The 133595-nt window shown below is 36.3% G+C and overlaps 13 protein-coding genes, 2 long non-coding RNA genes and 1 pseudogene across 21 annotated transcripts; 6 read left to right on the top strand and 10 right to left on the bottom strand.

Moving 5' to 3' along the window:
* Positions 1-4947: 4947 nt before the first annotated feature.
* On the bottom strand, positions 4948-6189 carry LOC117620015 (annotated as a pseudogene).
* Positions 6190-7670: 1481 nt separating this feature from the next.
* LOC117636152 (alcohol dehydrogenase-like 7) lies at positions 7671-11348 on the top strand. 2 transcript variants are annotated; one of them, XM_034370642.1, is made up of 10 exons: positions 7671-7883; positions 8013-8149; positions 8270-8316; positions 8653-8975; positions 9078-9160; positions 9256-9331; positions 9442-9506; positions 9700-9795; positions 10788-10949; positions 11064-11348. In XM_034370642.1, the coding sequence occupies exons 1-10, from the start codon at positions 7820-7822 to the stop codon at positions 11181-11183; spliced, it is 1173 nt and encodes a 390-aa protein (XP_034226533.1). In that variant the 5' UTR covers positions 7671-7819; the 3' UTR covers positions 11184-11348. The 2 variants fall into 2 exon arrangements, with proteins under 2 accessions (XP_034226533.1, XP_034226525.1); XM_034370634.1 differs by having other exon boundaries at positions 9697-9795.
* A 1957-nt stretch (positions 11349-13305) lies between these two features.
* On the top strand, positions 13306-14851 carry LOC117615409. Its single transcript, XR_004584010.1, has 3 exons — positions 13306-13458; positions 13549-13638; positions 14196-14851. It is a non-coding gene; the product is annotated as an uncharacterized LOC117615409 (long non-coding RNA).
* A 1772-nt stretch (positions 14852-16623) lies between these two features.
* LOC117637867 (2-alkenal reductase (NADP(+)-dependent)-like) lies at positions 16624-18602 on the bottom strand. Its single transcript, XM_034372912.1, has 4 exons — positions 18105-18602; positions 17800-17977; positions 17450-17616; positions 16624-17338 (listed from the first exon to the last, which is right to left on the bottom strand). The coding sequence occupies exons 1-4, from the start codon at positions 18366-18368 to the stop codon at positions 16877-16879; spliced, it is 1071 nt and encodes a 356-aa protein (XP_034228803.1). The 5' UTR covers positions 18369-18602; the 3' UTR covers positions 16624-16876.
* Positions 18603-24119: 5517 nt separating this feature from the next.
* LOC117614488 (50S ribosomal protein 6, chloroplastic) lies at positions 24120-24783 on the top strand. Its single transcript, XM_034343313.1, has one exon. The coding sequence runs from the start codon at positions 24216-24218 to the stop codon at positions 24552-24554; it is 339 nt and encodes a 112-aa protein (XP_034199204.1). The 5' UTR covers positions 24120-24215; the 3' UTR covers positions 24555-24783.
* An 809-nt stretch (positions 24784-25592) lies between these two features.
* LOC117614794 (inositol-tetrakisphosphate 1-kinase 3-like) lies at positions 25593-32538 on the bottom strand. 4 transcript variants are annotated; one of them, XM_034343697.1, is made up of 10 exons: positions 32196-32538; positions 31429-31510; positions 31192-31224; positions 27687-27807; positions 27437-27529; positions 27142-27261; positions 26867-27043; positions 26482-26537; positions 26314-26398; positions 25593-26135 (listed from the first exon to the last, which is right to left on the bottom strand). In XM_034343697.1, the coding sequence occupies exons 1-10, from the start codon at positions 32348-32350 to the stop codon at positions 26047-26049; spliced, it is 1011 nt and encodes a 336-aa protein (XP_034199588.1). In that variant the 5' UTR covers positions 32351-32538; the 3' UTR covers positions 25593-26046. The 4 variants fall into 4 exon arrangements, with proteins under 4 accessions (XP_034199588.1, XP_034199591.1, XP_034199592.1 ...); XM_034343700.1 differs by lacking the exon at positions 32196-32538 and adding an exon at positions 30867-30977 and having other exon boundaries at positions 31429-31502; XM_034343701.1 differs by lacking the exons at positions 31192-31224; positions 31429-31510; positions 32196-32538 and adding an exon at positions 30690-30840.
* A 14340-nt stretch (positions 32539-46878) lies between these two features.
* On the bottom strand, positions 46879-49214 carry LOC117632352 (probable inactive poly [ADP-ribose] polymerase SRO3). Its single transcript, XM_034365803.1, has 4 exons — positions 48046-49214; positions 47689-47930; positions 47491-47597; positions 46879-47378 (listed from the first exon to the last, which is right to left on the bottom strand). The coding sequence occupies exons 1-4, from the start codon at positions 48984-48986 to the stop codon at positions 47283-47285; spliced, it is 1386 nt and encodes a 461-aa protein (XP_034221694.1). The 5' UTR covers positions 48987-49214; the 3' UTR covers positions 46879-47282.
* Positions 49215-50188: 974 nt separating this feature from the next.
* On the top strand, positions 50189-55524 carry LOC117616021 (KH domain-containing protein HEN4-like). Of its 2 annotated transcripts, none has more exons than XM_034345221.1 (7): positions 50189-50351; positions 50829-51565; positions 51940-52389; positions 52511-52765; positions 53030-53365; positions 53702-53884; positions 55166-55524. In XM_034345221.1, exons 2-7 carry the CDS (start codon positions 50852-50854, stop codon positions 55307-55309), a joined length of 2082 nt encoding a protein of 693 aa, XP_034201112.1. In that variant the 5' UTR covers positions 50189-50351; positions 50829-50851; the 3' UTR covers positions 55310-55524. The 2 variants fall into 2 exon arrangements, with proteins under 2 accessions (XP_034201112.1, XP_034201111.1); XM_034345220.1 differs by having other exon boundaries at positions 50190-50351; positions 50821-51565.
* A 1009-nt stretch (positions 55525-56533) lies between these two features.
* LOC117614371 (amino acid permease 6-like) lies at positions 56534-61563 on the bottom strand. The gene is made up of 7 exons (XM_034343167.1): positions 61303-61563; positions 60933-61166; positions 60712-60805; positions 60014-60228; positions 59698-59840; positions 57358-57585; positions 56534-57197 (listed from the first exon to the last, which is right to left on the bottom strand). Exons 1-7 carry the CDS (start codon positions 61412-61414, stop codon positions 56772-56774), a joined length of 1452 nt encoding a protein of 483 aa, XP_034199058.1. The 5' UTR covers positions 61415-61563; the 3' UTR covers positions 56534-56771.
* Positions 61564-69519: 7956 nt separating this feature from the next.
* Positions 69520-78325, top strand: LOC117630487 (protein FAM135B-like). 2 transcript variants are annotated; one of them, XM_034363197.1, is made up of 15 exons: positions 69520-70004; positions 70108-70193; positions 70906-71060; positions 71595-71659; positions 71747-71941; positions 72071-72125; positions 73802-74044; positions 74146-74279; positions 74682-74871; positions 75046-75105; positions 75184-75438; positions 75919-76177; positions 76250-76455; positions 76757-76807; positions 77518-78258. In XM_034363197.1, the coding sequence occupies exons 1-15, from the start codon at positions 69829-69831 to the stop codon at positions 77806-77808; spliced, it is 2421 nt and encodes an 806-aa protein (XP_034219088.1). In that variant the 5' UTR covers positions 69520-69828; the 3' UTR covers positions 77809-78258. The 2 variants fall into 2 exon arrangements, with proteins under 2 accessions (XP_034219088.1, XP_034219094.1); XM_034363203.1 differs by lacking the exon at positions 75184-75438 and having other exon boundaries at positions 77518-78325.
* Positions 78326-82180: 3855 nt separating this feature from the next.
* Positions 82181-85818, bottom strand: LOC117630139 (probable disease resistance protein At4g27220). The gene is made up of 3 exons (XM_034362897.1): positions 85672-85818; positions 82411-85562; positions 82181-82300 (listed from the first exon to the last, which is right to left on the bottom strand). Exons 2-3 carry the CDS (start codon positions 85560-85562, stop codon positions 82294-82296), a joined length of 3159 nt encoding a protein of 1052 aa, XP_034218788.1. The 5' UTR covers positions 85672-85818; the 3' UTR covers positions 82181-82293.
* A 4759-nt stretch (positions 85819-90577) lies between these two features.
* On the top strand, positions 90578-96029 carry LOC117630122 (xylulose kinase 2). Its single transcript, XM_034362873.1, has 11 exons — positions 90578-91011; positions 91538-92192; positions 92349-92437; positions 93168-93232; positions 93450-93505; positions 94141-94261; positions 94349-94423; positions 94545-94598; positions 95076-95173; positions 95263-95437; positions 95612-96029. Exons 1-11 carry the CDS (start codon positions 90953-90955, stop codon positions 95839-95841), a joined length of 1677 nt encoding a protein of 558 aa, XP_034218764.1. The 5' UTR covers positions 90578-90952; the 3' UTR covers positions 95842-96029.
* A 1033-nt stretch (positions 96030-97062) lies between these two features.
* On the bottom strand, positions 97063-99069 carry LOC117630132 (tubulin alpha chain-like). Its single transcript, XM_034362884.1, has 2 exons — positions 98046-99069; positions 97063-97910 (listed from the first exon to the last, which is right to left on the bottom strand). The coding sequence occupies exons 1-2, from the start codon at positions 98742-98744 to the stop codon at positions 97254-97256; spliced, it is 1356 nt and encodes a 451-aa protein (XP_034218775.1). The 5' UTR covers positions 98745-99069; the 3' UTR covers positions 97063-97253.
* A 3967-nt stretch (positions 99070-103036) lies between these two features.
* On the bottom strand, positions 103037-103884 carry LOC117615321. Its single transcript, XR_004583997.1, has 2 exons — positions 103547-103884; positions 103037-103275 (listed from the first exon to the last, which is right to left on the bottom strand). It is a non-coding gene; the product is annotated as an uncharacterized LOC117615321 (long non-coding RNA).
* Positions 103885-117407: 13523 nt separating this feature from the next.
* Positions 117408-121152, bottom strand: LOC117614025 (receptor protein-tyrosine kinase CEPR1). Its single transcript, XM_034342695.1, has 2 exons — positions 118436-121152; positions 117408-118057 (listed from the first exon to the last, which is right to left on the bottom strand). The coding sequence occupies exons 1-2, from the start codon at positions 120945-120947 to the stop codon at positions 117666-117668; spliced, it is 2904 nt and encodes a 967-aa protein (XP_034198586.1). The 5' UTR covers positions 120948-121152; the 3' UTR covers positions 117408-117665.
* A 6627-nt stretch (positions 121153-127779) lies between these two features.
* On the bottom strand, positions 127780-131280 carry LOC117628725 (receptor-like protein kinase 7). The gene is made up of 2 exons (XM_034361236.1): positions 128606-131280; positions 127780-128512 (listed from the first exon to the last, which is right to left on the bottom strand). Exons 1-2 carry the CDS (start codon positions 131229-131231, stop codon positions 128115-128117), a joined length of 3024 nt encoding a protein of 1007 aa, XP_034217127.1. The 5' UTR covers positions 131232-131280; the 3' UTR covers positions 127780-128114.
* Between the last annotated feature and the right edge of the window lie 2315 nt (positions 131281-133595).

Raw genomic sequence — 133595 nt, 5'->3', positions numbered from 1 at the left:
GAAATTGTTTATGCCACTTTTATTTTGTTTATCTGTCTATTTCGTTTTAGCACCAATTCTGTTAAGCCAGTGGTTATGGATCCCTGTCATGACACGTGGCAGAAGGATGACTATGATTCTTCCATTGGATGCTTGACTTAGACCCTTTATGTCATATTGATGTCATTACTCATTGTAGTTAGTACTGGAAAACAACTCAAATTACATTTCCATTACGACTACAAACTATTTGTCATATTCCAAATTCACTAAAACAACAATTAAGTCAAACTCTTTAATTTGTTCAATTACAACTATCAGGATTTGCTTTCAAAAAAAAAAAAGAACTATCAGGATTCGCAAGATTATCATATCAAACTCTCACATATGTTTACACACTTCCATTTCAACATAGCAATTTCAATATTACAACATTACAATTTAAAGTCTTCCAAAAACAAACAAATCTTCTACAGAGCAACCAACAAACATATTTTTATTTTTATTTACTCTCTCTTCTCTGTTCCTCAAACCCACCATTTATTATTTTCCATTCTTGGTTTCTATAAGTTCTCAAAACACAATCAGATTTCTTATTCATATCCTCTAATTTATTTATTTTTGTTTTATGTTCCTGCAATTTCATACTAGATATTCTCTTTGTGAAGATATTATTTATAAAATCTTTTTGCAAAAACCAGATGCTACGACAAGTTCTTATAATTTGCTTGAAACTTATTCGTTGTTGCTCTGTTTTTTTTATGTTTTTCTTTGGTTTTTGGCTCTCTTGTTCTTGTTTTCTTTGCCATTTGCTGTTGCTTAATGAAGCTTTATTGACCAAAAAAGAAAAAGGGCATTATAACCTTGGTCAATAAAAAGGGCATTATAACCTTCTCCCTAAACCTTATTTTTCTTTTTTAGTTTACTATATTCAATATGACGAAACATTAAAAGGCCTCATTTTAATTTCTGATCCCGAGTCAACCAAAAGTCAGGGCCGACCCTACTAGCGCATGACACCCATGTTTTACCATCATAAGTCCTCCTTTCGTCATGTTGCCGGCCAATGTGGCTCCCCAACCCAGTCGCACATCACTGTCGCTGCGTTCAATAGTATGTGAATAAGAATAACAAAGAGTATTCTATCCCTAAAAGAAAATGAGAAAAAACAAATTTTGTTACTGAATTGGAAAAGCACACGGGTGTTGTAGCAATTAACAATTTGGGTTACATCGGTTTTTCCCGCAGCTTGCTCATAGAATGCAAGTCCCACTTGTACATCGCATCGGACAAGTTGGAGTTCTTACCTTCTTGGGATTCCGTTGGCCAAGATCTGCTTTCATTATACCGATCTACTTTAGTAGATCATATGGATGTATTGAATTTGACATAGGTGAAGAAACAACAATTCGTGTAACCCAATACATGCATAATTATGTAACCCATTGAATTTGTGTAACCCAATTTGATAATAATAGCACATTTTGCCTTTTGGATTAGGGATTTATTTTTTGGTCAAATGTACTTTCCATTAAACAAAAGAGAGTATATCAGAAGGTGAAACACGACTACTAACAGCCAGACACAGCAAACAAAGAGCAAACACCACAAGGCTACCAACAGCCCAAAAACAAAGCCAACTAAACGCAAACACCTAAGAGCACTTCCAGCAACAAGGGCTGGGGGTTGTTTAGGCCCAAAAACCGTGTCCAGCAGCAAGGGCTGGCCGGGGTAGCTTTTGGGGCCCACGAAACCAGGCCAGCCCTCAGGCAAGATGAGCTCAAGTTCAAGCCTGAGTTTGCTGACGTTAGCAACAAATTTTTTATTTAAAAAAATCTAAAAAAATCTACGAAAAATACAAAAAATTTCAGATCTTTTTTAAAAATAAATACTTAGTCATAGTTTTCACTTCCCACACCAAACTCTATACAAATTTCTCTCATCATATCTCATGTGAATAGTTGTTGCCATGAAAATTGGTGGAAACACCACAACCTTTTGCAAGGGCAGCCACTATTCACATGAATAGTGGCTGTCCTAGCCTTCCCCTTGCCATGGCAAAAGACAAACTGCTGAAAATGCTCTAACAAATAATCATGTTAGAAATCATAGTATTGACACCTCCCAGGGGAGCGTGCCCGTCTCAAAACAGAAGACTACTGCCTAGGCTCAAACTGAACAAAATAAAAACCCAAACTAAAGTGATAAAATAACAGCCCAAAAACAAATAATGATCAACCTTTGAAGCAAGATTGATATGAGTTATCAATCCTGAGATGTGCAAAGCTTAAAATAAATGAACACGCAGAGAATTATTTTACGTGGTAAAAACCCACCTCTGGGGAAAATCCACGGGACTCCTCAGTCCAACTCAAATCCACTATAGAACGATGATTACAAGAAGTACACACACACTTATCCTAGACTCATTCTAGATAATGTTTACCGACTTCTTCGTAACTCAACTTCTGTCACGGGATGATCTTCGACACTCCTTATGTTGAACGCAATGCTGGTCACGATTGCTTCAAGCTCGCCGGAGGAAAACCGCCACCACGGTCTTGGTGCCCTCAACCGTATGAGTCACCGATATGCATATGAATGCAATATGAATGATTAAAGTGTTTGATAAATCACCAAGTAAACATGGAACACTTGATGATTTATCTCAAATATATGCACAATAGCTTTTGCTTGAGAATACTATACACAACACCAATATCAAAAACTATATCAAAACCAAAGAGATGCAAGCTGCTTTTTATACCAAGCTTCCTATACCTAGTCAGCTAGAAACACACGAGTACAAAAACCCACTTCAATTATCACAATAAACTTTTAGCTTAATTTGGACTCTTATGAAGACCACAATTGGTTTTCCAACATGAATATTAGTTCAATATGGATTCTTATTGAAAAACGCCAACCAACCAATTTTTAATAGAAAAACAATATCTATTAAAACAAATGAATTAGACCAATCAAGTAAAAGAAGATTTCAACCTACAAGTCATAATAGGAAAAGATAATATTTTAACTTAAATCAAAATAGAGTCCAACTAGAAAAGTAATCTTAAGAGATAAAGTCTAATCCTATTAAAAATAAGATTAACATAAAAATACTTGATTAAAAAAACTCAAACTAGGAATCCTATAATGAATGCATGATTATGTAATGATTTACCTGAAATCAAGTTTCTCATATCGGTCATGTCAAGCCTCGGATGTATGGGGTTGAATGAGTTGTGCCAAAACATCCAGTAAAACAAGTTCACACACTAATTCCCAACCTATGCTAGAGTCTAGGAAATGACAATACAATTTTCATACTAACATATGGGAACCAAGAGAGGAGATCCGTAGAGTGTGGATTTGGGGTAGCAAGCCCTAATGCATCATACTCAAGTGATCTATCGAGTTGTGGTCAAGATTGACCATAGATTTACAAAGCCCACAAGTGCAGATCCAATTATTAGATCTGAGAATGGGTTGATGGAGTAAAATAACTGCAGCAATCCAGTGGCAAACCAAGTAAATCTTAGGAATATAGGATTTTTGGATTTGAGCTTCGGTGGGAGAAGAGATACAGGTCGACGGAGTGGTGGAGGGATGAAAGGAAAGAGAGATGAGGGAGATGTGAGGGCTGTAGAACGAAGGGGGAGGAAATTCAGAGGAAGAAGTAGAAGATTTATGGGCCAGCATTAGAAAATACAAGAGAGGAAGGGCTTTCAAAAAGAAAAATAGAAAGTAAAGGAAAGGAGCCACACAAAAGGAGGCGGAGTAGACACACCAGAAGTGGTGGAGATCATTTTGGCACATGCAACCGAAGTCTATTCCAATTGCATGGCTTCTTCAACTGTCCCTTTTTTTTTTCTTTTTTTTTCCTTCTGTTTTTGGTGTGTTAGGTTCAACTATCTTTTAGTCAAAACAATTTCACTTCGAAAACTTAATAATATATAAGTCAGGATGGGCATCAATTCAGTCAAACTAATGAAACTGGCCGATCTAAATCGTAATAATTAGTTTGGTTTGGTTTTGATGAAGAAAAAGTCAAACAATTTAAAAATCAGATCAGACCGTATATGGTTTGATTTTGGGCTTTTGTAAACCCACCTAAATCAAACCGAACCGTTTATGAGTATATTTATTTATTTATATTATATTTTACATGTGTAATACTCTAATTAGGCAATAACTATATATGGATATTTGAATTGAGCTATATTAGTTATTGAAGCAAGTTGTGAATTTGTTGGTTGTAATTGCTCTAATAATGTTGGAAAAATGCAAAGGAAAGAGAATTGTGCTTAGGCCTAAACCGGCCGAACATACCGTCTTAAATTGATTTGCTTTGGTTTGATTTTCTTCATGACTTTCGTCAAAATTGAAACAAACCAAACCGTTGTATTCTAATTAGTTTGGTTGTAGTTTTGAGATAAAACCTATCCAATTCGGACCGTGCCGCCCCTAATTGTCATAAAATGAGCAAATTGCAGAATCTATTCTTATAATATTCCATATGAAAAATCTTGAACTCATAGAACACAATGAGGTTTCTCAGACACCATGGTTGAATATCTTCATACAAAATTGGAGAAGAAAATAGAGTTACAAATCTTGATCAGGTCCTCGCAAAGAGTGGCATAGTAGAAGTGATCTTTATCTACAGTAAGCTCAGTCGAAATCTTGATAAATAATGACGTAGAAGGTGATTTCCTTTGGTATCAAAAGTTGGATATGTAATGTGCCCCAACATCTCCATGCTTGGATGGTTCACCTAGTTATCTTGTTAATTATGTCTATCATCTCTTCCTGTTGGAATAAATGTGCTGATTAGTTGGCTGTATGATTTTTGGTAATCTTCGGGTGTTGGAGAAGGTATATTATTTTCTCTCTTGGAATAAATGTGGGACATGCCTACTAAAAGTAACGCTTATATTTATCAAAAGAAAAAAGAAGGTAAAGATTTTATTCCATGTAAAATAATGACACCCAAGAGATGGAGAACAACAGCTGCAATGACAGAATCATAGTTGCCCAAGGTGTGTTGAAATAGTTTTGCCTCAAATTTGCCTTCCATCTGTGCCAGGGCGTTCTGCAGTACTTGTTCAGCTCCTCATAAAGAGTAGAGAATAAGAAGCCATCCCTGCACAGAGTAGCCCCATAGGCAAGTTTGTTGATAAGAGTAGATGCCTCGATGCTGTCACCTAGCAGATTTTCAACTATTCCATGCTCAACAAGCAACTCCACATCCTTTGGGGTGTTCACAAAAAGATCCATGATGACAACATAGTCATTTATGTAATTTTCATCACAATGAATATGGCATTGTTCAAATGCAAGGAGATTTCTAATTACAAACTCTATTACCGGGGATATTTTCAATTTTGGAATTTCCAAAATCCCATTGGTGAATCGTATGTCGAATAAATTTTTGCTTGACCCTACCATAAATGTGACTCCTGCTTGATGTAGCTCTGTCATGCTTGGTATGGTGATGGTTTTGAGTTCTGCTGAAAGTTCAAAATCCGGTCGACATAAGGCTCTTACTAAACCAACAAAATGTTCTACTTCAAACAAATCGTCAGTTTCCTCTCGAAACATGGGATCCTGGAAGAACTTGACAGAAAGATCAAGTATTGAAAGACTCTCATCACACATAGGGAGTTTGTCTTTGTCTGGGTTAAAAAGGTCCATAAGAATGACGAATGGCAGTTGAGCATCTGCATGTCTAAATTTATAACTGCCATTGTAACTGGTCTGTAAAATGTCCAGTCATTCTCATCCAGCAATTCGCGGAAACTCCACCTCAATAAGACCTCAATGATGAAGGCAGCATCTACTAGAATGATTCTTACAAATTTATCACTGCAAAACTCAATGGTTTCAGCATAACCACCACACAAACGTGCTTCGTGGTCCTTTATTAGTATAATACAAACCTCCAAGCTTAACTTACTATGACATAGAAAATCTTGTAGGTATCTTATTTCCTGTTCTTCCATGGCTTTTAGGCTTTCCTTACCATGATGAAATGGGCCTATCGAGACTGCCTGTGGTGTGTAGGCCTTTTCATTTATACACCGTAGATGCTCAGGAACTCCGTAGAGACGGGGAAGATAAGCTATCCAAGTCCTTTCTAATCGATGTTGCTAATTCAATGTATGGGGTTTCTGTGTCATTTGGAGTAGTTAGATTGCTTTCTTCCATTTCCAGCTCCTAATGTGTAAGTTGTTGTTGTGACTGTAACAGATGATTGCAATGATGATTAATCGAGATCACTGCACCGCAACTAACCAAAGCTTTCGTTATTAATTTTACAAATGCTATTAACAAAAGAGTAATGCTAGAGATATCACATTTACGTACCACCTTGTGTATCAGCTCTCTCTAATAGGGATGGAACCACCAATACAATGGGGCTCACCTCTATTAAAGAGGCGGTACGTATACATAATGTAGTATATATGTATTATATATGACTAGCATTTTTGTTAACAAAAACTTATTAGAAGTATGTACATTCCAAAATAAGTAACTCTTAGTTTACTGGTATACATCTCTTTAAAGAGGCCCTAGTTTGAATTCCCTCTCCCATTGACAAAATAAAATTATATCCAAATGCCGAATTAAAACTAGATGGTTGAACATTCATAATTTTTATTATAATTAGCAAGTTGGTCTTAACATTTTCTATATACATCTTTTTCCATACCTTCCTCCAACCTCATGGTTAAGCTTATAAGTTGGTATATTCTTTGGGTTCATCCACTTGTGCAGGTTGGTGTGAGTCATATATGGCACCAACTGTTTTATTTTGGAGGGGACAAGTTTGAAAGTTTTTATAAAAACTAACGTTGATGAATTTAGACGCTAAATTTTGACTACAATAATAAAAATTTATGGGGCATTTGACGATACGTGAAGCCCAACAATCACATATATATGCTCCAAATAAATAAATAAAATTGGTGGAACTTCAACATCCTAACTGGCACAACATATAATGTTTATTTATTTGAACTGTATTTCCTTCTTCATTTCAGTAGAAGACTAAAAAAGCTCAACAGATCAGCTTCCTAATTAATTGTGCCTTTTGCTTGTATCATCATGCACACAGCAACACTGTCTTGAAATGACAAACTAGTCCATACTTTTATACTTCACAATATATACCAACTTTATATTCTTTTATTATTTTTATTATTTTTGGGATTTTCAGAATCCCATTAGCGACTTGTATATCATATAAGTTGTAGCTTGATTGACGCTTTCCAGCTGCAGCTCTGTCATGCTGGGTAGAGTTTTGGATTTTTCCCTCCTTTACTTTGTATCTGCTCTGTCATGCTGGGTGAATTTTAATCTCCAATGTCACTATGGCTTGAAAGTCAATGGTGTGTCCTTTTTCTTTTTCAATTTTGATTCAATATAGTTTCATCATTTTTATTGCATGATGCAACCCATGCCATTCACGCGAGTTACCAAAACATAAACCAAACACAGCTGGAAAGACACACATGTACAGTTTTTCATTCTTAAACTTTATTAACACGTGGCATGTCTTCTATCATTTGTTTGATTCATTGTAGGGTCCTTGCTGATAAGATTCTCATCATTGGAAAACTTCTGTTCATTCATTCCTAATTGTCTTTGCATTGTCCATTTAAAAAACTCTACTTAAAATTGGGTCATTTTTTTATTGTACTTATTCTTCTTTAAAAACTACTCCTTGGACACCGAAGTCTCAGCCGTTCAAGCATGTCCTATACACAATACACACTCACAAGAAGACTGACAGATTAGTCCGGGGAAGAGAGAGAGAGAGTGTGTCTGTGTTCTTATGGCCGCTATGGATGATGAGAAATTGCCAAGTGAAAGCCGAGGGAAGCCTATTCGATGCAGAGGTTCTTATTATTGATAAGCTTAAAAATGTCTTTGATTGTTAGTTTAAATTTGTTGTATATATTGTTTTTGAATAGTCTGAGACTCTTAAACTGATCATGTTGAATGTAACTATGTAATACAAATGGCAGCTGCTGTGAGTCGCAAACCAGGTGAGCCTCTAGTGATCGAAGAGATCATGGTGGCACCCCCGATGCCTCATGAAGTCCGTATTCGAATTATATGTACCTCTCTGTGTCACAGCGATCTCTCCTTCTGGAAAATGAAGGTTCTTGTTTAGCATCTCTTTTTTGTTTTTGTTTTTGTTTTTTTTTGTTTTTTTTTTTTGTAGGCTACTATTTACAATAATTAAGAGTTGATGCTTATCCATAGCTTCTTGTTTTGCCAGGAGTTCCCTGCAATTTTCCCAAGAATTCTTGGTCACGAAGCTATTGGGTGAGCTCCAAGACTTCGTGATCATCAGTGTTCATCTTTCAAACCATATTATTGTTAAAGAAAGACCGCTATCTCTTTAGTAATTGTCTATTTCTCTATTACTTTCAGGATGTGAAATGATGTGTTTTCTCTTTCTTTTTCATTGATTTATGCTATTATTTAAGAGAATATGCTTTGTCAAATGATGGGTTTTCTCTTCTTCCACCACTTTTTCTTCTCCTGCAATAAATTCCTAGATCTCCACTTTCATATCTGACTCAAATCAACAGCAAATAAAAATACCAACGTATTCATGTCAATGAGGTAACTGAAGGAGATATATACACTTACTTGTAGGGTTGTGGAGAGTGTTGGGGAGGATGTCAATGAGGTGACTGAGGGAGATACCGTCATCCCAACATTCATGTCAGAATGTGGAGAGTGTGCAGATTGTAAATCGACAAGGAGCAACCTATGTGCAAAATTCCCCAGGCCCTCAAATTTTATGCCAAGATACGGGACGAGCAGATTCACAGACCTCAGTGGGGAGGTTTTATACCATTTCCTCTCCGTGTCTAGTTTTACTGAGTATACAGTGGTAGACATAGCCCATATCACAAAAATTGACCCTGAAATACCACCAAGCAAGGCCTGCCTCCTGAGCTGTGGAGTATCGACCGGTAGACCTGAAATTCCTAATCTTGTAGACATTCTTCTTGACTTGATGTGGCGGTGTTTGCAAAATTTAGACTTGAATTGTTATTTCTTCAATTCGGTTTCAGGAGTTGGTGCTGCTTGGAGAACAGCAAATGTGGAGAAGGGATCAACTGTTTCTATATTTGGGCTGGGTTCAATTGGATTAGCTGTATGCATTTGCAGAACTTGTTTTCTTTTTACTTCTTTTCCTCGTTGTCCATATTTGATTCACTCTAGGCTCATATCCATGATTGAATTATCCAGGTCGCGGAGGGAGCAAGACTTTGTGGAGCAGCTAGAATTATTGGCGTGGATGTGAACCGAGACAAATTTGAAATTGGTAATTGGATCTTAGCTTGATTATACTTTATGCTGTGCCCGTGAATTGATGTATGATGTGCTTAATCTGAATCTGATCAATGCAGACTTGTTCTTTTCTTATTGACACAGGAAAAAAGTTTGGGCTCACTGACTTTGTCGACCCTGCGAATTGTGAGAACAATTCTGTGAGCGAGGTTCTCTACAACTATGCACCAAACTTCGGAGATTTCATTATTTGTTTTTGTACTCATATGCACACTTATTCTTGAAATTAAAAGACTATATTACTGGATGTTGATATGCTTTTGGTGGCTTCGGCTTTCACTTCTGATTGATTTGGTTATTTTGCTAAGGATTTACAGTTTTTTTTAAACATGTATGAAGCAGGTGATCAAGGAAATGACTGGCGGGGGTGCAGACTATTGCTTTGAATGTGTTGGGCTGATATCACTGGTGCAAGAAGCTTACGCTTGCTGCCGAAAGGTCTGCCTCTCTCTCTCTCTCTCTCTCTCTCTCTCTCATATTTAGTCCTGTCAAGAAAGTGCTATGTATCATATTGATCATGTGGGGTTTGGTCTCTTTTTCACTGGTCTAAACCCAGTTGGCAATTCATGATTTTTGAACCAATGTGCAACATCTTTCAATGTCAATTTATCATTTGAACGACTGTTTTTGATTCGTTTTATCATTATGTCAAATATGTTTCTGAAGTTTGATTTCCATTTCAATTAAATTTCTATCGTTACATCACATGCTTGAATCGTGTGATATAATTTCATCAATAAATTAGGAAATTTATCATTGATTGTAATTGAAATGTAACTACAATAACCTCATTACGAAAACGAAAAAACAAAAGAGTACAACTACATAAACTTAATTGAAGAAACACTACTAGAACCAGATTGTTCCTTTTCAAAAAAGTTTGACACATGGGACATAATTAAGTTAGCAAAGTTGACCCCAAAAGAAGAAATTATGGTTATTTTCTTAAATAAAAAACTTAGCTTAGAGGAAATTTCAACAAGATTACTAAAATAAGAGGCGGGGAAGGGAGAGTGACGCTTATATATTAAGAAATCGATCAGAAGTTTCTATACCACATATATCATAATTTGTGAAGTCTACGCTGAGCATTATTTTACAATGAACGATCATCCAACCTAGGTAGTAATTTTTGAAATATATGTCAGAAATGTGTCTTAGTAATTTGTTGAAATCTGTTGGAAAGTTTGTTTGATGTGCTTATAAGAGTTTTGAACTTAGAAGGGGATGGAGATGGGAATGGCATACCCACCCCCAATTCGACCCATTGTCATCCCTACTTAGACCACTGCTTGCCCATCCTTGAGATGTTAACTTGATCTCATGCACGAGGAGGAAATTCCCATTCTAGACCACCTACTTTGGCCAAAATAGCTACAAGTTTAAATTTTGGTAAAAAACAATATCTAAAAATTTCTTTTCAACTTCAGGGTTGGGGAAAAACAGTTGTTTTAGGCATGGACAAGCCGGGCTCACAGGTGACCGTTCCCTCTCTTGATATCATTTGTGGCAAAACCCTCACGGGATCCTTATTTGGAGGACTCAAACCTAAATCTGATATCGCTGTCCTCATCAATCGATACAAGGACAAGGTAATTTATAGCATCTATCTGTTTATTTAGGGGTGGTTTGCCTAACTTTATACCTTGGACATATATCCTTTTAATATATATATATTTTTTTGGGGTTTTTTTTTATTCTATCAGGAACTACAACTTGATGAGTTTGTGACACACGAGATCAGGTTTGAAGAAATCAACAAAGCTTTTGATTTACTCATTGAAGGGAAATGTCTCCGATGTGTAATCTATATGACAAATGAATAACTTCTGTCAACAGCCCGTACTTTAATATAAACTCTAGGCTAATTAACAATAAGCAAGCAAAGTTTTCAGTGTTTAAGTAAATACTCCTGTTTGAAAAAACCTTTAACCCAAGAATTTCAATGTTTAAGTAACCTAAGGGCCATATATAAGGTCCTCACTATAGAATTCTTGCTTACTTATATATTGTATCAATTAGTTTTTCCATCCATCGAGGAAAAACCTAATCTCAACACAAGTAGGAACAGACCAAGCCCAAAAATAAGAAATCAGCATATAATAGATATTGGGTCCACCTATTATATAGTTATTGGCCTATATTATGTTGCCCATTAATATATCATGAACCAATGATGGAGCCCATAATGATGGAGCCCGAAAGCTCTTACATTCTCCCACTCCGGAGAACAATTAGCTAACCATGAATGCATTAATTGTCCACCATAAAAGGTAATTAAGCCAAAAATTCTAAAACAAGTTTCTTGTCAAATATGATCAACACATAGGACCAATAGAGGAGTATGTCATATTAGTCAGACATATCCCAAAAAGCCACTGATAGCCCGGAAACTTAGGCATAAATGGATTAACAATATAGCTTATTGTAACAAATGGGAACACACACACTTCACTAACATGTATTTGGTCCTCCGAAAGATTTCAGTAAACTTTCCATATAGGTCTAAGAGCAACAAACACATGACCATTTGCATCAACATCTTATCGAAATACAATAACACAACCACGATGAGAAATTGAAATTCGAAATAAAAATAGCTCATTGCATAAATAAACAATCAACCTTGTGTATATGCAAACAGTTTTAACTTGCGAAAATAAATTAGCTAAAACATGAAAACAAAATCAAAACTTCACTAGCTCGCGGCATCAAAGTCTGGAACTAAACCCATAGCCGCTACATGTTTCTTAAACTTTGATTCGCAATGGGTCAACTAACATGTCATCAGTACTGATCTCTTACCAACAAGTATTTGACATTAATGTGCTTGATATCGTCAGATCTCTTGTTGTTCTTTGCGAAAGATATATATAGCTGGTTGATTATCACAACAAAGCTGAATTGGCCTCTCAATGGATTCAATCACGTTAATCTCATCCCAATGATAAAATTCCTCAACCAACAAGCATCACATCCCTTGTGTTACTAATGGATTCTTGAAAATGAAGTAAATTATTATCACAGAGGCGAAGCAAGTAATTTGTTTGAATTGCTGCAATCTTTCCGTTTTGTATTTTGTCTATCATTGAAGACCAGTGCATTGGGGGATCAGAAATGTCTTGTCACAAGCATTATAAAAAATTAAATTAAATTAAAAACAAAAAAGATGAAGATATTGTGAATGTTTTGGCTTTAGTCAAAGCTTGAAAGCAATAATTGCAAACAATGACGATATGAATGAGATATTTTACTTGATAAAGGACTCGTTTGCGAGTGATTCCGGATAAATCTATAATCATTTTAAGTAGCTTTTAAGTTATTTTAGGGAGAAGCACATAGAAAGTGCTTCTCCCCGTAAATGATGTTGCCCTCTCAAAATCACTCCCAAACAAGCGGAAAGTTTCTTCCTTTTATGGCAAGCATGATATTGACATTCTCAATATGGATGATGTGCGTGTAGCTCAAGGAACACGTTATAGAGGAAATGACAAACCTTTAATTGTTATCTCTTTTACATGCTCATTGATTAGCAACTTCAAGAATTAGATTGTCTTTTTTATGAAAGAATGAGTTGCTTCTTTGTATGACATGTTTGCACTCATATGTGAAACATCACAAAAGCTTTTACTATTAACATCATAGAAAATCAGGTCTTTTTTTATTTTTCTTGGTTGGGGAATCCAATATTTTTTTGTCATCCGAAAATATACATATTACCAGGGAAAAAAATATATAAATTTATTTTTCATTTGATTCATATATGTTTTTGGCATAATTTATTTCATTCATTTTGTTTGGAAACATATATATCTCATAAGGGCACTGGCAGGGAACGAAGACACTTGCCAAACAGAACATGGCTGTAGCAGATAAAATAGACCCACCAAACCCTAATACCTAACAGACGATATATTTAAGATTGGTTTGTCAAAACCGCCGTTCACCTCTTCTACAAAACTGAGCTCATCATATCTTGGGTTCAATAGAGGGAATGGTTTTGGCGTCTGAGTATGTCTGAAGGCCAGGATGAAGAGGAAGATGATGCTGAAAGACTCGAGAATTCTAAATTTAACATCGAATTAGTGATTCACCAGACGGGTATATACATAGATCTAAAGTAACACTTTCTGTTTTATATAATTATTTGATTTCAATTCTCTAACGATTATATTTGAGTTTGTTTTGTAGAACTCTTTCGAATAGAGGGCCTGGACGACGAGCTCACTCTAGGAAGAAAGAGTATTTAAAAAAAACTCAAGAGATGCCACGGCTGCTCAGGTAATCTCTTCATATTTACAAAATATATTTTCTTTCTGATTTCTTTGGGATGAGTGGAACAAGCAGTGTGTTTTGACTATCTAAATTTACCAAATTTTTGATCGCCTTGCTAAAAAAAACTGTTGGTTTTGACGATCCTATGTTGGTTGGACTATATGGTTCAAAATTTATCAGATTAGGGTTTGGATTCATGATTTACCAGCGATATTTGTAGATCTACATCAATTAGGGTTTGATCTTCATGAATATAATATGTTCCTCTACGGTTTCCTTGTCGCGGTTATAGGTCATATATATAGTTCTGACAATTTTCTCACTGAGTTATTCTGTGCAAAATCATTCACATATAATGTATATACGTCTTGGTGGCCTGTCTTAATTCTCCCAATATAGATTAACTCGACTTAATGTCAGAACTGTTGTGTCACTAGACCTATATATATAGTGACTTGGTGCATTGGTAAATGTCTGGGTAGCTTGATGGAACACAAGCGGGGAGTTCCTCCTACATGAATTCCTTATTTGGAGATGAAATTTCTAACTTGCGTGTTTTTCAGATCTACGGAGGGAAACTGAGAAGATTCGTTCATCACCATTTTGATCAGCAGCGTGGCTTCCTCATCTCCCCTTCCCAAGATATTTCGGGATCAAGTCGGACTCCAGCTATTGGCTCGAATTATCTTTTGAGGTTTCAGTCAGTCTCAGTCTCATTGTCAAGGCAGCTTTTGCACATGTCCGTATGAGAGCATGCATTTTTAGCGCTCGTCAACTTTGTCCATATCCTGCAAAGCTGTCAACAACAAGAAATAGAAAAGTCAGGCAAAGTATCAAGCATGAGGATTCTCGTAAGTTTATCAAACTTTATAACTGCTAAAGGTACTCAGACGAAGGAAGAGCAACATTGTGTTCATCATTAGAGGGGAAGAAACTACCTTTTCAAAGGGAAGAAAGGATTTCTCTTCAGCTCCACTGGTTGTTTGTTCCCTCTTCTTGGTTCTTTGAAGGTTCAAATCCTTTGGTATTTACTATCATGTTCGGGGCTGAATCACGTCCTGTTTCTTTTCTTTTTCCAACCGAATCAGTGATTTACCAGGCATATATCCAATTCAAGTTATTTGCATTGGCTTCTTGTACAGTTTAATCATTGATCAACGACTTTGCAAACAGGATGCTTAATTGTGTGAATAACACTTAATTATACAGATTAACTTTATCTTGTACAGATCTGTAGTTTGTAATATGATAGAGATACATCAATGAAGTCAGATTACTTCTCAAATCAAGTTTTACCAAAATTTGTAAATGAGTCGAATTTGTTTTATTGGTTTTTTTTTTTAATAGTAAATTTGGCTTATTTTGCCACAAATACAATAGCGAGAGTTAAAATAAAAATCTTTAAGTCGCGTAATACAAAAAGTCTCGACAAAAATTAGGGTTTCAAACATTGACAAACGATTACTTGGATTGATTAATTAACATTGTCATTACAGCTACAGACAATTTACACCAACCAATCATGCTATTTTGTGCAAGTGTGAAGGCTAAAGCAGATGAAAATATTTTTGTTCACCACCTTAATCCCAAGTGTACTCTCATCACATTTCTCAACACTTGACACGTATTCATTGACATAACTATAGTTAACTCTTTATTTTGTATATTTATGGAACTATGATTATGTGAATGGACATGTGTCAAGTGGACATGTGTCAAGTATTGACAAGGATGCTGAGGGTATACATTAGTTAAAGTGGTGAGCAAAATGCTCCCACTCCCTTGTTCTATAAAATAAAATTGGGATAAAGGCGACTTAGTTGGGACGTGCTCGAATCTGCCCACCTCTCCTTCTGTAATTTGCCTATAAAATTTGGGCTCAATTGAGAGAATGGTTTTTGTTTCCGAGGCTTTTTCTGAAGGTCAGGATGAAGAGGAAGATGATGCAGAGAACCTGACGTATGGTTCTAAATGTGTCAGCGAATTGGTGATTTACCAGATGTGTATAACACAGGTATGTATATATGTATGTGTATACATATATCTGTGTTTTAGAATTTGATAGTGGAAATGATTCAGTGTAGTCCAACTCCCAGCTCCACAAGTGGAAATAATTCCATCTCCAAAGCTCCACGTATGGAGATGCTGGGCACTTGAGGAGGTGAGTTTCGGTTTTTCTTTATTATTATTTTTAATATGCGGCTATATTGTTGAAATATAATATATTCAAATTAATAATATAGCCGAACGGCTATATTTTTGTTTTGTTTTGTTTTGTTTTTCCAAAAGGGTCCCCTTAGTTTTAGGCGGTAGGCGGGAAATAGTATAGCTGTGCAGCGATACTTTTTAAATATATTATATTCAAGTAGAGCCCTTGGCTATACGTGGGTCCTTTTTTTAAAAACCTTTTAACAAATAGTATAACCGCGCTGCTATACTCTTCAAATACATATTGGGGTCCTTTTTTTTTATATAAAATATTTTTTCCCCAATTTTCGTTTACAGATAAGAGTAGTTTAGAGCATTATCCATCAATATTAGGCCATCACCCGAGTCTCTATTGTCCCTTTTTTATTTTTTACTTTTCCAGAGTTATTATCCATCTAAAGAATTTAGTGTTTTCTCGTTGAATACTCGTATTATACACATACGTATGTATACTTCCTTCTTCCATATAATACTCATATAATACTTCCTTTTGATTTTTTACTTTCCAAGAGTTACTATCCATATAAAGAATTTAATATTTTTTCATTTAATACTCGTATTATACACGTACTTATGTATTTTTTAATAATACTTTTATTTTCCGTACACGTCTTAAAAGTTCAGTTAATACAAGATTTTATGTGTAGAACTGATGCATTTTGGGCTATTCTTAATTTATGTGGGCCTTTTTTTTAACGTTTCATGAGTGGTCCTTTTTATATAAATTAACAAACACTTAAATTTAAAATTTTATTTTAATTTTTGTTCAAAATAAGGTAAATATTGAAGATAAAAGACCTCAATTTTTATTTCTGTCCAGGGCCTCCAATATCAATGGATCGGCCCTGCTACATTTTTTAAACAAATTACTGTAGCCGATTACAATAATATGCTTGAGGAATCCCACCAAACCAACCTGACCCTTGCTTTCTCAAAGCACGGACAGAGAATTACAAGCAGAACTAGCCATAGGCTATATAAGAAGAAGGCACAACAACAACAACACTGAAGAATTAACAAGTAGAGATTTGATGATTCATTGGTGAGCAAGTGCAATGACTTGTTTGCCAAAGTTGCGGCCATTGAAAAGCCCAACCAGGGCTGCTGGACCATTCTCAAGGCCTTCAACTATGTCTTCCACATACACTAATTTGCCTTGGCGGATGTAAGGCAGCACAAAGTCTAAGTATTTGGGCACGATGTGATCGTAATCGCGATGTGTAAATCCATGTATATGCAGTCTCTTAAATGCAACTTGCATCAAGTTTTTAATTCCTTGAGGCTCGGGAAGATTGTATTGTGAAATCATTCCGCAAATAGTAATGCGACCGTGTTCTCTCATGTTGAGCAGCACAGCCTCCAGCATATCCCCACCAACATTCTCAAAGTAGACATCAATGCCTTGAGGAAAATACCTTTTCAGAGCTGCGTTTAAATCATGCTCCTCCTTGTAGTTGAAGGCCTCATCGAACCCCAACTTATTCTTCAGCAGGTCAACCTAGTTTAATTAAACCAAGATTCATAAAACAAAGACCATAAAATAAAAATGAAAAACTAGGCAGGAGTTACTCTTATGCAATAATGAATTTGAAGCCAATAAGAAGGTTACCTTTTCTTTACTTCCAGCACTTCCAACAACATAACAACCAGCCAATTTTGCAAATTGTCCCACAAGCTGTCCAACTGCTCCAGATGCTGCAGACACGAACACGTATTCCCCTTTCTTCGGAGTGCATACTTCAAAGAAACCAGCATAAGCACTCTTACCGGGCATACCTACAGCAGCGGATTGGTTTGGATCAGGTCGTATCAGATCACAAAGAAAGAAATGTATAAGTAGTTACGACGACTGATATATAATGGGATGGGAGCAGACCATATTTATAATCACATGAGAGTTTGAACAAGCAGAGATTTGATCAAATGAGTTGTAACTTGTATGTATGGATATGTACTTACCCAGAATTCCAGTATAGTAGGAAAGGGGTACATCAGTGTGCTGGATTTTGATGAGGCTTTTAGTGTTTGTGATGAAGCTATACTCTTCCCATCTGGTTAGCCCCCATACCAAGTCACCTTCTTTAAATTCTGGATTACTGGAGTCCAAAACTTTGGCCACACCATACCCACGAATTGGCTGCATATATATAATATATACACAGGTTATTATATTATACATTCATGTGCCTGTATGTTAATTAATTTCCACCCCCACCAAAAGAATTAAACCAACAAAATTGTGATAGATTTAAAAGATGACTTACAGAGCCAGGGGTACAATATTCGTATTTGGTCATTTTGTAATGAGAAGTATCCATGATGAGAAATCGCATCATTGGATCGCAGGACAAGTAGAGGTTCTTGACCAACACAATATTATTACAAGGCCCTTCTCCTTGTCCTTGTTGTACATGTGGAACCTTCAAGCTTATGTTACTTGTCTTCACATACATGTCCGACTCGGTCGGATACCTGCCAGAGACGTAGTCCCTCAAAATCACCTGCTTGTTGCTCACCAATTTTGCCATGATTATTATTTCTCTCAGGCCTCAATAATTCTCTTTTTCTTGTCTGCTGCTGGGTACCAGAGACGGTCGTATTTATAGTAGGATTGGATTGGATTGGGGTCACCTACTTCCACAGTTGAGGCGGCGATTCTTGACTGGCTTTACTGTACCGGAGGGAAGGAAGGGAACGTAATTGCTTGCGACAGGAAGAATAATATGCAATTGCACTTTAGTCTAATCCAAAACCATGCTTACATGGTATCCAACTTACTTGAAACGTTTTCTTTCGTTCTCCAGAAAGTTAACAATTCATCATGCCATCTCAAACAGATCAAATTAAAGTCATTTGTCAAATCCCTTTTGTCTCCCTAGCCTAGTGTGCGTTTCAAACTTAAACTCCGATGACAGCATCAATTACGTAATCCTCCCAAATTTGTCGCCATTGTAACATCCATTTTTTTAAATAGTAAATTTAGCTTTTCCTCTTTAAATTAATTTTTTCTTACATCCAACTCATCACCTTATTTTTCTATATAAAATAAATAAAATAATAAAATAATAAAATACCTTTTTTTTTCCTTCTTAAAACCCCATGACTAGATACAACTCATCAACTTGTTACCTAAATAAGCTCAAATTTTAATTTGTTGCACCTTTTGGATTCCAAAAGTACCCCTAATTATCATTTACGTTAAATTTGGAAAGATTATGTACATTTCTCTCCATTAAATTAGGTTCGCATTTTCCCATTTAATACTTGTATTATATGCTTACGTACGTATATTTCAATAATGCTTATGTTTTCAGAAGTTATCTACCGAAAACCACCATGAACTATCACGCTTGTCTAAACGTCCATCGTGAATTTTTTTTTTCTGCCAATTTAGCCCTTACACTAAATTTTATCTTTAATTTAGCCCATACCGTCAGTTTTTGGCAATTTCCATCCAAATCTCTATTTAAAAAGTCATATGTTAGGCACATGATTCACTATTGAATTAAAAATTGATTTTTTTTTAAGTTTAAAAATAATCGAATCTTTAAAAATTACATAACTGAAAGAAAAAAATTAGGTTTATTTTCTGTTTTACCTCTAAAACGGACGCTTGGTCTCACTTTACCTCTTAAACTGAAATTTTCTCACTTTACCACTTCCGTCCATTTCCATCCACAAAATCGTTAAGTGTGCTAACGTGGCATGACATTCTAGTAATTTTAGCTCTTTATATTCTCACTTCTCTATCCCTCTATCCCTCTATCCCTCTACCCCTCTCTTCTCTCCCATCCCGAACCCAACCTCCATCGCACCCCAACCCACCCCCTCCCTATATGGGGGCGGATCCGTGGCACTATGTTTTTTATACAAGTTTTTACACAATTTTATAACCTTTGGATGCAAGCACTTTTAACGGTTAAGATTACATGTGACTTCACTATTTAACTTACAAATTAATAAATAATAAAATATTAAACTCCTCACTTTTCTATTAATTTTGGTCAAATTCCCCACTTTTCTAGGTAACTTTAATGTGCCAATAAAAATCACTCTCTCTCCTCAATAAAATTCACAATAAAAAGTAATTAATCTCATTCTCCTCAGAAACAATTCAATTAAAAAAACAAGAACAAAAAAGAAAACTCATATCTATCTATCACACGGAAAGTCTTAGAGCACCGATGGCGGATTTATAAGCTTTGTCATGTTTCTGTTCTCAATTGCTTGAAAACAAGCAATATAAAGTCTAAAGACATATGCTTTGTGTTGGCGGCCATGAATGGGTTTATGAGGTTCCCTTTTTCTTCAGCTTTTTCCTTCGATTTCTTTGGCTGGGGCTCTAATATTTTATTCAATTGTCCTCAGTTTGGATTGGTATAAAAATAATAATAATCTTTGTTTTGTTTTTGGTATGATTTCCTCTTTATGTTGTATCTATTCACCAAAATCTCATCCTCAATCGCAGTGATCTCTAATGGAAAACCTATATCCTAAGATGTACAGATTAAAAAAAATTCACAGAGCATTATAGTATTGTAAAAGTGGGCTTCTCTTAATCATTTCTCGAGATTTCACTTAATCATCATTTTAATCTAGAAGCATTTGAAGACAAATCTTATACATGCATTCATGATGCATGTGAAGATTCATGTAAAGTTTGATAAAAATTTACTCAGCCCAACTCCCACTCTCTTCTCCATGTGCTAAAAATGTAATGTTCAAGCTCTAAGAAAAATGATATGAACCATAAAAACCTTCACGAACACTCTTCTCTTCAAGTTTGAGTATTTTTGGGTGGATAGTTTCAAGTTTGGGTTGCAGATGAAAGAGGAGAAGGAGAATGGGGAAGGAAAAAATTTCCCCGAAAGGCACAGTGGGAAATAAATGATTTTTTTCATCTCACAATTGCAATTTTCTTATAGGATAATGTGAAAATATAAATAAAGAGAGAGAAAATAGAGTGGTGAATTTAATTCAAATGAATTTCAGTTTATAATAATTTAAAAAAGAAAGAATTAGTTTATATTTAATCTCATCCATTGATAGTGGGTTAATCTAAAGGTGTGAAAGGTTTGGGGTTGGGGTTGGGTCTGGCGAGGGGAGGGGAGAGAAGAGAGAGGATAAAGTAAGACCGAGCATTCGTTTTCAAGGGTGAAACAGTAAATAACCCAAAAAATTAAACATGGCAATCAATGTCTTCCCAAGTCGACGACCATCGCCTTTACCCCAAATTCAGAGCTTTTCTTTGACAACGGTGCATCAGTGAAGCTGTTGCCTAGTTTCTGAGCCCAGTCCTGCTTCCTTGACCAAACTTCACAACTGCCAAAGTTACTCATATATTCTTTGTGGACTCCCTTAAGTTGGTGTTGAAAATAATCTCTTTGGTTTTGCATGAGCGTGCTCTTACTGGGTTGGTTTTTTATAAATAAAGTGCAGTACTGCTTCATTAATTTAATTTATTAACTATTTACTTTTTAATTCATCGAAGAATAGCTATTTCCTTTTTTCCTTGTATCTAAATTTTGTATTAAACAAATATACGTACCCATATGTCGATTCATGAATTGTTTTTTCATAGAGACGGGATGAGGCAATGGAAGAGCAAGATTATGTTCATCATTAGAGGGAAGAAACTACCTTTTCAAAGGAAGAAATATTGTGGGATTAATTCCTCTTCAGCTTCACTGGTTGCTTGTTCCCTACTCTTGTTCTTTGAAGGTTCAATTTTGGTATGAAGCCGAGTCACGTCCTACTCTCTTCCGGATCAGCGATTTACCGAACGTGTATCTAAATGATGATCAATGACTATGAAAACAGGACACTTGATTGAGCAAATAATAATGAATTATATGTAGACTGTAGTTTTTAATTCACACAATAAGTGTTTCCATTTCCTCAGTAACACTAGTATGTCATTACTTACAAGTTACAACAATCACAAATCTTCCTGTACCCAAACGAACCAAAAACGTGTAAACCGACAATTGAACACAAAATCTTAGTGGGTGCCTTGAACAAATTAAATCCCCCAATAGGTGACATGAACGGAAGACTGGTAATTCCCCAAGAAAAACAACGCCACAACCAGAGCACCCAAACCCAAAGGCTGCAGATGCTTCTTTAAAGATTCAAAGGGGTCATAACCAATTGGGGTTTCGATCCCAAAGAGGTGTCTTGAAAGTTGGCCAATGGGTTCAAGAACATGCAACGCAGCGAGTACAAGTAGTATTAGCAAAAAAGATATCAAACCCACTCGGTCTATCATAGGCTTGCAAATTGGTGATGAGAATGATGAGATTGACATGCGCAGAAAGACGACCGTTGCCGCTGAAACGACTCCGGGAAGAACACGGGTAACCCATAGAGGCCCTGATGTGCTTATTGTTCTGTGAACTCCCATGTTGATTGCATTGAATATCCTAAGCGACCTTCGATCAAACAGTTTATGGGTTCTTGAAAATGAGAATTTCTTGATTTTTTGTTTGGAGAACGGAGAGAGAAGTGCGGAGAGAGGAGAAGGGTCAGTCCATAACCGTCTAACTTGTTCTTCGGATTTTTTGACCGTTAACTTCTTTTTTCTTTTTTGAGCCTTGGGCTACAAGTTATTACGCGTGAGTTTGAATATTTGGCGGCTTGGAAAATTTTACAAAAACTGGGGGAATAAATTAAAAGTTTCTCTTCCTAGTTTTTTTTTTTGGGGAGCTTTGGTTAGTTTACTATTGTGATAGATAGTAATCTAATTTCACCTGATATGGATCAGGCCAATGATCAATAAATGAACCTCAAATTACAGCTAATAAATCCCGTAAATTACAAGAATTGCCACTCAAATTAATTTTCATAATTTCAATATTTCATTTGTGGTGTGTATTTTTATGTTACTCTTATATTAGTTTTTTTAGACTTATAGATTAGAAAATGCAACATTTTGTATTTTTATGTAACTCTTGTATTGGTATTTTTTAGGCTTAAATAGAAACTGCAATGCATTGTATATTTTTTATGTTACTCATATATTGGTAATGGAAAAAAAATTTAGTTAGTGAGTTATTACTAAAATCCAATCAAAGGAACTATGCAATGTTCCTACCACTCCCGTTTAGTGTAGATACTGAATGTGATCCACTTTGACCAATTGATATCGGATCGAGCCCAAAACTTGGGAAACATCATGATATAGTGCGAGGATTCATTTGTTCAGTTTTTACTAAAATCTAAGCAAATGAACTATCCAATGTTCCTACCACTCCCATTTAGTTTAGAAACTTAATGTGTCCCACTTCTTTAACCAATAAATTTCAAATCGAGTCCAAAGTCTGGGAAACATCATAATATAATGGGAAGAATCATTTAGTGAGTTTTTACTGAAATCGAATCATAATATAGTAGGAATCGTCATTTGGTGAGTTATTATTGAAATCTAATCAATGAAATGATGCAATATTCCTACCACTCCCGTTTAGTATAGATATTTCATGTGACCCACTTCTTTGACCAATTAATTTAGGAGCGAGCAAAAAACTTGGAAAACATCATAATATAGTCGGATGAGGCATTTGGTGAGTTTTTACTGAAATACAATTAGAATATAGTAGGAGGAGTCCTTTGGTGAGTTTTCCAGAAGCTCCCCAACACGTGTCATAATCTGCCAGCGCATGTCAACAACGCATGTTAACAACTTCCGCATTCTGTCGACAGCACCTGTCGAGAGCTTCCGAGCCAACCTGCCGAGAGTTTCCACAATCTGTCGACAATTTCTTCTAAATTCTATCGACATCTTCCGAAGGCAATTGTCAACATATGTCGACACTTACTGCACATGATGGGCCTTAGCTACCTAATGCCATGCCAAATCCTTTACTGTCTTTTCTCATCTCAGGACACTCCTCTTCCCACTTTGTCTTGCCTTCATGTGCACAACTCGTTGCGCAACTTCCTTGCCTTAGCATGGTGCAAGACACTCAACCATGCCTTGGCATATCTCATTTGTTAAGGGTCTTGCACTGGGCTCCTCATCATAAACAAGTGCTTGCAATCAACTTCAATTGGGCTTGCTTGCTCACATATTTGTATTACCCCTTTGTAGGTATTTGTATTTCCTATAGTGCCTAATGGTTTTTGTGCCTGATTTATTAATATAATAATCGTTTTTCTCAACAACAAAAAAAAATATTTGTTATAAGGCCTAAAGGAGACAATTGGACCCAAATCCAATAACCAAGCAAAAGGCCCAAAAAATAAAACACTAAAGGTCACACCCACCACGACAAATCAATACTAAAAGATAATGTGTGCAAAACATTATCCCCAAAAGAGGTACAGAAACTAGAAAACCCGACGCCATCGTCTTTTTCTCACTGTGAGAACCGAAGATGTCAGTTTCAGCTGTGTTGGGGCCTCAATTGGTGGCTGTGGGTGTGCCCGTGAAGAACCCATCTGCGACGGCGTCGTTTGGGGTCCCAAAGACATCCCCATGGCGCGGCTCAGTTGGTGGAGGTACTGGGTTGATGATTGAGTGTTCGTCGAGGCCACAGAAGAAGGCCACTGCTCATCACAGGAAGACTCGGCCTCGCAAAACGCAGCCATGGGACGTGAAACGCAAGCCCACTGTGTACACTCCTCTGCCTCCTCTCCCTGCCGACTGGACATTGGTCTCTTCTGCAGATGAAGCTTCATCTTCTTCCCCACAAGAGCCACCCACTACTGAGTAGAACTTGGTTCACCCAATTTGGGTTATTATTTTATGTTTTGTTTTGGTTTTGTTTTTGTAGCTTTGGACATTTGAAGCTTTTGTGCATGTTGGGTTCTGTTTGACCAATTATTATCATTTTGCTTCATCCTGCTTCTTTATCTATCTGCCTATGTAATTTGGGTTGGGTTGGTTTCTGGGTTTGTGAATTAATTGAGGTTGGGTTTGGGTGGCATTGCTTGCCCCATTTTGATTTGGTTTAAAATGAACTATCAGATTTTAAAATTAATTGTTTATGTACTAATCTCAATTTTCAACTCATGCTAGTATAAAAATGAGGAAATAACTTACGCGGGTTAGGCAAGTTGGCTGGGCTCTCTTGCACTTAAGTTCGAATTCCTTTTTCGTAGATTAAATTAATATAAAATAATTTAGACTATTTGCTTCTTCTTAGTCTTGAATTAAACCCGTATCAGAGTGCAATGGGGTTTGCCTCACCACCTATCCCTCTCCTCAAATCTTGCAGCTGGATTTGTAGTCATTTGGTCAATGTTTCAATCCCATTTCCTACCTCTCATCTCAACCTAATCCATCACAGAGCAATATTGAAGTTCAGTCATGCTATTTGCTACCTTCTGCAATTCTATTTAATGGCTTCGTGTTGATAGAGAAACAAATTCCTTGGAATGAAGGATGTCCTTTACCCTTTTCATTAACTGATTACGATTTGCTCTAGCGTTTGAGAGAATAAGTGATAATTTTCAGCATGAGCATGGCATGATAATCACACATGAATAAATTTCTTCAGCACAAACTCGAAATCAAAGGTACTTTCCTCAACATCATCTACTAAAATGATACAATTTTTGGCTCGTGAAGTACCAGTAGATTTTTATGGTATGGGGTGTATTGAGTTTAAAGCTGGCCTCAGCACACAACCAGAACATTACAATCCAAACACATAAAAGGGGCAGAGTGAACCAAGGAGCCCTTGAATTACCATGGGCAACTTTCTCATTTTCTGAAAAGTTACTTCATTTCAATGGAGAAGATGGAACCATGGTTAAAAATTCCAGTGGTTCATACCTACGAAAAAGTAGGGTTCAATTGTAACCCCAAAAAAAATATATATATATGTAAGTGGCATCAATTATAAAATTGGAAATGACATCAGATAAAAAATTAACCCAACAAACTTTTGAGATTCTGTAATTAGCAGCTGCTTACATGATCTACCAACGACAGAAAAAGGTAGAAAGAAAAAGAATCAACAGAGCCAAGTTAGACTTATGAGAACTCTGTACATGATGCATTCTTCTGGGGGGAACATCTCCTATTAGCAACTTGACTGTACGGCCGAACATCTTCCTTCGGCCATCAGCAGGGATCCACACATGTCACTGTACGTGGGACCGAAGCAAGGAACCTTGCCCTGCAGAATCTTATTGAGGTGGTCTGCTATATCTGTGATCAGACTCCCACCTTGTTCTCAAGGAGAGTCAATTAAAAGTTTTTCAGCCAGATCTTTTTTTGTACTTGGCCTGCACCAGGCTCAAGAGGAAGTCCGTAAATATGTGCTCATACTCTGGCATTTTCCCATACCCTGCAACAAGATTCAAGGGCAGTTTAACAGCCATACAAAATGACTTCTGATAGTGCAATAGATAGAATCAACATAGTAGCTAAAAAAGATGCTGAACTCAGTTAATTGTTAATGGACAAGAATTAACTCAAACAGAGAGAGAGAGAGAGAGAGAGAGAGAGAGAGAGAGATCACTTGCCAGGGAAATAGTTAATGTCAATGACATAAAACCGATCTCTGGTCCCATGCTCTCTGATCATATCCAAGTTGAACAGCCGCAGACCCTACAAAGATAGGACAAGTTTATATGAATTCCATGCATCAACACGGGCATGGCACAAACCACATAGTGAAAAGTATGAGCTACCAGTCTACGGCGAAGTTCTTTGGCAAGTCTCTCAAGTAACGGTCGTGGAGGAAGTTCTGCATGCAAAACAGTAATTGCTTAGCAAATTTTTCAAGACCCATATTACAGTTATGATGCATAACAAAAAATATATATTAATTAGTTAAATTTCACTGTTGCTTCCATGCATTTGACACCTCAGTTGATGGTTCAACCCTTCAAAATATCAACCAACCAGCCAACATTATTTTATTTTTATATTACAAATGGCAACTTACATTTTAACTCACAAACAAAAACCAAGTTCAGCAATGAAACACAAGCTTTATGTTTGAAAAGACAGTTACAATGCAAAGTTTATCAAGATGCAACGGAAGAAACCCAATTCCTAGACAGGAAAACTCACCAGCAATGCCTGGGTCCAGATCTGCATCATCTGCAGAAGCTGCAGCACAAGAAACCCTGGGGAAACGATATACACCAGCCGTTTTGGAGAGCTCTCGTTTACTGACATCAGGTAAAGAGAAACGCCTGACCACTTTTATAGCTTCACCCACAATATAGACTTTAAAAAGAACACCTCCTGTAATCAGAGAAGAAGTGAAATCAAGAATTATGATATGCTTGCAGTTATATTCAGGAAATCAATGATAAGAAACTACATGGATCTTAGTTTCGTACCATGGTTTACGAACTCCTGAAGAACAAGTGGAGGTTCAAGCTTTTGGAGAGAGTATCGATCAAAAGCAAGTGATAATTCATGTGACTTTGCACTTCCATCATTGACCAGTGGCTTTGCAACTGAAACATAAAATGTCAATACATCTCCCAAAGATGAATAGCCAAAAAAGTACACCTATGGTCCCGATATTTTCATAAAACCAACTACTGATATTACATAATACCAACGTATACAGTTAAAGCATATGGTCCTGATAGTTTCATAATACTAATTACTAAAACAACATACACATACCAATGGGTAGTGTCAGCCCACTATTTGCAACAGCATCAGGTATGGACGATGCATCTCTTTTGACAACCAACTGTCTGGGAACACCAACTTTGCCTGCATGAATACGTTAATCAGCATTACTGAGGACAAAAATTCAGTCGCCACACTTATAGTTTAACCTGACACTCAGCGTAAACCAAGTGAACCAAACTTCAAACAAGATACTATTCACAGGTAATCCAACATTTAGGACATAAAGCACAGAGCATACCATAGGAATCAGACAAGTTCATATCAGCAACAGCCTGGAGCATGGATTGACGATTGTGTAAATGTTGTATGGCATCAGGTGGATCAAGAACAGTGACTTCAGGATGTGTTTGCCTATAGTCCTACAATTAGGAGAAAAGGAGTGTGATGTGAGTATAACCAATATTGTATATCTACTGAACAAATAATTTACTAAACAATATGCAATCGCTAAACCAAATTTCAGTAAGAGTACCACTCAAAGAAAAAAGAAAGGAAGCTGGCAATTAGCAAGACCTAAAACAAAAACAGCAAAGAAAGGAGACATTTCTGATGATCCCCACCAAGGTGATCAAACAAAAAAGGAGACATTCCTTTTTTGTTTGTTTTTTCGAAGAGAAGTGTACAAGGTGATGTCCATCACTTTTTCTTATTTGAAGCAAACAAGTAATTCCAGTCCATCTAATTTCTCTACAAAATGCATGACTACAACATTGTCAAATTTCAAAATGCAAGCATGGCAATTGCATCTTTAATTCCAAAAACACATCTATCAAGAGGAACCCAAAGAAAACCACTGCTAGGTTTTAATAGTCGGGTCTTTTACAGAACATACAAGGACAAAGCAGAGCACCAATGGACAAAAAAAGAATGACATGGAGCAACAGAGTCATTCTTGTCCCGATTTAGAAAAGAAAACTGTCCAATCATTACTGTCAATCAGTTACAATCAAAATCATGTTACATTTGAAGATCGCTTAAAATCATTGTATATCTTTTTTTTTTACCAACTTTTAGTTGTTTCTGTTACTAAACTACACTTACACGTAAGAATTGAAAAGAAAAAAGGATGTGAGCGACCCACTTAAAACAGGACCTGATTACCAATCTTGTTTCATGTGGACCAAATTTTTTTTTTTCAAAAGCCTGAATTTTTTCATCAAGGGAACACCGTCAGGAGTTTCCAGTGTTTTTGTATAAATACTTCTACTCTCCAAAGTGGACAAATTTGTCCAACATGTGAAGAACCCAATTGGCCTTTCAAAACTAAAACAAAGGATAATATACATTTATGATATACTATGAAGCTTACACAAGCTGAAATTAGAAAGAGTGAAACACCTAAATGACCTAACAACACAGAGTGAAAACTCTTGATTACAGTCGTGAGCATTTTCCTTTAGGTTTGAAGTCTCAAAATCATGATAACTTTGATCATCTGTCCATAATCGTCAGAAGCCATTCAATATCCACAGTTATGATCAAAGAGCATTATAGATTGAGAAAGTTTTGCAATATACCATGTCTCTGAAAAACCACATGAATGTAGTTATGGTGTATGTACAATCTAACAACCCTAAGAAAAGAAATGAAAACAAAATGAAACTTAACAAAATGTAGAAAGCAAGTGCATAAATTACAACTTAAAGAAGACCAATTTAATTTCTTCTCTCTTTTTTTTTTTTCCATGAAAAGTCCTGAACTAAACAATATACCCTTTTTTTTCCAGATAAGGATCTAATTACTCAGAGAAAAATGTGAAGGTGGATATCTATCTACAATCTCACAAACACTTAGAAAAACTTTTGAACTGATGAAAAATGAATAGAAAATAAAACTTTAACAAATTGTAGAATGCAAGTGCATAAATTACAGCTTATGATAACTGTTATCTTCTTCCTCTTATTCCTAAGAAATAAAGAACAGAAAAGTCTAAGCTAAATATGTACAATTCTTTCAACAAGTTATTAAAACAATATAACAGATCAACCAAAGACTAGATACTGCAGAGAAAAGTTATTAAGAAAGAGCAAAACTGATCAGCAAATCATGGTCACTGATCAGAGTATGCCAAATGCAAGTATAGTTGTCCCTCAAACATTGCTTAGCTCAAGGTTGTTAAGTGACCCACGTGTGAGGGAAGATGCTATTGTGTATGCCATACCTTTTTCTACCATATCATTTCCTTAACAACTTAAACTTTGCTTTTGCAACAAACAATTATCAACCCCTACATCCCAAAGTACCATTGGTAGCACAAAAAACAAGACTAACTGTTGAAATTGGATTGACAAACTATTTCAAAGAAACATCTTTTATAATAAACCTGAAAACCTAAAAACCTAAAAACCTAAAAGGAAACCCAAAAAAGAGGACCAACAGCTCATTGACAGTATAAATTATTTTTCTGGGACACATACAAACTTTTTATGATACCTTTTGGAGCGTTCTGAGAATCAAATAAATTAGAGGTCTCCATGGGAGTCGGAGCACATTAGTTTTGTTTCCTTCAAATAAAAAAACCAAACAAAAACAAAAACTTTGCCACTTTAAAGCTTCTATTTTTTTCTTTTTGCACAAAAAGTATTTTTTATGAAGTTGCATCTTCACTGTACATAACAGAGATTAAATACTGAAATGAAATTGGATTTTTGGAAAGTCACCACTACAAACGATAAAATGTAGTTATTGAATGACTGCTCCATAACAATCATAAGCCAAAACAGCTTGTGTTTGGACACATCACCCGCTATCAAAATGACACCACAAAAATCACTATAGTTATGACTGGTCCAAGCATGGGAATGGGAGATAGTTACATTTCCTAGTCCTCATTTCCCACCGTTCCCATACATGGGAATGAACATCCTCTATTCCCATCTCGAGGGATTAGACATGGGAAGTTTATTCCCAAGAAGTTCAATCCGCGAACCAAACGGCCCTTATGGCCTACATTTCACGGATGTAAAAGTAAATAACAGAAATTAACATATATTTTGTATATGGTTCACACTGAGACACTTAAAAATTCAATCCATAACCCAACACAGTAAGTTTATAATTACTAGTAAGCTCTCCCATAAGCACAACCAACGACAATGTAAAACATAAAAAAACTAATCCAGCCAATATAGGAAATTTTGCAGCTATAATCCTACCAGGGTATAATGGATGGACAGAAATCTAAAGGTACCCGATGTTCAACCAGCATCTGAAAGAGGATGAGGAAGGGTGTTTTGCAGACCTTATCCTAGAAGTATAGCGCTGTAGACACTCAAAGGCAGGTATATCAACTCTAAATTCGGTCAGGTCAAGTTAGCTATCTCCGATTCAGCTGACAATGCGGGTAATTACTTATACCCTGGAAATATGAACCCGTTCAAGAGAATCAAGAATCTTTTACGGAAAATGCTTAGAAAACCTGAAAAACTCAGCTAGACGGCCATGGAAGTAGAAACATCGTCACTTGCTGGCTTGAGGCCTCGACCTCAACTATTGAGTCATAATTCATGATGAAGGAAAGTGAAGCACTCTGCACATTTAGTCAGACAGGAATAAGTTCTAAGCATTAACATTCTGGTTGCCGACCAGCAATGTCAGTGATTATTTTACCCCGTGCGAAGTATAAATGGCATTAGACAGATGATTAGCATATGCATTTATGCAACAAGTGTGGTCTCAAGAAAAATCAGTCCAGAATATTATTTTCTAAATACTAGAAAATTATAAAATTTACACAAACCAACCTCAAGAATCTGGCGCCACTCTTTTCCTGACAACTGCACGGAGAAGGGATAAAAATATGTCAAGTTTTCTACCCCATTTATCATAACAACCCTTTCACAGATGCAAGAGGTAACTATCAATAGTAGGTGTGTGCATGTAGGAATGGAGACTACAGGTAACATAATTTTATTGAATCTTCATCATGTAGATTGAAATCAAAATTAAGATTGTCAAATGATAAAAGGAAATTCCCCAACCTTATGCAGCACAATGTCAAAAGGACCTTGATCCGAAAGGGGCCTGTTATGATCGATAGCAACAAATAAAATCCCCTTGTTTCTGCATTAAACAAACAACATTTACACTTAGTAAGTACACAAAAAGTAAACCTTACTTGAAAAAACAGAGATATAAATCTGGCACGATAACTCTGAATCAAAGCCATTCAGCACAAGGAAAAAATTCAGAGGAAAAAAAAAAAAAAAACTATTTTAATAGTATTGAATACGAAAGATTCAACATTTAGTCATTGATCTTGGTAGATGTGCAACTGAGACCAAGCATAGTCATAAACGTTAAAACTTGTTAGGATTTCAAATTCTCGCAAATACATATGAAAACAGTTAGCGATTTTCTTACAACATATTTACAATTTTCGTTTTGGAATAAACTGAGAATACAAAAGTAATTACATTTTTAAAAGGGTCAGTGGAAAGGACTTAAAAGCACACAACTTGTGTATTCTTTTAACTCCAAAGGGAAAAAAAAAATCGCGGGACTTCAATCGGCAATAATTGATGGGTAGAAAATTCAGCGTGTCTTTCATTTTCTCGCCAGCCAAACGAAAATGACAGTAGTACTGGAACAATATTCGAAAACCAAAAGCCGAAGGAAAATCCCATATCAGAACAATTTCGGTCCACAAATCAATCCCCGTGGGAACAACAGAAAACAAAAACAGAACCTTTGGAGATTAATAATTTCGATTAAGGTCCATAAACACATAATATATTAGCCAAATTACCTAGCTAAACCTTCAAGCTTTGGCTGCAAAAAGCTCTTCGTCTTCTTAGACGTAAGAGCATAACCCACCACCACCAATCTCTTATGAGTGTTAATAGGAAACCCAACTTCCTCCCCCTCACCTTCTTCGGTTCCGTACGGCATTTCCTCCCTCATTTCCCTACTTTCTAAAGCAATTCTTCACCTGGGTATTGAAGATCTGATAGATTTATTGGGGTCTGCTACGACACACACGGAGAGAGAGAGAGAGAGAGAGGGAGAAACAGATAGAAGTGAAGATGATATTGGGGTGTGTTTGTGTAGGTGTGTGTGAGAGAGAGAGAGAGAGAGAGAGAGAGAGAGAGAGAGAGAATCAGAGATAAAATATGAAATAGACGAGGGGGTATAAATAAGATTTGCTTGGGTGGAAAAAGTAATTAGGAATTTGAATGCCCCCACCACACGCGTTTTGGTGTGGTCACCCTTTCTCTTATTCTATTTTTTAGGGTCTCTTTTATTTTATTCTTCTGGCAGAAAAAGACAATGTAATTATTTCCTCTTTTAAAAAAAAGACAATGTATTTATTTTCGACAAAATAAGTTTCGACAAAAAAAAAATGATAATACAAAATAAGCATACATATATTTCTTATCTACAATAAATTTATTATATTATTACAGGTTGATTGATAATACAATGTGATAGTTTATTATATTATTACAGGTTGATTAATAATACCACATGGTAGTGCGATGGTAGAGGAAGTGGTAAGAAAAAGTAAAGATTTTTTATTTTTTATTTTATTGAAATAAATTTACAAGTGTAAGTTGTGAGTCTCACATAAAATATGTATAATTTTCCAAGACAAACTATATCATCATAAATTATACAAATCAACCTTTGGATTAATTCCTTGAATCAATGTATTTGATTTAAATCAAGAGCTCAAGCAAATTAGGTATATGAATCAAACCACAAATCAAGTGATTCAAATTTTAATCATTATCAAAATTCACTATTTGCCCTTATTCAAAAGTAAGAGCTTTTGGCCATTTCGGAGGAAAATCAACCTAACCTCTAGCAAATTAGCAATACTCTTTTATGGCCAGTGTGCAAACACCCGAACCAAACCCATACTAAAAACAGTGGGTCTTATTTTCCCATACTAAAGTTATTGGTATGAATCATACTATTAATACTTTGTTATATTAAATATGTGAAATTTAATATAACAAAGTATAAAATAGTCCAAAAACACATCATATTTCTAAAAACACCCTCTATCTATCTCTCTAAAATTGGCCATTAGATTTTAAATTAATAACTTTAGCTAGCTCAATCATTGCAAAATTCATGGTTCTGTCATTGAGAGAGAAAAGAGAAAAAGAAAAAAATCCCCAATCCGATTCCCATTTCTTGAGATATTTGATTTAAGTATTTTAAATAGAACTGCATATTAAATTATTATATATGCGTAAGTAAACGAAGTAAAAGTCAATTTCTTCTCATTTCCATTATCTATAAATAAACGAGCCAAAGTAACTACTCACACTTTATTATAATGGAGCTTTGAAGTGTAAATTTGCTATTTTCTTTTTTCCTTGGAGTTTTGAAGATAAAGCTTGAATACTTGTTTTGAAGGAGAATGGCCATGACATGACATATGTGGTTTATTTAGGTCAATCTATTTGGAGATGGAGAATGACCTGCATACAGAATTTTCCATAGGGAGGTTCAATAATCTTTTGAAGGAGCAAGTTCTTGACTCTTGACATGACATGACATGACATATATGTAGTGATGTAATGAGGTCAATTGTTGGAGATATAGAATGAGTGGAGTCTGGATAAGCATTGCACATTATAAAATTCTTCTTATTATATTCAGATGAAGCCATGGTGGTATTAGTTAGTTTTATGCATGTCTGACTCACACATTATAAAGTTGGTTCAAATAATTTTTTTCTTCTTTTTTTGAAGTATCTGAGGTCCACATATATCTTCATTGAATCTTATCTTTGGGTGAGACTTAGCCACCTGTAGGCAATAGCTAGCTAGTATTCGTTTCCTTTTAACTGACAAAGATTTATCTTCATATGTGTTCCTCAGTGGCCGACTAAATCAAACCAAACCATGCATGCATTTTTTTAAAGTTAAAAAAATATTTTTTTATTGAGAAGGGCGATAATATACTGAACTCTCATATACTACATAAATGTTAAGACTCGAATTAAAGATTTTTTTCTGAAAAAGTAATTGCTCCAAACCACTACACTAATGAATCATTTGCTTTTTAAGCATTTTTAATTTGCAAGGATGAAAACATATTTGTGAATATCATATTGTTTGGGTTTGAAACTAAATTCTTATTTGATTTGAGCTTATTGAAAACAATGTGTATTCTAAGTGTAAGTGATTTAATGAATGATGAGGAGTATTGATTTGTTGATCCGATATAGAATTGAAGCATGACAGAATTTTATTTTTTTAGGTGTTCGATTGCCTAATGGCATTGGCAGTCATGGCAATTCGACCTGATTTGATTAAAAAAATTCAGTTGTGTTTAGATTAGATAGTCAAAATTCTACACCAAGTGATTCAAACATTCAATGAGAAGGATTTTCATCAAGTTAGGTCAAGATTCCTATAATTCTAAAGTTTAAGCCTTTAGGAAATTCCCCTCCCTCCCCCACCTCCCACCCGTCATCAACTAATCACAAATGATTCTGAAGATTTTAGAAAATTTATAAGAGATTTCAACCCATTGAAGATTGTCACACCTTGCGTTGTTATGGTTTTTCGAAAAGCAGAACAATAAGGGAATTAAGACTCATGCAGAGCAGTCTGATGCTCAATCCCTTGTTTCCAGACAATAGACTAATCTTCTTCATGCAGTGTGAGAAATTTTGTAAAAGAAACCAAAATGGACAAAATTGCCCTTATTTATTTTTGGATTTCCTAAGAAATCCTTTACATTTACATGTCTTTGATTTGAAAGTTGAGAGGTTTTTCTGTCTTTTTTGAAAAATCTTTGGCTTTTTCTAAAATTGAAAATTTTTTTGTGGCTAAAACCTAAATTTACTTAAATGGGATTAATCTGTCTGTCAATAACGACGAAAATGTTCTTCGAAAAGGGGTTTGAGACGTCTACCTCAATGCCATAATGGAAAAGGTGATCTTGTCCCAATTCAAGTAGCACTACCAATTTTATTTTTTTAGCAATAATAAGGGTATTTAATATTCGCCTCTAAAAGAACTTCTAGAGGCAGATATCTTGAAAAAATGCCCCTAATGCAAGGGAAAGAAAATAAATTTTTTGGCATAAGTTCAATTCTTATGAGAGATGTTGGGTGCAATTTATGTAGAAGTTGTTGTTAATCCACGTCTTTTGACTTTTGCGCCACATAAAATTACATGCCTTTTTTTATTTATTTATTAATGTTTACATTTTATTTTATTTATTTATTATTTTATTATTCTAATTATACCCCTAAAACATAAATAAGGTAAATTATGGATTTGTAAAACCGGTAAGTATACAAAGAAACACATTATACACACACACACACATATATAAGAGGAAACATTGAATTTTAGGAAAGTGTTTTCATATAATTCCATTTATAATATTAACATATATTGTAAATTCCTTAAAAATTATGGACATAATAAATGCTAACTTGGCGAGAGTGGAATGCAATTGAAAAGGGAGAGCATATGGACTACATCCATTACATCTTGATGAAAATGGACCTATATCTAAGAAGCTTGAAAAAAAAAAAATGTCATAGATACTAGCTATTTATGTCATAGAAAAAAAATATGTCTTGATGAAAATTGTTATCCCCATCCTCATACCTGGCCTAATGAGTAATATATTTATTTTTAGTTAATATGTAATATAATATAACTATTTATGATTATGATATAATATTTATTTATTTAGTTTTGTCAATTGAATTGGGATTATTTTGAGTTGTTGAGTAGAATTTTATAATTCTTTTTTTTATTTTTTTTTTATTTGCCAAAGTTATGAAAGGGGAATGAGGAAAACTCATATACACGAGTACTATGTGGGTTTGAACCAAGGACCACTTGGGGGCACCCCAAAGGCATGAGCCAATCCAACTAATACCTCATTGGTAATTTTATAATTCAATTGAATGTAATTAAGTTGAATGATTATTTAAGATGAATTTTAAGTGTTATAATGTAGGACAAATATTTTTTTAATAATAAAAATCAAGGATTCGGAGCGGGTTTGGGAGGTAGCCCCTCGATGGGTACAAGCACAAGGATTCCCTGAAAATTTTATATAGAGGATAGGGGCAGGGACATGGATGGTATTTTGCTAAAACCAGCCCTGAACTAGCCCATTGCCATCCCTAAGCCCATATCGTAGGTTTGGTTTCAGTAGCCGACAGTTTGTTGCTCCCTAAATCAATTTCGACCTCCAAAACTTTACTGATATTGATATACGCTGACTTTTGCCAAAATCAGTAAAAATCGATCAGTCGATACCAATGGTTTTCACTTTTTTGGTATAAAAACTCACCCCTAGTTGAGGGGAGAGGAGGGCATTGAGTAACGGCGAGAGGAAGAGAGAATAGGGGATTAAAAAATTATTTTTTAAAGAAATTTTTTTTCACACGTGGCACTTTTGTGGCATACATCTATGCAAAAACAGTAGGTCTTATTCGTGCCATGTTAGCATTTTTAATAGATTATTTTACGAGTTTGACAGTGAATGACAAAGTAGGGCGTACCATTGATCAATGAGGTAAAGTGGGTCACTTTAAATTTCATGGAGCAATATGATATTTGATCAAAGTTTTAGGAACACTCAATTAAGTCAAATAAGTAGTTTCAAGAGGGGATGAAGGAGAGAGAGGTTTTTTCTTTAATTTTTTTTTTCTTTTGTATTATTGATTTGTCAATCCTTGTGGCACAATATGAATGAGTATAATGTACACATTAATTGCCACATCATCATTAACTTCGAACTTGACGGATAATTCGTTTGGATGAGTGAAAATAACTCGAAATTTAACTAAAAGTTAGGAATTTAAAATGAGAAATTGACAATTCCCTTATTTTGCAACTTAAGCACAGAATTTATTACATGACGCCCGAAAAAAATCGTGGAAATTGGGGTATTAAATTCTTGAGTTTAATTTTCACCAAAATATGTGTCATTTTCACAATTTTCATAGTGTCATTTACAAAATTATGTCATTTACAAAATTTGACATACATAAATCCAAACACTAAAATCTTCAATTGCTAAAAATTGAAATAATAGAAATTAAAATTATGTTATTTTAAAATTTTATATAATTTTCAATTCATTCATCCAAAGGACGGAAATATAAAAGCAGTGAGAAAACGAAACTTTACAAAGTTGACAAAAAAGATAGTTTAGACTGAAACTCAGTAAACTTATATGCACTAAAGTGAAATTACTTATACCCTCAAATTATTGACAGAGAGATATTATGTCACTATCCTCCCACTATCCTCCTTAGAACCCAATACATGTTTTAGAATCTAAATTGTCGTCTACTGCCAACTTAAATAAAATGCGGTTCACATAAAGAGGACAAAGGGTTTTGGACGACTGATATGACTCACTACATCATCATTCTTGATTCTTTGCTTTTCTTGAATTTTGCTTCTCTTTCATTCACATTTCATTGTCTGTGCAAAATTCTTAGCAGGTTGTGGTAGTAGGAACACCATCTATATGCATGAAACTCGTGATTTCAATGTTCTTGGATGTGCAGGCAAGCAAAAGCCCCACATGCTGCCGCTGTTTCGTTTGCTAGCCTATTTATATGTACACAATTCCCTTTTCCATATGGCTTGTCATTGCAAATAAATCTTGTATACACAGTTGTAGTGCCTGTACTAGGCTATACTACTATATTCTTGAGACGGTGTATCACGTGTGTCAAAGTTAATCCTAGTTCTTGCTGTGTCAACAAGTGGCTAAGGAGGAGAAAAACTTACATATACCAGTATACTACTGCGGAGCTATTCTGAACAAATCACCCATTGTCATATGTGTTTTAACTTTCCGACATGAAAACACATGATAGACTTGGGATACCTTCACAGTGGCATCCCCATTACATGTAAGTTCTTCTCACATGATGTTCGAGTATGATGAACCGATTCTCGCAAAGATGAGGAGGGCTAATTTCCACTTAGCAGGATGAATTTCCTAAAAATTGGCTCCAAATTACTGTATTTCCAAAAACTTGCATTGGGCTGGAGCCCACTCCAAGCTAAGGATGACTCCTCCCTTGCACATGTTACATGGAGCTAATAATATGTGATCACGAACTCAAGGGTAATGTGATTATGTGAGTGTGTTGCAGTCTCTCGTAGTTTTAATTTTGTTTTTCTGTTGAGGGTGCTTAGTTTAGTCTGAGTAGTTGACTTTTTAGTGGCAGTAGCAGATATGTACTGATTTTTAATTTTTTTTTGGTGGCTGTGGTTGGATGAATATCTTTTGAATGTTGTTGATGTAGAGCCTCCTGCATTGTGAATGAAATTTCTACATGATGATTAAAAAATTTAAACTGAGGAGCTCTATCACTCAACCAAGTTTGTATTTTATGTTTAAACTAAGTTTTTTTGGTTTTTCAGTTCAAGTGATAGTCTAAATTACAAGGGGAAGAAATTTCTTATACACACACTATTACGATTCGAACCTGAGACCACTAACCTATAAATTAAGACTATTTTTTATTGGACGTGGAAATTTTGTCGGCACAAATAGTGGGAGAGAATTCCTGAGAGGACACATGTGATATAAAATTAAATTGGAACTAAAATGTATTCTGATTTCTCAGTATCATATGAGTCTGACCGATCAAACCATATTTAGAATTGATTTTGATGCTCCACAAACTCGAGACATGTGATTGGTCATAAAATCATTCATGAACATTCTTGTATGTTTCTCATGTTTTAAATAAGATTTGCATGCGTATAAAATAATACTAGAAATCTACATTATAGTTTTTAAAAAGTCAAATGATATGATATATAATAGACGTGTGCGTAGAGTTCAAATTATACTTCGCACACTTTTAAATTAGGGTGGGGTAAATTACTCAAATGATCCTCAAGTTTATATTCGATTTACATTTTGGTCCCTCAATTAAATCATTCGTTCAAATGGTCCATCAACTCTATATTATTTGCTCCATTGGTCTTACCGTTACATTCTGTCAATATTTCCGTTAAATATGAGGGCAAATTGGTCATTATTTATCCAAAAATTAGGTTAAATCTAACAAAAAATTAGACGATAGGACCATTGGAGCAAATAATATAGAATTGATGGATCATTTGAACGAATAATTTAGTTGAGGGACTAAAATGTAAATCAAGTATAAGTTTGAGGACAATTTGAGTAATTTACCCAATTAGGGTGTGTGACAATTTGGTCTCTGTTTTTTTCTTTAAAAAATAATTTAACACTTACAATTTTAAAATTATAAACCATTAAACCATTTGCTCATCCACCAATCTAACTTTAAAATTTAACCTTTTCTTTTTTGACATGGCACTCTTTTAATTTTTTCTTTATATGGACTCCAATTTGGGAGTGGATTCGTTGTCCCCAATTTAGTGTCCCTTTATGTCCTCTCTTTAAATGTTTGATAAGTATCCTACCACTTAACCTTAATATAACAGTGTTAACTTAATGAAATAAAAAACTGAAAATTGAACACAAAAACTCTAAATCATAGCAGCCACCATTACCAAGTCCCTCCGCCCAGCCAACACCAACAACCACCCACCCCAATCATCCCATCCCACTGGCAGCAACCTCCCTTCCTCACCCCACCCTAGGCCAGCCACCCAACCTAAGCCGCCCAAGGTTCACGATCTAGTAGTGGGTTAAAGCCCTGCAACCGATAAAAATCAACCACCCTTCACCGATATCATACCCAAAGTCTAAAATATCAATGGTATTGAAAATATCGGTAGTCCAAAAACACGGAAATTTCAATGGAAATATCAGGTAAAAATGAATAAAAATCACAGAAATTGTAAGAAAAACTTGAAAATTTTATTGAAACTTTGGAGGATGTTTATTCAGTCAATTATCTATTAATTTATCAAAAAAATTTGGAAGGAAATGCATTGCATAATGGGTTAACTGGTTTAAGTTGATTATATAGCGAGCTGACAAATACTGTGAGTGTAGAAAATATATAATAATTAATAAAAGAAGATTAAACACACCATAATCATTTATATATAATGATTTACTACAATATTTTACACTTTATATATTGTATGGTAAGATACATGAGTGACATAGTACCACACAGAGTTCTTATGAGGTTCAAACTTTTCACTATCTTCATCATCTCTATGTGTGGAGTATGTATATTGTGAATAGTAGTCATCAAATGATAAACCCCCAAAATAGTTTTGCATGTAATTGTTCAAAACAAAACAATATAAATATACATATTTTAACATATTATCACAAAAACATAAGTAACAAGGTGGTTAAGGTGTTAGAGGAGTGAAATGGCAAAGGTTTGAATCCCCTTTGTGTGTGTGCCTTGTGTTTTTTTTTCTTTTCATTTTTTCCATTACATCAATATTTTCGATATTATAGCGATATTTTGACAAAATAATGTTGAAGTGTGAGCAAAATTATTGACATCGATATTTTTCGATATTATCATTGATATTAGTGATACTTATACGATATGTGTATGGATATGTTCTGAAATATTCGTGATCCGAAAAAAACGATAATATCCTCAACATTTCTTCGATATTATCAATATTTTAGACTGTGATCATATCCAAATGAGTTGTCCCTTTCATTGTAAACACATGCAAAAACAACAAAACTAAACCCAAAAATCAAAAGTGAAACACAAACCCATTAACCCAGAATTATCAAAATAGGCAAATTGAAAAAAAAAAAAAAAAAAAAATTCAAGATTGGTAGATAAAAGAACGATATATAGAGAAGGAGGAAGGAAGGGAGGGAGGGAGGGAGAGAAATATACATATACATAAATAGAGGTTGGAGTGGGTGGCTGCCAGGGTTTAAATGGGTAGAGACTTCACAGTGTTGTTGATTGTTCGTTTTAATTTTTTAATTTTAAGTTTTAAAATTGATTTAAAGTTAACAATGTTAAGTTGGGGTTAGGTTATAGGACATCTGTCAAAAAACTATGAAGGGTACACAGAGGAGACACCAAATTGGGGACAACAGATCATCTCCCCTCATGCTTATGATAAGTAGTTTAACAAGATTTCACATGGACAACAAATAATAATTTTGACCTTCTATTTGGATGAAGGAACTGTAAATTACTAGAATTCTAAAATGACGGAATTTAGATTTCCATCATTTCAATTTCTGCAATTGAAGATTTTAGTGTTTGGATTTATGTATGTCGAATTTTGTAAATGGCACTATAAAAATTGTGAAATGAAACCTATTTTGGTATAAATTAAATTTGGGAATTTGATGCCCCAATTTTCATTATTTTTTCTGCGCATCATTTAATAAATTCCGTGCTTAAGTTGCCAAACAAGAGAATTGTCAATTTCTCCTCTTAAATTCCCGACTTTTATAGTTAAATTTGAGTTATTTTTCCTCATCCAAACAAAGGGTGATAGTTCAGCATATATAGAAAGACCAATGGTGTAAATATTCATTAACTTCAAAAGTTAGTTTTGCCAAATTTGAAAACATAGAAACGAAACTGTTACATATTCGGATTTCATCTCCTCTTATTGGAGCAAAATCCACATTGACATCTTCCAAAGATATAAAAGGATGTAAAAACGGCTTTACACCTCCGACTTTACGTGTTCCCACTGAAAATGCTCACATATAACCAAAAGAACTTATGGCAAGAAGAAGTTAAAATAACTTTATGAAGAAGCTTCTGTTATGTTTGCTCTCAAAAGCACTTTCAAGTCTTTTTTATCACAAGTAATTATTCTCAGTTTCTTCAAAATTATCACGGAAACACTCACAAATAAGCAATGATTCTTTGCAATCGTGCTGACTGACGTCTTTCTTTTATGCTATCGAGATGAAACTTCAACATATGATCATTTCTTACCGGGGAAAAGAAAAACTCCAATATCATTTTCACACTTCAATTACTCATATATGCAACCCAAAAAAGAAGAAAAAAAGAAGAAGAGAGAAGTGGATGTGATGATTTCTTTTTTCCTTTTGGTTTTTTTTTTCCTTCTGGGCCACTACCTCCATTAAGACCATGCACCAAAGAGCTAGGAGCATTTCTGCAGCGGTGGTGGGCCAAAAATTGTGGTGCTAAGGGAAAGGGCTGAGAGACAATTTTCCCACCCTTTAGGGGTGGAGGGGGCCATGATTTGATATTAGTGCACAAAACTGCTCACCGGTCAGTTTTAACCACAAAGTGCACAATGAAATACAGAAAGCCAAAATAGAAAAGGCATTCTTGCTTAAAGTCAGCATATAGTCCAATAGAGCATCGATAATATTGATCAATAAAACTTTAATGCACTGTCTTGCTTTTGGTTTGGATGGAGTCCAACAAAAGAGAGCTGATGATGTCAGCTGTGTTGCTCTAGAAATAAATGTGACCCTAAAATTACTCATACCTAACTATTTTCCGAAAATTGGTGAACATAGGTGTATAACTTGTATAAATATTTCCATTTTTCAATTCGATCCGATCCATTCGTTCATAAAACTATTTACTTGATTGCATAAATGACACATGAAGTTAACTTTTTCGAGATGATTTTATATGTAACAGCCTCGAGAGTCGAGAGAGACGATATAAGGATGAAACAGGGGATGAGCAGCAGACTATGATCTTTGAAGCCTTTACGTCTACAACTAATCTCTCCGACTTATGATCTCGGGGATGGTCACAGCTTTGGCTGTACGCTCTCTTGTATCTGCATTTAGTCCTCTGTAGAATGCTAGGTCCTGCATGCTTGTTCATGATATATTTATATCTTCCGGAAAACAAAATCCTCATCTTTCAAACAAAGAAATCCTCACATACACCCTTACATAAACACAGCCTCCATTTTACATTATTGCTCTGGCCCCAACACTTGCAGCTTTAGAAAAATTTACACAATAGGCTGCATATTCAAAGGTGTTCGGATTGCAAAATCCTCCGGAAAACAGAATCTCATCTTCGAAAAACGAAATCCTCCACACACCCTTACATAACACAACCTCCATATACATTATTGCTCTGGCCATAAAACTTAATAGGCTGCACATTCAAAGATGTTCGGATTAGGGTCTACACTCTGGGATTCTACCACCAGATAGGAAACCCTTTTTATGCATATGGACACAGTGATTGAGATTGGGACTAGTAAAAGACTCCAAAATGTCGGTGAAGCTTTAAACTTTTGCAGAGGGACATGTTTCAGCATAGCTGCACTCCTTACAATGACCAAGTCATTATGGCGACGACTTACTTAAAGAATTACAAGGATCCTCTCATTGTCTACTCTGATTTGACATAGCTTTCCCTTCGGATAATAGATCACAGAACACACCCAGTATCAATTGACACAAACCATACATAGAAGTGTGTGATCACAAATATCAAAATAAATACTTACGGTTCATGATGAAGATTTAGGTCAGTTGCACCTTGCAAATCCACTAGAAAGAATGTGACTGCACATTTATTGGTGCACCAAAACTATGCAACACCCGTCTACATGCCAGTGCGTCTACACAAGTTTCATGAAGAATGGATTGTCAAGGGGAAACAAATGGCACTAAAACCACAGGTAGCAGCTAAGACAGAGGATACAGAACTGTTACCAGGACGAAGATTAGCCAAACCACAGGAGCAATTGTTGCCTTCATCCAAAGCATGGATACAGCAGAGCTCAGCAATCTGCAAAGAGCCCCAACAAGGGTAGTTTCACTGTTGCAGAACCAATCCAATGGAGCCATACCTTGTCTATGTGCTTACGCCAAACCCCTGCCTTGTTCTCCAGCCCTATCTCTTTGAGCATGCAAACCAGGCGCACTGCTCTGACTGGGCCTGGATTTCCTGTAGAGCTACCACTAGTAGTGAAACGTCACGACCAGGCTAGGATAGCAGAGTACTACAACCCAAGAAAGCCATACCCTAAGATTCCACAGCCAGTTAAAGGAAAAATCCTGAGATATTAAAACCATCTCTAGACAAAAGATAGGCAGAGCAAACATGAGAAGTAAAAAAGTTAACAAATACAAAAACTAACTGGATTTTCCAACAATGCTTAGTAGAAGACTAAGTCAAATGCCATTCAAAACTAGTATTAGCTGATTAACCATACCTCATGCAACTTCAATAATCTCATCCTGCACATGAAAACTTCAAGGTATATCAGCAGCAGCAACCAATAGTACAGACACATAAAGCAATACAGCTTTCAATTATAATACTTTTGGAACCCTTTTGTGGCCTCTCAAACCCACCAACTCTAGGGACACAAAGCCCAAACGTAAAATAAGTGTATTAGACTTGTAAGGAAAACAAGGTCACATGTGAGAGACAAAGCAGAGCATTCCCCTCAAGATATCCTTGCACAATCTAAGATACTTTTGCACGTTCAATAACAAGTATATAGTCATCCCTTCGTGGAATTGGATTGCGAAGTGAAACCTGGCTCTGATACCAATTGATAGAACCCCGTTCAAACCAAACTATCTGTATGAATGTACTATTGAATTAATTCCAAAACAATCTTACAAATCACACCAATTACAGCCCAATTGTACAACTATATACTGAACCAACTAAACTTGGCGCCCAATCCAACTGTTTGATAGCTCAATAACCAATTCACTGATTTTAAAAAATGACCTATACAACTAAACCCAAATACAAAAAAGAAAAAAAGATGAGAGAGGTGCAGGAGCAATGAATAAAATACATTATGGTTTTTACAATTAAAACAAAAACAACTGTAAATGATTTTTAAGTTTAGTTGTAATTCCATCTGCTCTCCAAACTCTGTCACTTACCTCTTTCATCCCTTTTATCTTTTTCTCATTCATCCCAAAACATTAAAAACAAAAAACAGGAATGTTATCCAACAGGCACTTTAACTTCTCTTCATGAGTTTTCATTCTTTAGACAAATATAATTAGCATGTGCTGATATCTAAGACACTTCAGACAAATACATTTACATAAAAGAATGCATGCTTATGTCCTACAAAAGAGTAAATGGAGCAGTAGACTAGGGGGAGGGAGAGGATAAGGAGAACAAGTAAAATAATCGTATCCTCGCTATATGCGCTTAGAACTCATATTTTTCCACCACCAACAAAAAAAAAGCTCACACAAAGAGCCTAAAATCTGAATTTTCTCCTTGTTTCACCTCAAGTAGCCTCCATAAGTTTTCTTCGTGAGTAAAATATCCCACATTACACCAGGGGGTTAGGCTTAACTGTATAAGCTCCTTTTCAGAAAGAATCAACAGTCACAAAGGCAAATTATCATATGTTACATGAGAACAGTTGGAAGTGGTGTCAACTATTTAAGGCACTAGATTAGTAGTAAAAGCAAATAATACCTGTAAGCAGCAATAGTTATACTAATCTGGCTTTATCTTTCTATAGCTCATAATTAGAATTTGATAGTTCTTGTTCACGGCTTACTCATGGGATTCTCTGGAGTTCTTTTATAACTAATAAAGCACAATGGCATTTAGCACAAAAACAAAAAATCTTCATAAATATTTACCTCTTACATCACTGCCTGAAACGTAGTTCAATCATCCAAAGGAATAGAAGACCTCAAAAGTCATTACCGCATTTAAATTTTAAGTTCAGATGAATGTGCTTGTACCTTTTTCTGGGGAAAGCCTACAGAAGCTCCAGTGCACACAAGTTCATCAACTTTGCATCTTACATGCTCATAAATTTTCAGCCATCCACGTCAAGCAACCGAAGAACTGAACAGACACTGAGTTTTCATCAAATATTTTCTCCTTAAAAGCAAATTTCCACATAAGCCATCATAACAGATCCACGTGCATACCACAAAAAATATATGTTAACAGTAAAAAAAAAAAAATTAAAAAAATATTTCAGTGTTTCTTATTTCCAGTGCTAAAGCCCTCCCTTATAAACAGTTTTACATTTGAACTTCTGATCTGGTTTATGAGTTACTTGAACATTACTTTCAAACCTGTATCAGATGCCAATTAACCCCACATCCTCTTAATCAAAGTCTCGAATCCACTCCAACTCAGTGTGTGCAAACTTAATACCCAAACACATGGATTCTAATACAGAAGCAACAGAAGCTGTAAATAGTGACCCATGTAAAATTGATGTCGACATAAAAGTCCATGGTTCCACTCTTTTAATAATCTACTTTGTAGTAGTGATAGAACACATGTTCCTGAAATTCTTTAACACCCAGTTGTTACAATTTAGAACGCATGTGGTTATAATTTAGAACGCATGTGGTGCGCGGTCACACACACACACACACACACAAGCCTCTTTAAATTATTAACCCTATCCACTTTAATGAAAAGGAATTTCACAGGAAGATGACAATTTGAATTAACTTAAAACAATTTTTTTTTGCTATGTCCTCAGTTCAGACAACGCTCACCGCACAAATACATGCACATGAGCACAAGCATCCACAAACACAGGAGCATCAATACATGCACATGAGTACAAGCATCCATCAAGTCTCATACTCGAGAATGTTTAAAATTCCATACAACCTTTTGGATATAGCAAAACCAATCTCAACCTCAGATGCCAGTTTCATAGCTAAAGGTGTAGCTACTAGGTACAAAAGATGTAGGAACACCCTTAGTTCAATTACATAACCGGAACTTCATTATTAACAAACAATGAACAACGCTTTTTTTTGTTGTGACTAAACTGGAAGCATATTTGCTACACATATGATAAGGTGAACCAAAAAAAAAACTACACGATCTTTTGTATGGTTGAACATTTTCACCCTAATCCTAATATGATTTCTAAGGAAAGATCATACATGGTTCTATCAATTGTATAGACCATGACAACACATTTCTATACGAAATCTAAGAAGAACCTTGCTTCTAGCCACGCAACTCCCGAATAACAGATGGCTTCAATTGGTCTCCAGTAACTGATCGAAACTGTCTTACGAAATCACTTTTTGCAAGCTTTCCAACCTGCATCAAGGTGCCAAAAGCAATTGACCCTTAGATTAAGTTTTCTTGTCCATATCTTCAGAGGAATAGACAATATGAATAATTTTCAACTAGTGAAAAGAAGGTTACTTGCCTTCAAGTCGCACACCAGAGAGGACAGTTCCTCAACTTTAGAAGGAGTAAGGTATTTCTGAACCCTCGAAACCAATGCGTCAATAGAGCAAAGTCTTCCCATTTGAGCTGAAAGATCCACAACACGAAACCAGTTTCCATAAATGAAAGGAAAATAACAAATTAAAATTAAAACAAACAAAAAAGGAATCATACATACCTGGCACACGAACAGATGATTTGTAGCTCACAACACAATCAGGAAGAACATGTCTATTCATATTGGTGGACCATACTACATACCACTTAGGATTCCTAAGATCATCTACACCCGTATCGAATTCAGTACTAGAAGGATGGCATTGTTGAGACCCTGCCTCAACTTTTTCAACATTGCCTAATATAACCCGGCACAAAATAGCATGTTTTTCGCTGTTATCATCCGGCTCCGACCGCCCAGCACTACACAATTCAACCCATTAAAACATCAATAATTGGAAAACCCGTATTAAGCACATATTCACTTACATGGACACAAATTTCATCCATCAAAAACCCAGATGAGACACATAATTACCTTAGGTGAGGTGCTGATAAATGTGACAGGTAAAGACCAACACCACGAGACTGAGGCCCAGAAACCTTGCTAGGCCCGCCAAAACCATGTGTCAATATGCCTCTTATTTCGCTGGCCGAAGCGCCGTACCAAGCATGAACCACATTGGCCACGCCCCGAGCCACCTTGGTCATCTCAACTTGCTTTTGAAAGACCTCGTAGCGAGCCCTATCCAACGGCCCAGTTCGAACACACTGATGAATTGAAGTCACAGCAGCCACTGGATCAACCCTTCTCATCCCTGAGAGAAACACCTGGCTCCCAACTGCGTAAGGCTTTTCTCCTTCTTTCAACAACTTCATATTTGGCCACGGTGAACTCTTGTCCACAATACGCTGCCGTATCGACGAGGTCACTTCGTCTTCATCGACGTCATCTGTCTTTCTCTTACCCAAAACCCGACCCGGGACGACAACCCGATTATCGATACTTCTCTTCGGACTATCCAGACTATCCGACCCGTCCTTTAAATCCTCGCAAACAAACGCCACAGGGAAAAAACACTTGCCGTTTTCGTCAATCCAAGCAATCGATCTCTGAGCTCCAGTGCCCGAATCAATCTGCAACATCCGCATGAAGTCAAACAAGAAAGTTGACCCGTCAATTTCAACGCTGACCACAGCCTTGCGCTCCACGAAACCCGAACGCAGAATTTCAATGACGTGATCCGGCAAGTCGTTCCAGGACCCGTTCTGGAAGAACATGACCCGGGCCGGAGCCGCGCTCCGCTTGAAATTGGAGGGGTAGTGGATCCGATTGCGCACGGAGCAACAACCCGACCCGCGACTGCAGACGCTTCTACGGCTCGCTGAAGAAGACGACGACGAAGAATGCGTCTGGGTCGGAACCCTAACGGTGACCGATTGGACGAGCTTCTTCTGTGTTGCGGCGTTGGCAGCCATGGATTCTAGAGCTTCGAGCTTGATCGAAATCGAAATGACTCACAGAAGTCAAGAAAACTCGGTAGAATCAGGGGTTTGTACGTCGGCGAAAAGCTTTTATGCGTGGAATTTGGGGGAGCCTGAAATTACCTAAATGACCCTTGAAGGCGGTTTGGGTTTGCGGCTTGTGTTTCTGTTTGCTTCGGCCCAAAGAAAATAAATTAAATGGAGAGAGAGAGAGAGAGAGAGAATAAGAGAATGCGTTGGAATTTTGATTTTGACGAGATTCGTTGGACCATTTTATAGTGCAGGACACAATCCTTGTGGCGCTAGGAAATCCTTCTGCCGTTGGGAAATGGATTGGCTTTTTGGAAATCTCTTGTGGCACTAGGAAACCGACCACGAGGGGACACATGCCGTACTTCATTTGCAAGATACAAATATGTAAAGCAATAGCCTTTATTAAAATACAAATAAACTATGTTCCAGCTTGCCATATGTAATTCTCATATAGGAGAAATGGCGTTTCATATTTCCTTCACATTTGAGGAAACGTAGAACGTCTTTTGACTTTAACACGATCTTAGCCATACTAAGCTTCATGGCTATGTGTCTCAACTTTCCTTATCTTAACAGTGATAAAATTTCTTCACAAATGAATATGTTATCTTAAGCGGTTAATTTTATTAAAAACAAGATGATTGTCTGAAAATACTCTTATTCTGATAAAACATGACTTTCTATGATACATTACAAAGATGGCCTAATTAGTACTCTTGTCCTAATGGGTCTATAATGATAAGTTTTCCAAGTATATGTATTTACTTTAGGTAACCAATTTTACAAGGGTCATGGGTCTACAATGATTGTTTTATCAAATCTTGACATATAATTAGTGCGAGAAGAAAATTGTTATATTATTGATTTAAAGAAGTATGAGAATAGAAAAACTAACTTATAATCTAGTCATATTTTTCTCTTGGAATTTAGAAGAGATACAAAATTCGAATCTCCTCCCTCTCGTCCATTAAAAAATATATATATATATAATTTAAAAATTAAAAAAATTTAAAAAAAAAAAAAACAAGTAAGAGTATTAGGTTAACAGTTCCTTGAAATATTTGGGCAAGCTATAAGGCCGAAGCCTTTGCTTATGTTGGGCTTTCAGGGTAACACTCAACAACAAGAATTCTACTGGACCGGGTGTTCCTTAACCAAAGGAAAAAACCAATCAGGTTCGCTTCATTAAGGATTTCGAACTTTCGGCTTCTCAAAAGCAAAACACTCCCTTGATTGGTAGAAGAAGCAAACAATGTCCCCTGAGTTGAACAAGTGCTGTTTCAACCCAAACTGAAACTCTGCTTCTTTCGAATCTTCCACAACTGGGTGAGTGCTTCACTTTCTTAATTAGCTGCTCATGTTTTCTCTTTTGCTTCTTCTTTTTTCAATGAAAGAAAACACAAATTCATGTATTTGGGGCAAAATTCAATTTCTCTGCAATTTGGGGCACAGCTCAAGTGTTTTGCAATTTGGGGCAAATTAGTGTACTTTATAGTATCTACATTTTCCCAGCTGCCAAACAGGAATTTTAGGGTTTATGTAGTCTGCTAGCTTTGTATCTTTTGTTGATAAAGTGTTTGCAACTGGATAAGTTAATGTAGGTTTACAGTGTTCTTGGGCATCGCCCATTAGCAATGTAATAACTGGGACACATCTTAGAGCTCTACTTCTTTAACATTCGAAGTTTCCATTGTAGATTTTCCTTTTGTTTGGATTTCTGATAGTTACTGCTTTACATAGTGACTACATATATATGATTTTTTATTTTTTTTTTGGGATTATGTGAAAATTACAGTGCAACAGGTCTGCCATAATTTAGGGTAGAAATGTCAGCTCCATTAACGCCTTCAAAGAGACCACATGATGAGAACCCTATAGAGCCAAATGGGAAAGGGAAGCTGCAAAAGTCTGAAAATCAACCTTCTAAACTCTCATCTGGCAATGCTGTTTTCAGGGTACTGTGCCCTGTGTCCAAACTTGATAGTATCACTGGGGATGGTGGCTCTTTTATATCACAAATTTGTCAAGAGACTCTTGTAAAGGTCAGAGTTGAGGAAACTGTCCCCGGATGTGACGAAAGAGTTATTATTGTGGGTTCTGATAGAGAGAATGATGTTGATACTGAGCATAGCAAGGAGGATGGTGTTGAAGGGGAAAATGTGGATGAAAAGCATGATGATACTAAGGATTCAAAAGAGAATGATGAAAATAAGGAATCTGTTCCTAATGAAGATTCGGAATCTGTTCCTAATGAAGATTCGAAATCTGACAACTTAACTCCATCTGTGAAGAAAGCTCTGCAACTTGTGTTTGAGAGAATAATTGAAGGGGAAACAGAGACTGATGGAGGGGACGAACAAGGTGAAAAGTCTTTGACATTTGTTTGTAGATTACTAGTCCTTTCGACTCAAGTGGGATGCCTTTTGGGAAAGGGTGGTAGTGTGGTCAAACAAATGTCATCTGAAAGTGGGGCACAAATCCGGATCCTTCCTAGAGATAAACTTCCATTATGTGCAACAGCTTCCGATGAACTAGTTCAGGTAACGTTGAATGACACTATTGTTTTTATACTGTCATCCATTCCCATGAAAATAGCTCATATTTCAGTGATGATATGAATGACCAAGTTGTAAATTGACTACTGGATTTTTGATATAATCAGCATGCCTGTCAAATTCTTAAGCAATTAAACATTGCAGATGAAATATTTAGCATTGGGTGTCTTTGTTTTGCTGTCAATGCGTAGTGGCTTTGGAACACCTAAGGGAACAACTAGAAAGAAGTATTGAAAAATGCTGGCTTGGAGCTTGGCAATAATTGTGCATCACTGTAGGATTTGGTTCATGTTTTTTATGTTGATGATTTTGATGCATAACATTCTGTACAGACGTCATATATCATAATTCTGCTGCAGGTTACTGGGGAAGTTGATGCAGTTAGGAAAGCTCTTGAATCTGTTTCTCAGCAGCTTTTGGAGAATCTACCTCGTGATAGTGACTCTTCCCTGTCCAATACTTCAGGGCCATCATCTCATTCAATTGGTCAATCTCTTCCTAGACCAGAAGTATATCCACCACCCAACCGTTCTCAAGGAGCACCATATAGTGATCAGCTTGGAGATGTTGCAGATTCACATCCTGCTGCTCATCCACTAATACCCAAATTCCATGGAAGTGGTAGGATGAAGCCTTCACAGGAAGTCCTAACTTTCCGCTTATTGTGCCATGAAGAGAGAGTAGGAGGTGTAATTGGAAAAGGTGGATCCATAATAAAGACGCTTAAGCAAGAAACGGGCTGTGAAATCAAAGTTATGGAAGGCGTGCCTGACTCAGAGGACCGTCTTATTATTGTATCTGGTCCTGCGGTATGATTTTAACATTTTCTTCTTCTTGGACACATGAGCTGTTTGTACACACAAAGACATAAAGAGACACACACGTACTCACAAACACAAGATAAGCTGTTTAACAAGTTAACTATTGCAGCACCCAGATGATAGGATATCACCTGTCCAAGATGCCGTTCTTCGTGTCCAGAGTAGAATATTCAGGGCTGCACCTAATAGCAAGGAACAATCCATGATGGCGAGGCTTCTTGTTTCCTCTAATCAAATTGGTTGTCTCCTTGGCAAGGGTGGTGCCATCATTGCCGAAATGAGAAAGTTATCTCGGGCGCATATCCGTATAATGGGGAAGGATCAAATTCCAAAATGTGCTCCAGATGATGAAGAACTTGTTCAGGTGCGTTTTCCTTAGTGCATGCGTGGTTCTGAGTTTCAAGAGGTTGGACATACCTCTATCTGGGGTATCATTATGTGAAGTTGCTGGTTTCGTGTTCTGAGTTTAATTATGGTGAACTTTATGTGGATTTTTTCATGTTTCTGTTAATATGCCAGTTGGTGTACTATCTTTGCTTGTATGTAAGTGTTCTTCATTGTGCCATATTTAGCAATCTTAACATTTTTACTCACTGTGCTTGTTGCTGCAATGTTCCTTTTCTGACAGATAAATGGAGAATTCGAAGCCGTTAAAGATGCTCTTCTCCAGATCACCACTAGGTTGCGGCATCACTATTTCCGTGATGCATTTCCTTCTATAAATTATCCTCCAAATCCCGCGTATTTGGATCAACCTCCATTTCAATCATATATGAGGAGGGACTTCTCACCTCCAGGAATGCATTCTAATTTAGGCATGCCATTTCACAAGTTTGATGCTGTTGGTGGCCCTCCTCCACATGGTGTTTTTCATCCCCATGATGATCGTGCTCCTTTTATGCACAATATTCATAGGTTAGGTGGGCCCCCGCATTTATCTGAAAGAAGACCTTGGGGTCCTCAGGTATTTAGCTGTTGTATGGCCTTTTTACACTACAGTTATTTATCTTTTCCCACATTTTTTATTTTTTGTTGAAAATTCTCTCTGTTGCTTCAAAGTTTTGCATCATATGTTTGTTGTTTCTTGAGATGACCTTGTTAATTATGTGTGGCAAAATGATGTGAAGTGTATGATAATTTGAAATGGGCGAAGCAAATTGTGCATAGTTTGAGTATAAGAAAACTGATATTGAAGAAGCAAATTGCACAACAACCTCTATGTACTAAAGAGAAGAAAAAACAGAAAAGGACAGTTGATTTATGTTGCTGATTTACTTTTCTATCCTGAACTGATCCACAGGGACATCTTGAGGGTGGTGGTCCATTAGGCCTGCCGAATTTTGCTCCACAAAGAAGAATTCCAGGATTTGGAGGAAGCCAGCCAGCTATAATAACCAACACCACTGTTGAAGTTGTTGTCCCTAGTTCCCTTGTTCCTGTAATAAATGGAGAAGATGGTGAATGCTTGAAGCAAATACGTCAGGTACATTCTTGATGTTACGACATTGACATAAAAGAACCATGGAGAATAACATATTTTAAATAAAGGGCTGCGGGGATACTTCAAAATGGAATGATAAAAATGAGCATGCTTTGCTTTTTAGTTATAAAATAAAGTTAATGGCTATGAATCCTGTAAGCATGTGGTAGTGTATGTCTGCTCGGCTAAGTTTTGCGCCCAGCTGATTGAAGTTAGCTCATAATCGTCCTTCGCCATTTCTCCTAATTCCATAAAAATTGCCTTTTCATCATGTTATTGGGGAATGCTTTGGGTTCATAGTCTATCTAGAATGGGCATGAAGAAATTAGTTGTCATGATAGAACCAATAAGGTGGCATAGAATAGATAGAGAAATGGAGAAACAAGGGAAGTGACTTTGAGAAAGAAAAAGGGACGAGAGAAAATAGAAAAGGGGAGGCCAGGGTTTCAATATACTCAAATTAGTATGTTCGAGTTTCATTCCTATGTTACATTAAGGCCTATTTATACAATAGAGCATCCAAATCCAAAAAGAAAGTTGGGAAACCATAATGTTAATAAGAATCAAACTCTCAAATCTAATGTAATACAAATTACCAGTATTTAAATAAAATTTGAAATCCAAAATGACATAAGTAAATTCTAATGAAATGTCTCCATAACCTTTTGTTTATTAGTATTTTTTTTTTCTTTAATAATGCAAGTTCATACAAGTTAATACCTCTGCTTGAGGTGTCATTGCAGTCCAGTTATGCTTAGGGCTGGAGCTGCTATTGATCATTTTCACCCAGTTGTTTATAGGAGCTGTCTAATGCATCAGAGGAAAAAGAAATAAATTGAGCTGTTTTACAATTTGCCAGTTAAAAGAAAAAAAAACAAACATAAAATCCGATCCCTGGCTTACTGTGTTCGGTGCCTGTTCCCAATTCTCTCTCTCTATTTGCATATGTTCATTTATTTTCATATTTTGCCTTCTTTGGGCGCCATTGCTTTTTTCAGCGAGGTTCATCGAAAGTATTTAAAGGTGTGATATGGATAGAGCTCATATTTTGTTGGTTCCTAGTTAGTTTGCATAAAAGAGAATATCTTGCTCTACGAAGGCTACCAAAGAAAGAGCATGTGTGTATTGGTTTTGCTTGCTTGATAAAATCAAATTCATAATTTTGTTGGAAGTGAGTGTATATAACATATGTTTTGATTATGTTCAATGTTTCTACAATTTCTGTTAGTAACAACATGCCTTGACATAGCATTATCACTTCTAACATGACCAACACTGTTCCAGATTTCGGATGCAAAAGTTACCATTACGGAGCCTAAGCCCGGAGCACTTGAAACTGTGATCATAATATCTGGAACACCTGAACAAACGCATGCTGCGCAGAGTCTTATTCAAGCATTTGTGATGAGTGAGACTGACTCTTCTTGATTTATGTTAGAAGGATCCCTTTTGGTGCCCATGAAAGTTAAAGAAAAGATTGCCTTCCATATACCAAATATGGGACAATGAGGTTGTAGTAAATTGCGAGGAATTTCTAATATCACATTCTAACCTGTTTTGTTTATCTGTGCATGTGTGGAACTTTTACATCCCCCCCCCCCGCCATTTTTTTAGAAGGAAAGGAAAAAAAATTTCAAAACCCAGTACAACTTGGTCTTCCATTCATTTGTCGCACAAGGAAGCTTTTGTTACTTATTTTCTGGTACATGCTTGAATATGAACAATCCCTTTCAATACGATTTGGCAAACATCGTTATTGTGTCTTGAAGTAAATGTCCAGGTCGGAAGCAATGATAAGGAACCAAAGCCATTGATAGATCACTCTCAAAACAAACTTTTGTAACCACCCATCTGTTCCTCATGAAACCAAGCTTTATCTACATTTATCTTAATGACATCGACGTCTAGTTTCATGAAAACTTTCATCCACAACTATGAACCATCTTTTTGAAGGTAATCGGCAATCTTAATTGAGAATTAGTGGGAGTTTTGAGTTTGTTTTCATGTTTTGCTAATTTATTTTATTGTGTTAAAATTGTTGGATATGCACAAGGTTGTTGGTTTATTTATACAAAGAGGTTGTTTATTTAAAATTTCAGATCCTCATTGTGATTATGTTATTGTATATGTACATGATGCATGTTTACTTATCAGAAATGACTATTGCAATGATTCGAAATCTTGACTTCCCCTATATTTACTAAACACAACACATAAAAATAGAATAAAAATGACGTGAATTTCACTTTAAAATTCGTAATCATACCTTCAAAATTGGGAACGGGATAAACTAGAGATGGTAATTGATTTATTTTCAATTCCTTAATTCCCCTATTAATAAGTTCCTCAATTCATAGCTTCCTTCATTCAAGGTAAGTAAACATGTAAGTTGAGTGTGGGTTATCGCTTGTTACACTAAGCTGTATTGTTTGTTCGTTATACCTGAGTAACCTGTTGGTATATAAATGGCATTTTGGGATGTGTCCGACTAATATGGTATTACTCCTGTATTGGTCACATGTGTTTTTCATATTTGACAGACTTGTTTTAGAAACTTTGTGCTTAATTAATTCTTGCTGCTAGTGGAATCTATGTATACTGTTGTAAATTTGTAATCGTCATTGCTCGAGTAGGTAGGTTTCTATATGCATCTATCTGGTAGTATTTCTCTCTTCCACCTTCTCTTTCTTTTGGATTTTTATTTTCTTCTTATTCCTTTCCTTTTTCGTTTGTTGAGAAATTACATTGTAACCTTGACCCAGTTTGATAGCTTCAAACTTTAGGAGGAACTTAAAAATACACACTTGAGAAGACTATGGTTTTTGGGAAATAAGTTAACTAATCACACACTACTCAAACCCTATATTAAAAGCTATATAGTAAGGCACTACTATTGCTCAGTTTGGAAGGGCTTGTACTTCTTGACATCTGTTGCCAGACCTTGAATTGCTGCAGCAGCTGAAACAAGTGATATTACCAAGCAAGCCCAACTCAAAATCTTCATCCAAGTCCATGTGAAGGAGAACCTGGGCATTTTAGTCCTTGCAATGTACATCTCTATTGGGAAGTAGACTGTCAATGGCCAGAAGGAGGCTGCTCCAAGCAAACCCAAGAAGTCGTTAAAGAAGGGGAACAACATGGCTAAGATTGCTGTCATCACCACATATGCAGTCCTCCACACCAATCTGAAGGAGTTGAAACAGTATGCCCCATGAAACGGAAGGTTCACTGCGTGCTCGCTGTTTATGAACTTGCTTTCGGGCCAGCGTTTGGCGCACTGGCTTTCGACAAACCCGAATATGGGCTGGCAGAAGACCTGATCACCAATCATCATGCATTGCTCGTATTAGTATAAAAAAAATATGTTATTTGTACTATTTAGCGTTCATTTATAATATGCAACTTCTTTTAGAGAAATGGTCCACAATATGTCAAATTTATAAGGTGTGCGTCTAATAAAATGAAGGCTAAAATACCTGGTAGGCTCCGATTAGGTGAATGGCGATGCAGATGTTGGCAAGATCAACTAACCAAAAGGGTTCATAGAATCCGAAACCGGTGAGGAAATTTCCAGGTGCATCGTTCCCAAATGCTGCATAGCCAACACAACCACAAAGGACATAGAACACTGTGGTGGTTGCAATGCCGATACTAGTTGCCCTCTTCATGGCTTTGTTCTCTGCCGGGGGTGATTTCAATGTGTCCTGCAATTACTAGTCCTTGTTAATTATGGCTTATCTTAATTCCTAGAAGCAGTGATTTCTATTAAGTTGTAGTTAATACAATAAGCACATATCAACGACTCTCATACAATTTTTCTTTAGTAGAACAGAATATTTCGATGCTTGAGACTTTCGAACCTCAGCATATATGAACAGAAATGGAAAAGCTCAACTTACCTAAGCTATGCCCCACTAGTATATGTTCATTATAATGTTTTATAAAATATGACCCGTTCTCCACGAAAACATTCCTATCATACCAAAACCAATCAAATAAAAACAGAAAAGAAACAAAACAAAACAAAAAGAAGACATGATGTTCAATCTTTTTTTTAAATACTTTTTTTTTTCTGGTTTAGAATTCATGTCCAGCTTTAAGATGCCGAATTCCTGACTGATAAAGGGACAACTTTGAGATTATTCATAGAAGAAAGATCTGACAATGACCTACCAATAGTTGGATGATAAGAGAAAAAGGATGGACAACAAGAAAAGTAGAAAGAATTGCTTTTTTTTAAGGCCAACTTATTCGGTGGCCCAAAGTTTGCTTTTGCGGTCCACCTTTGATGGTGCTCTAAGAATCTTTCTAAAGTGGGCTGTTCGGTAAAATAGTATAATTGAAAACCTATGTGACATATATATATATATATATATATATATATATATATATATATATATAACAAGTGAAATGAAAAATAAACACTTAAAACATGCTTTCACTTCTCAATCGAAATTAAAGGGGAAAAAAAAACTAATGGGATTTGTTTTTTTTTATTTTTTATTATACTAGAATGTAAGCTTTGACAATATATTCCCTATTCGTGATTTGAAAACAAAATTTTGTGAAACTTTTACTATATTTGTCTTTTTGTTATAATGGAAGAGTCGAGTTCTATCGGACCACTTCCCTTCCCAATCACTTCTTTTGCTTTTTTAGGTTCTTATCACGACAGTATAAGAACATGGGCATTCACATCCACATTTTTTTTTACTAGGTAAACTAAGGTAAAAAATTCAAAAACTAATATGCTTTGAATTAGATAAGACCGTATCATAATCAAAATAGAGTTAGGATATGAGTTGAGATGGGATTGAAATCAGGGTATGAAATTTCAACCTACTTCTCGACTCATACACCGACCCTATTATGATCTTCTAAGTTCAACATAAGTAAGTTTCTTATTTTCTTAGATTAACTTTCAATATGTCTATGTTAACACATTATTTTATGAACTCTCATGAAATCTAACAAATTAAAGATTTTAGAACCTACCCTTTTGTTTCGTGGTGCAATAATTTGTTCGTTTATATTTTTTTTATATAAGCTCTATAATATAAATGCGACACCCCATTGCTTCGAAAACTAGCAAGCTATGTCATGCCGACATTTAACATTTAATAAGGCACACATATCAAAGTTACGGCAGGTTTGGATATGGAGCCAAAATATTATGTTCAGATTTTGTGTTGAAGACAAAATAAACATGCTGCATGCATGTGAACCCCTCCCATATAGAAAACACATACATATGTCCTAGCAAGCCGCGTGTTTGTATTGTTTTGTTTGTTTGCTTTCCCCTTTAGGCAACACAAGCAAATGCCTAGGCAGGATGAGTTTTATGAGGCCTTGAGTAGCTAGGTCTAATGGGTTTCAATTATTTTTTCTTCCCCTTTTCTAAAATATAGGGTTTTATTCAATCTGAAAAGAAGAAGAAGAAGATAGGGGCTAATGATATTACAGAAAGTAATGATATTACATAAAGTAATATTACAAAGGCTATACACACACAATTTGAACACCGAGACACACATCACATAACACGAAAGTTGATGTGACATATAATATTATTAGTGATATAGTCCCACGGTATAAATTATTTATATCTTATAATATAAATGAATATTCTTAAAAGTATAAGATATCAATCATCTCGTTCATTTATGTTAGAATACGTGAATATAATATATTATCATGTGACTCTTTTCCCATCCCATATGATATTATGATATTTATGTTTGTGTGGCATACATATATAGACATAGCTTAATATATTAATAAGAAGATTAAGGTAAATATATAGGTAAGAGAGTTGCCTGTATTTCCACAAGCACGGTAGAATAAGCATAAGCAAAGGCAATGTCTCCAATGGCTTGGAATGTCTTCCAAACTTTATCCGAGGCTGACACATCTATCCCAACTGTTCCTCCAGTTAAGGTTGTCCTTGCATGTGGTCCAGCTTCATTGTCCATAAAATAATTTATCAATCCATCAGCATACCTTCTATATTAGCCACAAATTATTGAAACCAGATAGACAAAGTTCTTTGGAACCTATACAAAATCATCATCTCAATAATTTACGTTGTAATTTAAATGTTTTTTTTTTTTTGGGTGTGTGGGTATGAATTACCTATAACTTTGGCGACGGAGAGGCCAAGGCCTATGGAAGAATAGGCAAAGGACATGACGGCTGCGATGATTGAGAGCCATGAGAGCTTATGAAAGTTTGGGATTTGGCTGAGCAAGATTTGGATGCAAGCAAAGATGATCATAAATGGGTTATTTGATGTGCGACACTTCACATGATGTCCATGTTTATGAAAACAATTCGACCTCTTCACCGCCCTGCATGAAAGTTTACAAAAACGTTAAAGCTATAAATTCACCCAACAAAAACAAATAATAATAAAGAAACACACACTGAAAGTGGTTGTATTATTCAAATACAAAAGAATATTTATCATATTTCTTATATTGACGCATCATTTAACGAGTTAACTTACAAAACATATATATGTATTGACACATGATTTAGTGAACAAATATATTACTGTCATATGTATTTATTATTAATAAATAAGATCCAGATATGTATAGTAATGCATCATTTGAACAGTAAATTACGAGACAAATACGTATATTAAGGTGTAATTTGATGTAAAAACATATTATTGACACATCGTTTAGTGAACAAATATAATAAACAAATACAGGGAATCTAGTTTTTACACGAAAATTTTTAATATAGAAACAGAATTTCTCTATCATGAAAACACAATAAGTCAAAAAGGGGAAGTCATTATGTTGCAGATTGGAGCCGCTACTTACACCATACTGATGGAGGCAGTAATTGTGTAACCGATAGTAACACCAATGAGATTTCCATACTGAGCCAATCCACAAAGCTGCACTTTTCTGCCTCCTGCACAAAACCAAACAAACCCCAGATTACGTGACCATTAATATCACACCAACCTTCCCCCCAAAAAAACCACCTACAATTTCCGAAACAATAAACCAATAATAATTATACGAGAGGATAATGTTACCTAGATTGGCTCGTACAACATCCATGTAGGTGTAGTTTCTCTTGCCGTGGACAGGGTCAGGGGACCTGTAACAGTCGGCAAGGAGGGTGGAGGTGAAGTAGGTGATGAAGGAGAAGGCCATGAGAACAGCTGGCCCTGCAACCCAACCTAGCTGAGCTATGGCCCATGCCAGAGATAGCACCCCTGACCCAATCACAGCCGTTATGATATGTGCACTGGCAGTCATCCATGTCCCTTCACAAGTTCACAAACCAAAGTCATTCGGACGAGTTTAAATCTTATAAACAAGAACATAAATATATATTTCATATCAAGAAGTTGGACGAGATTCTGAGCTCAAATCTCATAAACAACAGTGTTGCTTTCTTACCAGTTCTTTTGGGACGACCGTCGTCGTCCAGATTCTTGCGAAAATCTCCATTTTCAACAATTCCTGGGTTGTGTTCCATGTACATGCTACTCTTCTGAAACTGCCCTGTCATCTCTTTCGCTCTCTCTCTCTCTCTTCTGGTTTTTCTCTGAGTTTGGTTTTAGGCAACTAGAGAGAAATGGTACTTCACCACTTAAAAAGGGTTTGGTGCTTGGGGTTATAGAAAGAGATGGGTAGGGAGGAGATAATATTTGAATCAGTGAAAAAGGAGGGGCTTGGTGGGACATAAAAAAGGTGATTGGGGGGTAAAATGTAGGGTGAGGACTAAAGTCAAAACCAAAGACTTGTGCAAAGCATGTGTAGTCAAAATGGTAGGGCAGGGAGATTGAGTCATGAACAAGATACTACTTCAAAAATTAATTAAAAAAAACATCTAAATGGCTATAATAGTAGGCTTGGGAGCCTAAGCCATAGCTAATGGGTTGGTTGGGTTGGAATTATTGGTAGGGTTTAATGCGCTTTATATGCACCATGGATGGTGGTAGGCTTAAATTGGGTATTTTGGGAACCCTAAGGCCCCCGGCCCCCACCTTGGGTGGTGTTTTTGGATTTCGTCCATCCATTTGGAGAGAGAGTTTTAATGGCTTCCATTGATTGTGGATTTTGAAAGTTAGTGAGTGAAAATCTCTCTGTCTCTTTCTCCTTTCTGTACATTATGCATAATAATAGTCTATTATCTCCACACTTGTGCTTTGGCGGTCCCTCTTGAGCGACTTGGGTTGGTCTCAGAGAATCCACCATTCTCCATCAACACTTTGAAAATATCACGGAATGTTATAGCACATGCTTTCTTTTTCTGGTTCTGTATCTGTATTTCATTGACCTCCATTGAATTGTTATGATTGTATCAAATGCTGCCATGGCCTGGGACTGCCGACTGTTCTCATCATATATCTATCTTCTAATAGGTTATCAATCTATCTTCTAATAGGTTATCAATCTATCTAGCCCACAAATTGAAGCAATAAGTTAGAACTTGGGATTGATGATGAATTATTAACGTACGTATCAGATTTGTCAAGTTGGACTATACATCAAATGAAAAATTTCTCAAATTAGGACTAGTTCGAGAGTGCTTCGGTAGGAAGTACCGTTCATAAACACTTCTGAAAGAAGTGCTTTTGTTAGAAGCACAATTTTTTTTAATACTAAAATTCCAGTGATTTCTTAATAAGCATTTCGATGTTCTAGTAGGTGCTTATATAAAGTATTGTTCTTTTAATTTTACAAACACTTTTAGTTATTCAAAAAACACTATCAAGCATGTAACGGCGTAACCTAAGTAATTAAGAGCAGTTGATCATGATCTTTTTACCTTATAAGTGGCTATTTTAAAAAGGAGAATCCGAGATCTAGTATTTGAATCCCCTCATCCTATGATATCGCTCGTTAAAAAAAAGGGCAATATTAAACATACCCTTAAATAATTATTTTGATTGATATATGATAAATGATATAAAAAAAAAATATTTGATAACTTATACGTGGGCAATGAGAATATATCTAGATTAATTTCAGGTATGAAGATTTGGAAAGGTAGATATTGATTTATCCATCGATTCTCTTTTCTTTTCATTTAGTTGGTTGGTCAAATATATGTTCATAAAGAATTAGCATTGTGTGGAAAGTAGATTCTCATTTTCATCCATCCTTGGAAGACCAAATTAGCAGAGAATATGTGCCTTTTTTTCCATTATTGTTGGTGCATGAGCTAAACAACATTGTACTTTTTCTTAAGGAACTCCTCTTTATCATGGAAACAGGTGCTAAACTGAAGTTTCCTTGTCAGCCATATGCTTTTTTGGCATGGATGACATTTTAAAACACACGTCTTTGTTCTCACAATCAATTATGAATTTTTTTTAAAATTTCTCCTTCGACTTTTCAGAATGCCATATTCTCATAGATATCGCTAATTGCAGAGCAAAGTGGGTATAGCAATACTGGAAATTAGAGTCTAAGCTGAGTTGATCTAAGACAAAAACTCTAGTCCCTTCTCTCCCGAAAAACATTCTACAACTTTTTTTTACTTTGAGGGGACGAAGCCATTGTTTTTCCTCCCCTCATCTCTCCTCCCCTTCTCCTCTTTTCCACAATTTTCAGGGATAAAAGGTTTTCCCTATTTGCCTGTAATGATTTTCCTCCACTCATCACATGCGAATATGTCTTATAGCATTTATGACTCCCTAAATTAGAGAGAATGATTGGAGTTTAAATTTTATAAAGAGCTCATAAAATAACTTTTATATGTTTTTAGCTAAAATTTAACTAAAAAATAAAGAGTATGATTGTGAATGTTCTAAGTACTCTAAAATGTTTTTTTGAGAGATAGGGGCTACTGTTTTCTGGATATGTTGTACTTCAAATATTGATTGTTTTATATTTTTCCGAGTACCGAATGCACAAATGGTATTTATCGGGCAGATATGCAAAGAAAATGACGTCTTCAGACTCCATATTAATTATGAGAAACAAAATGTATGCGTGGGATTTTGTAGGTATTATAACCATTAATGTCTAAACATTGTAACATATATATATATATTCTGCACGCAGATAAGGATGATATATTAGGTCAACAATCTTGTCGCCGACCTTGAGTGACTGATAAGTGTCAAAGTGTAATGAAATTTTTTAGTAAATTTGGTTTATCCTTTTTAAATTGAATTTTTCTTATCTGCATTATATTACTTTTTGTTCCTATTAATAAAATTCAATTTTTATAAATAAAAATTCATAACTAGAATCTAACTTATCAAGTTACCTTATTAAGTTCAACATCTGATTTATTATAATTTTTAGATTCTCAAAATACCTCTATTTATAATTCAATGTATTATGTGATGGTGTTTTAATTTTTCATTCCCCATATTATTGTGGTAATTCACTCCGTAAATTTTGTCTGCAATTAATTATCTGTTTAATTATGGGGTTGATTTCCATATACCTATCATATTTCATAAATGTTAATAATGTACCTATTATCTTTGGTTCCCGTTTTAATTTACCTATTTTTTCTATATAAATAATGTACCCTTTTTTTATTATAATAAATATATATCTATCTATTTACCTATCTTGTATTAGATATGTAGGTAAATTATGTATCGCCATAATTTTCCAATAGACAATTACCTAATCAATATTATTTTAGACAAAAAGATTAATTTGTATGTAGGTACGTATATATTATCATTGTTTAGCTATAATTTTGTTATTATTTAGCTAGTATGTATTACTGTATGTATCACATTATTATTTAGGTATTCATTGATTTCTTTTTTGTCAAAACGTTTGTGCAACACAACATTCAATTGAGTGATCTCTGCAACTAATATCTGAGTTGAGTGATCAAAATGTAACTTCGAGTATAGTTAAGGGACCATTGCTACGAATAACCCTACAATTTGTGTTCTTCCTTATCATTCATTCATATTTTGGTGCACAACTTTCCATTTTTAACGGTGTACAAACTAAACACGAGAAGGATAGAAAGTGCCTTTCTTGGTTCCTTACATCCCAACAAACATGATTTTGAAGCCAAACCTATCTCATATATCAATCATATAGATAATGTATTAAATTATAATCTTACCGAATTGATTTTTAAAATAGAAAAAAGAAAAAGAGACATCGAAACCAACCGCATCCATTGTCTTGTGCTTCGAAGATATTTTTTCACCATGGCACAAGCTATCATTAACTTTTGGAGCATTGATGAATAACACAACTGAGTACCATAATATCTAGACTAGAAAAAAAGCACTACAATATCATTATGCTTTCGCATTATTGCAAAAGTATTATAATTCATAAGATACAAGTTTCCATTAATTTTGGAGCACTGATTTATAGCAAACTTAAGTATTATAATGTCCACATAAAAGAACAAAAGTAGTATGTCTTCTACTGCAGCATTTTAATAGCAAATTGAGGCTTAATGTCAGGCATAAAATCAGAAACATGAGGATAAAATGAGCTCATCACTTCAAAAGTATAGTGTATTAGTGTGAATGGAAGAGATAGGTGGTGGGCAGACAGAAGAAAAAACAGCTATGCATGCTCACCAACAGTCCAAGCAATCCATGACCCCAGTTGACGATATTGTTCCTCATCCTTTTGTATTTCATCAGCTCACAAAATTTGACTCAGTTCTCTTTACATCTGTCCTTAGACAATGAACCTCCAGCGGGGGCGGTGGGAGGAAATTAGTCCAAGGGGTGCACCGAAAGAGAAATTATGTTATGAGGGACACTACACTACTTAGTCTAAGGATCAATTGCACCATTTTCACAAGCTTTACAAAATTGTGTTACTAAGTCAGTTAGCCAATGAGTCTTTAGGCAAGGGGCATGTGTCTTTTGTTTTCTGTCAATTTCGATTAGCTTATGTTGTTAAAAAGATGTGAAGATGGTGACAACCTATTAACTAAGTCAGTGAACCACTTTCACGAGTTTAATTCATGTTGTTAATTCCTTGAATAAATCCATCCGTGTCCACTTTTTCTAAATTTGTTGCGTGTTTATAGTTTATACTTGTATTTTCTATTTGTGAGTGTTAAAAGGTTGTAATCGCAGTTGTAGTTTGGTACGCTGAGGTATATGTTTGTTTTTTATTTGGGTTGCTGTTTTTTTGCCTAATTTCTTAGGCACTGTGTGGCTATGAGTGGAGGCACACCTTGTGCACTTGTTGTTGGTGGTGAACTTTTCCGTATTTGGATTAATCCCTTGTGTTTATTATATGCTTCCATATTGTATTAATAATATGTGGTTATTTATATTTGTATTGGTTCTTATAACTGACAACCTTTAGGTCCGAATTATAAATTATATATGTGATCTATCGCTTTTCTCTGGAAAATAAAATAAAAATCTATTCGCTTAGGTTGACTATATTGCATAGTTTTTCTATATTGTACTTCACTAGTGTACATTTAATGAAACGGTCAATTCAATTAGGATAAGTGTTACCTGTTTGTTAAACAAACAAATCAACGTCCTATTCTGTTAGTTAACAAAAACATTTCCTTGACCTAAAATTTAGACCAAAGTGGTATTAATGGTGATGTATAATATGGATCTTAGTTGCAGAAAATGAATGGACAAAAAGAGAATAAATGTTACACGATTAAGTTAAGAGCTTAAGACCCATCTTGAAATGGACCAATAAGAGAATGAGTGAGAGAGAGAATAGTCCAAGCCCCTCTCAAACAAATTGTGACCAATATTTGATGTCAAATCCTTTTATGGTCCATGCATGATCGAACAAAAGTTACACTAGAGACAGCTCCATTATATTCTTGCATGTAGAGCTTTCCACTATTTTTACTTTAATTTATTTTCTAATTAATTTTGATTTTGATTTTGATTTTTTTTTTTGGAACTTTTAGGGATCACGCTGGCACCTTCCTTTCTCATTTTGGAATAATGTACGTTTGCATTCACACACTTTGTCATCAAAATGCCAATCTAGTGCACACAAGGCCAAGGTCACTTTCATTTGAGATAGCTGTTGAGTTATTGATTATTTCAGAAAGAAATATAGAACATGTAGGCCTTCGTGTACCTTAGCTAAATTCTCCTCCTACACACAAAGAATGCATAATTTGCACATAGTTATTGAAGTTAGCAAGTTAGCACTTAGCAATTAGGTTGTGATGTCTATTGTGGGAGTGATTTTCCTCAAATATTTGCTTCCACATCTATTCTAAAGCTTTTCCAGAAGAAAGTTTGTAAGCTAATGGGAATGCGAGAACTAGCAGGCATAGTTTGTGCAGCTTCTATGTTAGAAGCAATTCAATTTTGTCTAATTTTTCCTCCTTTTATAAGTGAGGGGAATGGAGTTTAGGATCTCGAATATGATGTTATTTGTCACAACTTAAAAAAATGCATTTTACATCCACACTATGTTGGAGTTCGAAAGCAAATATCCCACATTGAGAGCAAAAGATTGCCATATATATACTTTGGACCCAAGTTATGGGTTTGGCTTTGGATAGTTGGAAAATAATTATTATTTGTCAAAATTGGGCCTTGGGCCTTTTGGGCTCTAGGAAAGGAGACATTGCCAAATATTTGTTTAATTTAATTTTTACTCAGCAAATTGAAAGTGCTTTTTGTATGATCTGAAAAAACCCTAACCCTCTTTCTAACAAAAAACACTTCTAGAGTCGTTTTCACTTTGAGGAGAGAGGAAATTATTGTTCTTCCTCACATCTCCCATCTCCCCTCTTCTCTTTCTTCCTATTTTCTCCCCTTATTTTCAGAGACAAAAGTTTTTCCCTATTTGTCTTCATTTTGTTATGATTTTCCTCTAACTATCACAGACGGTTATGTCTTGGTATTGGATCTTCACATGCGTTTCAGCGTCGGATCTCCATCACCATCCTTTTTGTGGTTTCTTTATGTTCAGAATAAGTCACATAGACTCTTTTGATTCTCTATGTAGTTTTCACATCTTCTTTTGTGAGAGCTTTTCACCTCTTCTTTGTGATAGCTTTTCACAACTCCTTTGTGAGAGTTTTATTTGTATTATTATGACTTGGTTCTTTCAAGCTTTATTTCTTTTTTATTATTCTAAGTTTGCAATCTTAGTTGGGATGCCAATGCTAGAGTTTCTTCGATCTCGCATGATCGTTAGTGGAGGCGCATCAGATTGTCTTAATTTTATGTAAGACCGCTCCGTTATTGTATTGACCATTTGTGGCTAGTGACTTTTTTTGCTAAATTATGAATGCAATCTAGAATTTCTCACAAAAAAAAAAAGAAATGGTTGCTTGTATGATTAAAAATCTTTCATCTCAATTTCAATCCACCTCTGATCAAAGCTAATTTGCATAAATCAATAACTTATTTTTCAACTAATGTACCTTGACGTAAAAAAAGAATACTTAAATCAACAATAGACGCTAATGGGGTCTAGTTCATTAGAAAAAGGGCAGTGACTTGCATATCAGTGGTCTCAGGTTCGAACCCCCATAATATCTTGGTAGTGTGTGTGTCTATGAAATCTAGACTATTGCTTGTTAAAAACCCCCTTGTAGTTTTGGATATTACCAATATTATTAAGTTTCACTTAACCTCCCCATCCTAATAATGATATAGTTAATTTGATTTGCTCCAATTGGAATCAACTTTCTCCTTTTTCTTTATAATTTTTTTTAACAACTTGTTAAAATTGATTCATTTTTAGAATACAAGGGGAGAAATTCAAAATGTGGTTTAACATATTAAATCTTATATAATTAATTACTGGCAAACAAATAAACTTGGTCTTAAAAAATAGAAAAATCGGAATGCAAAATGTTATGGATGGAGTCCCCCAATGAAAATTATGGTAAATTAATTTTGATGGTTGGTCAAGCTTCTACAAGTTTTGTTATTTATAATTCCCAAAACATTGCTCTTTTAGTTGGTTCATTTCCTATTGATTTCACTTCTACTTTGTAGGCTGAAGCAATGGTTCACCAAAAGCCAGTGGACTACTCGTCTTCGATTGCAAAATTGTTCATATGTTGACAAGTTAAGGTGTGATACCTTAGAAAGTGAAATAAATCATTCAAGATCTTTGACTTCTTCTACAACAATTTTCAGAAATTTGAATTTCACATAATTTTCGAGAAACAAATATGGTAGCTAATCAATTAGCTAATTTAGGTCATCATTTGCAACATCCTTTGTATTTGGTTTAGTAATTTTCCTTATCAAGTTTCGTATCATATAAAATTTGACTTTTTTAGTTTAAAGATCACAAGAGAATCATCTTTGTAATTACTTTGTATACAGTATATGTTACAAAAAATATTAGAAGAGTTAGATTCCCAATTAATTACGTTATGCCAAACATGATTAGTGTTTTTACATAACAGAGCGTGGTTGGTTAGGTATATCAAAATAGTGTTATTCTCGTGACGTAGAATATATTACAAAAAATATTAGAAGAGTTAGAACATGATTAGTGTTTTTACATAACAGAGCGTGGTTGGTTAGGTATATCAAAATAATGTTATTCTCGTGACATACAAGTCTACGGGCGGCAATACTAAAAAATTAGAACGGAAAAAAAAGGAAGAAAAAAGAACCGAAGGCACAGTCGCCAAGGAGAAAATAGTAAAAGCGCATGAACAAAATTAGCGTAATGCACGTTGTAAAGGTCCGTGATGTTTTTCTTCCCTTCTCTGACTGCAAACGTTGAAAATCCCAAATGCTACGAACCCTAGCTGCCAGCAAATCAGCATTTCGAGATTGCCAATTATAGGGTTAGAAATCGCAGAGTGAACTTGCCTACGCGCGAACACTGACACATTGTTGTGGTCGCCAAAACAATCGTGCCATTTCTCAATGAAATTAAGCTTCAGAAATGGTTGATACATGAGGATTAAGACGGCAAGCTGAGAGCTTTGATTGGCACTGTGTTTGGTTTGAATTTGAAGCGAAGGGATGCAAATCTCGTGGATTTTGATTACGTATGTTTCGGCATTTAGGATGGCTTGTGGGTCTAAACTATAAATCTCCATCGTCAAAGAGGTTGCCAGATGCCAAGCCTCCCCCGGCTGAAGTTAAGCCGGTGGCTATGTTGGATTCTGTTCAAGAGATTGCTATTTACATTCACAGATTTCACAATCTTGACCTTTTCCAGCAGGGGTATATTTATGTGCATTTCTTTCAATTGTTATTTTGAACTTGTTCGTGCTTGCTTTTTAAAAGTTAAATTTGTGGGTATTCTTCAATTTCTTTTATTTTATAGATGGTACCAAATTAAAATTACCATGAGATGGGAGGACAGTGAATATACTTCTGTGGGGACTCCAGCAAGAGTTGTTCAATATGAAGGTACTGGCTTTTGTTGGAGTTGTTATTTTTTCTTCTATAGAGCAAAATGATATAAAAATATTGATTACTATTAAGTCAAAAATAAAATCGTAAGTATATGTTAAGTACATTGCTTGTAAGCATATAGTTTGAAACAAACTGATTTTCAGAGTCAGAAGTATATAAATTTGGTCAGTGGGTCTGTTGGTACGAAAGCTTTTGCTAAGTTTCTTATCAGTTAACCCCAAATTTTGCAATGCAGTGTAACTGCACAAATCTTACCTTGTTATGATGCAATGATGGTTGTTTTTAAGCATGTATTCATGGGTCAATAAATTGTCCTTTTGAACTTTTATCAATTTATTACAAGTTGGTTGTTGTTTAAGAGAAGTGATATTATTTTGAAAAAACAAAAGTTTAAGAGCTAGGTTTTCATTGCTTGTTTTATTGTTTCTCTTTCTTTGGTTAATATTAAAAATGATTGAAAGTGTAGAGTAAAAACTTTACATGACCTACCTGGGTCCAGCTATTATTGTCAACAGATCAACCTAGCTAACCTCATGTTTTTAGTATTTACATGATTAACTGGTTTTTATACTTTTGTTATTTGGGCATAGAGATATGTTTTGCTTCAGTTAAATAAAGATTTAGTAAGCTTGTCCCATTTAAGTGATGCCATTTTCATAAACTAAGAGGCAAGGGCATAGAGATAATAAAACTGTTTGACTGGCAGCTCCTGATCTGGGTTCTGATGATGTATATGGAGTATGGAGGATTGATGATACAGATAACAGCTTCTCAACACAGCCTTTTCGTATCAAATATGCAAGGCAGGATATCTTTTTATCAATCATGATATCTTTCAATCTGTCTCTATCGAGATATGAGGTAATAATCTCTCTCTCTCTCTCTCTCTCTCTCTCTCTCTCTCTCTCTGTGCCTCTGTCCTCACGCACATGTGACATGCTAAGCATCTAACTGTCTATACTGAATTTATTGAAGTTGGTATTGGCCCTCATAACATGTTTGTTGTCTGGGTTGCCTACGACATTCAGGACAACATTTTTTTTGGCTAGTTGACAACTAGCCTTCTTTTTTTGGCTCTATGTTTTTTTTTCTTCTCTGAATTGTGAAATGTCCCATTAGCAACATGCCCAAACTTTTTGCTTGCTGCCTTGATGACGTCAGAATAGTTTATGACAATTTGCATTCTTAAAACCTAAGAGGCCAGAAGGTCAAGCTCATTTTAAAATTAAAAAATAAAAAAATCCTGTTTTGCAAAAGAAATTAAATTACTTTTTCCAAGGATATCTTTGTGGGTAAGTATGTGCTATAATTTGGTGATTTATATTTTTTATTTTGTCCAAGTAGAATGTAGTGTTTATATAATGTATTCATGTTAATAGGATATGTACTTTTCAGGGTCTCTCCTCATCTGCTGTTATTTTGAAGTTCGAGCTTCTGCATGCCCCCATATTAGGAAATAGGTGAGTTGAGATGATTCATATTTTTATACACGCTTTTAAGTTTGCAAATTGAAACTAGAGTCAGTGATTATGTTGCATAAATTGCAGGTCTGACTTGCAGGCTTCTTTGGATGCTAGCCCTGCAGCTGTCCATGAATTCCGAATTCCTCCTAAAGCTCTTCTGGGATTGCATTCTTATTGCCCTGTCCATTTTGATGTATTTCATGCGGTGCTTGTTGATGTTACAGTACACATCAGTCTACTGAAAGCTGTCTCTTACATGCTCCCATCGAAGGTACCCAGGTTTGTCACATATTCTAGTCTATAAAGTAGTTTGGCACTCCATTTTGTGGAAATTAGTCTTCTTATTGTATAACTAATTCTGTGCACACTTTTTTTGCAAAATTAACTGGGGATTTGATTTGATTTCAGTGAATCATCCATTGCTGAAGATGTTGGTGGAGAAGGTCTTTCTGGGTCAAATCAAGTATGTTGTTACGCATTAAATTCTGCTAGATCTTTTTTCTGGCCTTTGTGAGGCTTCACATTATTCACATTTGAATCTTTGATCTTGTTCAACAGTGTATTCCTGTGTGTTGGTTGTCATCTTTGCTTCTCTCTCTCTCTCTCTCTCTCTCTCCCCTTCTCTTTCACATACTTCTTCATGAAAATACATGTTTTCCATCAATTCCCTGTTGCGCTTTCCAAGGGCCTTTCACATAATAACGAGACACACAAACATCAGGTGATTGGGCATGTGTATGCACACACATGTGCTTTTGTGTATGCATTGTAGTTTACGGAATTGACTATGTAGTAGAGTCAAGATTATGTTTCCATAATTTATTCAATATGCTTGGGGCTTTTTTTATTAGGAATATCCTCGGGGATGTCTATTATATGAATGTCATAAACAATCCTTGGAAATTGCTTCATGTGAGATCAGGGACCCACATAGAAATGGCATATTGGTATGAACAGCAGCTAATGAGTTTTTGCGTGACGCAAAAGGACTAAACAATTTCAATGTGCAAAGTCGACTAATCTGGTATAGCTACTTTATTTGGATTGTGTGATCTGGGAAGCACTAATACGTAAGTGCTATATGGGTATGACAGGCGTATGCGATGCAGAAGAAGTGACACTAAGCTGGCAGAGTTGCTGGAGGAAAGAAAATTGAGATGAATGGTGTAAATATTCTACCCTAAGTGAAACAGTGCATTTGAGAAAAAAAAGTTGGCGTTTTAGTAAGGTTTTAAAAAAGAAAATGGCAGGCTTTAATTTGATTTCCCAATGAAACCAGCCCAGTTTATTCCACCTCGACCTCTAGTTTACACCACCTCCATACCTCTCTTTAACCTTTCTTATCTTTATTTCAGTGCAAAGAAGGTTGGGGTCCACACCCCCAGCTTGTAGTAAGCTCACCATACCCGGTTGTTAGTTATTTCCTATATGTGACTAGCCTCCTAGCATATTGTTCTAGGATTTGTTATCTATTTGAACCAAGTGTACAAGCACTAGAATTAGAAACATGGTAGGGTAATCATGATGATAATAAATAGCAAGAAGTTGCATGAGAGGAGGAAAGTTCCTCACCCCCACCTGTGCTGATTATTATTCTTGAATGACAATTAATACTTTGTTTTGATTATTTTATACTTTTGATATTAGATAATAATTCAATACTAAAGACTTGCATCTTAATGGTGAAAGGCTTACGACGTGCCTTGCAAGACATAAAACTCCTCACCTCTATACCTTGCTTTTGAGAACATTGTATTTTAGAAAGATAACTGAGGTTTCATTGGGATGTATCAGTTCCCTTAAACCAAAGCATTGTTTTTGAGTCCCTGAAAAACTTGAAAGTTTAAATTTACATTGACAAATGCATTGAAAGCGAAGGCTACTGAGCATATCTAAAACATAGATGGGTGTTATAAACAATGGATTTGAAATTAAAAATATAAAGTTTCAAAATTTGCGATGCTTTTAAAGTTTGAACTCTAACCGACATGTATCTGGGCATATTGCTAGCATCTATGTTCTTAATATGTATATAAAAGGTTTCAAGTATCCTTAATCTATTATTTATGTTTTGTTTGCTACTTCTCTTCAGAGGCTATTCTATCATGTACTTACAGTTGAAAATTTGTGATTGACTAGGCATCAGCACAAGTGGCTGCTGCAGGTGTGAATGACATCATGCTTGTTAAATCATTGTTATCTGCTCGTGACATACTACTTGAAGAGCTCCAGAAACTTAGCAAGGCTATTGACCAAGCAATTGATTTGACTGATTTTATATCTAAAATGGATGACACAAAGTTTGATTCTTTCCTGCAAGAAAATTTGGTTGCAGCAGATGCCAACGTTTCAGGACAAGGCAAGCCACAAAATGGTCTTGAGGTCCTTACTTAATTCATGCAGCATAATGTTCTTATCCTTATTTTGAAATTTCTATGGTTTAAGGTTAGTGTTTTCACTTAACTTTATCTGTTTTTGAACAGAAAGTAAATGGCACGTCAGAATTTGGAAGTGGTGAATTGCTACGCCCTTTATCAAGGGGCGCCTTACTGAATTCTTTTCATTCTTTGGGCGATCAAGTTTTATATTTATGGAACACTTTTTTAAACTTCCACAGGTTTGTTTTTATTTGATATTGTTGTTGCGTCCTTTTATGTTTTTTAAATAAATTAAAATGATGCTATACACAATGATGGTCCCGATTGTAGACTTCCACCGTTGAGGAATATATATATAAATGTAAGTACTACTGAAACAGGCATTGTCTCTAGAAAGGCTCCTGCTATGAGGGTACTTCTAGAGAGGATGCCCTTTTAAAAAAATATGCTGGATATGCAATAGCAACATCATGTTATTGTCAATAACCTATCAATAGTCTGTTAAAAAATGATCGGGACCTCTTCCAATGTGATTGGATTAACCTCCTATTTGTATCCACACAAAAATAAAAGACTCGCTCCTCTGATCTAATTTCCAGATCATCTGTACTCGTTTGTATGGTGATATTTATTCATTACAGGTTTAACAAAACAAAGGTACTGGAATACTTGCGTGACACATGGGCTAAGGATAGAAAAGCTGAATGGTCAATATGGATGGTTTACTCTAAGGTTGAGATGCCTCATCATTTTATCAATGGTGGGGGTGATGAGTCTTCCCACAGTGCTGGCCATAGAAGAGTTTCAACTATGTGGAAATTAACTGATGATGTAAGTATTCTAAGTATCCATACCACATGATTTGTAACTTGACGAAAGAAATTTCCCCAACATGTTTTAAGCAATGTGAAGGATTTGTTCATTGTTCCCTATGTACAGTTCAGTTATCAGCAAATTTAGATTTTTCAATGCATGTTTTATGGATCTTGCTTGTGTTATGTACAGCCTGCCCAGACTGCTGCTACCCGTGCTGAGCTTCATCGACGAAGTATTGCACAAATGAAGGTGGGCTTTTGCTTTCAGATGGAGAGTTGTATTGTCTCTTCCGTCGAATCTTTTTGTAAATTGGAGTTTTCTCTGCAGATTAACAATCGGTCAATTCAAGACATGCATATATTTGGAGATCCATCAAGCATTCCTATTGTCATTGTGGAGCGTGTCTTGAATGCGCCTAGGCGTACTACTAGTGAAAATTCTTACTTGAGAAATTTGGACGTGATAAACTCTCCTGGCTTACTCAGTGGATCTGGCTCTGAATCCGTAAACAAGAGATCCAGCTATAGCTCACCAAAGAAAGGCCGGGTTTTAAAGATTGTTGTCTTTGTGCATGGTTTTCAGGCTAGTTTTGTTCTCTTACAGCTTCCTCTTAAATTCTTAACATTTCGTTGTTTCCTCTGTTCTTTCCTTGCCCCCTTCCAAATGTTTTCATTGTGTTAAAAGTAGCCACAACGTAACTTTTTATTTTTAGTATTTTTTTAAAAAAGTTTATTAACATTTTGAACTTAGTTTGTCGGGGTTTCCATTTGACCTTTGGTCAAAACTTGCCGGCTATTTGTAATAACTTACGTTTATGAAGGTTCGAAAAACTGTATATGTGATGCTCACATAAGTGTTTTGGTTGTGCTAGTCATTGTGTGTTTTGCTCCCTAACGTGAATCAAATGCTTGTAATTTATGGATTAGAATATTCATTTGGTGGCCATTCAAGTTTTACGCTGCGAGTATAGAACTTAGACCAGTGTAGTTGATGAACAGCTACATAAGTCTATTCATTTGTGCTACGCACTGTAATGTACTTAATACAACTCTCACACTACAGGGGCATCACCTGGATTTACGGCTTATTCGGAATCAATGGCTTTTGATAGATCCCAAGGTAGAGTTTCTAATGTCAGAGGCAAATGAAGACAAAACATCTGGTGACTTCAGAGAAATGGGACAAAGGTTGGCCCAGGAAGTAGTTTCTTTCCTTAAGAAGAAAATGGATAAAGTTTCAAGATCTGGAAGCATAGCTGATATTAAGCTTAGCTTTGTGGGACATTCTATTGGGAATGTGATCATAAGAACGGCGCTAACAGGTATCAAACATTTAGACATCATGTTTTCCCATTATATGCAGTTGGTGTTGATATTAGCCATGGTTTTTGCAGATAGCATTATGGAGCCATTCCTAAGATACCTGCACATATATCTTTCTATATCCGGTCCACACTTGGGGTATCTATACAGTTCAAACTCTTTGTTTAACTCCGGGCTGTGGCTTTTGAAGAAGCTTAAGAACACGCAGTGTATTCATCAGCTTACTTTCACGGATGATCCAGACCTTCAAAATACGTTCTTTTACCAGCTCTGTAAGGTACTGAGAATTCTATTACCGGATGCATCTTTTTGTTTTTCCCTTTTAACAACTTGTACTCAACCATCAGGCTGTTGCCTCATAACTGTTGATGATCTTGGGAAAATAAATAAAATCATGATATTAATGTGGCTTTTTGTTTGCACTATATGTCAATAATAGTATTGCGTATTCCATAATTTTCTATTAATTGATCGCAAATATGACATTCTTTAACAAAAATAATGACGAGCTTTAAGAAAGAACTGTGGCCAATGTCATCTGTTTAATTGCTGATGTTCTAAATCAATTCTTTTTGCAGAAGAAGACGCTTGAGAATTTCAAGCATATAATCCTGTTATCTTCACCACAGGTATCTTGATCGCTTTCCTGGGGGTTTTGTAACCAAGATTATTTAATGAAAATATTAAACTTAGGCTGCAGACTTTGTTTTTGTTGCCTCTCTCTGCTGTTTGCCATTGATTGTAATGTGAGAAATGCAATTGATAAGTCCATGGACCTTCATAATTGCTCACATCAACTACTGTGTTTGAGCACCTATGCTTAAGAATCCAATAATTTAAATAAACCACCTGAATTTTTTGCCATACTTCCACAACCCATTGACTTTGATCCAACTGCTAAAATAATTAAAAACTCAAGCTGCTCAGAACTCGTTCATGTGAGCACCTTTACAACCTTCTTTGTGGTTCTTTCTGTGTTTCCAATGTTTAATAGTTGTGTGAGATTTTCACATTTGTAATAGTGAAATCTTCCTTTTTTCGATGATGAACGTAGTCTACATTACTAAGACAAAAGGCATTACTCCAAAGATTCAATGTTTGCCAGGGAGGAACTCATAACAGCTCTTTGATTTCTTTATCTATTTTGATGTCTGATAGCAGCACTTTTATTGAACACTACTTTTCAGATTTACAATTGTCATTGTATAAGAAATTTGCATCGATTTATTTGTGCCCAATGGAAAACCAAAATCTCACTAAACTGTTTGTACTGTTTAAGAAAAAAATTGTTCTCATGATATTGGTAGTTGCTTCAACCATCATTAATTATGTTTTGCAGGATGGTTATGTTCCCTACCATTCTGCTAGAATAGATATGTGCCAGGCTGCTTCATGGGACTTGTCAAAGAAGGGCAAAGTTTTTCTGGAAATGCTGAATGATTGCTTGGACCAGATACGGGCCCCTCAGTCTGAGAATCGAGTGTTCATACGCTGTGACATCAACTTTGATACCTCTTCGTATGGAAAGAACCTGAACACCTTCATTGGAAGGGCCGCTCATATTGAGTTTTTGGAGTCCGACACTTTTGCAAGATTCATCATGTGGTCTTTCCCAGACCTGTTTCGGTAATGGCTGTTTCTGGCAATGCAGCTTCTTCTCTACCCTGTCGTTATCTGATTATCTCCTTCCCTCCAATCAAAGACAACTGAGGACGGTGTTTGGAGGTAGAGTGTTGAATATGTGGCACGACGTCACATGCTTGAAGAAATCGGCTATTGTAAATTATCAGCTTAGAACTCATTTTACGGGTAGAAGTTGTGCCTTTGTTTAGCTGAATGTGAAGTTTCTAGGGTATTCCACGAGCCTTGTGGACCATACATAATATTTAGTATACAAGCAAGGTTCCTTGTGGACCATACATTTTCCATTTTATAGGCTAGTTAAATTATGTGATTATGCTTTTGATCAAGTTCCTGTCACAAGGATCTTGTATTTTAAGTAGACAGTTGAGATGGGAAAAATGAAACTTGCATAGTTTAGGCGTGTAGTAATAAGAATTTGGTTACAGTTTTATCTTTTTGTCAATTGCCTATAGTATACTTTTGAGGCCTCAAATATATAATATTACTCAGGCCTTATGGGACAATTTACCCTCTCCATCCCTTTAGTTATACTCTACTTTTGGGGACATTAATAGGTCGATATGTTTCACAATTCAAATATAAAAACTCGAAGGTGAAAGACAGGCGAGCTAGCTTTGAGCATGTCGTGCATGAATGAATGCCATGATATGTGGTCTGGAACATAGGCTGATCATCTTCAATTTTTTGCACTTGTTTGGTTGCTCGGCACCTAAAACAAGTCCTGCATGGTCCGTACAACATGATGAATTTCAATTTTTTGCACTTGTTTGAGTTTGTTATTGCAAGATTAATATTCCTAATCAGAAGACAATGAACTTCCTTATATTTGTTCATCATCAGAATATATCCCTTGGGTGGTTGGGATATTTGAATCATTCAGGAGACCAAGAAGAGAAGAAATGCCCTTTGAGTAGAATAATTGAAGAAGAAAACTCGTACTATTTCTCTGGACTTGCTTGCTTCTGGCTATGGAAGTCACAAGTAGAGATTAAAAATTGGGAGCACTGGTTCACATACAAGTGTTCCAATGAATGGCACTCAACACCACCACTTCCACCACTATAAGAGCATCTCCACCCATAAGGACTAAGTCTAGGGCAAGGGCAAGCAAGGGATGCCACTATTCACATGAATAGTGTCAATCTTGCCATTTGTGGTTCCACTCATGAGGGCTAAGTCTAAGACAAATACTATTCATTGTACTTTATTTCCTATTTTTTTTTTTATACTTTAAACCATTAATTTTGATAATATTTTGTAATTAAATTTTCGGATAAGATTTTTGGTTGCCACGTGTCCATTATTTTTCACAGAAGATTTTCGGATGAGAATCTCTTCCAGATAAAATTTTCAGATATTCATTAAAAAAAATTATAATCTTAGATTTCAGATAAGATTTTCACCCTCTAAAATTGTGCCACGTGTCACATTTCAGATAAGATTTTTAGATATTTAAAAAAAATTATAATATCAGATTTCAGATAAGATTTTCACCATCTAAAATTGTGCCACGTGTCATCTCTATCTTCTGAATCCCTCTATAAAACAATACCATCACTCATATCTCTTACACCATCTCTTATCTATTCCTTCATTTCTCATATTTTACAAAACACATTCTACTTTCAATGTCAAACTTGAGGAGGGTGTTGGAGAGGCAATAAAAAGAAATGGAAGAAATCCGGCGTCAACGTGCTGATGAAGATCGGGACTCCGATGAAGAAGAGGAACAAATGCTTGCAGCAACGGTGTGTATGCTTAATCAATCAAGGCAACACCGCCGTCGTCATGCCCCAAATGTGGATAGACGTAGGGAGTCTCGGGGTAAGAATCTCTTGGAAGATTACTTTATCCCAAATTTGTTATATCATGTTTCTAAGTTTCGAGAGAGATATAGAATGCAGCCACATTTGTTTCAAAAAATCATTCATGATATTTGTAATTAAGACACATACTTCATTCAAAAGCATGATGTTGTTGGAGTTTTGGGTCTTATCCAGGAGCAAAAACTTACAGTTGCTTTGCAGATGCTTGCTTATGGGGCATCTGCAGAGGAGGTGGATGAGATTGCAAGGATGAGAAAATCAACTATCCTAAAGTGCTTCGTGAGATTCTGTGATGTAGTGAAAAATTTGTACACAAGGGAGTACCTTCGCAAACCCGCGCCGAAGGACTTGCAAAGGCTGCTACAAAAAGCAGAGGCTCGAGGTTTTCCAGGCATGATTGGAAGCATCGATTGCATGCACTGGCAGTGGAAGAATTGTCCTATTGCTTGGCAAGGAGAGTACGGGAATCGGAAAGGCCAAAAAAGTATAATTTTGGAGGCTGTAGCTTCATTCGACTGTTGGGTTTGGCATGCCTTCTTCGGGGTTACCGGATCTCAGAATGACCTCAATGTCCTTGGTCAATCCCGGTGTTCGACGAGGTATTGCGAGGTCATTCTCCCCAGATCAAGTACCAAATCAACAATACAGTATACTCTGGTGCGTACTACCTTGCCGACGGAATTTATCCTAGGTGGACAACATTCGTGAAAACAATTTCGAATCCCCAATTCGAGAAGGAAACAAGCTTTGCTTCCTTTCAAGAAGGTTACAGGAAAGACGTGGAAAGGTGTTTCGGTATCTTACAAGCTCGCTGGGCAATTATTAGGGGTGCTGCTCGGATGCTAGATGAGGAGGTGCTGTAGAGTATTATGATAACTTGCATCATCCTCCACAACATGATTGTGGAGGATGAGTATAACTACGATGCTCCAGAGGTGTTTGAACCCGATCCCATGAACACAATGTTGACAAGAATATATTAAAGGCCGATGGGACCAAATGGACAACCAATAGAGCCCGAACAGTTAGTTTGGGATGGTCGATACAACAACCTCATGATTGATCGTTATCAAGAAATGCAATCTTCAAATGTTCACGAGAGATGTCAACTTGACTTGATCAAGCACTTAGGGGAGATGAAAGGCAATCACAGTGGATGAAGTCAAGATTAGTGCTTTGTTTGGAATTATGCTTTGTTTTTAATTATGCTTTATTTTGTGTGTGGTGTTTTTTGGAATTATGCTTTTAAGTATGATTTCTTTTGTGTGTTGTTTGCAATAAATTAAGGTGTGTTTTTAATTAATCTTTTTATTGATGCTCAAATATTTTTAATAAATAGTCATATTATTTAATACTTTTTTTATTGAATAAAAAGGAAACAATACAACAAATTAAATGATAATACAACAATACAACAATACAACATATGGCAAAGGTGTTTCAATACAACCTAATGGTTTTCATAATTTAACCAATCCGTATTGCTAGGTCTGTCGTCATGGAAAACTTTTCTTCTCATCACATCCCTGCGTCTTAACTTCCAATAGGCCTTTGTTTCAGGAGACATATGGCTCGTATCCATGGCCATGATTTTCAGACACAAAGAGAAATCAATCCATGTAATCTCTCTGTGGCATATTCCGCAAAGAAAGTTATTTAATCCCCCGCACTCACTGTAAATTTTTTTCTCTGCTCTCTCGATCACCACACTGCTAAACCAACTCGGCAAGGTATTGATTGTTGTATCGAGGACCAATAGTCTTGGACAATCTGAATCACTAAGGGCATGTTTAATAACTGAATTTGATTTAGCTCCAAGTCCATAGCTTGCTTTGGTTTGCTCATTTGAGTGTTTCATTGAATGGTTGAGAACCCAACTATATCACTTTTTTGTGTGTGGCCATATTTCCTTCAATTTCCATTCTTTATGTAGCCTATGTTTTTGCAATGGATGGGTTGGCCTAAAAACATTTAAATTCCTTCAATTACAATGATAAAGCCAAAGCCCTTCCAGATCTTCATCGGCCCCTCATTTACATTAGGGCATCAAAGGATATGAGGCGTAAAGACTAGACTATGGTTGTGGTTGGATTGGGGAAAATATAGGGAAGGTAGTATGACTTATGATTGTGTCGGAGTTGGAATTGAAGCTCTATGGTGGTGCAGCACGGCGGAGCAGGGGAGGTTAGGTGGCGGTGGGATACAGCGGTACTCATCGTTTGTGACCTTTGATTAATTAAAATAATAATAATTTCTGTCCTTTTTTAAAAAAGAAATCAATGACTCCTAATACATGTTTGAAATTTTGTTAATTTAAAAGTGAAAGATAGTTAGATGGTAGTCGTACCAATAGTAACAACTTGTATCACAAATCAAAAACATGCAAAGACGTAATTGATCCAAATCAAACAAGTGCAAAGATGTAATTGACCAAAAATACCTTATACACAAAATCAAAAGTATATGAATGCCATGATATGTGTGGTCTGGAACATTGGCGGATCAACTTCAATATTTTTTTGCACTTGTTCGGTTGCTAATAGGCAGTCTTTATCGAACTTGCGAGTGCACCTATAATAGTATGCCACTAGCTAGAGAAGTTGATCGATCAGAATACCTTGGGCGTTTGTCAATCAGTCTGGTAATTACATTCTGCAAGAAGTTGAATTAAACAGGAGAGTTAGAAGAACTTAACAATTACAGATTACTTCACGCAAAATCCCTGTTTCGATTGAGTAGAGATTAAAGAAGAAAACACGTACCTTTTCACCGGAATGGGCCCAGTATCTACTTGGACTTGCTTCTGGCTATGGAAGTCAGAAGCAGAGACTGAAAATTGGCTATGGCACTTGTGCACATACAAGTATTCCAATGAAGGGCACTCAACACCACCACTTCCACCACTATAAAAGCTTTTCAATTCTGGAAGACTCCGCAACAATATGCATCTCAGTCGCGGAAAAATGATCTTGTCCTCTAATGTTCCCTCGTTTGCTCCAATAATTGTCTCCAAACTATAGCAATTAGATACATTGAGCTCTTCCAGTTCCAGTTGCATAAGACAGTGAGATCCGTCTGTTGTGAAAATAGTCTTCAATTTCCCACACCCATATACTGTCAAAACCTTAAGATTATGGAAGATTGCATATTGAGCTGGGCCATTCCATATGCTTTTTAGTTCTCGAAGATATACCAATGTCATCTCTCTCCAATTTCTAAAAGCAACATGTTCTTGTTTTAGCCCTTCAGACTCAAACACATATTCCATACGAGACATGCTTTGAATATCAAGTACTTCCAGATTTTGAAGTTTCTGCCACAAATTCGGTTGAAGAAGTGTGCCCTCCAAGGCTTCACAACCTGTCACCTGCAATATCTTGAGATTGCCTAGAGATCCATGCGGTAAGTCACCAACACATAACTCTTTTAAGTCATTCAACCCATAGACATACAACTCTTCCAACTTCTCCAACACAGGTCTATTTGGAACCAATGTTGTGGTTGTATTCATCAAACTTGGCATGTGATTGCACTGTTCGACACTAAGAGAAATCAATCCATGTAATCTCTCCGTGGCATATTCCACAAGAAAGTTATTTAATCCCCTGCACTCGCTATAAAATATTTTCTCTGTTCTCTCGATCACAACACTTTTAAACCAACTCGGCAAGGTATCGATTGTTGTATCGAGGACCAATACTCTTGGACAATCTGAATCTGAATGCGTAAAATTAGCCATCGGGACTGATTCCCTCTTGATACATATGAAGAATTTTTCCCAATTTGGAAGGAACCCAACATCTTTAGGAATGCATTCTACATTACAAATTCGAACAGACAAAATGTTTAAGTACGACAAGCAAGTTAACTCATCGAAGCCAGCATTAATTCTTTCCCCTGCCCCTTCAACTTTACCCCCCCAGTCTCCAAAACTACCTTCCATGAGTAGTTCCTCTAACCTAGACAACCTAGATATCACTTTCGATGGAATTATGTTCATATTTGAATTCCAACTCAAATCCAACAACCTCAGATTGGCCAAGTTTCCTATTTCTTCTGGAAATTTTTTAAAACCAGAGGATCTCAGACTGAGGATCTCAAGTTTCTTTAGTTTTCCGAGTACGGAAATGTCCTTTAAGTACCGACATCCATCTAGATGCAATGTTTGGAGGTTTATTAGGAAATTGAACGATGAGGGTAGTATTGAAATAGAAGTTGGGGTAAGGTCTAAGACCCTTAATGCGTTCAGACTCTGGAAAAAAGCTTCTGGGATCTCCTCTATTGTACGATTATCATTTAGAAGTAAAATTTGGAGTTTTGGGCATACCAACTCATCAGGAAGCTTTCTTATACAGTTACCCATTAGCGAGATTGCAGAGCAGCCTTCATCTGTATCATTTGGCCAGACATTTAATTCCCAACCGGCTTTTACCAAAAACCGATGGCCATGTTCTTCTGATGATGCAATTAATATGGCCATATCTCGTATGACATCATGCATTCTCACATATTCTTCGCTTTTCCCGTCCAAAAGCAAGCTGGAAGCTTTAAGGTACTTGGTCACTGAACGTGCTTTGGCTCTGGCTCCTTCCAATGTATTGCCATCTCGAAACAATCCATACCCAAACCCGTAACTAAACAAGTCTTGTATGGCGATATCACTGTCTTCTGCGAATAGGGAGCAAAGCAAGAAGCATGACTTGGCATCCTCGCCTTTCAAGTACTCATAGCTTAACTTTATACATTTGAACACATCTCCGTCGTCTTCAAGGTTGGCAGGCTGGGACATCTCCAGTCGTCGAGCTGCTTCTTTCCACTCATCAAAGTCTTTATCTCCAAGTGCCCTTGCGACTGCTATCAATGCAATTGGAAGACCTGCACATTCCCCAGATACCTCTCTCGCTACATCATAGGAAGTCCTTGAGTCAAAAGACCTTCCTGCTTCCTTCGTAAACAAGTTCCAAGAATCTTCTACAGATAGGACATCGAGACGTACTTTTACATGGCTCTTCATCACGTGACAGACATTCAATCTCCTTGTGGTGAGTAGGACTTTGGAATTGCATCCTTGCAGTTCAATGGCGTTGGGAATTCCAATGCTAGTCAAAGTTTGTGATGCATTCCAAATGTCATCCAAGATTATAAGGGTCTTGCTTCGCCTTAGTATCCTCTCCTTCAATCTACCTGCTCTTCCCAATTCTGTTTCCTCCTGCAATTTCAAGCCCAACATATCTGAAAGTTGGCCTTGAATCTTCATCAAGTCGGGGTTTTGGCTAAAGACAGCCATAATCACATGATCAAAGAGTCCATCTTTACGGGCTTGTGCACCAACCTGTTTCACCATGGTTGTTTTGCCTACACCTCCCATTCCATAGACCCCAATCACAGTGACCTTATCATCTTTCAGCGCTGTCATGACTTGATTCATGGCTCTGCTAGTTGATCCGTATGCTTGAAAACCACCAGTTGACATTGTGGACTCAATTTCAATGGGATGTGGAACTTGAACAGAAATTGTTTGAAAATCTCCCTTTTTTAGTAGCTTGTTTACTGCTTCTTTCTCCTCCATTGCTTTCTTTCCTAAATTGTAACGCCATCTCAAATCCGGGCACATCCCGCTAATGCAATTTTTACTTGCTGCAACTTCACCAGTTAATTGTGCAGCATCTGCTATGGCCTTATTCGCATCTTCAAACCACTTTTTAATCTCAGGCTCTTCTCCATTTAGTTGAAACGCATCAACTAAATTTTGATTACCATGTTTTTTTACTTTAAGCTCTTCAATTTGAAGGTTGAGAGACTCTGTGTTTCTCTTGTAATGAACCATGTAACCCAATCCACGCTTTGCTGGACTCCATAACCACTGACCAAGTTGCATTACGGGACCAATAACTCCCAAAATAATTTCTGCCATCTGTTTATTTATTTTTTATGCAAAACACAAATGAAAACTGAGAAGGGAAACAAAGCAATATGGGATGATAGGAAATACAAACTGAAAAACTGTGATTTAGTCTACTGACCTTACGAAGTTACGAGCAATGACGCTCCCTTAGCTTCAGTTGTTAGAACTTTGTGTGCCTTGGACTGTTTGACAGATCTCAGTAAACTTTGGTTTAGGCTTAGGCTTGGTCGTCAAGATTACAGAATCAAAAGTAGAGACTGCCAATTAGCAGAATATTCACCCTACCAAAAAGCAGACTTTGATTGAACGTTTCAAGGATTATACACGAGCCCGGAAATTTTTATATAAAAAACAGACACATAAATAAAAGCCATTGGGCATCTCTTTATTTCTCTTACCTCCTTTTCTTGGTTTGATTTATGGATTTTGTTTACATTTGTGTGGTTTGGGCCTTGTTGTGTGTTTTCTCTAATCTTTATGTGAAGTAATGAACTGAGGGATTCATTTTCGAACCCAAAAAAAATATATCTTTAAGTTAGTACTATGAACTTTTACCTATAAGGTGTTTACCTCTACACTCAGAATTTTAACAATTATATACCTTACGTTTTTCAATTTTTTACAATATGGTTATGCCGTTAATTTCATCGTCAAAATTTCCACTAATTTCTTGTCTGGCAAGCCTAGGTATTCACTTTTTTCAATGACAATTGAAGGTTATTTTTTGTTTTAAAAAAAAAATGGTTTGGTATTAATGCGTGTAATGTGCTCTTCATGGCCGGGTAGACACCAATTACCCGAAAATACTCTTCAACTGATATCGAAATATGCGAATATGTGAGACTCATGCCTGCCATGCAAGCAATTAATGGAAAATATGTTGAAGTTAACGACGGAACCAGATTGCAAAAAATTGAAAGCGTAGGGTATGTAATCGTTAAAATTGAGAATGCATAGGCAAACGTGCCTTAAAGATGTTTGAGTTGATTTCGCCAGTGTAACACTGCTTGGATAGGTTTGTTTTTTCATTGTAATGGGGTAACCCACGCTTTGCTCGACTCCATAACCACTGACCAAGTTGCATTATAGAACTAACCAAATCTCAAAGTTATTTCTGCCATCTTTTTATGTTTGGTTTTTCTTTTTCCTTTTTTTAGGCAGAACACAATGGAAATTTTTTTTAAAATAATGAAAAGGGAAACAACCATATGGGATGATAGGAATTACAAACTAAAAAACTCTGATTGAGGTTACTAACCTTACGAGCAATGGAGCTCCCTTAGCTGCAGAGTTGTTAGAACTTGTGTGCCTTGGACTGTTGGACAGATCTCAGTAAACCTTTGTTTAGGCTTAGGCTTGGTCGTCGAGATTACAAAATCAAAAATAGAGATACCAAGTTAGCAAATGTGGTTAAATGTTGGAGCAATTATTGATGTTTTGAAGGATTCTCTACCTTCATTTAACACCAAAAAGCAGACATTGGCATTTTGAAGACTTCACATCCAGGCAAAGCACCTAACGCATCATATCCTTCAACTTTTATTAAAAATAATTTTGTAGTAATTTCAGTTTTGTAAAATGAATATGCATAAGTAATGTTAGTGTTTGTAAAAGGACTAGTTGTGCAACACAAGATCTAATTAAAGGACGATCATAACAATTTTGCAACATAAGGAACAAAAAGTAAAGTCAGGTCTTAATCAAGGGACCATTGCTACAATTTTGCCTTGTGTTTGTGTTTTCAATTCTAACAATAAAGTAATGTACAACATGGTGTAACGGACTTGTAGCTGAAGTGATTTTGAGAGGACCCTCAGGCCTACTTCTTTCTTTAATAAAGGATTTGGCTAAACTTGGTTGGAAAATTTTGATGGATGATGTTAGTTGGTGGGTTAAAATTGTTCGTAGAAAGTACTTACGTAATCATATTTTTGTCGGGAAACTACTAATTCTTCTAATTCTTGGAAAGGTATTTTGGATGCTCGTTCTTTACTCCTCTTTGGAATTCGTTGGATTGTTGGCAATGGTAAAGACATTGAATTTTGGACTTAAAGTTGGGTGTTTTGGTATCTTTTTGGTAGCAGAAATAGGAAATCAGTTTTGGCAGACTTATGTTAAACTGAGCAAGAAAAGTATTTTGATCAACTACTTGTTCATTGGATACTTAACTTTGATGCCTCAGTCAAGGAAGATGGCTTGGCTGCTTTTGGATTCATTATTCGTTGCCTCAGTCAAGGTAGATGTTTTGTTCCTATCGCTGAAGCTATACTGCACACTTGAAGGGCCGTTGTGAAGAGATTTCTTTTAACACATCTTTCGTGAAGGCAATTTTGCTGCTGATCTTTTGGCTGCAATGGGGCGTGAGTTGGAGGAGGGTGAATTGTGTAACGCGGGGAGTTTTTCTAGCTACGCTTTTCAGACTCCGTTTTGCTTTTAGAGCAACTCCACCCCTTAGGGCAAAGTCTAAGGCAAGGGCAAGTTAGGGCAAGTAAGGGCTGACACTATTCACGTGAATAGTGTCAGCCTTGCCATTTGTGGTTCCACACACAAGGGCAAAGTCTAGGGCAATTACTATTCATTGTACTTTATTTCCTATTTTTTTATACTTTAAATCATTAATTTTGATAATCTTTTGTAATTAAATTTTCGGATAAGATTTTCGGATGTGAATCTCGGTTGCCACGTGTCTTATTCCAGATAAAATTTTCGGATATTCATTAATAAAAATTATAATCTCAGATTTCCGATAATACAACAATTTAAATAAAACAATTTAAATAAAATACAACAATTATAAAAAAATACAACAATACATTCTAATGGTTTTCATCATTTAGCCAATCCGTATTGCTAGGTCCGTCGTCATGGAAAAGTTTTCTTCTCATCACATCCCTTCGTTTATGCTTCCAATAGGCCTTTGTTTCAGGAGACATATGGCTCGGATCCATGGCCATGATTTTCATCTCTCTCTCATCGTCGTCTTTTTCTTTTGCATGTTGCTTTTCAATTGCAAAGGCTTCCAATCGTGCCTTGTCCGCTTCATCTCTCCTCAAGTCTCTCTCCAATCTTAGAGAGTTGTTCTTAGCTATTTGCTCGAATATTTGAACACAATCAATGTTCGAAGTGGCCCCTCTCTTGGACTTTGCCGCCTTTCTCCCAATCGGTCTCGGCGGACGTGGGAGTGGTGACTCCGTTCCCATTGGGGAGTCCAATGGCGAATCGGTTGATGGTGAATCATGGAGTGGTGTCTCATTCAACACAACCGAAGGACCGGTGAGAATAATTTTAAATCTCGAACAATCCTTCACAACTTCCCAACATTGGAAATGCACGAAACTTTTTTTGCCTTGCCCCATGGCACCGAACCACATTTGTGCTTGTATGATCTATTAAAAATAAATAATTGAAAGTGCAAGAAAAAAAAATATATTATGCAAGAAAATTAAACTAATTTGAATTGCAACAATAAAATTAATTATGCAAGAAAATATAGACAAATTGGACATGCAAAAAGAAAAAAAAAATATGCAAGAAAAAGAAATAGAATATGCCAAAAATAAAAAGTTACATTAAATTGATGAAAATGGTATTATAAATATTTTACCTCATCGGATAGATTTTGACCGCTTCGAATGTTCTCCTTTGCTTTTGTCAAGGCATTTCTCCATTTGCCTAAATCTTTATTCAGAAGTTTCCATCTACTAGACAACGCCATTTCGGTCCGAATGGAACCCGATCTTTGACAAAATTCTCCATGAATTTTGCTCCACATATGATGGAACTTCATCTCATTGCCCGTGATAGGGTCATGACTAATGTTCACCCAAGAGTGACACAACGCAATATCTTCCTGAGTTGACCACGAACCCCCGGTTTCGACAGAAGAGGCCATTTGTTTTTTTTTTTATTTTTTCTACAAATGGAAAGTAGTAGAAAAATGTGAGTGGAGGAAAAAAAATATTGGAAGGAGAAGAGTTTGTATGGAGAATTGGTGTGGGAAGTGAAAAATGTGAGTGAAGAGTAAGAAATATTGGAAGGAGAATAGTTTGTGTGGAGAATTGGTGAGAAAAGTGAATAATGTGAGTGGAGAGTAAAAAATATTGGGGATGGAGAAGAATTGTATGAAGATTTTGTGTGGAAAGTAAATAAAATGGTTAGGTATTTATAGGGAAAAAATACTGAATTTTTGGGTTTTTTTTTTAAAAAATTTCAGAATTTTTCAGAATTTTTTTGCAATTTTTTGAGCAAAAAAAACGAGGACCGTCGGATTTCTGGAAAAAAAACCATCGGAGCGTTCCTGGCGCGACACGTGGCGTTGTACCGTTGGTTGCTGTCATGGCTGACGTCAGCGCGCGAAGTTAAATTTTTTTTACTGTTGGCGCGTGTAATACACGCGCCAACGGTAAAAAAAATTTGAAATCCGTGTGCGCTGACGTCACCATGACGTCAGCAAACTCGGGCTCAAGCCCATGCTGAAGTTGCCCTTGGGCCTGCCCGGGCTCGTGGGACCCACCTGCTGCCTGGGCTTCTTTCCTTGCGCTGGAGCCACTTCGGGCTGGCCTAGGGGCCCTTTCACTCGGTTTGGTCCTAGCGCTGGGCTTGCTCTTAGTCTGTACTTGTGTTTTCCTTGGTAACAGAGAAACTAAAACTAAAACTTAAAAAACTCACCTCTTGGCTTGGTTTGCTCATTGATTGATAATTTATGTATCGGAACAAGAAGGCTCCAATATTATCATTTATAAGCACAACATATCAAACTAGCATCCCTCCACAAATACCACTCCCCAATGTCGAGCTTGTGTAAGAGTGATTCTGAATATGCTAGTATATATGTTTTTACGTAAAAGGATGATGAATGAATAATTTATGGATGGGATGAATACCAAAGATGATGATAGAATGATTGGTAAAAATGAGGATTACAAAATTGTTTGAGAAATAAATTTAGGTAGTAAAGTGATAGATGAATAATAATTTAACTACATTTTGGCAAACTTTCCTCTAATTTTTGTTCCACAAATAAAGGATGGTAATGATAAATAGTATGTGGTTATTTTACCCACTACTTCAGCCATAATCGTTCAATATCCTCTTCCTAATATCCCGTTTCAGTGATCATCCAAACTGTTTTGATTACCTGGATTTCTGTCAGCAAATCAAATCCATTTGTCGCTCACATTAATTCCTTCCCAAATCCATGAAAATCCATTTTCTTTCTTATCCAAAATTCACTCTTTGAATTCAATACAATCTTATACTAACCAATTTCCGTTTCTATCGTCAGCAGCACCTTTGGTAAATAAGCAAGGCAGGCTTCCAATTTTCGTCAATTTCACTGTGGACTGGTCGCGTTGTTGAAACCAGAGTAGGATCAATCAGAGTTGGTTTGGCTTGCTCCAATGGCAGATTTCTCACTCCCTAAGGATTCTTATTTTCTTGGATTTGACAGCTCTACTCAGTAAGTTACCAATCCCTCACTCTTTCTCTCTGGTTTGATTTCGTTCTTTGATGCTGCTCAGAATATCAGAATTGCCCACATCACAAATTGACAACTTGGTATGATTTTGGTTTTGGGTTCTCATTGTTCTATTGCATTACATGGGAATCTCTGTTTTTTCACATCTTTTTAGTTCAGTTTCCTCAAGTTTATCATTATCCATGAGAAGTTAAATTGCATATGAGTATCGATTGTCTGTAATCGGAATTGGGTAAAACTTGATTTTTCTTTATTAAAGTATTTCTGGTTCTTCTTCAAGGTCACACTTTGGCTTGTTTATGGTTGTGGGCTCTCATTGTATTGTTGAATTCCACAAACAGTGACGTTAATTAGGATTCTTTCTTTCTTCATATCTTTTTAGTTCAGTTTTCTCAAGTTTATCATTGTTCATGAGAAGTTAAATTGCATATGGGAATCAATTTTCTGTAATCTGAATTGGGTAAAACTTGATTTTTATATATTAATTTATTTTGGATTCTACTTCAAGGTCTCTGAAGGCAACTGTTCTAGACTCCAATCTCAACATTTTAACTACAGAGCTTGTCCAATTTGACACTGATTTGCCCGATTACAAAACCAAAGATGGAGTTTACCGAGACCCCTCAATTAATGGTAGAATTGTTTCACCCACCTTGATGTGGGTGGAAGCTCTAGATCTCGTACTTAATAAACTTGCCAACTCAAATTTGGATATTGGGAAAATTGCTGCTGTTTCTGGTAGTGGACAGCAACACGGTAGTGTCTATTGGAGGAAGGGCAGTTCTTCGATATTATCATCATTGGACCCCAAGAAGGCATTAGTGGATCAGTTCAATGATGCCTTTTCTGTAAATGAATCTCCGGTATGGATGGACAGCAGCACCACAGCACAATGTAGAGAGTTAGAGAAGGCTGTTGGTGGAGCATTAGAGTTATCCCAACTTACGGGTTCACGTGGTTATGAAAGATTCACAGGTCCACAGATTAAGAAAATATTCGAGACACATCCCGAAGCTTACAACAACACTGAGAGGATCTCCCTTGTTAGTTCTTTTATGGCGTCTCTTCTCATAGGGGAATATGCTTGTATTGATGAATCTGACGGTGCAGGGATGAACTTGATGGATTTAAAGAAAAGGGCCTGGTCTAATATACTTTTAGAGGTTTGTTGTATTTTACGAGTTATTCTTCCTGGTTAGTCATGTATCTGATTCATGTTAAATTTCTTCGCCACTTTATGAAGTGTATCCTCAGTGTCTCATAATCAGTTCACTGTTTCCAATTTGATTCATTTTCTTGGTGCTTCGTGTTTATTGAAGGCCACTGCCCCTGGTCTAGAGGGAAAACTTGGAAAGATAGCCCCTGCCCATGCTGTTGCTGGCCACATTGCTCCCTATTTCGTGGACAGGTCAGTGGCAGTTAATTTCAATTATATTGTATTGTTTGTTTGGGTGGGTGGGGGTAAATGGGGTTTGTGTCTTTTAGCATTCTCTTGATTTGCTCATCTATATGATGTATTAGAATTTTTATCCTTCATTGATTTTGGTGCATTAAGTTTACATCAAAGATGTAGATATGAATCTTTGGGGGTAAATATACATTTAACTGTAATGTGTTGATATTGAAATAAATTCAGTCTACCACAATACGAAAAATGTCAATGTAAGTCTGAAATAGATTGAAGTCTAAATTAATAAATAAGTAAAGTGAACCAAATGGGCTAAAGGGATAGGATTATTGAGAAATACCTTGGACCTTTGAAACAGGGGCATAAATAACTGTTGTTTTGCACAGTGGTTTTCATTTATTTTTTATAAGAACTCTTGTACTGTTATGATATGCTACATTCCAATAATTTTTCGAAATATTGGTAGTATCTTTTTTTCTCTATTGTGTTTTCTATTTGCCAAAACATTTGCATGGTACTAAGAAACCTGCATAATATGACTTCTCCCTCTTCGAAATTAACCTGTAATATGCAAGGTCTACTTATCAAAAAGGAAGAAAACAAAGCGAATTTTTTTTGTATTGAATAGAAATAGGATACTGTGGTCTCAATTTTCATCTGCACCCACTGTTGAACTTACTGTTTCAAAAATATTTCTTTAACAGATAAGAAATTTTAAATCTCTTTTCAGATTTCGCTTCAGCAAGAATTGTTTGGTTATTCAGTGGTCAGGAGACAACCCCAACAGTGTGGCAGGTTCCTGATTTTCTTATTTCATAATCATAAGTGAATCCTTTTAAATCACTTATTTATGTCGCCAATATTTCTAAGTTGCTGATGCACTGGTGAATTCTCTTTTATTCCTTTATAGCTCTGCTATTGGCTGTTGTATTTTATCCTTTCATAATAATATGTTTTTGTTTTTCCTCCGCTTTTTAATAACTTCTGAGCTGGAAGCATTTTGGTCCTGCAGGTTTAACCCTAAGTACCCCAGGGGATCTAGCAATCAGTCTTGGCACAAGTGACACTGTAAGTTGAAACAGAAATTCGGAGAGTCATCTTTTTTAATGTTATTGTTTTCTGTTCTCTTTTTCCAATTAAGAGAATGGTGAGAGAAAGAAGCGAAATGAGAGACAGGAATATGAAACATATGAAAATAGATAGAATTTAAAAAAATTAAAAATTAAAATGTAGAAGGAAAATGAAGGGAGGGTGGAGAGAGGATGTGTTACTTTACATCATCTTAGCTAAAGATAGAGACAAACATATGGGAGAAAGGAGGGAGAGAATGAAGAGAGGGTGGAGAAAGGATGGGGAAATGAAGGAAAATATATGAAACAAAAACTTAAAAAGAACAACTATTTGAAATTTCTTTTAGTTTTTAGTTTTCATTTTTTGTAGCATTTCATTACATTTTCTCCCTCCTTCCTCCCTTCTCCTCCTCCCTGTTTTTACCAAATAATCCATTAAAATGCCAATTGCATTATCTTGTAGAGTGTAGGGCAATGATACCTTTCTTTAGAGGTATTCAGTTCAATCTTCATATTGCATGTTACAGGAGTCAAGACCAGAATCCCAATTGTTTTTCCCATATAAAATACTATGCAGCTACTATTTCTCTGGATTCTCACTAGTTCTCATCCACACTTTTACCTGTTGCTCAGGTCATTGGGATTACTGATGATCCTCAACCTAGATTGGAAGGACATGTTTTCCCTAATCCTGTTGACACAAAAGGGTACATGGTAATGTTGTGCTACAAGAATGGGTCTCTAACTCGTGAAGGTACAACCATGTGTTGATGCATATTCCTACAGTTCTAATTGAGATATATCTTCTAGTTTCCTAGTATGACCTCAATCTTCATTTTAGATGTTCGCAATCGCTATACGGAAAGCAGTTGGGAAAAATTCGCTCAACAGCTTTCGTCTACATTACCTCTAAATGGTCAGTATGTGTCTTGTCTGAACTACTTTCTTTCCAGCCAGACGGAAATAAATAATTAACTACTTTCTTATAGGAATTATTGTCATCTGTTCTCTATTTCATGTTGTGGTTTGTGCTATAGGTGGAAAGTTGGGTTTCTACTACAAGGAGCATGAAATTCTTCCCCCACTTCCAGGTTGGATTCTTTTCTTAATTATTTGCTCCATTTATACTTGTATTCTCTTTCTCACTTAGTGACTGAGGTTAGTCCATATTTGGTATCTCCTGTTGAATTGCCCTTTTTTCTGGGTTGGTTTTCGATCAACAATACTTGTTATGGCATGTGGCAGTTTCCAGCCATTGTAATGGGATAAACTAAGGTTTTAACCTAAATAGTTGTTTCTGATCTATTTATTTGCTTTGGGCATCAAGTAGGCTGATGCAGAGGTAAATAGTCAAAGGATTGTGTGCTGCCCGGGAGCTTTAACAATACGTTGTTGCTTCTTTAAGTCTTTGCATGTTAGACTTTTCTTGTTTTTGTTTTTTATTTAAGAATATGTTATTTGGGTTTCTATAATGCTTGGATATCCATCTGCCTTTTTTTTCTATTTAATTTTATAAATTCAAACATAAAATTAAGCAGCAAATGATAAGCTCTAGTTTATGCTTCTAGTTGGTTTTCACCGCTATGTTCTTGAAAATTTCAACGGTGAAACTTTGGAGGGCGTGAATGAACATGAAGTGGAGAAGGAATTTGATGGTGCTTCTGAGGTTTGTACATTAAAATGGAAATTGTTCATATAGTTAAAGGATATCCTACATGAGCTCTTCCTAAGAAAGACTAATTTACAAATTTGCAGGTTCGGGCAGTAATAGAGGGCCCGTTTGTGTCAATGCGAGGTCATGCAGAAAGATTTGGAATGCCTTCTCCTCCAAAACGATTAATAGCCACAGGGGGTGCGTCAGTAAATCACTCCATCCTGGGCATAGCAGCTTGTGTTTTTGGATGTGAGGTCTACACAGTTGAAAGACCGGGTAAGCATTGCATCAAATATCTATGCATCTGAATCTAGGATACTCAAAAAGGTTTATCCCCCAGGTCAAAATGGACGCTGGTCTTGATACTTTCCTTGTTTTACAAGATTGAACTTTGCTTGTTGGAGAGATCACTGCAACTTATACTTTCTTTCCTTATTTTCCCCTTTATAGATTCAGCTTCTCTAGGAGCTGCATTGAGGGCTGCTCATGGTTGGCTATGCCACAACGAAGGAGGTTTTGTGCCCTTCAAATGCTTGTATGAGAAGAAGCTAGAGAATACATCTCTCAAGAGCAAACTTGTAGCAACTCCGGACACACATCTAGTTCCAAAGTACGGGTTGATGGCGAAGAAGAGACTTGAAATAGAGAACCGCCTAGTTGAAAAATTTGGACGTCTCTAAGATTTCATTTAGTATATGTTTTAACGCTGGGATGGGATGCTTCAGATTGCCTTGTATAAAAATAAAAAAATAAAAAAACCGATGATTCTAATCCTTTCATCATTTTGGTGTTGGTAAATGAAACTCGATGTTGTCACAATCCCTTTTCCCCCAATGAATAATATCCAGTCCTTGTTTAGCTTTTCAAATATGATTCTTATCTTGGGTTGAATTACCAAAGTTCCAATGACTTGTTTACTTGCATGGAATGATAGATATATCTATATATATAAAGCAAAAAATAGAGAATGGTGAAACATTTAAAATATCATAAAATGCTCTTGATTAATTCAAACTTTGAGAATTTAAATTATTACTTAAATAAGGATAATACGGTAAATTCACACTTTTTCATATTTAAAAAATTAAAATTAAAAGAAAAATCAGATAATGAATTCTATTTTTATGGAACACAACCCATTATCTTTTCTAATTAGAAAATAAATTTTAAAATTAAAATAATATTTATCAAAAAAGTCTCTTGCAGACGTGAAAGTACGTGCAAAGAGGCTAATATATATATATATATATATAATAGAACCATTCCAATTCATGATTTACCATGTGTTTGCTAACATAGGGAACAAAAAATATTATGTGGATTGTAGAAGCAGCAGCAAATAAAGCCAAAATTGATTAGAAGCAGCAGCAGCAATTAAAACCAAAATTGATTAGAAGCAAAAGCAAATAAAACTAGAGTGATTAGAAGAAAGTAGCATCAAATAAAACAAGATTGATTAGTAGGAAGTAGTTGATCTCATCATATTCATTTTTCTTTCCCATGTTCTTTTAACTTTCTCCTTTCATAATGATATATTGGATCAGCAAATAAAACCAAAATTGTGACGCCTTTAAAATTTCATTTTGGGATTAGGTGTCTTTAGTCAAGCACTGGTATGGAATGCTTCAAATTGCACCATGGAAAGGAGAAAGGCTTCCATGAAACAAGTAGCACACTAAAACACTTTCATACAACATAGCATTATTGGTCCGGAAAAGCAAAATATGCAACTAAGTTTTTCTCCATGGGAAGAACTCGAAATGAAAACTTAATGCTTCAGATTCTAATCCTCTTGCCCTTATGTGAATAATATAAAGGCCAAGTTTAGGACTGATGCTTTAGTTTTCCATACATAATTTCTTATTCTGAGTTAAATTAAGAATACCTTAACCCAATAAGCATTATTAATATATGATAGATTGCAGAAGCAGCAGCAAATAAAACCAAACTAACATAGAAAATAAAACCATATACTTAACATAGAGAAGTCTGTGCTATGAAGATGCATAGCTCACATACACCAGCCACAAACAGCATTCAATACAAAAACATAGAAATACCAAAACACATAAAGGCATGAAGCTCAAGATTCTCAGTAGTCATCTCCTTCATCGCCATCATCTCCCTCGGCGGACTCAGCGCCAACCTCCTCATAATCCTTCTCCAGAGCAGCAAGATCCTCACGAGCCTCCGAGAACTCTCCTTCCTCCATGCCCTCACCCACATACCAATGCACGAAAGCACGCTTGGCATACATCAAGTCAAACTTGTGATCAATGCGAGAAAACACCTCGGCGACACTGGTGGAGTTGGAGATCATGCAAACAGCTCTCTGCACCTTGGCAAGGTCACCGCCCGGAACAACAGTGGGTGGCTGGTAATTGATACCACATTTGAACCCAGTAGGGCACCAGTCCACAAACTGGATTGTCCTCTTAGTCTTGATGGTGGCCACCGCCGCATTCACATCCTTGGGCACCACATCACCTCGGTACATCAAACAGCATGCCATGTACTTGCCATGGCGGGGATCACACTTGGCCATCATAGAAGCTGGCTCAAATGCACTGTTGGTGATCTCAGCCACCGAGAGCTGCTCATGATACGCCTTCTCAGCAGAGATCACCGGAGCATAAGATGAAAGCATGAAATGGATCCTGGGGTAAGGAACCAGGTTGGTCTGGAACTCAGTCACATCCACATTCAGAGCTCCATCGAACCTCAAAGAGGCCGTCAGAGAAGAAATCACCTGCAAAGCAACAAAAATCAACAACCCATCAGTCGTCAAATCCAAACAAATCAGAATCAGTAGCGATGCACAGAAGGTATTTGATAAAATACAATCAATCAGAAGCTAATGCACCAAAGGCGTTTGATAAATTACCTGAGAGACAAGGCGATTGAGATTGGTGTACGTGGGACGCTCGATATCAAGAGACCTCCGGCAGATGTCGTAGATGGCCTCATTGTCGAGCAACACAGACACATCGGTGTGCTCAAGCAGAGAATGGGTAGAGAGAACACTGTTGTAAGGCTCCACAACAGAAGTTGAAACCTGAGGAGAAGGGTACACAGTGAAACCCAACTTGGATTTCTTTCCATAATCGACCGAAAGCCGCTCCAGAAGCAACGACCCGAGACCCGACCCGGTACCGCCACCAACCGCATTGAAGACCAAGAACCCCTGAAGCCCGGTACAGTTATCAGCGAGCTTTCTGATGCGGTCCAGGCAGAGATCGACGATCTCCTTGCCGATGGTGTAATGGCCGCGGGCGAAGTTGTTGGCGGCGTCCTCTTTGCCGGAGATGAGCTGCTCGGGGTGGAAGAGCTGGCGGTAGGTGCCGGTGCGGACCTCGTCGATGACGGTGGGCTCCAGATCGACGAAGATGGCGCGAGGGACGTGCTTGCCGGCGCCGGTCTCGGAGAAGAAGGTGTTGAAGGCGTCGTCGCCGCGGCCGACGGTCTTGTCGCTGGGCATCTGGCCATCGGGGCCAATGCCGTGCTCGAGGCAGTAGAGCTCCCAGCAGGCGTTGCCCACTTGGATACCGGCTTGACCGATGTGGATTGAAATGCACTCTCTCATTTTCGCTGAGGGTTAGGGATAGGGTTTTGGAAATGCAAGGATGTTGAGGAGGAAGAAGAAGGAGGAGGAGAGGCGGCGTTTACCAAGACGCCTTCGTTTTGGGTTGGGTTGTACGAGATTTAGGTCTGAGGCTTGTGGTTTTTAAAGGGGGAAAATCTAATTGGGGTTAGTTGACCGGAGGCTGAGGTGGGTGAGGTTAAAATTAGGGTTTGCCAGCTCTGAGGAGAGAGAGGAGCTGAATCATTGGACACACTGGCTGGCCCTTAACTACTAGACCGTTTAAAATTCAAATTTAGATATTTTCTCCCAAAAAATTCAAATTTAGATCTGGCCAAAAAGAAAACAGAAATAATAATAATAATAATATGTTTTAAAATATGGAAATGAGTAGTAATTAGTGGTGGCCAAGTGGGGTAGTGTCAGCTTGGATTGTTTTGTGCTACCAGCATGATGCGCTCTACCCCAGCAAATAATATCTTTATTTGGCTGGTTTGGAATGGAGCGCAAATTACTCTAACTTTTCCACTCATGTTCATGTATACTTTGATGAAAATATTATAGTAAAAATATTTGGCTAAATTGTAGTAATGAAATCTGAATTACTTTGTAAGTTATATTTTTCATCCTTAATTTTTAAAAATAGTTATTGTCGTTCTTAAATTAGATTTTGTGTTACAGTAATGGTCTTTTTCGTTATATCTGTTTATTTTTTCGTTACTCATGGCTTAATTCTGATTTGGTGGGTTAACTCGAACTCTTTTAGTCTAAGTAATGTCATCCCTAACCTTAATCTAGGTAATGTTCTTTCAACAAATACATATGCTATTAGATAGTGGATTTAAACCACACATATAAATGAGAATCAATTGATTTAGTATTCCATTTTTCATAATATGGCAATATTATTGCTAACAAATAGTCTGGAAGAATATTTTCGATCTTGATTCAGTAAGTTTATTTTCATGAGAATGAATTTATCAACAGGAGTAGCATAATTCTTTTAATAGCAGTGATTTTAACTTTGTAAAAAATGATCAAATATTTTATTTTGTTTGTTTCCTCTTTTCATAGTAAAAAGTAATAAATAGTAGACTGTAAAAAGGAAGAATTTATATATGGCTGTTTTACGCTTTTGTTTTCTCTAGTTTGAGCAATTTTTCACTCTAGTTCAGTCAATTTTAGTCATGCAGTGTGCATACTTTTACAATTTTAGTCACATTCACTAATCCAATTAAAATTGAATGAAAATGTAATGTGACAACAGTTGCATGGGCATTTTAGACATTTCAAGTGCAATGTGTGAGAGCGTACTCAAAATGACATTTCAAATTCACCAAAAATTTATCCGAGAAAATCCCTTACTTTCCAATTAGGGTTTCAAGTTCAACTCACTCGTTAAGACATGCTTTCTTATAAAATCAACACACATGAAAGGTAAAGGTCTACACACGAGGAATGCACATGTTGCCCCATCTTTCTTCAAATTACTATCTTCAATTTTAACGAAGTTAACGAGTGGTACTAAAATTGTAAAAATAAGAAAATTATGAGACTAAAATTGAAGTTTGTTCAAACTATAGAGACTTTGTGGGGATTCAAACCTGAAACGTCTAATATGCAAATAAAAGTCTTGGGCTTATACCCCATTGAGCCACACTTGCACCCTTAAACTAGGACACATATTGCTAAAGTTCTTTGTTTGGAAAGTTTAAGAGAATTTTTAATCTTAACATTCAACCTAAATATAGTTTTTTTTTTTTTTTTTTTGGTCTAAAACCCTTGAGCTTTTTTGTAGATTTAAAACTGAAAGCAACCCCTGTAGAGCAAGGAGTCCTTCCCAAAAACTGTAATTGAAGCTAATATTAATTTTTAAGTGATTTGTAGGGTAAAACGTTAATTAAGTAGGTGAGCAGTTGGGCCACCAACAGACAGGTGCTCCTCCGTTTCTATCATTGTGCTTAAAAATATCCAAACCTAACCTGAAAAACATCCAATCTTGAGGCCCAATGGCAATGCTACACCTACATGCTGGGCTGAACAAAAATCATAATAGACCAGTTTTTTTTTTTTTTTTTTTTTTTTTGAGCGATCAGGTTTTTGTTTTTGGTTTTTTCTTTTTTTCTTTTTTTTTTGGGGTTACAATGGAAGGAAATCGAACAGTTGATTTAACCTATCTTAACCTTTTTTCTACATGTCAACGGGATCTAGCTCAGTGAATAGAGGCCTTGAATTACATAGCAATGGTCTCAGATTTGAATACCTATGACACCTTAATAGTGTGTGTGTTTGGAAAACCCCTCTTCCTCCCCCTTTTGGCTCGTCGGCTCAATTCCAGAACATGAAAATAGTTTTTTTTTTTTTTTAATATCAAATGTTGTAAACCAGAACATCATCCAGACACCAAAACATGCAAGAAGCAAACAAACAACACATGCTCCATTGATTTCATCAACCAATTCCGGCAAAAGACCCTGCTGCTGGCTGATCGGAGCCTGCTAATTTCACTTAAAATCAAATTGGGTTGAAAGAAAACAGAAAGCAGTAACTTGCTTATTTAGTTAGCAAAAAGATATTAATGAACTAATAACCACAATTCACAAAGGCATATTGTATCCATCTTTACAGGATCTCAACTTCCTAAGCAGGCCAAGGTCAGGCATCTTGTCTTGTTTGCCGCCTTCTCTAGAGAATATGTATGTCCTATGCATGTAAATGGTATCCAACCCTATAAATAATCAAACAAACAAACAAAACGTACCCAATCAAACATATGGCCGTACTAAGTACATTTATACTCCATTCTTTTTCTAAATTATCCCAATAGTCTACAGGCCAGGCTTCAAGACAATAGAGCCATAGTGAGATGATGGATGTATCAAACAGATGATGGCTACGTGAAATAATGTAGGAACGACTAAGAAGGAAAAACAAAATATAAATTTCTTGACTGTGAAGTTCCATATCAAGTCACAAAGTGATAGTTCTTACCACTCTGACAGATTTTGGTAGGTAAACTAGAGTACATGCATAACCTTTATGAGTAGAAGTTGCAAATGGTTCATCATATGCTCTAAGGGTGAAGCTTAGACAGAAACTAAACATGTTAGTAATGTTTAGGAGGTGAATTGCATAAAGCTTCACAGAAAGTGACTCACTACTTAATCTTTATACTGAATTATCTGAGAAGACAATTTCAGTTGGTAAACTGGAAAAGGATTATGATAATTCCTGCATTCTAAAAGAAAGTAAATTAAAGATACAACGGAATGTATCCGCAATCGAGAATATGCAGATGACCTTCAGCAAACTGCCTGTCAAACAAGGAGAGAATTTAAGTATGACTCTGGTAAAAGTTCAGTCATGCCATGAGTGGAATTGGTTCGAGAGTTGGGACCAAGTGTTGAAGCTGCTTTGTCTAATGAATAGACATGAGGGAGACAGCAAAGTTTAGCACAATCCAAAGGCAAAAGACAATTTTCTTTTACTAACAAACAACACTATACAGAGTTGACAATCTGAAATCGCTAAGCAAGATTCAAAACAGAGAAGACACTGCAACTAAAACAGAGAATGACAAACAAAATTCTGATTGTTATTTTGACATGATTTGCTTACCCCTTCTATCCAGTAGAAAGAAACGTTCAACTTATAACCACACCCTCTAGGATGGGCAACATTGAGCCAATAGAGTGGGGAAAAAGAGTTAAAATGTTGAGGATTTTCACTTCAGCATTTATGATTTCAGAAATTTTTTCTGCACCAGACCTCAAAGATAAGATTATACTCCTGATGTGGGAATAAAAGGAAAACACTCTTACAAGCTGAATGAGATACAGTGACAATATATGCTGGACCTGCTCGATCGATTAACCTCTTTTCCAACGTATGTTGAACACAAAATGCCAGAAACTAATTATTAGCTTAGGAAGACTACACAATGGTAAAAGAATCAGGCCCAAATGCCCAGAGACATCTATGCAACACATTGAATGAAGTGGTTCTACTTTTTCCACTTCCACCCATCTGTTAATAGACCAGTGAAAAGGAAAGATAACCAACTCAAATGGTCAATGAAAACATATGCAGTAATTTCTAAGGCTACTAGAGGCAAAATGGAACAGTTTCATTCTCAAGAGGCAGTCTTCCATCATGAAAGCCCTTATTCACTTCAACAAGCAACAGACATTCAATAATTTTTCATATGATTGTTGAGCAAATAAAATGTAAAATAAAGAGAGACTAATATGGAAAAAAGAAACTAGCACAACAGGGCAAGTCACATATAGAAGAAGTTAGGAACTATACCGCTATTTTTTTTAATATAAAATCAACTCAGTGTATGGAAAATTTGGGGAAATATAACAATACAACTTCATCATCACATCATTATGACCAACAACCATGAAAGTCATAGTCATCAACATGCTTCCCCCACTGTCTTCTTCTTGACATTTGAGTGTGTGGTGACAAATACCCATGATCGATGACGAACCGTATGCTCCTCCGCCTCTAGAATTTCAAGAACCTTTCACTTTCCATAGAAAAAAAAAATCCCATAAAGAAAAAAATAACCCACAAAAATAAATAAGAGGGTATGAAATTTTTTGCCTTTAGCTTTTTTTTAGAGAAAAGAAATATTATATATATGAAATTTGCCTGGCTCCATCCTGTTTGCCCTTTTCCAACCAATAAAGGTTGGATTTTTCTCCTTTTTACAGAAAGAAAGAGCTACATTGTAGTGCTTTCAGTCTGTGAATGCACGAAAACGTCCCTCGAAACACAAAAGCATGATGAGAAGGTACCTCAAGGGCAACTGGGTCACTGCACAGAGTGGGAGACAAAGGGAAGGACCTGTCTTCCACCGCCATTGCAGAACAGGAAAATGGGTAAAAGCCAAGCACAGACACCTCTCTCTCCCCCTCTCTCAGTCTTTTATAAAAGCTATTCTGGGTTGTTGGTCTTGCTTTTGTTATGGGGTTTTGAGAGGGAGAGAGAGAAAGAGAGAGAGGTGGAGAGGGAAAGAGAAGGGTGGGTTCTTGTTGGTCTATAATGGCAAATTTTATTGGTTGGGGGAAGGTAGTTTTTATGTTTTGGCAGGCATTACGCTTTTTGGATTTGGGGAGGCCGGTGAAGTGCCATTTTCAACTTTCTCTTCGTTTCTTTTCTCCTCACAAACAAACACTCACCCTTTTGTCTTCTTTTCTTCTATCTTTTCCTTTTTATTTTTTTAATGTGATAAAGATAATTTTTACACGAATTGATAAATTTAACCGACGGAAAGATTGGTTATTAATTAACGCAAATTCATTTTCAATGAGGATATTGCTTGCCCTTTTTTCTTGGAAGAAGATACTCATCCTTCTAGTAAATCACGATTTAACATATGGACAAAAATAATTCATAAAAAATACAATAACCAAAAATAAAAAAAATATTTATGCACGTTATACTGTCGTTGACAGGAATGTAAGAATTCATACTTATAAGGGAATGAGAAGAGTATTTTCCCTCTTGTTGCCTAAGTGCAAAGTGCATATCATTTTTTTTGGAGTGTCAATAACGACTCTCTAAATTAATCACGAATCTAGAGAAAGTACACTTAGTGATACGCATAATAAATAGTGTACGATAATACGGCAAAAATCAAGCTCAAAAAAAATTGGCAATTAATAACATAAATCGAAAGATAATAGGAAACTTATATGAATAAAAAATAGTGTATGATATTATGACAAAAATTCAAACAAAAATTCAGCCATGAGATAGGTAGGCTAGTAGGTAACGTGAATCCAAAGATGATAAACATGCTAATACAATAGTGATTAGTGTACAATGATACAAGAAAAACTCGATCGAAAGAAAGATTGACTTTTTTTTTTTTTTTAGAAATTCTATGATTGCATTCATAATTTAGCTAAAAAAGTCACTAGCCACAAAGGGCCAATACAAACTAGCCACAAAAGGGCCATTACAATAACGGAGCCGTCTAATATCAAAATTAAGAAAATCAGGTATGTCTCTACCAACAATCAGGCAAGATCGAAGAAACTCTGGCATATGCATCCCAACTAAGATTGCAAATTTAGAATAATAATAAAAAGATAAAGCTTGAAAAAACCAAGCTATAACAATACAAATAAAACTCTCACCAAGGAGAGATGAAAAGCTCTCACAAAGGAGAGGTGAAAAACTCTCACAAAAGGAGAGGTGAAAACTACACAGAGAACCCAAAGAGTCTCTGCAACTTATTCCAAACATAAAGAAATTGCAAAAAAGATGGTGGTGGAGATTTGACGCCGAAATACAGGTGAAGATCCGACGCTGAGCCGCAGCTGCCACTAATGGTTGGATGAAAATCATAACAAAACTAAGACAAATAGGGAAAACTCTTTGTCTTTGAAAATGGAGGAAGAGGTGAAAGGAGGAAGAGAGGAAGAGAATAGAGGAGAGGGGGGAAGAGCAATGGCTTCTTCCCCCCTCAAGGTGGAAAAGACTCTAAAGGTGTTTTTTGGGAGAAAGGGGGCTAGGATTTTTTTGTGGAGAGCATAAATTATTGGGAAAATATTGACTATTAATTAACACGAATTCAAATATGATAAACTTGTTTTATGCAAATAATAAATAGTGTATGATAATACAACAAAAACTCAGTAGTTTAATGATAGATGAACTATTAATCAACGTGAGTCTAAAGATGATAAACTTGTTTTGTATGATAATATGAAAAAAATTCAATCCAAAGAAAGATCGACTATTATTGAACGCGAGTCCAAATATGATAAATTTGTTGATATGAATTGTTGATGCTCAAAAATGGACGACTAAGATTGAACCTAACTTTTGACCAAAAAAAAAAAAGATTGAACCTAACTTAGAGAGGTGAGGTGTGATGGATGATGTGTGAAGGCTTAGGCCTTCAGTAAGTGTGTGAAGCCTTAGGCCTCAAGAAGGCAAGTGATTGCCTAATGACATAAGGAAAATAAGTAAAAATACAGAAGACAGATATACGTGGTTCACCTTTAATAAATGTGTTACATCCATGGAAAAGTATATTCTCATTATAATAATGTATATTTACAAAGGGTATGACCCAAAAATAAGGGGAAGAACATAGAGGACCCTTCTCTAAGTGGAGAGTGGTCTCCTTTTATGAGTGAGAGGGAGTTCTTGCTTCATGTAATATTCTATTGATGCTAAAAATTGGACGATCAAGATTAAGCCCAACTTAGAGATGTGATGTGTGATGGATGGTGTGTGAAGGCTAGGGCCTTCAGCAAGTGTATACCTTGAGGAGGCAAATGATTGCCTTAGACAGATAATGACATAAGCAAAGTAAATAAATATACATAACATAGATATACGTGGTTCACCCTTAATAAATGGGTTACGTCCACAGAGAAGTATATTCTCATTATAATAATGTGTATTTACATTGTACAAAGGGTAGGACCCAAAGATAAAGGAAAGAAGAGACATGGCCATTTTCTAAGTGGAGAGTGGTCTCCTTTTATAGGTGAGGGGAGTCCTCACTTCTTGTAATATTTCAATGTGGGACTCTTTGCCCTGCTTAGAGTTACTTGGTCAAATATGGTATAAACAAGAATCCCTCAAGTTCTTAAGTAAGTAGGTACTTCTTAGTTAAAGACTTATAATCTTCAGTCCACTGACTGAGCAACACTTTAGCCTTCTTCCAAGTCGTATAGTGCACCATCTCCAGTCCTCCAAGTCCCCATGTAAGAAGGATATTGGAGGGCGGAACTTGCACGTGCCTCAGTACTAAGTTTTTAAGCCAGTTCTTCATACATGCCAATCCCAGTATCTGACGTAAACTATCGAAGTGCAAAGTTAAAGTCACCATAACTTGCCGAAGGTCGGGAGTGCCGAATGACATAATAATGAGTCAAATAATAAGGTGTCAAATGCCGAATGGCGGGGTGCCGAATGGTATAATAACACATCGAATGACGGGTTGTCAAACGTTATAATAACGCATCAAATGTCGGGGTGCCAAATGGCATAATAACGCACCTAATGGCAGGATCCCAAATAATATAATAATGCGTCAGGGTTTAGGCCAAAATCAGGTGTGGGCCAAAATCAGCCAAACTCTGGTCAGGTTTGGCCATCTCCAGCCATGGTCATAGGCCAAATATAGCCTTAAAATAATGCAAAACTCATCTCCACCTATGGGCTAAAAAAATTTAAAGGCTACATTTGACCCTTTAGAGCACTTCCACCCATTTGCCATGGCAAAAGGAAAGGGCAAAGCAAGGACTATTACTATTCACTTGAATAGTAGCAGCCCTTGCAAAAGGCTTGTGGCGTTTCCACCTATTGTCATGGCAACCACTATTCACATGAGATATGATGAGAGAAATTTGTATAGAGTTTTGGTGTGGGAAGTGAAGAATATGACTTAGTATTTATTTTAAAAAATTTTGAAAATTTTAGTTTTTTCATAGATTTTTTTCGTTGCTGACGTCAACAAACCCATGCAACAGCTCAGGCGATTCTTGCCTTTGGGCCTGCCCAGGCTTGTGGAGCCCACCAGCTGCCCGGCCTGCATTTGCCAGTTGGAAACTACTTCTTAGGCCTAGGCCCCCCCTTGACCGAGATGGGGGGATTCGCTGGAACTGCTATTAGCCTTCCAACTAGGCCAAATGTAGCCTAGCTTTGGCCTAGGCCAAATTTTTTTGTGGGCCTAGTGCATGTGCTTTCTAATGGGATAAAGTATCACGCAAGGGCAATAGCACGAAACATCTCGTGCAACTGCAGATCCAAGAGCCAATATCAAAAGCGTTCAACAACGTTAGCTAGCCGTTAGGTTTTTATTTTTACTTTTAATAACCTTTTTAAATGTTTTTAAATTCGTTTTGTTTATATATATATATATATAATTGGTTTATAATCGTCGGAGTTCAGAACCATTGATTGAAAAGCTATTTTTTGTTTATTTATTTAAAACCTTTTTAAATGTTTTATATTCATTTTGTTTATATATATATATTAAAAAAATATTGTCTCTAAATCGTAGTTTAGTTAAATTAAACAATACGCAGTTTTGGAATATATGAATGTTGTACCATAGTTTTTCTCAAAATAATAAAATATAAAGGGTCCTAAAATATAGTCATTCATGACTGGAGATGGACGAATTTAACCCTGCATTATTCTTTAAAAAATTAATATTTTGAAGGGCTAAATTTTAGTCCTAGACTATATTTAGCCCTGTTACTGGAGATGGCCTTTGGTTAGGTTTTCTTTCATTATTTTGAATTTCAATAGCATCATTGAACAAGGATGACTACTTCATAACATACACAAGTGAATGTAAAGATTGTGCCTGATGTCCCACATGACACATTGAAAGTTGGTTTTACAAACCGAGCTTGTTGCGAGTAACGAGGCCACTAGAAAATAGAGAAAAAGACTTGGAGGCAAAAGTATCCGCATTCGCTTATACAGTTGGATTATTTTAAGGAAGGTAGAGTGTGCGCCCTTTAAAATATTTGGAATTTGTGGGAAATAACCCAGATTAATTCCATGACACTTTTGAATTGTTGGAAATTCTGGAGAAGTCTTTAAGAAATTTTTGAAGGTTATCTAGTTGAGAAAAAAGGAATTCAAGGATTAACTTGTAAGAAGATATTAGAAAATTTATTTTCTTGAAAGAGAGGATATAGTAGTTTGAGAGAAATTGCATGTGGGATCAGAATTGTATGCACAAGGAGATTTTGTTCATGTTGAAAATGTGTCACCATATAGTTGTTCATGTTGAAAATGTGTGTTCAGCATCACATATTGAGGCTTTGGCTACATGGGAAGGTATGTTGCTGGCGGAGGAAAGGGGTTTGACTAATATTACTTTTGAGACAGCTATTCGAAGTACATCCACAGGCAGATCTTTGATTGATCGATAGCTGATTCTCTCACAAATTTCATCAATTCTTCCTCTAATTTTCTTCCTAATCACTTTTCATTTACTCAATTTGTTCATATGATGAACGATTCAAACTCAATCTCACGCCTCGCCATCATCTTCTCCACTCTCTGCGTCTGCCATGGCTGCTTCAACCTTGCACCAATTCAATGAATCATGGCTTCTATTATGATAACCAAACAGAGACCCCAAGACTCGTCGTCCCCAACCCACCTGTAAGACCAAACCTCGGACTATTTCAACGACCATCAGCAGCAGCAAGATCTCAAGGCAATTACTGGGTTTCAAGCCTTTTTGATGAACTTGAGCTCAGAAGTGAAGGACTCGGCTTTCGTTGCCCAGACTCGTGTCTAGGTGAAGAAGAAGAAATTGGTTTCGCGTTGGACTCGAGTATTCTGTTTTGCACGCTCGCTATTTTGCGATCCCAATTTCGGGCTCTCTATATTAGACACACGAGTCCCCCTTTTTTTTAACTGTTGGACAATATAGTCTCATTTAAGTTAATCCCTTCCTTTGCCAAACATGGGTTTCAAGTGCTATTTAACACAGTCCAGTCCAGTGAAGCATAGTGAGGCATACCAAACATGAGGTTGCTGTTGTAGATCATTAGGGAAGGATTTACCCACATTCATCGTATTGTCAACGAGGTGGCCTATTGTATTGCACATTTTGCTCTTCATATTGGTGCTTCTTTTATTTTGATTTGAAGAACCACCATATTTTATTTCAGATTTTTTATTTGAGAATTGTAACAGGTAGTTTTACGGATGTGATCCTAAGGGGATAAGGGTTGCTTTACCGGAGACCAAGTTCTTTTTCCCGCTTGCAATTGAGACGGTAAACTACTTAGTTAGCCGGCAACTAATAACTCCCATTGATGTAGAGATACTCTCGCTTAATCTCTAGGTCATAACCCGATTTTATACTTGTTCATGATTTATCATTAATAAAATCCTATCAAATTTGTGTCCCCAAAAAAAAAAAAAAACCTATCTCATTCAAAGCCAGCTCAACTTATATACTATCATTATTTTAATCCTTATGTTAATATAAACAATACAAATATTTTGTGATAACATCAACTTTTTCGATGCATAGACTGAAAAATCATTACAATGAAAACCATCAACTGAGAAATTTACAACTAATTGTCAACCTAACTACATGGAGTTTGGGCTGAACACTAAAGAATCAAAACCCTAAACTTGATTAGTATTAGAGCATCCACAATGAACTTCCTAAATTACATCCTTAGACAAATTTTAGAGAGAAATTGGAAAAATACAACTCCAATCATGTTCCTTATCCACCTCCTAAAATAGGAAAATTTCTAGGAGCTCCTAAATACAAGGATAGAGAAAGTACTCTTAGTGGCTTCCTATAATTTAATAATGTTTTATTTTATGAGTATTTTAATTCTTTAATTAATGCTAACTATTTTTTATATTATTTTTTAATAGTGATAGACCAATTAAAAAAGAATTATAACATTTATGACTCTCTAAATTAGATATTGGAGTTATAATTTTATAAAGAGCTCATAAAATATATTTTAACTAAATAAAAATATTTCATATTTTTGTAATAGAAATAAACTTAGGGAGATTCACTATTATACCCAATATAGGGACCCAAATTATAAAAATACCCCATATAAAATGAACTTTAAAAACACACTCAAAACTCATTTACAACATAACAAAAAAACTTTTAACTTCTTATAAATTACAAAACTGACATCAATTTCTTAAAACAAGCCCAACCCCAAAATCTCATAAAAATACCCAAAACACTCAATAGGGCATCAAAGTAATTTAATAATCAATATTAAATTCAATAAGACCAGTTGTCATTTTTTGAGTTTTTTTTAGGTTTGTTTATAGAAATTCAATTGTGCATGTTTTATTTATAATATTAGTGCTAAAAATACGTATATCACTAAATATCTCATAAACTTTTTAGAGTCACCGGAGTCAGTCCTCAGACCCAAAATAAAAAAAAATAAAAAAAGGCAGTCCAAAAAAAACAAAAACAAAAAAATAGTTAAAAAAGGACGTGCTGCGTCGATGTCGCCATCGTGTCCTTCTGACTTTTCAGTGACGTAGAATGTCTGATTCCATGTTCCAAAAGTTGTTTGTAGATTGGCATTTATTACATCCAATGGCTATAAATGCACCTTGTTATAAAATTGCAATAGAAGACCCTATGTCATTCTAGATCTAGGTTTGGTTTTTTATTGGGTTAATCAAATGCAAAGTCCCTAATTTCTATTCGAGTTTCATTTTGATTTTCTTATTCAATTTTTTTATTTCTACATTTTTCAATTGTGTCAAGTGTAGTAATTTAGTCATTCCGTCAAATTTATATCAATATAGTCATTTATTTAAAAGATAAAAGTGTCAATTTATATACAAACTTGTTACATTATCAATGACGAAATCATGAATTTAAGTAAAACGAAGCACCCTTAAAAAATTCGAACTCTTTCTTTTATTACAATTCAAACACATTTCACCGCTCCACCCGAAAATTCTCTCTGGGCTTACTGTGCTACAAATTCAAGGACGGTTGCAGTTAAAAACATTTATGTTATTTAAACTCTATTCTTTTTGTTTCTGGAAATATTAAAAATTATAATGGGAGGAGATGAAGTGTAGGACAGTCAGAGTCAGAGCCAACCACACTGACCCAGCAAACAATGAATGCCATGCCACACAGCCACACAGCCACTCAGCCACTCATATATGGGATGAGTGTTACATGGTGGGCACAACAATTACTATAGAGAGTTTGAATTGCCATCTTCACATCCCTCTATTTGGATTTTGGAGGTTGTTATTTTTTTTCCTATAATTATCACCATGATTATGAATATGATGTGGTAATTTCATCTTTTGGTGGAGTTTGGACAGATGCACTCTATTATGCTTTGTATCTTAATTTGTGAGTGTTCTTATTTGAGTTGAATAAAGAGTTTTTCAATATCCAATGAGAAAACAATTATTTCATTTTTACGTCTTAAGTAGTAGTCAATTAAATTTTTTAAATTGAAGTTTGTTGACCTATGTGTGGCAATTTGAAAAAGATTTATTTGCTACTTAATGACCCGCAAAATTTTCAATTTAGTTAATTTAATGTTATGGTAAAAAGGAAAAACAAAATAAAACAAAAACTAGTGAATAAAATCTATAAGAAAAAAAAAAAAAAAAGAAGCATGTTTTTAGTTCCAATGTAAGTTTTAAAAAAAGAAAGATTAAAATATGGTCCTTTTGGTTTGCATAATAGTTTTTATGAGAATGTAATGCCCATGTTCATTTCTGGATGAGATTGAACTACTCTCGGTGTCGTGTTTAGAAATAGTATCCGAGGAAAATACTTCATTACCATTCCAATTTTTCATTTGTGCATTAATAAGAATTAAAATGTCTTTCAATTTTCTACTATTATAATACCTTTATGAAAATAAGAAATATCAAGATCATGATTGGAGTTCACGATAGCCTTATTGAAAGAATGAAATCCCCCAGAAAGTTGAAAAGAAAAACCTTAAAGTTTATTGACGAAATATTATATGAATAATAACCTTAATCACTTAGCTAAAGTTGGTTTTAGCTTTGTTAATAGTGCATCTCAAATCCATGTTCAAGCCAAAAGTTGCAAAATTATCAGCAAAAATTAACTTTGTTTACGCTTTTTTTTTTTTTTTTTCATTACAATGAAAGGGAATCGAACATTAACCTAACTTAATACTAACTCATTTCTCGACCTAGTCTCGTCACTCAAGCCAGGACAAAAGTTAACATTAACTTGGTTGAACAAATACGAATGCAGCTACTAGCTAGGTGATGTTGATATTTTTGTCCAGTATAAGCATCAATTATTATATTTTGATTCATATGTTTGTGAGCAAAATCCAGTATCTTTTACAATATGAACAAAATGACAATTGGATGAATGTAATGGTCACAAACCGTCCACAATCAATCTTTCCTGTACTCATCTTCTGTGCGTGTGTGTCGGCAAATCCTTTCATTTGGTATTTACAATCGTAGCAGCGTACTTGAATCACAAGCACTCTTCGGTTTATATGTTCATCTTCATCTACCATTTCCACATTTCATAAATTGACTTGATGAAACTAAAACGCTAATCAAACGTTTTTTTATTTATAGCTTTTTTCTTAGAGATGTTTAAAAGAAGACTTTTATGTCAGAATTTCTTTAAGCCTTTGTGGTTATATGAGTGGAGGCCACTTTGTGTGCCTCATGTTATCGGTAGGCTCTTATGTATTTGAATTAATCCTTTTGTGAATCTTTTGTATATTTATGATCTTTGTACCTGAATTATAAATAAATATATATATATGCATATATATATATATATATATTTTTTTAAAGTGATATCTGGCATTGTAGCTTTTAGAACCCGCATGAAATTGAAAATGAAAACCTGTCCAACCCCAAAAAGTCCCCACCATCTTTTCTGATTTTGATGTATTTCCCCTTTCAGCATCTGAAACCGGCAAGACCCGTGGGCCAACCCAAAGCACAAGTCAGAGCTCATAAGCCCCACAGAATTGTTGTCCCAAACATGCCATTTGATCTGTTTTTACTTTTTACATTTCTGATTTCTGTTTGTTTCAAATATAGATATTTAATGTGAAGCTGTCAGATCAAAAGGTGGTAGCTGGGAGCAATTGATTAAATGTTTAATTGTTAATAAATGTTAGTAAGAACGCAGGCCACAGCCGTCCAGTGCCTTGTGTGGCTGGGGTCATCTACAAATAAAAGTAGATCAATTCCGCTTTGCCCTAAAGATTAGTGGTCTTAAGCTCGAGAAAACCTACCCCTTTCGTAACTTCGCCAAAAAGTTTGTTGTGACCTAACGCTGCTGGACTTATGGCGTTGAAATTGAATTCAATAAAAAGGATACATTAAATATTTTAATGAAAGGGGCATCCCATTTTGAGAAACTCCAACGGCTTGACAATTTAAAATAGTGTAATAGAATTAAGACATACAGCCCGACAAAGAGACTCTGCCACCCCATTCTTTTGTAATCCTGTTTGTTTTGTTTTCTTGACATTTCTTGTTAGGTAAAAACAATAATGAATGGGAAAAAGTTCACCATCATTGCATATCAAATATGCAATGCCTGGCTAATCCACATTTAGACCAACAGTTTTTGAAATTATACTAGTGTTTGTTTGTTATTTCTATTTCATAAGAAAAAGTTATAATCAACCGTAGTTAACATTTGTTTTACGGTTTTCTTCAATTCAATTAAGCAATTTTTGTGCATCATCGTAACACCATCATATGATATAATTAATTCATATAACATGCGTTTAACAATTTTCTTTCTATTGGTATACACATGTCACATCTCGGGATTGGTTCCGCCGTAGCACGATATTGTCCGCTTTGGGCCTCCCTCTCTGCCCGCACGGTTTTGTTTCTGGGAGCTCACGAGCAACTTCCTAGTGGGTCACCAATCCTGGGATTGCTCTGGCCCCCAACTCGCTTAACTTCGAAGTTCCTACGACTCCGAAGCCAGTAAGCTCCCAAAAGGCCTCGTGCTAGATGGATGCGGGTGTGCACATATAAGGCACATCACCCCCTCTCCGTTGGTTGATGTGGGATCTTACAACACATCTCGGAAATTGTGTAATTTTTCCATAGAAATGAGATATCTACTATGGAGTAATGAGAAATCCATGAGCCCTCTTGGGCTTGTAACTCATTAACTAGGAATCAAGTGATTGTGACAGTTCACTTGTAAGGACAAAGAAGAAGGGAAAGAAGATGATTTTGTAAAAACGTAAATTCTTAATTTTATGGTGGCATCGTCAGGGGAAAAAATAAGTACAGATGATGACTGTGTATCAAGCATTCGCATAAACATTGTGTTTACTTCAGATTCTTAGGACTCATGGCACAAGATAATAGCAAAAGATCATTGGTTTAGTTTCATAATTTCATGCTCTTGTCGCTGCACACATAGACCTTGTTTTGGCATTGCACAGGTGGTGCCAAATAAAAGTATGTTTCTGACGTCCACGTAGACTTTTTCCGAGGGTACTGGTCTCTGTCGGAAATAAAATGCATCTTGGTGAGATGCTTTTTTTAATTGTTGTACCCAATTTTCTATGAAAAAGAATATCAATACCACATCTTTCTGGTGTCTTTGTGGGTCTTGCTCTTGCTGGAAACCCTGGAGGACACACAGTTGCAAACTTGGGGTGGCCCAAAATATCGTAAATGACATTGGGATGGGTAGCAAGTGGCAACTTTGGGCTTGGACTCATCACCCATGGCTCTCCTCCATGTTGTGCAGACAAGAGATCAATGATAGAAACTCTTTACTCACTCAGTGTGTCTGCTTATGGAGCATCTTACACCAATTAGCTTTTAGTTTAATAATAATATATTTTTTTTAAATGTTGAAAGTGATCTTAAGTTCAAATTCGTCTCGTATTGACGAAAAAAAAAAAAAAAAAAAAGTTAGAGATGTAGCCTTTTTTTTTTCATTGATTTTTTTTTTTCTTTAAGGAAAAGTGGAGTATAAGGCCTTGAATGTTGATTACATAATTACCTTCCAAGTGTTGATAAAAACAAAAAGTAAAAAGTAAAAACCTTCAGTTATATTTAGAGTGGGATACAACTTTAGTGTGCACTTCACAGACATTGCCACTACACAACCCCAGGCCTCAACGTTTTAACCCCCTAAAGTATGAGTGTGTCTCTCTTTTTCTTAGACTTATTGTACATAACATTCATCAGAGTTAAAATAAAATAAAAAATTTGTAGTGCTTGTTGCAAGTGTCAAGTTTTTTAATTCCCTTACTATTTTTTTCTACTCTAGTTTTTATTTTATTTATTTTTCTCTTAAAGATCATGTCCTAAAGGCACTACTCAGATTCAGTATGTAGTGTGAAGTGGAATGCATGTAAAAGTTCTCCTTTGGTATGATTTTAAAGTTTCAACCCAATTAAATTAACCACCATTATTTTGGTGCATCACTGTTCTTGCATCATGCCTCTCACTTATTACATTAGCACTTAATTACTTGCATAATCAGTGCTTCCTTTGTGGAGATAGTAATAATTGTTTCTATTTGTTCGTGAATGTCACTGTTAGCCAACAATAACCACTAATTTATTATTTTGTGATTTCAGGCGGTGGAGTGGCTTCAAATAAGCAATCCTTTGCCCTACAATGAGGTAAAGTTTTCAAATAAAACATTGACAGCTTTGTTTTCTAGCACTATGTATGCAGTTAAAAAGTTAATTATCATTAGCTCCTTTTTGGTATCATGGTAAGAACATAAAAACAGCTTTGGAATTTGGAAAGAAGTCAATGACGATAGTTGATAAGAATGACCATAAGGTGTCTGTGGTAATGACCAAATCAGCTTAGAATTTGTTTCCTGCTTTGCTGATTTGCCCTCTTGTACTTGTGGAGGACATATTTGTCCTTAGAATGAAGCTTCTAAAATATTACAGCTTTGCATTGCCTTGATACTGATACCCCTGTCTTTTCATTCAAGAACCATTCTCTTTAAACTGTTCAAAGCTTCTAGCTTTTTTCCCTCATGGCCTCTCCACCATGCCAAAAGAAATATTTGTCTCCATGAATCTTATTCTGCTAAGAGGACCCCGCACACCACTCACAAAGTTGGACACAGAAAGACCTTGCAAGTGTGTGCTTTGCTCACACGGTTGCATTGAAAACACATGCACATGTTGCCATGAATCATGATATATTTATATGCTTGTCACAACTTGTCTTTCCCAAATGACTCTAGTGTGCACCAAATGGCCGACCGATTTTCTATCTCAATGTTTCTATGACATGACTCAACTATTATGAGACTCTTCATTTATTGTATAAGATATGTGTATTTGGATTTTTTTACAGTTCGAATTCGTAATTTAGTGTCGACGTTTTGTGACAGTTAAATTGACAGGTTCATCTTTCTCTATTATAACATAGATTAATCATAATTCATTAGATTGTGTTCCTATTTAGCGCAAGTTGGTACTGGAGTTGTATCCTTGGTCTTTTAAAGGAAAATGATATCTGATAAATTTTGGGTTGAACGTGATGTTGTCTATAACATGATATAGCTAATCTATAGAGCAGCAGAAAACTAGCTAGTGATAGAATATTTAGATGAAATGAACTTGGGAGATATGGAATAATCCCAAGTCACACTTAGAATACCTTTAATCATTAAAGATTTTTCCACCTTTTGAGTGGAGGTTTTATGGCTCACTATCTATGGTGAAACAAGCTTGGTGCTTTAAGATGCACAAACCTCCTCCTCCAACAAAAATCAATAAAATTCATGTAGAAAAACAAAACAAGGAAACAACAGGTAAATAAAAAAAAAAAAAAAAGATTTACTGCTTTCTCCTCTGTCACAGATGCTCAGCTATCGATCAAATTATCTATCTAATGGATGGCTAACTCAAGTGGCCCCTCCACACAAGAATCATGTATGCCTCTTTACCTTTAAATTCAGAATCAGGAACCTACTTTTTCATGCATAAAGAAGGCTCTCACAATTCATAAGCTTCCACTCCTCACTAATATATGTGCCTTTTCCCCCCCACTCTAATAGGAAAAGAGCAAAAAAGATAAAGAAGAAAAAACAAAATGAACAAAAGCTAGGGAATGATTTCATTTGTTGGTCTGAGATATGGATGCTGAGCTTTACCGTAAAGCAGTTATAGTGACTAAATTCCTCAAATCCTTACAAGAGCAAAAATACAAAATACAAAACAAGGGAAAAAGAAAGAAGATAAAGAGAGTGAGATAAAGAATCTACAAGCCACCCTCATGAAAACTAAGACAGTAATTAGTTATCTTTATGACCAGTCCCCTGATAAGTTTGAGAGGGACCATAGTTATCTGATCATATACTATAATATATTACTTAACCTGGGACTTGGGACCCAAGCAAACTCTTCATGCAGATCATAAATCATATGGGCTCTTGATTTTTGTCACATTTGATGATTCTTTAGTCTTTGAGGACTTGCATGAATCAAATCTGCAAGGGTCTGCTTCAATCAACAACTGAACTACCTCCTTCATGGTTGGGCGCAGAGAAGGAGCCTTGTAGGTACATCGAACGGCAATGCGAAGAACTTGGATCATCTCCTCCTTGAATGACTCTGATAATCGCTTGTCTAGAACCTCCATGGCTCCTTCTTTAGTGTCCACTTTGTTTGAAACCCAGTATATGATGTTCTTGTTCTCTCCAAACTCTGCCTCCACTGGCTTCTTCCCAGTTATCAGTTCCATTAAGACTACCCCAAAACTGTAGACATCGCACTTGGTTGTTGCTTTGGATGAATATGCATATTCTGTCACAGACATCAATTAAATTTAGTGAAACATTCTATGTAATCCATCTAAAACTGATTTGGAGAAATGAGTAAATTAAGCCAAAAGGCTAAGTGACACTATAATAGGACACTGTTGATTTTAGGAACTACTTTTTTGTTTTTTGTTTTTCAGATTGCCTTGTGTCAAAACACAGCTTACTAAAAGTAAATCAAGATATCATGGATATAGTACTTTCTTAGCTTTTAAAAAGCAACAACTTAGAGCAGCCATAAAAAGTTGGCTACAGAAAACTTACCAAAACCAAAATTTAATGCAGATAGTAAGATATAAAAGCGTTTATTATATCATAAAAATTGTCATGTAACTGTGAATGTAAGTTGGGGCAGAAAAATTACCTGGAGCTAAGTAACCATATGTCCCAGCAATAACAGTGGTTGTGGAATCTTTCCCTCCTCTTGCTTGTAAAACCTTGGCTATGCCAAAATCTGCAACCTTGGGTTGGTAATTGACATCAAGCAGGATATTTGTAGACTTAATATCTCTGTGAATAATTGGAGGCATCAGATCATGGTGGAGGTATGCCAAACCCTGCGCAATCCCAAGCGCAATCTGGTGGCGGGTAGGCCAATCCAAATGGATCCAACCTTTGTGAAGGGCATCCCAAAGGTTACCGTTTGGCATATACTCATAAACCAAAAGGTTGCAGTCCAAACTTGAGAAGTAGCAGTACAGTTTGACAATGTTTTTGTGCCTTATACTTCCCAGAGTCTCGACCTCAGTTTTCAACTCCTTGTTTATAAACAACTGATCTTCTGCAGAATCTTTTGCTTTCCTACTCCACAGCCTCTTCACTGCAATCACATCACCACTGCTCAACTCAATCTTGTATACTGTCCCAGATCCTCCATGGCCTACTATGTTCTTATCAACCATGGCTTCAATGACCTCACGGTGGTCGAAGCTGATTCGATGAAAGCTCTTTACATCATATGAGAAGAATGATGAGGACAAGGTTTCATCATGTTCCACCTCTGCTCTTTCTTTTCCAAACCGGCGCTTTAGAAACAGCAGAGCTCCAATGAGGATGATGACTATTGAAACTGTAACTACCCAGAAAGAATTTAGTTTCTTTTTGGTGAAAGATTGTGGACATGTGGGGAACTTATTTTGATCTGATGAATTAGCATAGACTGAAACACAGAGACCTGGGTTCCCCGAAAAGCTTTCCACCAACCCTCCTTTAATCAATGAAAGAGGAATTGGACCAGAAAGCTTATTGTTTGAGAAGTTGATAGAGTTTGGTAACAACTCACTGAGACTGTCTGGGATATTTCCTGTCAAGAGGTTGTTGGAGAGATCAAGAACATTGAGAGATTTTAGTGAAGAAAACGAATCCGGAATGGAAGAGTTGAGCTTGTTGCCTTGCAACATCAGTAAATTTAGCTTCTTTAAATTGCCAATTTCAGAAGGAATTGGACCAGAAATAAGATTATTACTGAGATCAATCTTCACTAGACTGATTGCTCCAGAGATTCCAGGGGGTAGAGCACCTGAAATTCTGTTGCTCTGTATAAACAGTTCTGACAAATTTCTAGCCCTTCCAATTGTATCAGCAATCTGACCACTCAAATTGTTGTAACCCAAATCAAAGATTGAAACATGGGGAAGACTAAGAAGTCGTGCAGGTATTGGACCCTCCAAACTATTATCGCTAAGTCGAAATCGAAGAAGAGACTGGCATTCTGAATAACTCTTTGGTATCTCTCCAGAAAACTTATTCTCCAGCATTAGAAAGTAGAGCAACTTACCTCCCTTGCAAACCTCTGTTGGCAATGGACCAGAAAGACGGTTCTCTGACAAGTCTAGGACAATCATAGGCGACAACTTCCCCAGATTTCTTGGAACTTCACCGGTCAAAGAATTGTCGTAAAGTGATAACATGCTCAGTGTTTTCGAGTCTGCAATCGCACTTGGGATTTCACCTGAAAGGGTGTTGTTGTAGAGTTGCAGAACTTCGAGCTTGGGAAGGCGACAAATAGATTCTGGGATCTTTCCAGTCAACATATTGACGGACATGTCCATGTCTATGAGCTCTGTGAGATTTCCAAGCTCCTCAGGAATAGTTCCACCAAATTGGTTGTAGTAAAGCTCTAATTGTTTCAAATTCTTGAGCAAACCAATCTCTGCTGGAATTTGACCCCCCAGGAAATTTCCACTCAATTCAAGATCAACAAGAGAAGTCATGTTTCCTATTGATGCTGGGATCTTTCCTTGCACCATGCATGTTGTCAAGACCATAGATTTTAGCTTTGTCAGCCTTTGAATATCCTCTGGTAGTTGCCATAAGTTGAAAGCTCCATTCTCATTGAAGTTGAGCACCTCAAGGTTGGTAAGATTGAAAACTGACATGGGGAATTTGCCTTTGAACAAGTTGTAAGACAGGTCAAGTATCCTTAGAAATTTCAACCGTGAAAAATCTGGAAGCGTTTGGCTGAGGAACAAGTGATCCATGCTAAGCTCTTCCAGGACGGAGCAGTTGGTGATGCTATCCAGAAAGTCACCCTGGAGATTGTTACGACCAAGACGAATAACGCGCAACTCCGGCAGGTAAGAGCAGATGTCTGCAGGAAAGTGGCCGGAGAGTGACCTACCGGAGATATCCATCTTGACAACATACCCTTCATTGTTGCAGGTGACACCAGAGAAGTTACAGTAAGGTTTTCCTCCTGTGATATCCCAATCGGACAAGGAATTGCCTGAATTATCTGAAAGAGACTTTATCATGAGCACAAAAAACTGAGACTGGTTAGTGTTGGTGGTGCTGATCATGGCTTGGGAAGAATGAAAAACCAAGTATATTATAAGGGACAGAGAAAGGCAGTAGGTGAGATGATTAGGAGAAGCCATATTTGAAGAGATCAAAGATGGACAGAGGAAAAAGAGAGAGAAGGAAATAACGGGTAGTTAAAAAACTGGTAGTAATTGTGGCAGGGAAGGAGGAGAGGAAGAGAAGAAGTATATAAATGTGATGATTGAGGGGATCATTGGGTGCAGCAAAAACAAGCAGCCTTGATGATGAAAAAGGAGGGTTTGTGCAGTAGAACAGAGTACTGATGTGAGAGAGAGAGAGAGAGAGAGAGAGAGAGAGAGAGAGAGAGAGAGAGATGTCATATCTTTGCATAAAGAGGCTTTATGTTTATACTCCACTAGATGTACGTAGTAGGAGAATAACATCAGTGCCAAGTACTTTATACTGATAGCCACATGACAAAACTAAAAGAAAATTGTATTTGTCTCCATGAATCTTATTCTTCGAAGAGGAACCCCCCAATACCACTCACAAAGTTAGATACAGACACACCTGATCGATTATGATATTTATAAAAAATTTCTGTAGCTGTGACTGCTGGGGCACCAATTAAATTTATGTATTTTTGTATAACCAAAATACCGATCACAGAGTACGCGTAACGTGTTGGAAAAATAGGGTCTAATTGCTATACAAGTAGAAAAATCAGAAATACTAAATGCAATTAGAGTATCTTCTGCTAGAGAGTAGAGGGCATATGCAACTTATGAATTTCGATACAAATGCATTTGCAGACATGTTTTCTCTTCTGTTAGGGTTTATCTTCAGCTGAGAAAACATGTCTGCAGAAACTTTTCCACTGTATGGCCATGTGTTTTTCATTTTTTGTTATTTTTCTTGTGTTGCTTTTTTTGTCATGGTTCTTAAATTTATCCACGAGCTACATTTTAACCCCTCAACCCAATTTTTAGTTCTCGTAATCCTTCAATTCGACCATGTGTCCCATGTTTAGTTTTTTCTGTCACTTACGTCAATTTTTGTGTGGATCTTAGGAGTAAATTAGGAATCTCACCGTATAACAATATATCACTCTAGTTGTGCTGCTCACTTCTTAGAGTTATATTGTGAAGAACTTAGGTGTATAGAATGGCCATTGAATCAAAGTACTAGTCATCTCCATAATTGAATGGAATTGAGTCTCTTGTATAAAAACATGTGCTGATGGACAATTTAGTACTTGGGAGTTTGGAGTATATATTGTTACAGAATATATTATATATCTTATGGGAATAATTCTTTTAAAAAAATATTTACACTAAAATATGTTGATATTCAAAAAACTTCAGAATGAAGCTAGTCAAATTAAAAAAGTATCTACTAATTATATCTAATGCAGTCCATAAGTGCTAATAACACTAATTTACTGTTTAAGCATCACCTAGTCTGCCTCTGCTAGTTGGTTTTCAGCATATTTGGTATTTTGGGTGCTCTTCTGCTGTATTGTGCTTCCCTACAGTTTGCAGAAGATTTTAGAATTTATAAGCCTATTGGGTGGTAGTTTTTTTGTAGTCCTCTTGTAAACCAGTGTTGTTTTGTAAACTTGATTTACTCTCCAATTGGTTGAGAGAGATAATTTTTATCCAACAGTCTTTTCTCAACATGTGGCTTAGTAATGACGGCAATGAAACAGTTGTTGGAAGATAAGAAGAAGAACAAAAGCAGCATATAATGGCAAACAAACCTTTTTCAGGTGACCATTTAGGCCAATCGAAATCTAAATGGTGGCATATTCTACATGTTTTCAAGGGGTGAAGAATTTTACTTGCGAATTTGTTTATGATCAGTATCCTAGTTTTGGAGCTTTTGGTTTAGTGGCAAAGAAGAGTACAATAATCCCTAAAATTCCTAATTGGATGGAGGTGGATAAGTTGGGAATCATATCCATTATAAAATAATTGTGTTATGGGGAATGTTAAATTTCAGAGAGATGGGCCACACATGGAGCCAGGTTCATATCGGAGTTAATCATCTGGGTATGTGTATTCATAGGTTAAAGTTTGAGTCGGAGTCGATCGGGTCGATGACCATACCCAATCAAGGTGTGGCCGGTCTGGGTCTAGGTTGGAGTCCTGCTACTAGCAACATCGAAATGATCTCCAACTTAACCACCTACAAAGCCCAGTATGTGTGGAGTTTTATCACAAAAGATCTCGATATTATAAATTGTAATTTATTTACTCAAGTTTTCGGGACTTTATATTCTCTAATATGAAATTCACACCAAAAAAGTATATAAGGGCAGCATTGTAGTTTGTTTTACAAGATCCACATAGGATCATTCATTGCTGAGACTTCTGTTACTGCTTTATTTTACTTCCTTGATCTATAAAGAGGAAAATTTTACACTAATATCACCTGGGTTATAGCTTACGTGCAATTTGAAATAAATTAGTCAATTTTTTTTTACTTCAATTAAAATTTTATTACAATGTGTCACTTATAGTAGAACTCTATTTATTTTGTCGTCCAAAAATTTGACGTGACCCATTTTGAAAGTCTTTTGACTACATATTAGAGAAAGCAAATCTCTTCCAAAGGACTCTAATATGAACATGACCTCATTAGTTGCCCTATTCATTTTGTAAGCATAACATGATTCCACTCGCACAAAACAAACCAAAACTTTAAAAAAAATCACCTCCCTTCTAAGGCACATGTTGCCTAAATTGGGTGCTGCCATGGCCCCTTTACCATGACTAGATGACCATTATCACGATGAATTTTTAATAAACTTAAAATACAGGAAAACAAATTATGAAATGGTAATGTCGATTGTTGGCTTACTTTTGTATCCACTTACAAAATGGTAAACATCCAAAAGCAATACAAACCATTTGATTTGTAACACACTTCAGCACTCATTTTATGAAATCTTAAATGTGGTTCCCTTCAGAAACTAGAGAGGTTATTTTGGTGGTTACAGAAAATCACCATAATTGCGGATTATCCATCTAATCTTTACTAAGAACACAAAAAGCTTTTAGCTAGTTGTCAATGAGACACCAATGCTATGTCTATCAAGAACTTCGCAACAGTCAAGTCGAAGAAAAGAATTTCAAAGAGTTTAAATATATGAAGACGAAAGTAGGGTTATGTGCAGTAATAGGGACATATGTAGGCCTGAATTGATTCTCATATTTCTTTCTTCAAAATATGATCTTACCAAACTAAAATCTCACCACTTCACTTAATTATTTGGATAACCCTCAATGGGTCACTAAGAAAAAAGCCCAATAGGCCTCTCCAACAACCCTTATGAATCATTGAGGGAATCTCTTGTTGGATTGGATAGGAGGATCATTAGAGTGCTCAATGATGAAGCGCAAAGCAAAGATACTTAGATACCCCCACTCTTGAAAAGCCATAGAAGTTTGGAATTTCACCAAATCTTAGTTGGAAATGCCTTACAAGCTGCTTTTGCTTTTAGAGAGAGACCCACACTTTTCCTTTGGGTGGAGGCTAACATGCGCCTGAATCATGAGCGCAAAATAGCAGGGGCATTGCTGAAAAAACTTTGGAGACATGCGTTGTCTTTTTTGGTGACAAATTGACAAGCACTTCAGATGAGTGATGCCTGCCAGGTGCTCATGTTTGATTGGCTAGATTAATAGAAGCAAGCAATTGATAATCAAAGTTGCAATGAAAGGCCTGCAAATGGCCACACACATTTCATGCTGCGGCAGGCCGCGTCCCACTAGATCAAGTAAAATATTCCTCAAAATCCTTATCTTATAAGATAGAATATAATGTCTGCTTTTGATATAGTCAATACTCTCTCTCTCTCTCTCTCTCTCTCTCTCTCTCTCTTTTGTTGCAATTCAATCGTTTTTTATAGGATGGAATATGAAGCGATATTGATAGGACAGTGCATTTCTATAGTTACTGTAACATGTCAAATTGTGAGAGATTACGTTGAAAATTTTGTCATGGTTCTCATGAAAGTGTGCACATGAAAATAAAAATCCAAAGAGTGGATTCTTGGGGATGAATGGGCTTGCTTCTCACAGAGGCTAATGTTATGGACTAAACTAATAGACCATGCATACATGCACAAAGTTGGAAATGGGCTTGGAGAAGGTTTAGGAGTTCTGTACCAGTACAAACCAGGCTTCTTTTCTTTCTTCTGGTTTTAATGTGTGAGAGTTTTAGTTTCTGGGGTTTGCTTAGTTTTGTGTACCAATCATTTGTTGGTGAATAAAAGTTGGTACTTTGTGGATTTGCCTGGTTATGGGTAAGGCCCTCATCTCCATTTGTGAATGTTTGGAGCTAATTGTTCACTCATATACTGTTGTCTAGCATCTTATATGACATGCACTTCCTTTAGACTGCAGCTCTGTGTTATGACCAATCAACGTGATTGAGGCTTTGGTGATTGACTTATAACAAATGTTGAATATCTATGTCTTATGACATCATATTTTAAGTGTTGTCACTACTTATTTATCTAATATGGATGGCTAATATGCATACTTGTGATGATCTTTCTATAGAATGGAGATTTTTACCCATAAAAGAAGCACCTATCTCTGCCCTCAGTGTATGACCATGGTGCTTGAGCCTCAGCTGATCCTTGTCTACTCTTAACAAATTTAGGCATAATTCATGTTTACAATGACTTCAGTATGTGCTGCAGTGTGTGCTGCAGTCAATGAGGAATAAATCATGTTATTTCAATATTGGTTATTGTTAGCCTTCTCTTCTCTTTTTCTTTTTCTTTTTCTTTTTCTTTTTTCAACTTTTGTATGTCTATTGATTTTCTTTGTTTGCAGGTTTGCTAAAGCTCCATAAGCTGCTCTAATGGATTGGTCTGCATTCACTAAAGGTTTTCTTTTGCTACTTCTAGTTGATGCTAGTGTTCTACCTCAGAAGATCGACCTTGACTGCGCTAATTGGCTTGGACGTAACAATGTACACTGCTCTTCATAATATGCCCATGATTTTCTGCTCCTTCTGCTTTTAGCTACCGATAACTTTTGTCTCCTTCACCAAGTGTGACAAAATGAAGGGGGGTAAAGGAGCAGGGATGAACTTTTGCTTCACGTGTCACAGCTTCGAAATTACTTGGATCAGTAGTCTGCATAATCATAAGACTGGCTGATTCCTGAACCTCAAAAGGGGACACAAAGAACAAGGGACTTCAACTAAGTTTTTTAGTGTGTTTCTTTTCTTTCTTTTTTGCTGACAGTTTCTGTTACTGGTTACCATGAACTTTGCTGAAGAAGTCCCCAACTAAAAGTGATTCAGATTTGCAATTTTGGCTGTGGAAGAATGTACTATTCAGTTTTTTACCTCGATCTTTTGTTCGAGTCATCTACGGCTTTCTTCTTGTTTGGTATGATCTGATTGAAGTTTTGAGGAATTGCTTCTAGTTTCTTTACTCTTCTCCTTGATGTAGTCTGCTAGAACTTCATAAACTTCTTAAACAAGCAGAAAGTAAAATAAGGAATAAAGAAAGAAACGAAACGAATAATAAATGGAACACATCGAAACAGTAAGGGAAGAGAAGAAAAGGAAAAATGGCAAGAACCAACCCAGCAAATACAAAAGGAGTTGAACCCCAACCAAGAAACCAAATTGAATGAACACAAGGAACCAAATAAATTGGAACAAAAACTAAAGAGAAGTAGAAGAGAGGATCATATACAAACCTGGCAACCTGCAAGGGTCTCCAAAAAATAAGAGAAAATAAGTAACAAAATAAAGACAAAGGAACATACCTAAAGCAATCTAGAAGAACACAACACAACAGGGCAAAAACTAAAACTAAACCCTGACAAAACAAGAAAAGGGAAATTAAATTAAGTAAGAGCAAACAGAAACCTAAAAAGTAGCAAAAAAGAAGATAACCAAAAACTAACAGTAAAACCATGACAGAGGTAAAAAAAAAAACACGAACAGAATAGGAAACTAAACTAACACCTCAAAAACAACAGAAGGAAAACGAGCAAACAGCAGGCGAAAAGGAAACCTCGATGATGAAAACAAAGAGACTGACAAGAGAAATAAAGCACAATAAAAAAATAAAAAAAAACTGACTGAGAGCAGAGGAAAGACAAACCTGAACTAAAACAGACAACACAACCACGAATAAGTCAGAATCTTACTAACCAAGAAAAATCTGAAGACAGAAAAGCAAGCAGATCAAGTAAGAGAAAGGAACCTAGTAAAACCTCAAAAAGCATAGAAAACAAGACAAAATAGAAACTGGAACTACAAAACCAGGAAAACGCAGGCATCAAGAGAGGACAAACAAAACAAAAAACCACACCAGAATCAACCAAACGAAAACACTACTGTTAACTAAACCAACCAATGCATCAAAAGGGTAGGAAGCAAAAGAAACAACAAAGCAAATACATATTATGGATCAAGCAACAAAACAACAACTAGAATCAATAAGAACCTGTGAATCTAATGTAGGTTGGGGAACAGGTGATTTGAAAACTGGTCCAACCTGCAGCAGGTTTTGGAAAACAGAAGAGACAACCACCAGAGAGTAACACCTTGGACAGCCACGGAGGCCCCCTCTTCAATCTAAACCTGAAAATAACAACGTTCTCTTAGCCTGGCAATGTGCTACGTTATTACAATTGCGAGAGGCATATTGACAAATCACAGCAGGAAAAAGCCTTGGATATGTTTGCGCTTCTTCTGTCAGTGTACCGTCGGAATCCATGTGTTCCTCTGAAGCATTCAAACAACTAATCACCTCTTGAGCATCCATTTCTAAAATGAGAGACCCATAAACCATCTGAGAAGCCACTTACCAACCTCAAAAAGCAAATATTCCAATTGAATTTTCCTTTTCCGTGTCTCTTTCTATTGTTTGGTTATTTTGCGTACCAAAAAATTGTTCCAATTACCCAAAAATTAACAATAATAAGAGAAACTAAAATAAACAGTAGATCTCCTTTCAATGAAACTCAACCCCTGAAGGGAGCTAAGGACTAACTAGTAGATATATTCTACATAGGGTACAAAATGGAGCCCTGCCCGCAACTATTTTACATCGACAAACTTACAAACATATATATATATATATATATATATATATATGTAATATAATGATCTGCAGGCTCTGGCTTAAATGTTACAAGCAATCTCAGATTTCATATATTACACAATAATTCCATGTTAAGCTTTAGGTTACGTGGAGATAATCGAGGTGCTTCGACCGATTTTCGAAGCCTGATTCTTGATTAATTTCACTTCTCTGTACCCTTCAGTGCTTCCATTTTCTTATTATAAGCAGTGCCATCTTTGCTGATAACAATTCCCATCAATTTAAATGTCTCATGAGCCTCCTCTAGCATTTGAACCACACTTCTCATGGAAGGCCTTAGCTCAGGAAGCCTAGCTGTGCATAGAATTGCAATTCTCAACACCTTGATAGCCTCTTCCTTGTAGGCCTCTGGAAGATATGAGTCCACCATACTTAATATGCTCTCTCTACTCTTGAGCATGCTGCATACCCAGCTCACTATGTCCTTGTTCTCCCCAAACTCTGGCTCAATCGGCTTTTTCCCTGTCACTAGCTCCATTAACACCACTCCGAAGCTATACACATCACTCTTCTCATTCACTTTGTAGGTGTATCCATATTCTGCGTAATTAACAATTACATTAGCATAATAAAATAAAATAAAAAACTCAAAATTACAGAATTAAAATAAAATGAGAGAATTTCATTAATTACCAGGAGCAATGTAGCCATGTGTTCCAGCAACCACATGGGTCGAGTCCTTGCCTGCACTAGCCTGAACAATCTTGGCAAGCCCAAAATCAGCAATCCTAGGCTTCAAAAACTCATCTAATAAAATGTTACTAGACTTGACATCTCTGTGCATCACCAGCCTCTCCAAGCCATGATGCAGATACTCCAACCCTTTGGCTGCTCCCACTGCTATCTCATACCTTGTCTCCCAATCAAGCTTCATCTTTTGGCACATATGAAGCCGATCCCACAAGCTTCCATTTGGCATGTACTCATACACCAACAAGCTTGAGTCCTCACTTGTAATGCTGCAATACAGCTTCACCACGTTCACATGCCTAATTGAGCTCAAGGTCTCCACCTCAGCATCAAATTCTTTTGACTTTCCACCACGTTTAGCGAGCATTGGAGTTGTGCTCTTCAACTTTTTCTTGCCACTTGGATCGGTGTTCCATATGTGTTTTACAGCGAGTTCCTTACCATTAGCAAGTACAACTCTGTAAACATTTCCGGAACCCCCTTTTCCAATTAGATTCTCTTGCGTAATGGAATCAAGAATCTCACCCTCAGTGAAGCTCAACACATGGAATGACTTTAGGTCCCAAGATTCTTCCTTTAATGAACGGTCGTCATCCTTTTCGCTCTTCTTTAAGAACAAGAAGCATGTGAGGGACACGAGCAAGATTGCTGAGCCTACTGAGAAGCAAATAATCAATGTGCGGACATCCTTGGACATGCCCGAACTAGATGAACACCGCGGGAAGGAGTTGATGTTCATGCTGCAGAGACCCGGGTTACCAGAAAAGCTACCGTTGTAGGCTGCAATCGACAGAGTGTCTGGTATGGCACCGGTGAGTCTGTTCTGGGATAGATCAAGAATGCTCAACCTTAAAGATGCTAAGCTTTCTGGGATTTGACCAGAAAGTTGGTTTTGTGATAAATTCAGAGAGTTCAAGGTTGGAAGAGAGCCTAAAGATGATGGGAGGTTTCCAGAAAGCAAGTTGTTGGCTATGTTCAAGTCACTCAGGAAAAGACAGCTTCCTAAAGATTTTGGTATTGAAGAAGAGAACATGTTGTTCTGCAAGTACAGAGTACCCAGATGCTTCATATCTCCAATAGTCCCCGGAATTTTACCCGAAAACCGATTGTTATTCAAAACAATGGACACCAAAGATGTTGCTTCGGAAATCTCATCTGGCAATTCTCCAGATAATCGATTGTAACTGACGAACAACTGTGCAAGCATCTTAGCGCTTTTGATATCAGAAGTAATCATACCTTCAAACTGATTCGAAGTAAGGTCAATGATTTCCGCATTCGGCAAACCCCAAATCCCAGCAGGAACAACACCAGAGAGCGAGTTGTTATTGACTCTGAACCTCTTCAACGTCGAACACTTGGCGTAATTTTGAGGAATTTCGCCTGTGAACTTGTTCTGAAGGAATAAAAGGCCCCTCATCGTCCCCATCTTGCACATATCAGGAGGAATAGTACCCGTCAAGAAATTCTCAGAAACATCAATGAAGTCAACTTTAGACCAGGAGCCCAGTTTCTGAGGCAAAGTACCTGTCAGCTTGTTTGTGTACAAAGACAGGTTCACAAGCTTCTTGAACTCGCCGAACTCAGCTGGCACTTCTCCAGATAAGCCGTTATTATACAGTTGCAAAGAAACTATGTTCTTCAAGAATCCCACCTCTGACAAATCACCTTCGAGTAAGTTCTCCGAGGCATCAAAATTCTCGAGGTTTATGAGGTTTCTTAGCCCGAAAGGAAGCGTTCCGTTCAATTGGTTGCGGTATAGCTCCAGCTGCCAGAGCTTGGTGAGCTTGCCAATCTCGGACGGAATTTCTCCCACCATGTTGTTATCAGATAACTCCAAGTTGATGAGCTCTGTGAGGTTTCCGATACTCTTCGGAATTGATCCTCGGAGGCTACAATTTGCCAAGTAAAGCCAGGTGAGATTCTTGAGGTTGAAGATTTCGCTTGGGAAGGAGCTTTGATCAAAAGTGTTGTCTCCCAAGCTCAACCGAATCAGACCCGTCATGTTGTTCAATGATATCCATGGAAAAGTACCCGAAATTCCGCTGTGGTTCAGATGAAGATGTTGTAATTCGGACAAGGATGATATCTCAGGGAACGATCCTGTGAACAAATTGTTTCCCAAATCCAAGTACTTCAATTTTGTGCAGTTGTTCAAGTCCTCCTTGATCGTGCCATTCAAAGAGTTGAATCCCAAAGCTAGTTTTTCCAAGGCTTGGAGCTGGCATATTTCGTCCAGCGCAAGAAACCCAGAAAGGTTCTTATTCGAAAGCTCGATTTCTCGAACTGAATTCTTTTCATTGCAGGCAATTCCGCTGAAACTGCACGGGGGATTGGAGGAGTTCCATGTGCTGAATATGCTGCTGTTGGTGTTTGAGTTTTGGAATGTGGATTTGAGTTTCAAGAGAATTTGAAGCTCGTCCACAGCGGCGGCTTTTGTGATGGAGAAAAGGCAGAGGACAAAGAGGAGGTAGAGGCGGAGATGGTTTTCCCGGTTTGTCAATGACGACATGTCTTGGGGTTGACGGGAGGATAGACTTTTGGGAATGGAGCTTCGAAGAGGGAACATTTGAAGTGCGACTCTGAAGAGTGTGCCATTTTAAACTATAATGTTGAACTTGAGTGCTCATAATTATTGCCCACTTGTCGATTGTGTTTCAATGTATGATGTTTTTTTAACATGAGACCAAATTAAGATTTTACATTTTACTTATTATTTCTAGGAACCTTCTAAATTGGAAATTCTAAAATTTATAAAACTCACACACTACCATACAAACAAAGGATAAGATTATAAAATCGAAGCTCTTTCAATCTGTAGGTTCAAAGAAATTTCGAATTAATTTTGAGTTCGAAACTAAAGAATGCGATGGAAAATGAAAAATATTTTGAAAAATTCGAATGAGCTTCGATTTAACAACCGAAATGCTTTTTCATTAATATATAATATGTATTTATGGTTTTGTTGGTGTTAGTTTCAACTGCATTATTGAATATATGGCGTGGCCATAAACACAAAAATCCATTTTAAGGTACCCTTGTCATTCTCTTAGCTGTATCTTTGTTTTCAACTTGTTTTTTTCTTTTTCTTTTTTGTTTTCCACTTCTTAATTATTAACAATATTTGTACTTTTTAATTTTTGTCTCAAGCTTAAGCTTTTTTTAGTTTATATGAAAATGGTTGGAAAGGAAGATATTGTGTATCTTCACCACTTTTTGCCTTTGTTCTCCCACTTCTTCACGAGCCATATGAGTTGTGTGGAGGTTGTGGCCCACTTGCAGTTGTTGAAGATCGGAAGCAACTGAGAACTAGCAGCCATCAAGGTATGTAGGTCATGTAAATTTGACTTAAAACAAGAGCTAAAAACAAGACCCACAGAAAATCATCTGGACTTGCAAAACAGAGCAAAAGAAGAAAAAGAAGAAAATAGGAAGAGGAAAATTTGTGTTGGCAAATGAATGAGGATTGAAAGCATCATTGCAAGTAACAATTAAAGGAGGCATTTTGATGAGTCTTGGCATGTTGTGACTTAATTTGCACCTATTCAATGTATACACCTATGAACATTAGCAATATGAGATCAGCGAGAAGAGATATTGCATACTTTAATGTTATAGTGGCGGTTTCAGAATTCGAAAGTCGGGTATGCAAAATTTACATACTACTCTCTCTCTCTCTCTGTGTATGTTGTGACTTAGTTTGCACCTATTCAATGTATACACCTATGACCATTAGCAACATGAGATCGGTGAGAAGAGATATTGCATACTTTTATTTTTTTATTTTTTTTTAATGATAGATATTGCATACTTTAATGTTATATGCAGTGGCGGTTTTAGGATTTGAAAGTCGTGTAGGAAAAATTTACATACTACTCTCTCTATCTCTCTGCATGTTGTGACTTAGTTTGCACATATTCAATGTATACACCGATGACCATTAGCAACATGAGATCAGTGAGAAAAGATATTGCATACTTTAATGTTATAGTGGCGGTTTCAGAATTCAAAAATCGGGTAGGCAAAATTTACATACTAAACTCTCTCTCTGTCTCTCATCATGCATATGTCTCTAGGGTCTTGGGTTTAGGGAGCTGCATACATATTTTATTTTTCTGAAAATTTTCAGGTAGGCATACATGGCTAGATCCGCCATTGGTTATATGGCTTGCTGATGTGGTATACTAATTCACTTTAAATTATAATCACGTAATGGATGACTAATTTACTATATATGTATTATTAATGTATATATACACACACAAGTGCTATAATTGAGTATATTGGTAATATTACGTGACATGTTACTTGATGTTGCAACTACATGAAAATTAATCGATGAGATGAGTTGTGACTCAATCAGTTCTAATGGGGTTGTACTTGCAATCAGCTTTTTTGTTATCTTGGAGGGACTCAAACCTTGAACTTATCCAAAATCGTAGTAATTTACGGCAAAACTATCTACTCCTCTGCCTATCAGACCAAATTGTCATCGAATCAGAACGATTAAGTCATCGTGAAGTTTCTTTTTGTGTTTTGTTATAACACCTTGAACTTATCCAAATCATAGTAATTGATGGTAACACTACCTGCTCCTCTGCCTAACAGATGAAATTGTCGTTGAGTTAGAACCGTTGAGTCATCGTGGAGTTTCTTTTTGTGTTTTGTTATAAAAAAAAATTTAAAAAGGTAAATCGTCAATGTCCAGATGGCGTGATTTGAGTGCTTGTGTTCCTCACATGCATGCCACATTAGCAAATTAACATAATTTTTTTATGAAATCAGACGACCTGGACATACATGATTTGCAGAGGTTAACGTGATTTCAATGGAGGACGATCTCTCCATTTTCATATCAAATGTAATAAATTTCAATAAGTTTGCATATCAAATATGGATATGAAATCTCTCAATCATTTTTAACTCTTTATTC

The sequence above is a fragment of the Prunus dulcis genome, chromosome 1 (assembly GCF_902201215.1).
Source record: "Prunus dulcis chromosome 1, ALMONDv2, whole genome shotgun sequence".
Lineage (NCBI taxonomy): Eukaryota > Viridiplantae > Streptophyta > Magnoliopsida > Rosales > Rosaceae > Prunus > Prunus dulcis.
The sequence above is the reverse complement of the archived record's forward strand: the minus strand, read 5'-3'. Positions and strand labels throughout refer to the sequence as shown.

What these genes read in the sequence shown, in the direction of transcription:
- LOC117636152 (XM_034370634.1), top strand. Translation starts at nt 7,820, where the DNA reads ATGGCCGCTATGGATGATGAGAAATTGCCAAGTGAAAGCCGAGGGAAG. An exon ending in GAAGCCTATTCGATGCAGAG is followed by an intron (nt 7,884 to 8,012) that starts GTTCTTATTATT and finishes TACAAATGGCAG; the next exon opens with CTGCTGTGAGTCGCAAACCA. An exon ending in TCTCCTTCTGGAAAATGAAG is followed by an intron (nt 8,150 to 8,269) that starts GTTCTTGTTTAG and finishes TTGTTTTGCCAG; the next exon opens with GAGTTCCCTGCAATTTTCCC.
- LOC117637867 (XM_034372912.1), bottom strand. Translation starts at nt 18,368, where the DNA reads ATGGCAAAATTGGTGAGCAACAAGCAGGTGATTTTGAGGGACTACGTC. An exon ending in AATATTGTACCCCTGGCTCT is followed by an intron (nt 17,978 to 18,104) that starts GTAAGTCATCTT and finishes ATATATATGCAG; the next exon opens with CCAATTCGTGGGTATGGTGT. An exon ending in CTACTATACTGGAATTCTGG is followed by an intron (nt 17,617 to 17,799) that starts GTAAGTACATAT and finishes CCGCTGCTGTAG; the next exon opens with GTATGCCCGGTAAGAGTGCT.
- LOC117614488 (XM_034343313.1), top strand. Translation starts at nt 24,216, where the DNA reads ATGTCAGTTTCAGCTGTGTTGGGGCCTCAATTGGTGGCTGTGGGTGTG.
- LOC117614794 (XM_034343697.1), bottom strand. Translation starts at nt 32,350, where the DNA reads ATGAGGGAGGAAATGCCGTACGGAACCGAAGAAGGTGAGGGGGAGGAA. An exon ending in TTGACATTGTGCTGCATAAG is followed by an intron (nt 31,225 to 31,428) that starts GTTGGGGAATTT and finishes TTCTCCGTGCAG; the next exon opens with TTGTCAGGAAAAGAGTGGCG. An exon ending in TGACATTAACTATTTCCCTG is followed by an intron (nt 26,136 to 26,313) that starts GCAAGTGATCTC and finishes ATCTTGTTGCAG; the next exon opens with GGTATGGGAAAATGCCAGAG.
- LOC117632352 (XM_034365803.1), bottom strand. Translation starts at nt 48,986, where the DNA reads ATGGCTGCCAACGCCGCAACACAGAAGAAGCTCGTCCAATCGGTCACC. An exon ending in TTATCAGCACCTCACCTAAG is followed by an intron (nt 47,931 to 48,045) that starts GTAATTATGTGT and finishes TGAATTGTGTAG; the next exon opens with TGCTGGGCGGTCGGAGCCGG. An exon ending in ATCATCTGTTCGTGTGCCAG is followed by an intron (nt 47,598 to 47,688) that starts GTATGTATGATT and finishes TGGATCTTTCAG; the next exon opens with CTCAAATGGGAAGACTTTGC.
- LOC117616021 (XM_034345221.1), top strand. Translation starts at nt 50,852, where the DNA reads ATGTCAGCTCCATTAACGCCTTCAAAGAGACCACATGATGAGAACCCT. An exon ending in CTTCCGATGAACTAGTTCAG is followed by an intron (nt 51,566 to 51,939) that starts GTAACGTTGAAT and finishes ATTCTGCTGCAG; the next exon opens with GTTACTGGGGAAGTTGATGC. An exon ending in ATGATGAAGAACTTGTTCAG is followed by an intron (nt 52,766 to 53,029) that starts GTGCGTTTTCCT and finishes CTTTTCTGACAG; the next exon opens with ATAAATGGAGAATTCGAAGC.
- LOC117614371 (XM_034343167.1), bottom strand. Translation starts at nt 61,414, where the DNA reads ATGACAGGGCAGTTTCAGAAGAGTAGCATGTACATGGAACACAACCCA. An exon ending in CGGTCGTCCCAAAAGAACTG is followed by an intron (nt 61,167 to 61,302) that starts GTAAGAAAGCAA and finishes GAACTTGTGAAG; the next exon opens with GGACATGGATGACTGCCAGT. An exon ending in ACTGCCTCCATCAGTATGGT is followed by an intron (nt 60,229 to 60,711) that starts GTAAGTAGCGGC and finishes ACTTTCATGCAG; the next exon opens with GGCGGTGAAGAGGTCGAATT.
- LOC117630487 (XM_034363197.1), top strand. Translation starts at nt 69,829, where the DNA reads ATGTTTCGGCATTTAGGATGGCTTGTGGGTCTAAACTATAAATCTCCA. An exon ending in GCCCCCATATTAGGAAATAG is followed by an intron (nt 71,660 to 71,746) that starts GTGAGTTGAGAT and finishes CATAAATTGCAG; the next exon opens with GTCTGACTTGCAGGCTTCTT. An exon ending in TGTGGAAATTAACTGATGAT is followed by an intron (nt 74,872 to 75,045) that starts GTAAGTATTCTA and finishes TGTTATGTACAG; the next exon opens with CCTGCCCAGACTGCTGCTAC.
- LOC117630139 (XM_034362897.1), bottom strand. Translation starts at nt 85,562, where the DNA reads ATGGCAGAAATTATTTTGGGAGTTATTGGTCCCGTAATGCAACTTGGT.
- LOC117630122 (XM_034362873.1), top strand. Translation starts at nt 90,953, where the DNA reads ATGGCAGATTTCTCACTCCCTAAGGATTCTTATTTTCTTGGATTTGAC. An exon ending in GGATTTGACAGCTCTACTCA is followed by an intron (nt 91,012 to 91,537) that starts GTAAGTTACCAA and finishes TTCTACTTCAAG; the next exon opens with GTCTCTGAAGGCAACTGTTC. An exon ending in AATTTGATGGTGCTTCTGAG is followed by an intron (nt 95,174 to 95,262) that starts GTTTGTACATTA and finishes ACAAATTTGCAG; the next exon opens with GTTCGGGCAGTAATAGAGGG.
- LOC117630132 (XM_034362884.1), bottom strand. Translation starts at nt 98,744, where the DNA reads ATGAGAGAGTGCATTTCAATCCACATCGGTCAAGCCGGTATCCAAGTG. An exon ending in TCAATCGCCTTGTCTCTCAG is followed by an intron (nt 97,911 to 98,045) that starts GTAATTTATCAA and finishes GTTGCTTTGCAG; the next exon opens with GTGATTTCTTCTCTGACGGC.
- LOC117614025 (XM_034342695.1), bottom strand. Translation starts at nt 120,947, where the DNA reads ATGGCTTCTCCTAATCATCTCACCTACTGCCTTTCTCTGTCCCTTATA. An exon ending in ATATGGTTACTTAGCTCCAG is followed by an intron (nt 118,058 to 118,435) that starts GTAATTTTTCTG and finishes TGTCTGTGACAG; the next exon opens with AATATGCATATTCATCCAAA.
- LOC117628725 (XM_034361236.1), bottom strand. Translation starts at nt 131,231, where the DNA reads ATGTTCCCTCTTCGAAGCTCCATTCCCAAAAGTCTATCCTCCCGTCAA. An exon ending in ACATGGCTACATTGCTCCTG is followed by an intron (nt 128,513 to 128,605) that starts GTAATTAATGAA and finishes TTAATTACGCAG; the next exon opens with AATATGGATACACCTACAAA.